This window comes from Oryctolagus cuniculus, chromosome 6 (assembly GCF_964237555.1).
Source record: "Oryctolagus cuniculus chromosome 6, mOryCun1.1, whole genome shotgun sequence".
NCBI lineage: Eukaryota > Metazoa > Chordata > Mammalia > Lagomorpha > Leporidae > Oryctolagus > Oryctolagus cuniculus.
In genome coordinates this window covers 50176947-50321125 of record NC_091437.1, presented here as the reverse complement: position 1 = coordinate 50321125, position 144179 = coordinate 50176947, and the positions used below count along the sequence as shown (strand labels likewise).

The following is a 144179-nucleotide window of genomic DNA, read 5'->3' as shown; positions in this document are numbered from 1 at the left end:
AGGAAAAGTGCAGAGGGCCTAAGAACAAGTCAAAAAGAGGGACAAAGACAAATGAGAAGGCATGACTGAGGACAGTTGAAGATTCAATTTGAATGAATCAGCACCAAATCACAAAGGAACTAGAGAGCCTGAATGGACAGAAAGAGGGGTGTTTCCCAAACCAAGGCATCATAACTGAAGCAGCAAATATGGATACCCTAGTCCCACTGGAGCCAAATGTTAGGGAGGGTGGGACGGAGCATAGGGGCTGAGGCTGTGTTTTTGGCTAAATGGTGATAGATGTGGTAGAAAGTGACAGGGCTCTGAAGTCAGACATTTGCATGTTAGCTTCTGGGTAACCTGTGGGAAGGTGCTTAACCCTTTGCCTTCTCTTTCTGTTAACACAGCCAACAGCACCACTCAGGTATCTTCTCTGGCTTCTGTTCTCTGAGCAGGTGGTTCTACAGCTTCCTGCCCCACTGCCATTACCTTTGGCTAGCACCTGTCAAGTTCCTTTGCACTCCAGTCACCTCACCACTCCAGGACGCAACAGAGCGAAGGGCTTTTTTCTCTGCTCTCCCCATTTTCCCAGATTTGAACCCCAGGACGCCTGGATGAACAGCTCTGGCTCTTCAATAGGTAGAGAGCAATTCTCCACCGAGGCCCCAGCAATGTGGTTCCCCAGAGCGACTGGCTGTGGTAGCAAAAGGCCCAGCAAGCGGCACCTCTGAAGGGGAGCCTGCCAAGAAAGCTCAACTGAGCCTCGGCTTTGACTTGTAAACACAGGCTTTGAAAGAGCAAAGTTGTGAGTTTGTCTCCACTAAAGCAAACTTCCTCTGCTGTTTGCTTTGGGCATTTTTGCTGAAGTATCTGCAGAACAAGAATGGATTTCCTGTCCGTTGCTCCAGCCTGTTTGAGTTGCATCCAACTCAGCTGCCACCGCTAGGCTGAAGAGCAGGCGTCCAGACGCGCCGGGGTCAGAGCCCGCTGTCCAAAGGGCTTTTACTTCCCATTCCCCTTCTCTAACGCAGCCTTTCACCCTGCCCCGGAACCAAGCGGTGACTCTGCAACTTGCAACACGACTCTCAGGAGACACCGTGGAGCACGTGTTTGTAAATCCATGGCCAACCTCCAATGCCTGCGCAGCGTCCTGCTACATTTTGCGCCCTACATCAATTCATGCTAAGCACCTCCAAATGAGGGAGTGACTTCCTCACAGTACTGTCCGAAGTTAAACTTATCCCCATTTAGCCAGCAAGATACATATCACTGGCCTGAGGTCCTTTTCCCAAGGTCAGTCCCAGGTTCCCCCCACTTTCAAAGACGGAGCTCTCGCAGGTGCCAAAATTCCCATGCCAGCTAGGCCAGGCAATTTCCCTAAAAGCCGCAGCAGGCAGATTTACACTCAGGCTCATTTTTTTGAGATATGTGGTTCCTCCACTCTATCTTTCATTTTTTTTACTTTGAGACAGGCATAGGTATTAAATTTTCATTTTCCTTTTTATTGTAACAAAAACAGTACAAAGGTGATTACCAATGTAGGGACTACCTAAAGCCACAGAGAAGAGGACCACTACTGACTGTCATCAGCGCACAGGAGACTGTGCACACTAGCAATACCGAACTGCCCAGTGCTTCCAAAAACGCCAAAGTAGGGGGAGGGAGGACAGATCTTTAACCTGAACTCTGCATTTAATTGTTGGCAACTAATTAAAGGTTAGAGCCCACATATAACAAAGCAAATATACACAAAAGATACTAGAACACCTTTGTGCTTCAGCTTTGCATTATTCTATCAGAAGGAGTCAGTTGATTAGCTCTAAGTGAATACCTCTAGAACTCACAGGGAGTGGGGGTTGGGGATGTTAGGACGAATTCCAGAAGCAGTACCTGCAGCTGTGAAAAGGATATATCAGAGTTTCTGTGATCACAGGGTTAAGAAAGTCAGGGGCCGGGCGCCGTGGCTCACTTGGTTAATCCTCCACCTGCGGCACCAGCATCCCATATGGGCACCGGTTCTAGTCTGGCTGCTCCTCTTCCAGTCCAGCTCTCTGCTGTGACCTGGGAGGGCAATGGAGGATGACCCAAGTCCTTGGGCCCCTGCCCCCACGTGGGAGACCAGGAAGAAGCTCCTGGCTCCTGGCTTCGGATTGGCACAGCTCCGGCCATTGCAGCCATTGGGGAGTGAACGAACGGACGAAAGACCTTTGTCTGTGAGTCTTCCTCTCGCTGTCTGTAACTCTGCCCCTCAAGTAAATAAATAAAATCTTTTAAAAAAAGAAAAGGTCAACTCAGTTCTATCCTCAGAAAAAGCTGGCTGGATTCTCCCTACTTAATAGATGTGGAGAAAGATTACATGCAAGGATTTTCTGATAGGAAGAACAGAACTTGTGTCCTATCTAAAGGGTACTGGAGAGTTTGGGGGGAGGGTGGGTTTATGTATTAGCTTTGTGACATTTCCAATTAAATGCAAAATCAACAGAACATCTTCTGAAGGGGTCACAGTGGTAATGAACATTCACCTTAGTTTGTTAGCACACTATTAGAGCACAAAGCCCTCAAAACAGCAAAAAGGAGGATAAATCAACTGCTACCTTTATCAGCATAAACAAAGAGATAAAAATAGGGTATAAAATTTTAACTATCTTTCCCCCATTCTACCTGAAAATGTGAAATTCCCCTGTGCTTCAATAAAGAAAAAAAATGCATCCAATGAAGTCTAACAAATGTGCCATCTGTTCAGAAAGCATAAGGCAGGCATTTTTTACATGTGACATCACTGCCCTCGTGTGGTCTACAAAAATAATACTGCTATTTTCCAAGGAGATTTGAAAGGTTATGACTGAAAAGTATTCTTTTCATAAACATAAATCATTTATAACATAGAAAAATACATGAAGAAACTTTCATTTTAAAGAACACAATTACATTCATATTAATAAAAAACCACTATCCAAATCAGACTCTGGGCTCTGGGTTTCACTCCACACTGAGTTTTCTTACAGAAGGGAAAAGAAATCAAGAAGAAAAGCTCGTTAGAAACCAGTCAGACAGCAAAAAGGTATAATTCACAACCTAATGATTATCTCAATCACTTCCCTGTCACAGTGCCCATACCTAGTTTTCTCAATGCCCTCCTGCACGGCTCCTGTAATGGAGGGGGGCAAGAAGACCTCTTACTTCCCACACTCATTTACTGCTCCACACCATTGATTCTGTAGTACAACTCTACGTGCAGGGTTCTAGTCCATGTTGCCAATGTGATCCTAGAGATAATTCCTGTACTAGCAGGCAACCTCCAGTGTGGTGGCAAGAATTCACCACCTGGATAGAGAGTAAGAAAACTTACCCAGTGTAATAAGTGAGGCAGAATATTATATACAGTTAATCAAAAATGGATCTTAGTAGAGAATGGGACTGGGAATGTGAGAGGGAGGAGGAGGAAGGGTGGGAGTGTGGGTGGGAGGGCAGGTATGGTGAGAAGAACACTATATTCCTTAAGTTGTACTTATGAGATGCAAAAGTTTGTATTCTTTAAATAAAAGGTTACTTTGCGGAAAAAAAAAAAAAGACTATTATACCTAAAGCTACATAAATCGTACTTCTGTTTGCCTCTACCTCTGTAGACTGTAGGGTGACTTAATGAACAACAGTTTATTTTTTTAATTTATTTGACAGGTAGAGTTATAGACAGAGAGAGAGAGAGAGAGAGAGAGAGAGAGAAAGGTCTTCCTTCTGTTGGTTCACTCCCCAAATGGCTGCAACGGTTGGCGCTGTGCCGATCCAAAGCCAGGAGCCAGGTGCTTCTTCCTGGTCTCCCACGTGGGTGCAGGGGCCCAAGCACTTGGGCCATCCTCCACTGTTTTCCCAGGCCACAGCAGAGAGCTGGACTGGAAGAGAAGCAACCAGGACTGGAACCCGCATCCATATGGGATGCTGGTGCCGCAGGTGGAGGATTAACCAAGTGAGCCACGGCACTGACCCTGAACAACAGTTTAAATAAAACAGGGTCTCACTCACACTCAGGATAGAAATTCCTGTAGTTCAAACTACTTGCAAATGGGGATAATGCTGTCTATTTAATCCTTTTTCCCTGAAGAAGAGCTACAATGCAGTAACAGTTTCTTACCTTGGGCAAGTGAACTTTTCCCAAGATAAACAAAACTCTGTAGGCTTTGGTCATAATGTTCTAGTTTGAATTTAGTTGCAAATGTTAGATTTAAATTTCATGAATGAGATTATTTAGGCAATTATCAATTATCTGAAAATTTAGTGAATAACTCAATATTTGCATATACAGTTGCTCCAATAAAGGGTCAAAATCAGGAATCTGGTCACAAAAGAATATATCCTCTGGCCCTCCACGGGGGAACCTGAAACAGCTGCCAGATCTCTGTAGCTAGAACCATGTCAGGGAATGTTCTCTAACTGGCCATGGGAGTCCCAACCAGCTGTACCCAGAACACTTCCAGACAAGACTCAACTTCCAGCATTCCCACAGGACCAAGCGAAACCCTTACTGTCCAACTAGTGAGCAGAGGACAAAATAACGGGTCTTTGTTTTATTTCATGTCGGGTACATCTGCTGTTCTGTCTGGATTCACATCAGAGGTGGATCTGTAAAGAGGAGACAGCAGTGTCTCAGAAACTTGCTTTGTCATCAGACACCTATAAATTAAAGCCCAAACTCTGCTACTCTTTAGCTGTGTGGTTTCAGGTTAATCCACGTCTGAGCTTGATCCTCATCTGTAAAATGGGGTAGCTTCCCAACTCCTTTTGTTGGTGTGAGAAGGAGTGCATGCTTCACAAAACAGCGTAGTTCCTGGCACATTATACACACAATTTAGAGAATAAGACATCTGGCAATGTAGATAAATGAAGCTGGCTTTGGAGGCCAGTTCATTTTTATCCCAGGGTGAGAAAAGTGCTGAAGCAGGAGAGGCTCTGCGTGAAATTTAGACTTAGAGACTGTGAGGACTGCAAACTCTCCAGGGTCAAACTCACAGGGAGGGCTGGGAGTCCGAGGGTCTGCCCAACACGACCTCTAGCTATTTGTCGAACATTACTTGCCTTGTAAGCTGCCAGGGGCCGATATCGATTGTTTCCTTTCCCTTCTGAGCCATCCCAGGGGCTGTGCTGACAAGGGTGAATGACGACATGATGGCTCTTAGCAGGTTTTGGCACCACCATGTTTCTCTGGCGGCTGCTCCAGTCCTTCCACACGAGGGTGAACATACATTCCTGCCCGAGTGTTTAACTGTGATCTCTCTAGCACCTCTGAAAAGCAAGCCCATGACCTTCTTTATCTCTTCCCTGTCAAGAACTGTGCAGATGGGTTAAGCTTCCAGTCCCCAGTCTCCCTTCAACTTAGTGTCCATTGCCTACTTAGTATTCTAGACCCTTTTTAGACCAATTCCCAGCAGGAATCGTGGCCCTTGATCCCTCAACACTTTTTCTCTGAGCATCAGTTCCAACTGCTTTGTATAGAATCACTCTTTCAGTCACTCCACTGTCACTTTTTTTTAGCCCCCTTGACTGTCTTGTCTGTATCTTTTGTAACAAAAATGGAAACTGGTTTTAAGGTCTCGGTTTGAAATTGGAGTTTTTTTTTTTTTTTAGACAGCTTTATTGTGATATAATTTACATATCATAAAATGTACCACATTAGAGTGTACAATTAAATGAATTAAAGTTAGAGTAAGATCATCACAATCCAATTTTAGAATATTTCAGTCAACCTAAAAAAACTCACGCATGCTTGCACCCCATACACATCCCTAATCCAAAAATTGATATCTAAACGTCTCCAAAATCTGAAACTTCTTGGAAACAACATTATACCACAAGTGAAAAATTATATACCTGACTTACTTCTGATACTTCAAGGTAAACTAGCTATGTTTCATGTACAGAATTACTAAAAATATTATATCAAATCACCTTCAGTTTAGGTGTATAAGGTGTATATGAAACATAAATGAATTTCATATTAAGCTTTGGGTTCCATCTCCAAGTATCTTATTAAATACATGTAAATATCCAAACCTTTGGAAAAATTCTAAATTAGGGGCCGGCACCGTGGCTCACTTGGTTAATCCTCCACCTGTGCCGCCAGCATCCCATGTGGGCGCCAGGTTCTAGTCTGGCTGCTCCTCTTCCAGTCCAGCTCTCTGCTGTGGCCTGGGAAAACGGTGGAGGATGGCCCAATGCTTGGGCCCCTGCACCCACGTGGGAGACCAGGAAGAAGCACCTGGCTCCTGGCTTCGGGTCGGCGTAGCTCCGACTGTAGCGGCCATTTGGGGGGTGAACTAATGGAAGGAAGACCTTTCTCTCTGTCTCTCTCGCTGTCTAACTCTATCTGTCAAATAAAGAAAGAAAGAAAGAAAGAAAAGAAAAAATCCAAACTTGGAAATACTAAAGGTCCAAAGAATTTCAGATATGGAATACTCAACTTGTAGTCCTATGCCCAGATTTTTGAACATGCCATATAAATGAACACAAAGTCTGTGTACTCATGTGTGTGGGCAAGCTGAGTTGTTACATAACCAGTACCACAGACATTTCAAGAGAACTCAACCTTCTGTTCTAATTTCCTCTCCTGTTAGAGATCCACACATTTTTTCCCTACATTTTTCTTTTTTTAAATTTTTTATTTATATAAAGCAAATAAATTTAATGTATTTCATATATTCAGTTTTCAGAACACAGTGATACTTCCCACCCTATCCTCCCTTCCTCCCTATCTCCTACCTTCCTTTCTTTTAATTTTTGCAATGACATACTTTCAATTTATTTTATAATCACAAACATAATCCTACACAAAATAAAGAATTCTACAAGTATTAAATAGAAAAACCACTGTTCCTCAAGAGTATAGACAAGGGCTATAAACAATAATCAAAGCTCAAAATGGCAGTTCTGCTCATACACATTTTTTATACACATTTCTTGACAACTCTGAATCATTTCTACATACAAGCTGCTGAGCTAAGCCTGAGGACGCAGTGGCCTAAAAACTAGACCTGGTCCCTACTCTCAGAAAGTTACACAATTATTTATTGTACCCAATTAAATGCAAAGTTATCAATGTGATATGCTCTACAAAAGAGACAAAAATATTTATTTTTGTCTGAAATAACAATGCAGTTTGAAATATTTACATATTACTAATAGAGTTAGCCTCTTGAAAAATATAGACCCTAGGAGCTGGTGCTGTGGTCCAGTGGGTTAAGCCATTGTCTGCAGTGCTGGCATTCTATAAGGGCACCAGCATGAGTCCCAGCTGCTCCACTTCCAATCCAGCTCCCTGCTAATGCACCTAGAAAGCAACAGAAGATAGCCCAAGCTGTTGGGCCACTGCATCCACTTGGGAGATCCAGAAAAAGCACCTGGCTCCTGGCTGTGGCCTGGCCCAGCCTAGGCTATTAGGGCCATTTAGGGGGTGAACCAGTGAATGAAAGATCTCTCTCAGTTTCCCCCCTCTCTCTTCTCTAACTCTGACTTTCAAATAAATAAATCAATCTTAAAAAAAAAAAAAATAGACCTTCTAGTCAATTTACGTCCTAGAAGTAAGACAGGGTGTTCAGTGCAAACACTATCAAAATCCCAGCAGTCTTCTCTCTTCTGCATAAATTCACAAACTGACCCTAGAATTTTTTGGAAATGCAAGACATCCTAAATAATGAAAACAATTTTCTTATAAAAGAATAAACTTAAAGAACTCACACTTTCCAATTTTAAAACATAATACAAAGCTACAATAATATATACTGTGTGAGGTGGGGCTGGCATCGTGGTGTAGTGGTGTAGCTGGTGAAGCCGCCACCTGCAACACCAGCATCCCATATGGGAGCCAGTTCAAGTCCTGGTTGCTCCACTCTCATCCATCTCCCTGCTAATTCACCTGGGAAAGCAGCAGAAAAAGGACCAAGTTCTTGGTCCCCTGCATCCACGTGGGAGACATGGAAGAAGCTCCTGTCTCCTGGCCTTAGCCAGGCCCAGCCTTGGCCATTGTGGTTATTTGGGGCAGTAAACCAGCAAATGGACAATCTCTCTCTCCCTCTCCCTGTCTCTGTAAATTAGACTTTCAAATAAATAATTAAATCTTTTAAAAAATATAATAAATAAATACTGTGTGGTGTTAGCATAAAGGTAGACTTATACATCAATGGAATGGAATGAAGAATCCTGAAAGTCATTGATTTTTGAGAAAGGTGCAATGATAACTGAATAAGGAATAATATTTTTAACAAATGATGCTGGGACAACTTGATATCCATATGCAAAAACTAACTCAAACTGGATTAAAACCTTAAATGTAAAAGTTAGACTATAAGACACCCAAAATAAGCAGGTGTAACTATTCACAATCTTGAGTTATGCAATGGATTCTGAGATATTACACCAAAATATAAGGAAGAAAAAATTGATACTTTATCAAAATTTGAAACATTTTTGAATCAAAGGATATTATCAAAAAAGTAAAAAGACAGCAAACGAAATGGGATAATATATTTGAAAACCATATGTCTGAGAAGGAACTAGTACCAGAATATATAAAGATATCTCACAACTCAAAAACAAAAATACAAATAACCCAGTTATAAAATAGGCAAAGAGAGGCTGGCACTGTGGCATAGCAGGTAAAGCTTCCACCTGTAGTGCCAGCATCCCATATAGGTGCTGGTTCGAGTCCTGGCTGCTACACTTCTGATCCAGCTCTCTGCTATGGCCTGGGAAAGCAGTGGAAGATGACCCAAGTGCTTGGGCCTCTGCACTCAAGTGGGAGACCCAGAAGAAGCTCCTGGCTCCTGGCTTCTGATCAGCCTAGATCCAACCACTGAGGCCTTTTGGGGAGTGTACCAGTAGATGGAAGACTTTCACTCTCACTCTCTTTTTCTCTGCCTCTAACTCTGCCTTTCAAATAAATAAATAAATCTTAAAAAATCAATAAATAAGACAGGCAAAGAACTTGAATAGACATTTCTCCAAAGAATAGGTACAAATAGTCAATAATTATAAGATTTACTATTAATACATAATTTCATTTTACAGAATAAACACTGTTGTCATTTCATATCAATTAGGACAGCTATGTTAAAAAAGATATAAAACAAGAAGTCTAAGCAAGGATGGACAGATTTGTAACCTTCATACACTGATGGTAAAAATGGTGCAACTGCTGGGGAAAACTGTTCAGTAATTCTTCAAAATGGTGAATATACAGTTTCTGTATGACCATCAATTCCATTACCTGGCATTTAACAAATAGAGTTGAGAACGTATGACCGTGAAAAGTAAAGAAGTCCTTCACTAGCTGGTACATGTTGTAACACAGGTGAACCTTATGATCATTTTTCTGTGCTGGCATTGTGGCACAGCAGGTAAAACTGCCACTCTGACTCCGGCATCCCACATGGATGGCCCAGTTCAAGTACCAGTTGCTCCATTAGCTCCCTGCTAATGGCTTGGGAAAAGCAGGAGAGAATGGCCCAAGTTTTTGGGCCCCTACCACCCATGTGGGAGACTCAGATGAAGTTCCTGGTTCCTGGCTTTGGCCTGGTTCAGCCCTGGCCATTGCAGTAACATGGAGAGTGAACCAGTGGATAGAAGTCCTCTTTTTCTCTATCTCTCCCTCTTTCTCTTAAATCTTAAGTAAATTAATCTTTAAACACACACACACACACACACACACACACACACACTTTCCAAAGTTGGAGGAAAAAGACAAAACATACTGAGGCTGGCGCTTTGATGTAGTGGGCTTCTGCCTGTAGCGCAAGGATCCCATATGGGCACCGGTTCTAGTCTCGGCTGCTCCGCTTCCAGTATAGCTCTTTGCTATAGCCTGGGAAAGCAGTAGGAGATGGCTCAAGCACTTGGGCCCCTGTACCCACTTCGAGACCCAGCACAAGCTCCTGGCTCCTGGCTTTGGAGAAGCCCAGCTCCAGTCACTGCAGCCACTTGGGGAGTGAACCAGCAGATGGAAGACTTCTCTCTCTGCCTATAACTCCACCTTTCAAATAAAATCTTAAAAAAAAAAAGACATACTCTATGATTCCATTTGTATGAAACATCCAAAATAATCCATAAAACACAAGGTAGATTAATAATTGCTTAGGAGTCAAGGAAGGGGGTATAGTAGTGATCAGAGATTGGAGGAGATAGCTAAATGGTAAAGGCTCTTTTTAAAAAGGGGCTGATGAAAATATTACAGAATTGTGGTGATAACTGCCCAGCTATGTGAATATACTAAAAACTATAGCTTGTGTACTTTAAAAGTACATATGAATCATATCTGTACAAAAAATGAGTTTTAGTCACTATAGACTACATTCAAACTATTCTGGGAACATAAAAGGTTCTCAGAATCCGAATGTGCTCCCCTTTCCCTTATGCTTAACAGTTATTACACTCCAGTCTCTGGACCCCAAGTCCACCTCTCCAAATTCTGCTTTGTGATGCTTCTGCTCAGATTAGGCACCTCACATTTTCACTACAGGGAGACGAGAAGTCAGGAAGAGAGGAAAACTCCACCTCCTATCTGCTTGCTCTTCCCATCACTACAGCAAAGGCACTAGGCTTCAAAGCATAGTCGGTTCTACTTCCAGCTTCTCTCAGCACTCCAAGAGCCATTCCCACAGTGCTCTCTTGAAAGAGACCAGCAAAATCCAGACAGCGCCCCCTCCTTGGAGGTCTCCCCTCCTCTGAGGTGTTGATCTAATCCCTAAAACATCCTGTTTCTCATTAGGTGTAATGGCTGTTTCCCACAGTTAGTGTCACTGTGATACCTTATTGTTCCCTTATAATTCTGTCATCAGTCTAACCCTGTCATCACCTCCATTTTAAATTCCTCATATTGAAATGCTTTGTACAGTTTCTTTTTGCTTAATTGAATCCAGACTGATGAATCCCATCTCACATACATATTAAAATATTATGTACCATTTTTCTTCATATAATAGCATACTATTGATATAACCTGCTTTATATTATAAGCATATTTATGAATGTATTTCAGAATCACTTTGTATAATGCCATTACAACCTTTCTGTGGTAACTGGAGCCATTCCATCTTCTCACATGATGTTGTTCACTGCTCTAAATTTGTCGAAAGTATACTGGCCTTTTGAGAAAAGTTAATTGCACTGAATTCTACTTAGATTCATTTATTTATTGAGCACCTACTCTGTGACAATATCAAGTGTTTGGGGGACATAATATAAGTAAGACATAGTCTTGCACTAGAGGAATTTGAATTTACTGGAGAGAAAGACACAGCTAAGATTATACAATTGTTTTTTTCCAAGGAATTCCAGTTTTAAATAATCTGTCCTTTTCCCTCAGGTACACGAATTCTCTTAAGTTTTTATTTCTGAAGACAGTGTCATAATAAACTCAAGTCTCTATTCAGTCAGTATGGCGGAACTTCTTATCCTGCTGCTCATCTTCTTCGTGAGAAGAGGGATTCCAGTCACAGTTCATACTGGTTCTGAGGAAGGAAGGAATTAGGAGAGTACAAAAAATTTAATCCATTTACAGATGAGAGAGTCACAGTTTCAGGGACATATAAGGTTTATCAAGCCAGAGAACAAACAGAAACACAATTATACCCAATGCTATACTGGTATTCAGAGAATTATCCAAGCCAAACTCAACCTTGACTCTGGGAATTTTGAATGGACCCCTTTGTGGGACCAGAGGCCTCTTCCTTAGTATCTTGCCAGGATACTTTTCTTGCTGGACATTTTCCTCAGGGATGACAGTCCCACATTTTACTTACATCTGGGAGAGTCCCAGAGTCCAAGAAATAATTTATTCATGGCATTTTCCTTAAGTATGTTTTCTTCGTAAGTTCATAATATATTCAAAAGGACAAAAGAAAGGAACTAAATGATCTTATTAGACTGAAGGCTGCTAAAGCACCAACTCATTACTTTAAAATTTGACAATGCAAAGAAAAAAAAAAGGTCAAGGTAGGTTACACCCTGCTGGAGTAAATTTAAAGGCAACACAAATAGTCATAATGAAAAAAATGTTAATGCATCTGAAAGTCAGAGTGACAGAGAGAGGGAAAGATAAAATGATAAAGAGATCTTCCATCTGCTGGATCCTCCCCAAGTGGCCACAATGGTCAAGGCTGGTCCAGGGAAAAACCAGGGGTTTTGTCTCCTGCATGGATGTCAAGGATGCAGTCACCTGGCATCATCATTTGTTGCTTTCTCAGGCAGCTAGGTCAGCAGGACAGCCGGGACTGGGCGATTTCATCACTGAATTCTACTGAACAGTTAAAGAACCACCAGTACCAACTTTTCTCAAGTTACTCCAAAAAAAGTGAAGAGGTAGGAGCCGGCATTGTGACACAGAAGGTTAAGCTGCCACCTGTGGTGCCAGTGTCCCATATGAGTGCCTGTTGGAGTCCTGACTGCTCCACATCCAATCCAGCTCCCTGCTAATGTGCCTGAGAAAACAGTAGAAGATGGCCCAAGGACTTGGGCCCCTACCACCCACATGGAAGACCCAGATGGAATTCCAGGCTCCTGGCTTAGGCCTGGCCCAGACATGGCCATTGCAGCCATTTGAGGAGTGAAATCAGCGAATGCAAGATCTCTCTCTCTCCTTTCTTCTCCCTAAAACTATGCCTTTAAAATAAATAAATCTGGTGTGAAAATTGGAGAAGGAAACAAAAAAAAAGGAGAAAGTCACACAACAATATCATTAATGAACACAGATACAAAAATCCTCAACAAGATGCTAGAATATTGAATTCAACAATGCATTGTGAGATAAGCATTTCACCTAGTGATTAAGATGCCAGGTTGCAATGCCTGCATCCCATATCGCATTGTCTGAGTTCAAGTCTCAGCTCCGCTCCTGATTCTAGCTTTCTGCTAATGCATACCTTGGGAGGGAACAGGTGATGGCTAGAGCAATTGAGCACATACCATCCAGGTGAGAGACCTGGATTTAATTTTTGGCTCCTCACTTCAGCCTAGATCCATCCACTGTGGGCATCTGGGGAGTGAACTAGCAGATGAGAGAGATTTCTCTCCTTTTTCTTTCTCTCTTATTCCTCCCTCTCTCTTTCTAATTTACTTTCTCTTATGGCCTTCAAGTTAAGTAAATAGGGACCAGTGTTGTGGCATAACAGGTTAAGCCACCACCTGTAACACTGGTATCCCATGTGGGCGTCGGCTCAAATACCAGTTTCTCTACTTCTGACCCACCTCCCTGATAATGTGCTTGGGAAAGCAGCAGAAGATGGCCAAGTCCTTGGGTTCCTGCACCCATCTGGGAAACCTGGATAAGGCTCCTGGCTTCTTGTTTCAGCTTGGCCTAGCCCTGGCCATTGTGTCTATTTGGGGTGTGAGCAGCAGATGGAAGATCTCTTGTTCACTCTCTCTCTCTCCCCTTCTCTCTCTCTGTAATTCTGCCTTCCAAATAAGTAAAAATAAATCTTTCAAAAAATAAATGAAAAAATAAACATAGCCTTTTAAAGTATAGATGCAGCAAAAGTATGATAAAATTCAATATCCCCTTATGATAAAAACTCTGAACAAATCAGGCATAGAAGGAATATAACTCAACATAATAAAGATCATGTATAACAAGCTTACAGCTCACATCATACTAAACAGGAGAAAGCTACAAGTTCTCTCTGTAATACCTGGTACAATACAAAGACGGCCACTTTTACCACTTCCACTCAACACATACTAGAAGTCCCAGATTGAGTGAATAATCAGGCAAAAGAAACAAAAGATGTCTAAATCATAAAGGAGTAAGTTGGAGCCAGCGCTGTGGCATAGCAGGTAAGGCTGCCACTTGCCATGCCAGCAGCCCATATGGGCACCAATTTGAGTCTCAGCTGCTCCACTTCCAATCTAGCTCCCTGCTATGGCCTGGGAAAGCAGTGGAAGATGGCCCAAGACCTTGGCCCCTGCACCCACACGGGAGACCCGGAGGAAGCTCCTGGCTTCAAATTGGCTCAGCTTCGGCTGTTGAAGCCATTTGGGGAGTGAACCAGTGGATGGAAGACCGACCTCCCTCCACCCTCTTTCTGCCTCTGCCTCTCTGTAACTCTGCCTTTCAAATAAATAAATCTAAAAAAAAGAGTATAATTTCTGTATATTTCAATAGCAAGTTATCTGGAAAAGAAATGAAGAAAGCAATCTCATTTCTAATAGCTACCTAAAATTTGTTCCTGGGGCTGGTGCTGTGGTGTAGCTAGAAAAAAATATTTTGAATACGTTCACCCCAAAGAAATAGTGTTTTTTTTTTTTTTAAAGAAATAATGTTCAAAGAAAGACATGCCAGGCCGGCACCGTGACTCACTTGGTTAATCCTCTGCCTGCAGCACCGGCATCCCATATGGGCACTGGGTTCTAGTCCCGGCTGCTCCTCTTCCAGTCCAGCTCTCTGCTACTCTACCTGTCAAATAAATTTAAAAACAAAACAGACAGACATGTTTACTCAGATTTGAACATTACATCATATGTGTGTATGTGTGTGCATTGAAACATCACATGGTATCCCATAAATACAATTTTTCTATGTCAATTAAAATTTTTAAATTTAATCTTAACAGAAGACTCCTCTAGGGATCTGACCAGCCAAAGAGGAAAAACCTAATAATACTGCTATTTGGGATACCCTAATGAGGTAGTAACTGAAGTCACCCTATTGTGACATTCACAGTTGACAATCTCCATTTTCACTTGGTTTCTAGATTTCTGTGTCCTTAAAAATGAGCAGACTTATATGATTCTAACTAAATGACGTTCTGGAAAAGGCAAACCCTGGAGACGGTGAGAAGATCAATGGTTGCCAGGGGCAGGGGGTGGAAGGGATAGATAGATACAGCACAGAGGATTTTAAGGTGGCAAAACCATTCTTTATGAAACTCTAATGGTAGACATATGTCATTAGATATTTGTCAAAACCAGTAGAATGTACAATACCAAGAGGAAATCAAATGGAAAGTAAGGACATTGGGTGATAATGATGTGTCAGTGTAAGGTCAGCAATTGTAACAAATGGAACACTCTGAATCCTGTCAAGAGGCAGGGAAGCCTGGGTGTACATGGAGGTAAGGGCGTGTGGGAAATCTCTGCACCTTCTGTTCAATTTTGCTGTGAACTTAAAACTGCTCTAAAAGATAAAGTCCAATAATTTTTTAAATGAGCAGTCAAGAATCACCATTCATTTAAGGAAATCTTATAACATTCAAAGAAGAAAACAAGCAACCATACAAACCAAAACCATGCTCACAAATGCAAACACACACACACACACCATGAAGGAACACTACATAGAAAATGAAAACTGCAGGGGCTGGCATTGTGATATAGGAAAGTCACCACTTGTGATGCTGGCATGGCATATGGATGCTGCTTTGAGTCCTGAATATTCCACTTCTAATCCAGCTCCCTGCTAACGGCCTAGGAAAGCAGCAGAGGATGGCCCAAGTCCTTGAGCCCTACCAACCACATGGGAGACCCAGAAGAAGCTCCTGGCTTCTTCCTTGCCCAGTCCTGGCTCTCTATTTTTCTGTAACTCTGGCTTTCAAATAAATAAACCTTGAAAGACAGACAGACAGACAGAAAGCAAGAAAGAAATCGATAAGGGGTCGGTGCTGCTCACTGTGTTGTGGGCATCCCATAAGAAAAAAAAAAGAAAAAAAAAAGCACTGTTTAACTATGAAACAAATATAGGACACTTTTAAATTTAACCTTAATAAGTCCTTTAAAAACATAATAGTGGGACCAGCGCTGTGGTCTAACAGGGTAAGCCTTCACTGTGGTGCCGGCATCCCATATGAGCACCGGTTTGAGTCCTGGCTGCTCTTCTTCCAATACAGCTCTCTGCTTATGGACAGGGAAAGCATTGAAAGATAGCCCAAGTTTTTGGGCCCCTGTTCCCATGTGGGACACCTGGCAGTAGGTCCTTGCACCTGGCTTCAAATCAGCCCAGCAGCCATTATGGTCATTTAGCCCAATCCAACCAGCGGATGGAAGAAGAGCTCTTTCTGTGTCTCTCTCTCTGTGTAACTTTGCCTCTCAAACAAATATTTGAAAAAAAAAAATGGTAGCAAGAATAAAAATCTGAACAGCAGGATTGAAAAACAAAGTTGAGGGAACCTCCCAAACATGAGAGAGAAAATACAAAAAAATGGAAAACAAAGTGAAGATAAGAAAATTAGAAATCTAATCAAGAGAAAACCAAAAATGTTTTTAAATTATTTTTCAGAACAAAAGAACAGAAATTTCCAATTGGAAAGGGCCCAAACAAAAAGCACAATGAATAAAAAATACTGAAGGTCTCACTTTTTGCCACAACATAAACTGAGAACAATAAAATTTTTAAAGATTTATTTATTTATTTGAAAAGCAGAGTTACAGAGAGGCAGAGAGAGAAAAAGAGAGAGAGATGTCTTCTATCCACTGGTTCACTTCCCACATGGCCACAATGGCCAGAGCTGCACTGATCTGAAGCCAGGAGCCAGGAGCTTTTTCCGGGTCTTCCATGCAGGTGCGGGGGCCCAAGGACTTGGGCCATCTTCTACTGCTTTCCCAGGCCACAGCAGAGAGCTGGATCAGAAGTGGAGCAGCTGGGACTCGAACTGTGCCCATATGGGATGACAGCACTGCAGGTAGCAGCTTTACCTACTATGCCACAGTGCCAGCCCCCAATAAAATTTATTCAGCAGTGAAGAATTTACTGAAAACATCCTATATATAAATGCCATCACCTAGTAAAAGGAATCAAAGTTCCTTGGACAAATGACTGATACAAGATGAACCTGGAACATCTTGTGCCAGAAAGGATGGAGATACTTTAAAAATTGTTGAAAATGAAAAAAAAAAAAAAAGAAAAAAAAAGAGAACCCAGCCCAACATGGGCTGATCAAATTAAAACAGTGACAGTAATAGATACAAATCATTGAATAAAACAAAAAGCTCATCTGGTGGTAGAACGCCAACTAATAAAGCAGGTAAACCATGGAATTAGAAAAATCAACATTCAGAACCCATTGAAATAATATGAGATGACAATACTGTGGGCAAAAGGCCAAGAAGAAATAAGGTAATTTACATATTTACATAATCTCAAAACACTGCCAGCAAATTATCAATTACACAGGGAAAAATAATGACTTTACCATGGAGAAATTTGGCAGACATCCCTTAACCTTAACTATGGGATCAAAGTTAACACCACCAATAATGGAACAAATAAATATCATGGCTATCCCAACATGCACTGAAAAGGACAAGACAAGTATGACTTGGTATTCTGCCCAAAATGTGTGACCTAAAACTAATTGTGAAGAAGCCTTTTTTGGATAAAGTCAGAGGGATATTCTACACAGGAATTGGCCTATATTCTTTTAAAAACTTTTATTTAATGAATATAAATTTCCAAAGTACAGCTTATGGATTACAATGGCTTCCCCCCCATAACGTCCCTCCCACCCGCAACCCTCCCCTTTCCCACTCCCTCTCCCCTTCCATTCACATCAAGATTCATTTTCAATTCTCTTTATATACAGAAGATCAGTTTAGCATACATTAAGTAAAGGTTTCAACAGTTTGCTCCCACACAGAAACAAAGTGAAAAATACTGTTTGAGTACTAGTTATAGCATTAAATCTCAATGTACAGCACACTAAGGACAAAGATCCTATATTCTTAAATAATACTGATACCTAGAAAGATAAAACAAACAGTAGCTGATGAAAAAATAGAGACTTCATAGATGACAACTAAATGCAACACAAGATCTTAATTGGATCGTTTTTGTTTGCTTGCTTTTTTTAAAGATTTATTTATTTGAAAGTCAGAGTTACACAGAGAGGAGATGCAGAGAGAGAGAGAGAGAGAAAGGTCTTCCATCCGATGGTTCACTCTCCAATTGGCCGCAACGTCTGGAACTGTGCCGATCTGAAGCCAGGAGCCAGGAGCTTCTTCCAGGTCTCCCATGTGGGTGCAGGGGTCCAAGCACTTTGGCCATCTTCTACTGCTTTCCCAGGCCATAGCAGAGAGCTGGACTGGAAGTGGAGCAGCTAAGACTTGAACTGGCACCTATATGGGATGCCGGAGCTTCAGGCCAGGGCGTTAACCTGCTGTGCAACAGTGCCAGCCCCTTAACTGGATCTTAAGCCAAAAGATTAATAATAATAACCCTAAAGAATATTATTGGAAGACTTGTCTAAATTTTATTAGACTATAGTTTAAGTGGGGATGTTATATTGAATTTCCTGATGTTGATCATTGTATTACAAGAATTACTTTGTTCTCAGTGAAGTCTATGACTTACTCTTAAGTGCATCAGGAGAAACAGTGACTTGATCAGCCCTTGTCCTGACTGTTGATGTACAATTTAATACTTTATCCCTTTTAGTATTTTTTTGTTCTAGTTAATACTATTGGTTGAACTCTGTAATTAACACACAATTATTCTTAGGTGTTTAAATATAACTGAAAAGTGATAAGAGTGGGAATAAGAGAGGGAGGAGATGTACAATTTGGGACATGCTCAATCGGACTTGCCCCAAATGGTGGAGTTAGAAATGTGCCAGGGGATTCCAATACAATCCCACAAGGTAGCATGTACCAATGCCATCTCACTAGTCCAAGTGATCAATTTCTGTTCACAATTGATCATAATGATAGGATTAAGAGTCAAAGGGATCACACAAACAAGACTAGTGTCTGCTAATACCAGCTGATAGAATCAAAAAGGGAGAGAACGATCCAACATGGGAAGCGAGATACACAGCAGACTCATAAAATGGCAGATGTCCTAAACAGCACTCTGGCCTCAGAATTAGCCCTTAAGGCATTCAGATATGGCTGAAGAGCCCATGAGAGTATTTTAGGCATGGAAAGCCAAGACACTCTGGCAAAAAAAAAAAAAAAAAAAAAAAAAAAAAAAAAAAACAAACCACCCTAAATGAAAGATCTCTGCGAGGGAGATACCAGTAGAAAGAACAGGCCATCAAAGAAGGAGGTACCTTTCTCTGAAGGAGGAGAGAACTTCCACTTTGACTATGGCCTTGTCTAAATAAGATCGGAGTCAGCGAACTCAAAAGGCTTCCATAGCCTTGGCAACTCATGACTAGAGCCTAGGGAGATTACTGACACCATAAACAAGAGTGTCAAATTGTTAAGTCAACAACAGGGGTCACTGTGTAGTTACTCCTCATGTAGGATCTCTGTCCTTAATGTGTTGTCCAATGTAAATTAATGCTATAACTAATACTGAAACAGTATTTTACACTTTGTGTTATGTGTGGGTGCAAACTGATGAAATCTTTACTTAATATATATTAAATCGATGTTCTGTATATAAAGATAATTGAAGATGAATCTTGATGTGAATGGAATGGGAGAGGGAGCAGGAGATGGGAGGGGTGCGGGTGGGAGGGAAGTTATGGGGGGGGCAAAAAACCATTGTAATCCATAAGCTATACTTTGGAAATTTATATTTACTAAATAACAGTTTAAAAAAAGGTTTATGGAAATAAACTCAGACTTCTTAAGGTACTGTGAAAAAAAAAGACACATAAGTTATGAAAACTGGGGCAATTTTCACACATTTTTTAGTAAAAGAGTTCTTAGTATTTTTTTGCAAGTATTTTGAAAGTTCATAATTTCATTAAGATAAAAAATTACCTACTCCCCAAATAGATATATACAGAATTGATAGGAATAAGAGAGAGGGATGTGGTATGAAATAAGTAAGATTCTGACATGACTTTTTAGCCCTTTAGAGTTGTTTTAATGCCTTTTCCCTCTTGCTACAAGTTCTATTTAAATTCTTCTTGTTTATAACACTATTTTAAGAGATAATCCCCAGTAAGCCAAAAAATTGTTCACACCCTTTTGGAAATACGCAAGCCTTAGAAAACAGACATTTTGGTTTCGATTTCATAGAACATTTATCTTATACTGTGCTGAAAGCAACAGTAAAAAATTAGGAAGAGCCACAACTTATAAGGCCAATAACAGAAGAGACACAAAATATACTGTGGTACTTTCAGACTTTAACAGTATTTTTTCCCCGCAGAAACTTTTTACTTAAGCACTACAGACTTCATGCATTTCATAAATACAACTTTAGGAATATAATGATTCTTCCCACTGTACCTGCCCTCCCACCCTTCTTCCTTCCCCTCCTATTCCCATTCTTTGTTTTTACTAAGAACTATTTTCAATTAACTTTATACACATGTGATTAACTCTATACTAAGAGTTCAACAAACTGTATGAAAAGAAAAAAAAGCTGTTCAACAGTCAAGACAAAGGCTATTCAGACATTGCATCCTGAGGTGTTAATTTAATTAGTATGTCTTAGCAAATTTCCAAAGATGAATTGTATTCATGGACATTTACCATAGCATGTTGAGCAAAATAAAGTATAAACAAATATAAAGCAATCCAATTTTATGCATGTTTATGTAGGTGCCTGTTGATTATGATGTGTAGATATGTGAGTATCTTAATTGTTATCCTCTGATCTGTATTTAACATAAAGGGGCCTGTGCTGTGGCACAGTGGGTAAACCCACCTCCTGCAGTGCAGGCATCCCATGTGAGTGCCGGTTTGACACTCGGCTGCTCCACCTTTTTTTTTTTTTTTTTTTTTTTTTGACAGGCAGAGTGGACAGTGAGAGAGAGAGACAGACAGAGACAAAGGTCTTCCTTTGCCCTTGGTTCACCCTCCAATGGCCGCCATGGCCGGCACGCTGCGGCGGGCGCACCGCACTGATCCGATGGCAGGAGCCAGGTACTTATCCTGGTCTCCCATGGGGTGCAGGGCCCAAGGACTTGGGCCATCCTCCACTGCACTCCCTGGCCACAGCAGAGAGCTGGCCTGGAAGAGGGGCAACCGGGAAAGAATCCGGTGCCCCGACCGGGACTAGAATCTGGTGTGCCGGCGCCGCTAGGCGGAGGATTAGCCTAGTGAGCCGCGGCGTCAGCCTGCTCCACTTCTGATCTAGGTCTCTGCTATGGTAAGGGAAAGCAGTGGAAGATGGCCTAAGACCTTGGGCCCCTGCACCCACGTGGGAGACCTAGAAAAAGCTCCTGGCTCCTGCCTTCGGATCTAGCCAGTTCTGGACGTTGTGGTCATTTGCAGAGTGAACCAGTGGATGGAAGACCTCTCTTTCTGTCTCTGTCTCTGCATCTCTGTAATCCTGCCTTTCAAACAAATAAACAAATCTTTAAAAAAAATTAAGATGGCAAAAACTGTCTCAATAATTGAAAAGTATTTAGCATATGGTAAACACTATCAGTATCATTATTAAAAATAAAGACTGGATACAAATAAGAACAGTTGTTAACAATGATTATTTCTTCATGGTAATACTGTGAGGTTTTATTCTGGCGTGCGTGTGTGTATGTGTGTGTGTGTGGTTTGCTTTTTAAAAATTTCCCTTCTTCTCTATAGTATATCTAATACTTTTTATTTTTTCTCTAAGAAAAAACCAACTTTTTCCATTCTAATAATTCTAGTTTTATCTGAAAACTAAAGGATCAAAAACCAAGTAGCATCAATGTTCAACTGTAGGCATCCAGACACAGTTGTACATTTGAACAAACAGGTCTGATGTCACTGACAGCAGTAGTTAAGTCCCAAGAGAGCATAACTGTTCCCTTACAAAGACTGAAAGGCTAGATATGGAAAGAATGGGGCAGTTAAATATGTGTGTGTGTATATATATATATTTATATATATTTGAAGAAGTTTCTTAAAGAGTACAAAGAAGACAACATAAATCTTTGACAAAATTGGTCATTAGATATGCATTAAATGCAGAGTTCAGAAACATGAATTTAGCTTGGTTGGGGATTAAAATTAAGGAAAAGGTGGTTAGCTTATTAATAAATGTATTTCTGCATTACCTGCAGAATGAAGTTTTCTGAAAGAATCACACTACCCTGTGGAAACCCTCCAGGCTTAATTCTGGACATTTCTGAGATTAGAAAGTATCAACAAGCTACTGACCAAGGACCATGCATCCCATGTCAAACCAGATGGACAGGTGGAAGGCTGTCATCACTTCTCAATTCAGTTTAATTCTTTGCCTTCTTATCATTTAAAGGGTCAGATCTAGAAAGGTTTTCACTCTTGGGAAAAACTTCTTCTAATAAATATATCACACAGAGTCCCTCAGAACTGACCCAATCTTTTTTTTTTTTTTAAACCCACAAAAATGCAGCCTGGCACACTAAGGAAATAGATTCTACAGTGGTCAAACTTCCCAAGTTTTAAGCTTGCATTCCGTAACTCCCTTTCTGCCAAGAAAAGGCTGAAAGAACATTTTCCTCCAGTATGAGTATATTCCTTTTTTTTAACTTTTATTTAATGAATATAAATTTCCAAAGTACAGCTTATGGATTACAATGGCTTCCCCCCCATAACGTCCCTCCCACCCGCAACCCTCCCTTTTCCTACTCCCTCTCCCCTTCCATTCACATCAAGATTCATTTTTTATTCTCTTTATATACAGAAGATCAGTTTAGCATACATTAAGTAAAGATTTCAACAGTTTGCTCCCACACAGAAACATAAAGTGAAAAATACTGTTTGAGTACTAGTTATAGCATTAAATCTCAATGTACAGCACATTAAGGACAGAGATCCTACATGAGGGGTAAGTGCACAGTGACTCCTGTTGTTGACTTAACAAATTGACACTCTTGTTTATGGCCTCAGTAATCACCCTAGGCTCTTGTCATGAGCTGCCAAGGCTATGGAAGCCCCCCGAGTTCACTGACTCTGATCATATTTAGACAAGGCCATGGTCAAAGTGGAAGTTCTCTCCTCCCTTCAGAGAAAGGTACCTCCTTCTTTGATGACCCGTCAGTATGAGTATATACCTAACACTGGATAGTTCACTTCATTCTGACTTTACTTTGAGGAACTGGTTATTTAAGAGTCTAATTTCCTCCGATCACTAATAAACGTGGAATGAAAATATGCCAGTGTCATCTGGGACTACACAAGTCAAACCCAGATATCATTATTGTTCTCTTTCAGTTTTCATGGTTTAATTACAAAAACTGAGAAAATCATCAAGGATGTTTAGCATCGATTCTTAGAAATACACAAGGAATCATGGAGATTTTTTTCTTTGGCACTAACAGAAAAGAACTTCTTTTGCAAAGCCAAAGGCTCTCGTGCTTCCAAACTCTTAAAAATGACCTGGAAATCACTCTAAAATTTACTTTTGAGAAGTATCAGGTTTTTATTGACCTTTTGAAATCCAAATTTCTAGTTAAGTATAAACTCATCTGTAAAGACATCTGAGGGGCTGGTGCTGTGGCATAGCAGGTAAGGCCACCGCCTGCAGGGCCAGCATCCCATATGGGTTTCAAATCCCAGCTGCTCTACTCCCTACCCAGCTCCCTCCTCTGACCTGAGAAAACAGTAGAAGATGGCGTAACTGCTCAGGCCCCTGCACCCACATGGGAGGTCCAGAAGAAGCTCCTGGCTCCAGATCAGCCCAGTTCTAACCATTGTGGCCATTTGGGGAGTGAACTAGAGGATGAAGACCTCTCTCTCTCTCTCTCCCGCCCTCCCTCTCTGTAACTCTGCCTTCCAAATAAATAAATACATCTTAAAAAAAAAAAAAAAAAAAAGACATCTGAAACTTCTGTAAGGAACAATAACAACTTTGACAGATTTTTCTTCTTTTTTTTAAAAAAAAAAAAAAAGATTTCAAAGTCACAGTTACACAGAGAGAGAAGGGGGGCAGAGAGAGAGAGAGAGGGAGGGAGGGAGGGAGGGAGAGAGAGCTAGGTCTTCCATCCACTGGGTAGATCGGCCTAATAGGCTGCAACGGCTGGAGCTGTGCCTATCCAAAGCCAGGAACCAGGAGCTTCTATCAGGTCTACCACACAGGTACAGGGGCTCAAACACTTGGGTCATCTTCCACTGCTTTCCCAGGACATTAGCAGGGAGCTGGATTGGAAGTGGAGCAGCCAGAACTTGAACTGGTGCTCATACAGGATGCTGGTGCCACAAGTGGAGGCTTAACCTACGACACCACAGTGCCGGACCCAAAATTTGTCATTCTATAATCCATTCAGTCTTCTACATTCTTACATTTGTCGTATTAGTCAACTTTTCATCACTGTATCTAAGTACCTGAGTTACTTATAACTGAAAGAGTTTTGTTGTGGCTCACAGTTTTGAAGGTTCACAGTTCAAGATCAGAGAGATGCCATTAGTTTTACTCTCTGGTGAGGCTAGAGGATGGCAGCAGCAGAACACAAACAGATAAGTCACAGGGTGCATCAGGAAGCAGAGAGAGCAGCTGGGCCCAACTCAGGCTCACATAACCTACTTTCTTTCAAGCATGCCCCCTGATGATCCATGGACCTCCCACTAGGATCACCTTCCTGACACTACAATTGGACTGTTTCCAGCCTTTCTGTATAGTCAAGACTTTGGGATTCATCCACCTGCATGAGTTGAGAAACCATACCCTATGTGAACCACAGTACTCTGTATATCGTTTCTTGTACCTAAAAACTGCCACTGCTTACCCTCTGCACTATGAATTCAGTGAAAGCACCAGAATTGTATTCCTTTGAGTCAGCCTGTATTGCTGACCCAAGGATCACAAACCTTGGCAACATGTGTAATAATTCAGATGCTACATGCTTCTTCAGTTTGTCCTTTTCACCTTTACCTTGATATGATTTAAATTATTCATTCACGATGTTCCATCTCACTAAAATTACTGATTAGGAATATGGTCACATACAGAATTAGTCTGCCTGGCTGTCAGGGTTTCCTAAGCAGCTCATGTCCATTGAGATGAGGTATGTATAAATTACAGAGTGAGGATTTGCTTATAATAGGGACCTACCAGAATAATTTGAGCAATAAAGACTTTGAATAGCTAGTAGGTTTATAGAATTTCTCTAGTGTAATTAGGAAAGGCATTGTTGTGTAATGAAGAAAATTAATTAGAACTAAATGTTTAGGGAATGTGTGGTTAGGTAACCAAAGGCATATTTGCAGCCTAATTGTTTTTTGGCAGCTGGAGGCATTTTATACCCTTTCAGGATGTTTAGTTAATGGATATTTTAATATGCCCTACTGTTTGCTTTCCCTTAAATTTAAACTACTTCGATATAGAAAAATAGTTCATCAAAGGCTTAAACCAAGAATATATCCCATTGGAAAAATGCCTCCATTATCTGGTTTATTTGATCACATGTCTGTCAAATGTTAATTATTTTTAGAGGATGTCCATAATGAAGTTAATTGGCATGCTCTCCTGTACCATATAATTATCAATTTCTGCTGTGTGCTTATAAGCCACACATAAAAAAAAATTTTACTATAACTTAACCTGTAGCCAAATCACAAATATTCTTTCTCAAATCTTCTCTAAAGCAATTATGTAATCTTTGGAAACATGGTAAATTTTAAATGGGAGAAACTATTTGCAAACCATCTACCAGTTAGAAGCTAATTACCAAAATACATTAAGAATCCCTACAACTCAAGAGCAAAAGTCAAACAACCTGAGAAGGCTATTTAGACTGGTGGTTAAGATGTCCATGTCCCACATCATTTCTAAGTTTGGGGGCCGGCGCTGTGGTGCAGCGGGTTAATGCCCTGGCCTGAAGCGCTAGCATCCCATATGGGCGCCAGTGCAAGACCCGGCTGCTCCATTTCCAATCCAGCTCTCTGCTGTGGCCTGGGAAAGCAGTAGAAGATGGCCCAAGTCCTTGGGCCCCTGCACCCGCTTGGGAGACCCAGAAGAAGCTCCTGGCTCCTGGCTTTGGATCGGCACAGCTCCAGACATTGCGGCCATTTGGGGAGTGAACCACCGATGGAAGACCTGTCTCCCTCTGTCACTCTCGCTCTGTCACTGTCTCTCCCTCTCCCTCTGTCTCTCCCTCTGTCTCTCCCTCTGTCTCTCCCTCTGTCTCTCCCTCTGTCTCTCCCTCTGTCTCTGTGTAACTCTTTCAAATAAATAAATAAATCTTTTTAAAAAATCTTCTAAGTTTGATGCACAGCTTTGACTCCTGACTCAGCTTTATGTTAATATGGACCCTGGGAGGCAGGCGTGATGTTTTTCAGCAGGTGGATTCTCTCTACTCTTGTGGGACACCTTAATTGCAATTCTAGCTCCCAGCTTAGGCCTGGCCTGGTACTGGCTGTTGCAGGTATCTGGGGAGTAAACCAACGGATGGGAGCTCAGTCTTTGTTTGTCTCTCAAAAAAATAAATTTTAAAAAATATTTAAGTAACCTCATTAGCAATAAGCTAAAAAATCAATTTCTCTAGGGGCTGATGCTCTGGCACAGAGGGCTAAGCCACTGCCTGCAGTGTTGGCTACCAATATGAGCACTGGTTCAAATCCTGGCTGGTGCACTTTTGATCTGGTGCCCTTCTGATGTGCGTGGGAAAGTAGCAGAGGATGGCCCAAGTCCTTGGGCCCCTGCACAAATATGGGAGACCTGGATGAAGCTCCTGGCTCCTGCTTCAGCCTGGCCCAGCCCAGGCCAATGCAGCCCTTTGGAGAATGCACTAGCAGATGGAAAGATCTCTCTCTTTCTTTCCCTCCCTCTGCCTTCAAATAAATAAATTTTGTTAGATTTTTTTTTTTTTTGAAAGGCAGGGAGTTACAGGGAGGCAGAGGCAAAGGTACACACACACAGAGAGACAGAGAAGAGAGAGAATCCGCTGGTTCATTCCCCAAATGGGTGCAGTGGGTGGAGCAGGGCTGATCCGAAGCCAGGAGCCAGGAGCTTCTTCCGGGTCTCCCATTCGAGTGCAGCGGCCCAAGCATGTGGGTCGTCTTCTACTGCTTTCCCAGGTCATATCAGAGAGCTGGATCAGAAGTGGAGCAGACTGGACTTAAATCGCCACCCATATGGGATGCCAGCACTGCAGGCGGAGCTTTAGCCACTATACCACAGAATCTGCCCCTAAATAAATTTTTTTTAAAAAACATTATCTAAAGAAGACATATAAATGACTTAATCATCAGGTAAATGAAAATGAAAATTACAGTGAGACATCACATCATACATGTTAGGATGATTAATACAAAAAACACTTTGGTGAGGATGGGGAGAAGTCGAAACCATTGTACATTATTATTGTGAATGTAAAACAGTGCAACCCTTATGAGAAACAGTAGAGAGGTTCCTCAAAAAAATCTAAAAATAAAACCACATATGATCTAACAATCTCACTTCTTAGTATTCAAAAGAATTGAAATCACAATCTTAGATATTAGCACTGCCATATTCACTGCAACACTATTCACAATAGTCAAGTTGTAGAAACAACCTAAATGTCCATTGAGAGATTAATGGATAAAGAAAATGTAGTACACACATACAAGATATTACTCAGCCTTTAAAAAAAGAAATCTTGCCATATGCAAGATGAATGAACCTAGAAGATATTACATTATATGAAATAAACCAGTCACAGAAGGAAAAATCTGCATGACTGCACTTATATGAGCTACCTAAAATTGTCTAACTCAAACAAGAGTGATATTTTCCACGGGCTAGAAGGAGAGGGAAATGCGAGTGCTGATCCACTGACAAAGCTTCAGTTACACAAGGAGTAAGTTAGAGGGATCTGTGGTACAATATTGTCCTTATAATTAACTATACTGTATTGTATACTCAAATTTGTTTGGAGTTTAGATTTTGAGTGTTCCTACCACAACAAAATAACATTGTAAGAAAAAAAATTAGAGTGAGGAAGGTAAAGATTCAGTTTCAAATGTGAATGGGGCCGGCGCCGCGGCTCACTAGGCTAATCCTCCGCCTTGTGGCACCGGCACACTGGGTTCTAATCACGGTCGGGGTGCCAGATTCTGTCCCGGTTGCCCCTCTTCCAGGCCAGCTCTCTGCTGTGGCTGGGGAGGGCAGTGGAGGATGGCCCAAGTGCTTGGGCCCCGCACCCCATGGGAGACCAGGATAAGTACCTGGCTCCTGCCATCGGATCTTGATAGTTCCACATCCACAGGATATTACACATAGAAGACACTATGTCTATGAATCAACATACTGAGATTTGTATGTTGTCAAAAGCACATGGAGCAGGCATTTAGCTTAGCAATTAACACGCCTGCATCCCAATTTGGCATACCTGGGTTTGATATCTGGCTCCATCTCCTAATTCCAGCTTCCTGCTAATGCAGACCCTAGGAGGCAGCTGTGATGGCTTAGGTAAGTGGGTTTCTGCCACCCAGTGAAAGACCTCCATTGATTTCCTAGCTCCTAACTTTAGCCCTGCCTATTCTCAACTATTGTGGGCATCTGGAGAATGAAACAGCAGATAGAAGTTTTCTTTGTCTTGCTCTGTCTCTCATACAAATAAAAACAAATAATGTGAGAGCTCGATTGAGGATGCACTTAAACACAATTTGACGATTTCATAACCTTATCTCATAGATAAGTGTAACTGAAACTTAGCAGTTGTTTGCCATTATAGCCGCTGTTGCGTTAAATGTAACAGAAAAGATAAAACTTTCGATTTTGTACCCAGAAAGTGGGTAACTTATCATGTTTATCCTGCAACCCACAGCCATCTGCAGCTGTATTTGTCTTTTATAAAATTAATAGCCCATGTGGTTCTCAGAAAGGATCGAGTTTGGAAAGCAAACTTCCCACCACATGGTGAGCAGTTAGAAACAGCTGGCCCCATGGCCAGGAAGGATCGGACTGCTGCTGAAGCGTTTGCCATGGGTCATTGACATCTTTGCAAGACCAGACCAGCCCACCAACTCTTAACAATATTATAAAACCCATGAGCAGGTGGTTGTTGCTCCACTCCATTGCTTCACTCAAAACATTTCCTGAAGATCTTATCAATGAGCACAAATAAGTGAAATACATTTTTTAAAAGTTTCAGATAAAAACTAAATACAGCCACAACATGTGACTTGGTAGTTTCAGAGACCGTGTCTTACCCACGAGAATTACATTGTTGAAAAGTCTACCAGGGGGCCAGTGCCGCAGCTCACTTGGCTAATCCTCCGCCTGCAGCGCCAGCACCCTGGGTTCTAGTCCCAGTTGAGGCACTGGATTCTGTCCCGGTTGCCCCTCTTCCAGGCCAGCTCTCTGCTGTGGCCCGGGAGTGCAGTGGAGGATGGCCCAGGTGCTTGGGCCCTGCACCCCATGGGAGACGGAAAAAGCACCTGGCTGCTGGCTTCGGTTCGGGGCAGCACGCCAGCCATAACAGCCATTTGGGGGATGAACCAACAGAAGAAAGACCTTTCTGTCTGTCTGTCTGTCTCTCTCTCTCACTGTCTAACTCTGCCTGTCAAAAAAAAAAAAAAAAAAAAAGTCTACCAGGGGGCCAGTGCTGTAGGCAAACCGAAAGCTGCTGCCTTCAGTGCCGGCATCCCATATGGGCGCTGGTTTCCCAGCAGCTCCACTTCCAATCCCACTCTCTGCTACGGTCCAAGTCCCTGGGCCCCTAAACCTGCGTGGGTGACCCAGAAGAGGCTCCTGGCTCCAGGCTTCTGATCCGTGCAACTCCAGTCGGTGCGGCCATTTGGCGAGTGATCCAGCGGATAAGAGGGCCTCTCCCTTTCTCTCTCGGCCTTTCAAATAAATAAATAGATCTTTTAAAAAAGAAAAGTCTATCACCTTGAGAAGTTATGATGCCTGAAATTACCCGAGAGAGGCAGTATACTAAGCCACCTTCCCGATCAACACACACAAATCATTCACAAATTATAGTTCCAGAGAGAACACCTAACGAGAGAAAAGCTTAAGCGAACACTTTAAACTTTACAAAGTGCCTACTACGGCTGAGAGCTTTTATGGAGTTACTTCCGTTTTCTTCCCACAAATACCACCATTTTACTACTGAGGAAACTAAAGTGCAGAGAAGTTACCTACCCAAGGGCAAACATCCAAGCTGCTTGAGTCGGTGTCATGATCTGTACTCAAACTCAGGTCTCTCCGACCAGAAAGTTGATGTTCTCTCTCCTGTGAGGGCCAGCGCAAAGCTGTGGCTGAGAGTGTGGGCTCCGGAGCCAGCTCACCTGGGCTTCCATCCTAATGCTACGCTTGCCAGCTGGGAGACTTAATTATCATCACTTTACTTCAGGTTTCTCCACTTGTAAACTGGGTTAACACTATCCAGTGAGTCATATTAATGTAAAAGGATTTATTCAAGTGCTTAGAAATGTACTTAGTGCTCACTGGTATTATTTCAAATGGTGATTCTGGAGATAAACAAGAAAAAATATACTTTGATGGGAGGCAGAGAAATATGATCTAGTTGTAAATCAGATGAAGGTAGATCATGATGAGAGAAATAAATGGGACGTTCTTGTCTACATAACTAGGAGGATGGGAGTGGGGAAAAGCTTCCTGAGAGAGCATGGATGAATGAAACAGGAAAAGAACATTAATGAAGACAAACAGAAATCAGAGTCGTCCTGTGGATTGGAATACGCTGAAGTTTGTTATTTTTACTGGCTTGTTGCTGTTGTTTACTACTCTTTAAACAGAAAAGACATCATTTTGTTTGAACCATCCCAAAAGGAATTGTATATAAAATAAAGTCTATACAACTTGAACTCCTATGTGGGATTATTCCACTTTCTCAGCTCAGGCAAAGGCTTCAGGAAACAAAGCAACAACTTTGATTCCTAAATGAGCATCAGTCCCCGTGGTTCAGTTACGCAAAGCTTCCAGCAGCTTTGGGCCTAATAGTTCATGCTGCTCAGCTGGGTTCTGAGCCTGGGGCTCCCAATGACTTTTCAGAGAGCTTCATGATTGGTTTGCTTCCATGGGATTTGGATCAAGATGAAAAATGAGCCCAAGGTTATTTGGAAACTGTTCATATTTAAGAAACAGTCTCAAATAAACAGTGCTCTATAAATACTGTATAATAATCCTATAATAAGTTCCTACTTGCTAATGTTTATCATGGGGGAAAAATTAGAAATGGAAGACCCATATTTCAAGTTAGGAAATTGAGGATAAAATCCAAATCGTTTGGAAGAGTTGAAATCATTGTACTCAGAGGGGAATAGCAGTTCATAAGGGAAGGAAATTGCATTTGAATTTCCCAGCACTGTGATGAAAGTATTCTGTCTAGATAATACCTTTTCCTGACTGAATATCCCTAGCCTCCAGTACCCAACCCACCAACCCCTGCCCCTACCAATTCATTATCACAGCCTGCATCGTTCTGTAGTTACAGGGATGGGGTAATGCAGACTGAAGAGCATCTGTCTATCTTTAATGCATAAAGCAGAAACCAAATGCAACAATTTCTGGAACACTTAACTAAAATGTCTTTCCAGTCGTCACCCATCACAACCCTTTTGTGGCATTTGTGCCAACCCTGACTCCTCATTCTGGCACAGGGCTGCCCTTCAGGACAGGCTCTGCATTAGCTAGCCAAACCAGCCATTTTTCATGGCAGAACTGCTGGCTGAAATATCAGCATGTACAAAAGCAGCTTGTGATACAGTGAGGAGCTGAGACAGAAATGTAATAAACAATGTTTTGAATTACATTTTGGACATTTAAAAATGCCCTGGGCTCAATTTCATAAGGCATTTGCATTTGTAATGAAAAAAAAAATCCATCACTGAGCTTCCACTCTCAGGTTAACAGGCCCTTTTATGTTGTAAATTTTTTGCAGGAGCAATTACAAATTGTACACAGATTCATTATTTCTCAAGTACTTTATCAGGACATTTCCCCATACATCTAATTTGTCCTGTCTGAAATGTAACTTGACATAAGGGATTTTCTTAATTGCTTTTGAAGCCCTTCCAAGATAATCGACTGCTTTTTGGAGCATGATAAAAGACTGTAGACAGTATTGCCAGTCTGTCTTAGGATCATTTCCTGAAGTTTCTAGGGAAGAGATAGGAAGGAAAGGCAACATTTGCCTTTTAAACTATTCAGTATCTCTCTTTTAATTTGCTTTCTATTTACATAACTTTGCTAGCATCTAAGATTAGTAAAAGAAATATATCTGCCCCATTGCAGCAATGCTGTCACTTTGGGTGTAGACACAGTCAATATTTACAAAAGATAAAAGTAAAATCTTTGTTTTTCTGAAGAGTTTTAACCAAAGATTAGAAAAGATGAAACCAAAAATAAAATAACCAAATTTTGTGAGAGAAGGAATCCTATTAAAAGCTGGTATTTCTGCAGTCTTCCTTTAACATTTTTAAGCAAATGACAGAACATACATTCATTTTAAGAGGATGTTTTTATCTTGAGTCAAGCTGCCAGTTTCAAAGGTTTTTTTTTCTTTTCTTTTTTTTTTTAGTAACAAAACAAATTGCATGATGGTCTCCCATAGACTACACGTCCAATCTTAATCTCCAGGATCTCAGATTGCAAAATGGACTTCGTAGATATCATCAGTGTTATCAACCTTAAGGTGTGGAGACGCTCCTTTATAATTATAATAAGGGGATATCAGACATGCATCCCTAAAATGTGTGAATCATCCTGGCTAAGGTCAGAGATGAAACAGAATCGTGAATTTTTTTTTTTATACAGCCAAAACAAATTTATTTGCAGAGGTAGCCAACAGTCAGCATGCTCACTGACCCAACATGTGGGAGAGGGCTGATAGTGAAAATCTGATAGTGAAGATTTGATCCACCGCTGCTGGCTTTTACGATGGTGAGAGGAGCTGCAAGTCAAGGAATGCGGGGCCTCTAGAAGTTGGGAACAGTCCTCAGTTTACACCCATAAGGAAAAATACGGATGCCCATAGGTTTGAGGAACTGAATTCCACCAACAACCCCAAAGAGCTGGAAACAGCTTCTCCCCTAAAGCCTCCAGACACCTGGACTGTAGCAGAGTGTGTTTCAGATTTAGGACCTACAGAACTACAAGGTTTACAGAAAATGGAATTACACATGATCTTAGCCAAAAGGCCAAGAAGTGATGGAAAATGGAATTAAAAGATGTTTATTTCAGTCAAAAATTTGACCTTTTTTTTATTTGACAGGTAGAGTTAGACAATGTGAGAAAGAGAGAGAGGAGAGAAAGGTCTTTCTTCCATTGGTTCACCCCAAAAATGGTCGCTATAGCCGGCGCTGCGCCGAAGCCAGGAGCCAGGTGCTTCTTCCTGGTCTCCCATGTGGGTGCAGGGGCCCAAGCACTTGGGCCATCCTCCACTACCCTGCAGGGCCACAGCAGAGAGCTGGAGTGGAAGAGGAGCAGCCAGGACTAGAACCGGAGTCCATATGGGATGCCGGCGCCAAAGGTGGAGGATTAACCAAGTGAGCCACAGCGCTGCCCCAAAAATTTAAACTTTCGTATATGAAGTACCATTAAAACGTTCAGGGAAAACACGTATTATGAAAACACTATGCCTGAATTTCAAATTTTTGAACTAAAATAAATACCATGCCATGAAAATTTTGAAGTACCTTTGCACACTTGAGTTGTTTAAGGCACTGCATCTGTGATAGTTTAACAGAGAACGAGTATGCTACACACTGCATAATACCAATTTTCATGCCCAGATCATCCTTGAAGTGCCCAAATACAGAGATGTATTATTAATTTTATTATTATTAGCATGTAGTCAGCACTGCCCTAAGCAATGGATAATCAAATGCTATTTGATAAAAATCAATTTAAACTATATTTTGTGAAAGATATAAAAATTTTCATCTCATTTCAAAAAGCTGACATTATTAACTTAAGAACACTGATTGAGCATTGAGTAAAGGATGAAAATTAATAGCTTTGTTTTAGATCAACAACGTTAATATGCCATGCTGACCCTTAATCATTTCCCAAGAATTGCTCTTGGCAGGAATCAGAGAATTGATTGTTCTCTATTTCAAAGCTTAGCCTTAAGAGTCTGTAATGAGAAAAGTCCACAGGAGTTCAAGGAATATTTAGATCTTTACATCAAAAAGATACTAAAAAAAATGATAGGAATCATAACTAATAACAGCATCATTTTTTCCAGGTGAAGGCAGCTGATAGTAATTGGCAAAAATAAAATGGCTAGTTAAGCCCTTCATTTGTATTAAATGATGCCCTTATCTAAAATATTTAAGTTCTAGTTGAAATTAATTAACTTTCCCAATAATGACAAAAAGAACCATGATTCAAGTGAACCTAAGGATCACAAACTGCTGTATTAGGTGTCAAACTAAAACAATTTGACACTTTCAGTTCATGAAGTGGGTCAGGAGGAAGTTCAGGATCCAAGTCAATAAAATCAGTAATTGGTGCTCTATATTGAGATACTAGAATGAATACATGTTATCACATTTTGTTCTCCCCAAATCTCAGTGGAAAAATAATTTTTAAATGAGACAAAATATGGGGCCAGTGTCGTGGTGCAGTGGGTTAAGCAGCTACCTGTGACACGGCCATCCCATATGGGTACTGGTTTTGAGTACCGGCTGCTCCACTTCCAATCCAGCTTCATTCTAGTGTGGCTGGGAGAAGCAGCGAAGATGGCCCAGGCATTTAAGCTCTTGCCAACCATGAGGGAGACCCAGGTGGAGTTCTAGACTCCTTGCCTGGCCTGGCCCAGCCTCAGCCATTGTGGCCATTTGGGGAATGAATCAACAGAAGGAAGATCAATCTCTCTGTGTCTCCTTTTCTTTGTAACTCTGCCTTTCAAATAAATATACCTTTAAAATTAATAAGACAAAATAACTGGTACAGAAAGAACAAAAAAGGAGACAACAGCAACAAAATTTTGGAAGTCAGAGAGCAAAGGGACTTACAGTAAAGGACCTGGCAAACCCAAAATACTGACTTTTAGCTAGCAGTGTGGAAAGCTGAAAATTAAACTAATTTACTCTGAAAATCTTCAAAAGCATCAGGTGGTACCAAATGCCTCTGAATTTTTGGATGAAAGGGAAGGGATAGAGTGAAATTGAATTCCCAGAGTACCTCACCATCACCACCAAACTACTGGACTTCTATCCTTTGGAGAGACTAACACAGGTGAGTTCTGAACTGTGATGGAGTGAGGTAAACGGGCAGGTTGAGGATGGATGTACTGCATTGAAAACAGGATTGCATTTGTATAGCAAGGCTTAATGCTAGTTGGAGAACTTCAAATTATGTTATCTGTTATGTATTATTTCTCTGAAAGCTACTAAGGCTGTGCAACCAAAACTAGAAACCATAATAAAGTAAGAGAAATGTAATACAACTTAACAGGACATCCAACACTGAAGAAACAAAGGAAGTTCCGGAACAGGAGCAAAATAGACAGGATATACAATGTGACAAGTCCAGACTGGAGCAAAATGACTAGACAATAAGCCTAAGGCTAACAACCCCAAGATGGATTATGCAATTCTATCACCTTATTTATTTTAAAATTTATTTATTTGGAAGCCAGTTAGAGAGAGAGAGGGACAGTGAGAAAGATTATCTTCCAAGTACTGACTCACTCCCAGAGATGGCCACAATGGTCGGGTTTGGACCAGGCTGAAGACAGGAGCCTGGAACTCCGTCCAGGTCTCCTATATGGGTGCAGGGGTCCAAGAACCTGGGCGTATTAGCAGGGAGCTGGATCAGACATGAAATAGACAGGACTCAAACATGCACCCATATGTGATGCTGGCATAACAGCTTAACCCGCTGTGCCACAACACCAGCCCCTTTATTTGTATTTTTTTTAAAGATCTATTTTATTTATTTGAAAGACAGAGTTACAGAGAGAAGTAGAGCCAGAGAGAAAGGTCTTGTGCCCACTGGTTCTCTCTCCAAATGGCCACAATGGCCAGGGTTGAGCTGATCTGAAGCCAGGAGCTTCCTCCGGGTCTCCCATTCAGGTACAAGAGTCTAAGCACTTGGGCCACCTTCCCATGCCATAGCAGAGTTGGATCCGAAGAGGAGCAGCTGGGACTCAAACTGGTGGTGACCATATTGGATGCTAGAGCCATAGGCTGGGGCTTTAACCTGTTGCACCACAGTGCTGGCCCCAGCCTCTTTATTTTTAAATATAAAAATGCCAGATGAGTATGGCCCAGCTGACTATCTATTCCAGCTCTGTTCTCCATGCTGTGATGCCTGGAGTAAGTCACACACATTAGGAAGAATAGTATCAGGAAAAAAAACCAGCCAAATGTTGCAAGGGTATGGAGAAGAGATTATTGAAATGAAGAATGAATGAATGAAGAATGGATTATTGAAATCAATAGTTATGTGGCTCTCTTTCTCTCCGTCTCCTGATTTCTCTCTGTCTCTCTCTCATCCTCTCTTGATCTCTCTTACACTCTCCATCTCCTTTTCCTTCTTTGCCCCTTTCCTCTGATCTGTCGGGTTTCCCCCAATAAACCCTTTCCCTTAAAAAAAAAAGTCAATAGTTAAAAATTGTTGAAACCAATGAAAATGGAAATACTACATAGCATAACTTACGGCATATAGCAAAAGCAGTACTACAAGGGAAATTTATAAAGTAACAAAGGAAGTTTATATCCACATTAAAAATCAGAAAAAATTCAAACTACCCAACAATACATTTCAAAGTCCTAGAACAAACAAGAACAAACAGAACTCAAATAGAAGGAAATAAATGATAAAAATTAGATCAGAACTAAATAAAACAAAGCTTAAAAAAATCCAACAACTAATGAAATGAAAACGTTTTTCAAAAAGGCAAACATAATCAATAGCTAAACTTTGGCTAGGCTAAGAAAAAACAAGAGGCCTCAAAGTCACAAAATCAGAGATGAAAAAGGAGCTATCACAACACCATAGAAATACAAAGGATTGGGCCAGCATCGAGGCACAGCAGGTTGAGCTCCACTGATGATACCAGCATCCCATGTGAGCATTGGTTCAATTCCCAGAGGCTGCACTTCTGATCCAGGTCCCTGCTGGTGTGCCTGGGAAAGCAGCAGGAGACAGTCCGAAAGCTTGGGTCCCTGTGCCAAGTGGAAGACCCAGAAGAAGCTCCTGCCTCCTGGCTTCAGATCACCTCAGCTACAACCATTGCAACCATTTGGGGAGTAAATAAGCAGATGGAAGACCTCTGTCTCTCTCTCTGTAACTCTGCCTCTCAAATAAATAAATAAATAAATCTAAAAATATAAAATAAAAAAACTCTACTGCTATACCTATTATAAAAAAAATCATTTCGTTTTCAAAGAGATAAAATTTAATTTAGATTCTAATAGTAATTTCTTCCACAACTTTTGCTACTGGAGAATGGGATTACTTTTTTTTTTTTTTTTTTTTTTTTGACAGATGGAGTGGACAGTTAGAGAGACAGAGACAAAGGTCTTCCTTTTCCGTTGGTTCACCCTCCAATGGCTGCTATGGCCGGTACGCTGTGGCCGGCGCACCGTGCCGATCCGAAGCCAGGAGCCAGATGCTTCTCCTGGTCTCGAATGGGGTTACTTCTGATAGTGGCTGAAATGATTATAGTTCTATATTTAAACCTATGCAAAATAAAAAAATAACTTTACATGGGATAGTGTTTCAAGCATGTAACAAAGATATCTGAGAAATACTTATGATATGTTCTATTCCTCACACTGTTAAGTGTGTATCTCATGCTGTTTTCCTATTTTGGTACTGATTTTTTAAAATTTTTATTGTGTAAACTGTTACACATTTGGGACCTAAAGCATATATACGCACACTTCAAAATAATCAAGGGGCTGGCATTGTGGTGCAGTGGGTTAAGCCACTGCGTGACACTGGCATCCCGTATGAACACTAGTTCGGGTCCCAGCTACTCCACTTTCAATCCAGCTCCCAGGTAAGGCATCTGGGAAAGCAGCAGTAAATGACCCAGGTGCTTGGGCAAGTGCCACCCATATGGGAAACCTGGATGAAGCTCCTGGCCACTGTCTTCAGCCTGGCCCAGCTCTGGCTGTTACAGCTATTTGTAGAGAGAACCAGTGGACTGAAGACCTTCCTGGCTCTGCCTTTTAAATAAATAAAATTTTAAAAGTTCAAGGAGAATGAACTTTTAAGTTTATATTGACAGCAAAAATCTTAAAAATCTATGCTAATGAATGGTTTTCAAAAAGTTAATAAAATGCTATTGAGAAAAGTACATAAAGATTTCAAATTTCTAAAATGAAAGAAATTTATCACTTAATTCCACTTTCCCAGAAAGTTTGCAGTCCTTCATACTTGTAAGCTTATAGATACCATTTATAGATATGCAGAACATAAAGTCTCACAAACTTGAATGTTTTACATACTGGGCTTATAAATGAAAATTATATATTTTCCACAGCTTAAAGGTCATCAATAATAGACTTAATAAATGAACTCCAATTAACCCACTGATATAACGAAATCAATGCAGCCCAAAAAAAGGAATTAGTTCCTTGTTTTTGTGGATCTACTGGTACACGATGGCCTACTTAATGTTGGTGCATTGTTCATGTGTTCTTGTACTCACACTCACTGGTCAGGACCAAGAATCAGGGGATGCTCAGCTGGTTCACTGAAGCCTATGTGATGAGAAGAGCAGGGCAGGACTTGGTTGGTGTTGCTAAAAATAGTTCTTATAGGTCAATTGAGACAATGAGTAAATGTACTGAGAATAATGGGAGCTAGCTTTTTGTCACAAATCTACAAATATGGGTAAGGGAAGCTACAATAAAACCTGCTTAAGATGAATAGAATTGGTGGTAATAATGGCAAGCTTAAGCTTTTCTGAGAAATGTTCAATAGGTCAAGATCATAAAGACAGTAAAACTGAAGAACTATTCCACCTGGAAGCTAATGCAACATGGTAACAATGCCATAATCCTGGACTATGTAAGTCTAAAAAAGACACTACTGGAACAACAGGTAAAATCGGAATAGCGTTTATAATGGTATGGCAAAAATTATACCCCTGCATATACCTTAAGCATATATACCGAGGAAAGACAGGATAAATTGGTTAAATTCTGGGGCTGGCATTGTGGTACCATGGGTTAAGATATCGTTTGTGATGCCAGCATCCACAGTTCCAAGTTCCAGCTGCTCCACTTCCAATTCAGCTGCCTGCTAATGAATCTAGGAAAGCAGCCAAAGATGCTGAGTGCTTGGGTGGAGACCTGGATGCAGTTCTAGGCTTCTGGCTTCAGGATGGGCCAGCTCAGTGAACCTGCTGATGGAAGATCTTGCTGTCTCTCCCTCTCTCTCTCTAACTGTGCCTTTCAAATATTTTGAAGCAAAAAATGTGGCTTAAGGATGACTATTGGAAAATCTGGAAAGAATACAGGCATTCTTTTTGAAAAAATTTCTTCAATTATTTTAGAGTTAAGACAGAAAAAGAACAAGCTCCCATTCACTGGTTCACTCTCCAAATACCTACCATTGTGGGGGCTGGACCAGAAATGAAGCTCAGAGACAGGAACTAAAATCAAGTCTCCCTAGCTGGCCGAAGGAACTCAACTACTTGAACTATCACCACTGCCCCCACCTTGCCAGGATGTGCATTCACAGCAAGCTAGACTTAGGAGTTGGGGTAAGTAACCAAACCCACATATTTCAACATGGGATATGAGCAGCTTTACCATTAGGCTAAATACCAGTCTTGAATATAGTAGGCATTCTTTACGTGGTAGCAAATTTCCTGTAGGAGAGAAATTTCATATGAATAATTTTTTTAAATTATGTTAGGGATGTCTGCTTTTTTTCCCCTTTTTTTGACAGACAGAGTTAGTGAGAGAGACAGAGAGAAAGGTCTTCTTTCTGTTGGTTCGCCCTCCAAATGGCCGCTACGGCTGGCGCTGTGCCGATCTGAAGCCAGGAGCCAGAAGCTTCTTCCTGGTCTCCCACGTGGGTACAGGGGCCCAAGCACTTGGGCCATCCTCCACTGCCTTCTCGGGCCACAGCAGAGAGCTGCACTGGAAGAGGAGCAACTAGGACAGAATCCGGCGCCCCAAGTGGGACTAGAACCCGGGGTGCTGGTGCCGCAGGCGGAGGATTAGCCAAGTGAGCCTCAGCACCGGCCAAGGGGATGCCTGCTTCTAATATCAGAATACCTGGTTCAAGTCCCGACCAGTCCACTTCAGATACAGCTTTTTGCTGATGCACTTGAGAGGCAACAGATGATGGTTTCAAGTATGAGAGTCCCTACCATCCACACATGAGACCCAGATGGAGTTTCTGGCTTTGACATGCTTCTGGCTTTGACCTGACCCACCCCCAGCTGTTGTGGGCAGTAAATCAGTGGATGGAAGTTCTCTTTCTTGCTCCCTATCACTCTTTCAAATAAGCAAATCTTTAAGCAAAGCAAAACTAATATAAAGCAAATTTCAAGTTTAAAAAGAAACTGCAAAAAAACATGTATTATGCTACTTTTGTATAAGGGAGGACAGTGAAAAGTACAAGCATTTACACACATGTTGTGTGAGCATATTCTTACATATGCACAGTGCTTCTAGAAACCTAGGTTTTGCATTGGTTTCTTCCAAGATAGAAAATGGGTGGCTACAGAGTAAGAATGATTTTCACTTTCTGAAACTTTTTTAACTTTCTACTATATATGAATTGTTCTAACTGAAAGAAAAAAAAAAAGCTACAGCTTTAATTTGGTGACCAAATGCAAGTGACAGGTTGACTAGAAGTATTTGGGAAACATCTACAAACAGGATATATTTACTGATTGCAATGTTCATATGCATGAAACGACCACATAGGGAAACATCTAAAAATAGAGTATATGTTTACTGATTGGCTATTACGTATGTATATATGAATCAAAACATCACATAGCACATACAATATACAATTTTATAGGTCTGTGAAATTATTTAAATAAAAGATAGAGGTAACTATTTGGTATAGCAGTGTGCCACACGTGATGCCAGCAATCCATGTTGGAATATTTGGGTTTCAATTTTTACCTCTTCTGATTACAGTTTCCTTCTACTGTGCACCCTGGGAGACAGTAGTAATGGCTCAACTAATTGGGTCCCTACAACCCAAATCGGAGACTGGGATTCAGTTTCTCTTTCCTGGCTTTGGCCTGGCCCAGCCATATTTGGGAAGTGAACCATAGATGGGATATCTGTGTCCCTATTTTTAAAATAAAAAAAAGAGGCCGGCGCCGCGGCTCAATAGGCTAATCCTCCACCTAGCGGCGCCAGCACACCGGGTTCTAGTCCCGGTCGGGGCGCCAGATTCTGTCCCGGTTGCCCCTCTTCCAGGCCAGCTCTCTGCTGTGGCCCGGGAAGGCAGTGGAGGATGGCCCAAGTGCTTGGGCCCTGCACCCCATGGGAGACCAGAAGCACCTGGCTCCTGCCTTTGGATCTGCGCGGTGCACTGGCCGCAGCGCCCCATGGGAGACCAGGAGAAACACCTGGCTCCTACTTTTGTATCAGCGCCGTGCGCCGGCTGCAGTGCACCAGCCATGGCGGCCCTTGGAGGGTGAACCAACGGCAAAAGGAGGACCTTTCTCTCTGTCTCTCTCAGTATCCAGTCTGCCTGTCAAAAAATAAAAAAAAAGAAATAATCTTGGGTTTTAGCACCAAAAAATTAAGCAAGCAGATTTCAATTCCTGCAATTCTATTTCAAGGGACCTATGGTAGGACTCAAGTATCAGTAAAATATCCTCTGTTAATTCTATAGCATGTAGTTTGGTAACTACTGCTTGAATCAAATCACCCATAAATTACGTAAATTAGGAAGTTAGAAACAAATACTTAGTGTTCAGTGAGGGAAAAAGATTATAATCTGGAAAAAGAATATTACTAAAAGTGTAATCAGAAAATCTGAAATCAGGGTTTGCACTGACCCCTGAACACAACCCAAGTCGCACAAGTCTTCCACCTTTCTGGTTTCCTTATTAAGGACTTAAGTAATATTACTGAGATTAAAGTCAACTGAAAATTACATAGAATAATATTCAAATATTATGCATTCTTCAGAAGGAACATTCTACTTAAATATATAACAATATTATATATTTATTTTCAGTAAAGAAATAATCAGTTGATACAAGCAGATACAATACCTATAATATTCTAGATCTCAAGTGGGAGGTTCACAGGTGTTCACTTATTGTGGCATTTTATATCTCAGTGTTATCAACTATATTCTTTTATAAGCATCAGATGTTACATAAGAATGTGAAATTAAAACAAGAAGAGAACAGTTTAGATATTTGGTCCTTACACTTAAAAAGAGAAATACAAGAAAACTAAGCATTACATGCCAGCAGTACATATTTATTATCATGAAAGGTCAAAAGACATACAAGGCCCACTATTATTAGTATAACCACACATGTGAATTATCACTTAGCAACATGGAGTGAAGACAGTTATATATTTATATTCAAAAATTTACACATACACACCCTCTCTTTCATGTGCTCACCATACACTGCTAAAAAAGCAGGAGGCATTAAGCTGCAGTTCCAATATACATAACATATTGAAATATCTCAAGCATAAAAACTGTACTTAAGTTGCAAAAATAAAGTTTCTTTCTTCAAACATTTTGATCTGAGCTCAAGCAAAGCAAATAATGAACATCAATGATTTTCATACTATTTCACACAGTTTAAAACAATTACCATAAAAGGGTCAACAGTTGCAGGAAACCTGAAAATATGGAGGTTATAGGAGTGAATGTATTTTAAAAAAAAGTCTACAGCAGATCTGTTTCGCCCTGGCTCTCAAATATTTAAGAAACATAATTTACTACACTGAACCTGAAAGTTAAGCCAGAACAAACTGACAAACAAATATTATTACTGCAAACACAGCATCATTGCCCTTTAGTTTCTTTAGATAATTCACTAGTGCAAGAGCATCTTTTACCTGAAAGATTAAGAGTACTCATACAAAACTATTTCCTTTATTCTTTAAAAAGTGCCACATACTATACTTCTTATTAAAAAACATAACACATAAACTAATGAAAAACCGTTTGTCTCCATCTCTTGTCGATGAGAAAAGGCCAAAGTGATTCTTTGATTCCAATTCGAAATGGTGTTCGCTGGCCGATGCCTAAGGTCTCTAATTTGGAACAGTCAAGCTGAGCATTTCTTGGACGTTGTGCTCCTAAGACAGGGCTGTCAGTAATCTTTAAACACAAAAATAAACAATCCAAAGTAAATAAAAGCTTTAGATTCTTGAGGGTTATATATTCTCTATTTCATTTTGCTTTTCATGCAAGAAATCTAATTTGAACTTTCATGGAAAAATAAACAAAATGCCTGCCACAATCAAGACAATCTTATTTCTATAAACTTCATAAATACTCATGGTTTCCTCAGAGATAATAATTTAGAGAAAAGAAACACTGCACACTGCCAATAAAATCAAAGTTCACTTCAATGTGCACTCAGAAATCAAGTTATACAACACATCCCAAACAAGAAAAATATCATCAATAACACCCACTACTGTGACTGTTCTGGACTTTCAAGAAGTGAGAGGGTTTTAAATGCCATGTACTTACAGGTCTTAAATGACTGCTAGGAAGGTTGAAGGCATCTGCAATTGCACATGCCATTTCATACTTAGTCATCTGTTCATTGCCAGACCAGTGAAAAGTTCCTTTAATTGACGGATCCTAAGAACAATGACACACAAAAAAATTAGTTTCAACTTTTTGAGAAGTGGAATAAGAGGTCTGACAAAAAAGTTAATTTAAAAGGCCCAGGAAGTAAAATGCAAGCCTCCTTATCTATTTTCCACAAGATATCTAAATTCCTATAAATAGTTCCAGTTAGACATAAAAAGCAGTACTAGAGATTAGGGGGAGGCAAAGATGAAGAAAAAGATACAGTTCCCAAGCATTGTTTAACTCCCCAAATGGCCTCTACAGCTGGGAATGTGTGGGGCTAAGCAGGCAGCCAGAACTCAATCCTGGTCTCCTTTGTGGGTGCCAAGAACAAAACTACTAGAGCCATCCCCTGCTGCCTCTCATTGCCTGCATAATCAGGAAGTAAGCAGAGGAGCTAAAACCAGGAATTGAACCCCGGTGATTTGATATGAGATACAGGTATCTTAACCACTAGGCTAAATGCTCAACCCACAGGAAGTAAACTGTAGAATTTTGCCTGAAGGATTTTTTAAGTTAAGTAAATATAAATAGCTCCAACTTAACTTAATTAATGAGAATCCTAAAACTGACCAGACATTTTTATAGAAACGCAATATAATTTAATGAGTACTTTTAATTACTCGAAGCTAAAACCAAAATACCATTTTTCAAGATGAGCTAATTAAACACTCTCAAATAATACTATACTATATATTCAAAATAATTTTTAAAATCATACTATTACAAATATTCTAAACTATAAATCTCTTTCACTTTAGTACCAACTTCTTCAAATTAACTCCTATTCAAAGATCTAGAAGAAAAAAAAAATCCTAAAGTGGCTAAAATGATAAACTACTTTCCCTCTCTGGCATAACCAACATAAGTTCTCAAAAGGCATTAAGTGATTACTTTTTTACTAAAAAAAAAAATACAAATCTCCTTCATCTTGCAAGGAAAGAAAATATGTCTATCATAGGTGAAACATAAATTCACATGCAAAAATATAGTACTTTAATTCTTCACAAATATAGTCTACTATCTGTAAGCTCCTTTTGTTTGTCCTTTGGGTTTTGTAAAAGCACTTTTAAACTTTCATTCCTTAGTGCTCCAAGTAGAGCTATGAGAGTTCAAGCATGGAAAAAAGTGGATCTTCACTAATAGGGAAGTTAGGCACCCTTCCTTCCAAAGACTCTTACCAGCATTCTCTTCTCCGCTAGCTGTCTGCACACTGTGGCTACGTCTTTGACATGTGTAGGGAACCTTTGCTGCCAGTGGTCCATGTTTGCTGACTTGTTGCTGAACTGTACTTTATCAAACATAACAGTCACAGCACTTTCTTCAAGCTTTTCAACTTCCCCATACAAAATAGGAATCCTCAAAACAGCAGCTCCTAGAGATGAATAAAAGCAAATAATAAATTTGATGGGTTCTTAAATTTTGAAAAGTAAAAGCAATATAGGAAACTTCTGTAGCTACTGGGAAAATTCCTAATAGACTGCATTTTTCATTACATTACTATACTCAGATTTCTGTCTGCTTTCCTAAATTTGAAAACTGAACTACAATTATGTAAAAAGTTCTCTTGGAGCTGGCACTGTGGCATGGTGATTAAGTTGGTGCCTGTGACGCCAGCATCCCATATGGGCAATGATTAAAGTCCTTGTTGCTGCACTTCTGATCCGGCTCCCTGCTAATGACCTGGTAAAAGCAGAAGGATGGCCCTAATGTTTGTGGTGCTGCTGTCATCTACATGGGAGTCCTGAGAAGCTCCTGGCTTTGGCCTGATCTAGGCCCAGCCATTGCAGTCACTTGGGAGTGAACCAGCAGATGGAAGCTCGCTGGCTAGCTCTACCTCTGCCTTAAAATAAATAAAATAAATCTTAAAAAAAAAAAACAAAACTTTTTTTTGTTAGAAGATACCACAATTTAAGTTTCTGGGGATGAAATGCAATTATGTACTGACTGGTTCAGCAAAAGCCTAGTATAAAAAAATGTGGCAAAATTATATAACTGATGGAGTTACGTGAAAAGTATGTGACGGTTCTCATCACTCTTATAATCACTAATAAAAATTTCTGAGGTACTCAGATTTCATACTGGTTCCTGGTGAGGGGTTACAAAATTTTAGATAATTAGCATTTTAACTGAAAGCCAACAAACATTTTCTTTGAAAATTAAAACCAATTAGTAAACAAGTTGCTATGGTTTGTATACTGAGAGCCCTGAAGGGCTATATGGTATTACGTTTAATGCACATTATGAGAAATTCAGATTGGAAATCTAATGTAATTATGGTGATTAAAGTGGGGCCCTTGGAAGGTCATGAGAATTAGATAAAGTCAGCAAGGTGAATCCCCCAGAACAACACTGAGAGCATTTCATGAGAGAGACCACAGAGACATGATCAAGCTCCCAGTTTTTTGCCATGCAATGCCTGACAACACCTCAGGACTCTGTCAGCAATCAGGCAATAATCACTAGAAGCAGCCCCTTGACCTTGGATCTCTAACTTGGAACCAAAATAAACAGCCTTTCTTTATAAAGTCACCCAATCTTCACGCAGTACTAAGTCACAGCAACAGAAAATGGACTAAGACAGAAGTGAATACAGGTGTTGCTGTGGTTTGAATGTTTTTGGTCTCTTCAAAAATTCACACTGAAACTTAATCCCCAATACAACAGTGCTGGAAAGTGGAACATTCTGGCAGCTGTACAGTCATAAAGATTGAGCCCTTATGAATGAATCAGTGTCTTTATAAAAGGGCTTGACGGGAGTTCATCCCTTTTAGTTAATCTGCCACATGAGGACCCTGGGAAGAGGGTCCCTGGGAGGAGGATGCAAATGGCACTCAAAGAGATGTTGGCACCTCACTTGTACTTCCTAATCTCCAAAAATGAAAGAAAAAAATTTCAGTTCTTTATAAATGAACCTGTCTGCTTTATTCGATTGTAACAGGACCACAACAGACTAAGATATAAATGTAGTCAAGGGTAATTTCAGGATAATTTATAATACAAAAAATTGAGAAACAAAATGTTCAACAGCATGATTATTATACTAGCTAATTTTCAAGGACATCATATAGTCCACAGCAGGGATGGTGAACCCTTTTTCCTCCAAAGGGCCATTTGGATATTTCTAACATCTTTCACAAGCTATACAAAATTATCACTTTAAAAATTAGCGTGTGGGGCCAGCACTGTGTCATAATAGGCTAAGCCTCCACCTGTGGCACCCACATCCCATATGGGCACTGGTTCGAGTCTCGGCTGCTCCACTGCCAATCCAGCTCTCTGCTATGGCCTGGAAAGCAGCAGAAGTTGGCCCAAGTCCTTGGGCCCCTGCACCCACATGGGAGACCTCTAAAGAAGCTCCGAGTTCCTGCCTTCGAATCAGCTCAGCTCTATCCACTGTAGCCATTTGGAGAGTGAACCAGCAGAAGGAAGATCTCTGTCTCTCCCTCTCTCCATCTGTAAACCTTCCTCTCAAATAAGTAAATCTTTAAAAATAAATAAATTAGCCTGTTGGGGCCAGTTGCTGTGGCACAGTGGGTTAAGCCACTGTCTATATCGCCAGCAACCCATGTGGGCACTAGTAGCGTCCCCACTGTTCCACTTCGGATCCAGCTCTCTACTCATGTGCCCAGGAACCAGTGGAAGGTTAACCAGATGCCTGGGCCCCTGTACCCACGTTGGGGACCTGGAGGAAACTCCTGGCTTAAGCCTGGCCCAGCCTTGGAAGTTGGAGCCTTTTGGGGCAAGAACCAGTGGATGGAGTATCTCTCTCCTCTGTCTCCCCCTCTAGCACTATAACTCTTTCAAATAAATGAATACATCTTTAAAAAAATAAATCAACCCATTTTAGATATACTGAATTTTGAATTCCCATTGAAGATGCCTTGGCAGAGCCAGACCATATGGTTTCATAGGCCTTATGCAACCTATGGGCCCAACATACCCCACCCCTAGTACAGGGCAACAATTTTAGTGTAGAGAATCATTAAATTTTTTTGGTTAAGATTTATTTCTTGGGGCCAGCGCTGTGGAGCAGCAGGTTAACGCCCTGGCCTGAAGCGCCAGCATCCCATATGGGTGCCTGTTCTAGTCCCGGCTGCTCCTCTTCTGATCCAGCTCTCTGCTATGGCCTGGGAAAGCAGTGGAAGATGGCCCAAGTCCTTGGACCCCTGCACCCACGTGGGAGACTCGGAAGAAGCTCCTGGCTTTGGATCGGCACAGCTCCAGCAGTTGCGGCCAACTGAAAAGTGAACCAGCGGATGAAAGACCTCTCTCTCTCTGCCTCTCCTCTCTGTAACTCTGACTTTCAAATAAATAAATAAATCTTAAAAAAAAATACTCTAAAAAAAAGATTTATTTCTTAACTCCTTAAAAGGCAGAGTTATGGGCAGGGGAGAGAAAGATCTTCCATCCACTGGTTCACTCCCTGAATGGCTGCAATGGCCAAGGCTGGGCCAGGCTGAAGTCAGGAGCCAAGCAGTTTCTTTAGGATCTCTCATGTGAGTGCAGGGGTCCAAGGACTTCAGCCATTTTCCACTGCTTTCCCAGGAGCATTAGCAGGGAACTGGACCAGAAGTGGAGCAGCCAGGTCTGTAACCAGCACCCATAAAGGATGCTGGTGCTACAGGCAGAGGCTAAACCTGCTATACCACCAACACCAGCCCTGAAAACCATTAAATTAAGCACTACACAGCCACTGTCAGGACTAAGATCCTAGAGCTCGCTTCATGTGTCCTGCAATGCAAAGCTGGGGGACAAGGTAGTCACAGACCAAGATACGTACTATAAAAAATAAAATACACATAAAATGTTTCTATATTTAACATATTTGGTGCTTACACCTCTTAGGTGACATTAAACTATCACTCTTTACAATTTTGTAATTTTTTTAAAATTCTTTTAAGTGTGTACCTTTTATAAACGTGTATGTTTTATATATACATGTGTATATATATAAAATATACATACAAACAAATGAAGAAAAAACATAGAATACATCAATGAAAAAAAGAGAATATATCAATCTAAGAGAAACGGTATTCTAATTTTTAAAAATATAAAATTTGTACTCTATGATTTGTTAGCTATATAGAAAGGTGGTGTAGGGGTGCATATGTGTGTATATAGAGACACTGGAGAAAGTCTAGAAATGCTTATAGTTATCCTTGAGGATTTTTAAAATTCTTATTTTCCTATTGACTACACTATAATTTTTAATTAGCTAATTTATTAAAACAATATGAACTACCAGGGACTAGAGATTATATCTTACCTAAGTTGTTCTCCAGTACAGCCTTTTCTCCTTCTAATTTTGTTTTGCCATATAGATTTAGGGGAGATGGTATGTCTTCCTCTCTATAAGGTGGATTTGTTCCATCAAATACATAATCTGAGCTTATGTAGATGAGGAATGCTCCAATTGCAGCTATAAAAAGAAAAAACAAAAGACAAATTCATTAAATTTTCACATGACATCTTTTCAAGATGAATTTATGATTTGTATTTTGTAAAACTTAAAAACAAATCTCTGACAAACGATTCACCAAACTTTTTGAATTTGGTGATCGCTTAATATTTTATGAAGACTTTATAAAGTCATCATTACCTGCTTCCTTTGCTAAATTCCCAGAAGCATTCACATTAAGTTGAGAGGCAGCATCTGGCTGATTTTCTACAACATCTGGTCTTCTCTCTGCTGCACAGTGTACTATGACATGAGGCTAGAAGTTAAACATTGATGTATTTTTAACCCAAAATGCAATAAAACAGATGAACTACAATTTTTCTAAAGTAGAGAGAAAAGGTTCATTACATCAACATTCCCTTAACTAAATTAATGTTATTTTAAAAAGTTTTGTCATGCTCCCTTCCCATCCCCCAAGGTCTGAACATTCTTAAAATACATACATATAATCTGAAAAGCAAGAGCAAATTAGTAATCCCTAGACAAAACCAGAAAAATCGTTAACAGCTGCATTTATAAAGGAAAATAAGCTTTATCCCCTAATTTGGATGGAAGAAAAGCTACCCTTCATGTAATTAATATGGCCTAAATATTTAATCAATCTGTCAGAGGGACAGTAATGCATCATTTTCAAATTAAATTCATACATCTAAATCTCTAGTCATTTAAAGAAAATCAACTACCCATAAAATTGCTATTCCCATTTGAGCACTTAGTATGCCACCTATGACAGGCACTGTGGGAAGAATAAGGATTTCATAATCTAGTAGGAAAAGATATGTGTAGAGATGGTTTCATATACTGTGAAAGACATCAAGATAGAAGAATACAACTGGTTCTTGTAGGGAAAGGGAATTTTGTTCCCAGTTGGAGCTAAAATTTTGGAAGACCACTGGCAGGTAGCTAGCATACTCACATCCTGTTTTCTCCTTTTCAGCCTAATCTGAGACCTGTTTTCAGATATTAATATGGATAACCTGTGGTACTTCTTAAAATGTAGAATCCAGAGCTCCACTCACTGGGAGCTGGGGGCAGGTGTTTGGACTAGTGGTTAAGCCACTAGTTGGGATGCCCGCATCCCATATCAGAGTGCCAGGGTTCACGCCTTGGCTCCACAATTCCAGCAAAAAGGCACCAGGTGATTGCTCAAGTAGTTCTGTCCCTGTCACACAAATGGGAAACCTGGATTGAGTTTCTGGCCTGATCTCCAATTAGCCCAGACTCAGCTGTCACCAGTACTTGGGGAGTAAACCAGCAGAAAAGAGCTCTTTCTGTTTTGTGTTTTTTCACTCTAATAAATAAAACAAACACTTCTCTCTTTTTTTTTAATTGTTTTAAATCTTTCAGAGTGAGGCCCAAGAAAAAAGTTTCCCAAGTGAATCTGATGTAGGTTTACAAAGAATATGAACTCTGTATTTTATCAAAGGTAGAACAAACCTAAACTTTCCTGTGGCCATGGACAAAGTCTTTTAACCTCTCTAAGCCTGACTTCTCAGTTCTAAATTAGAAATGATACTATCGGGGCTGGTGCTGTGGTGTAGTGGGTAAAACCTGCAGTGCTGACATCTCATATTGACACTGGTTCAAGTCCTGGCTGCTCCACTTTCAATATAGCTCTCTGCTATGGCCTGGGAAAGCAGTGGAAGATGGCCCAAGTCCTTGGGCCCCTGCACCCATGTGGGAGACCCAAAGGAAGTTCCTGGCTCCTGGCTTTGGAATGGGCAGCTCTGGCCATTGCAGCCATTTGGGGAGTGAACCAGAGGATGGAAGATCTCTGTCTCTCTCTTTCTGCCTCTGCCTCTCTGTAAATCTGCCTTTCAAATAAATAAATACATCTTTTTTTAAAAAATGACACCATCTCCTTTACAGCACTATAGTCCACAGAAAACATACAAGACATTTCCATACAAAACAGCATTGAGAAGACACTTCAGAAACAATCTTTGCACAAAATACTTCATATTTTCGTCTGTTAACACGTAACTCAGTATACACACAGCCATGCTAATGCAGAGTACACTATATATTGTTACTACTTATTAGGTTAAAGCTTTCAAGCACAGTAATTAACTTACTTGAAAGCTGAAATCACATGTTTTACATTGAGACAATTCTTAAAATAGCTCATATACATCAAAAGGACGACTAAACCACACCTGAAACTCATGAATGATGTGATGAACTGCATCAGAATCCAACAGATTAACTTGTTCAAATTTTGGTCTTGCTCTTCGAAAACCACAGCCAACGGCATGCCAATTATTCTGCTGAAATTCCTTGTGTACAGCTCTGCCGAGAAGTCCAGTGGCACCAGTAACCAGAACACGCCTACTGGGGATGTTAACTTCCTCCTAAAAGGCAGAAGAAAGCAATGTTTGCTTAAAAAATCTAAAGTTTTCACCATTGTTCACTGAATATGCCAAGCATAAGCAGTTTGGTTCATAACCCATAACTATATGCCAATTCTAAAGTTGTAACAAAGATTAATAAAACTACATCAACAACTGCATTAAGAAAAAGTTCTAATAATCTCACCGAAGAAAAACTCAAATAATACTCCAAAATTTACTAGATTTAGCTAGATTTAGATATCCTATACTAATAATGGAAAATTTATTTTATTTATTTATTTGACAGGTAGTTATAGACAGTGAGAGAGAGAGAGAGACAGAGACAAAGGTCTTCCTTCTGTTGGTTCATTCCCCAAATGGCCGCTACGGCTGGCGCTGCGCCAAGCCAAAGCCAGGAGCCAGGTGCTTCTTCCTGGTCTTCCATGCGGGTGCAGGGGCCCAAGCACTTGAGCCATCCTCCACTGCCCTCCTGGGCCACAGCAGAGCACTGGACTGGAAGAGGAACAACCGGGACTAGAACCCGGCGCCCATATGGGATGCTGGCGCCACAGGCGGAGGTTTAACCAAGTAAGCCATGGCACCGGCCCCGGAAAATCTTATTTTTATGACTGATGTTCCCCAAATACCAATATCAATTATGTTCGTCAGTTTAAAAAATACCTACAACTTCAGTTTTAAGTTTACTGACTTTATGGTCTTCTTAAGTATTTTGTTTATATCTGCCAATGTTTGACTGACATCTGTGGTCTTCAGCTTTTAATCCCCAATTCTCATTCAAATATCACTAAGTTATTTACCATATTTTTATGGATCCGAGTTTGGGAATTAGTAAACATTTCAAAGGAATTTAGGTGAAAGAAACACAATTCAAGGTATTATGGAATCTCCACAGTGAATTACCATCTTTGTAGGTTACTGGCTCTATAAAGGTAAAAAAAAAAAAAAGCCAATATGCTGTCTGCTATTATCACTGCCCTATTATGGAAAGTGCTTATTATGAAAAAACTACATCTGGTTTTAAAAAATTTTTGCACCAAAATAAAAGTTGTTTTTTAATCTAATTTTTCTGGGCCCGGCGTTGTGGCACAGTAGGTTAATCCTCCGCCTGCAGTGCCAGCATCACATAAGGGCGCTAGTTCTAGTCCCAGCTGCTCCTCTTCCAATCCAGCTCTCTGCTATGGCCCAAAAAGGCAGTAGAGGATGGCCCAAGTGCTTGTGCCGCTGCACCCACATGGGAGACCAGGAGGAAGCACCTGGCTCTTGGCTTCGATTCAGGCTTCAGACCTGCACAGCTCTGGCCGTTGCAGCCATCTGGGGAGTGAACCAATGGAAGGAAGACCTTTCTCTCTGTCTCTACCTCTCACTGTCTGTAATTCTACCTCTCAAATTAAAAAAAAATTATGTAATTAATTAACCTAACTTTACATAAATTTTCTAAGACTTCTCATTAAAAATTTTATTAATTTTTTCAATTAAAAATATTAACTGGTAGGCTAAACACCCATCTCCAATATTGAGGTTGTTTCTGATTTTTTATTTGAAAGGCAGAATTACAGAGACAGAGGAGAGACAGAAATCTTCCATATGACGGTTTCACTACCCAAATGGCCACATAGGGCAGGCCAGAGAGAAGCACTGGAACTCCACCTTGTTCTCCCATACAGGTGGCAGAGACCCAAGTACTCTGGCCATCTTACACTGCTTTTCCAGGTGTATTAGCATGGACCTGGATCACAGATGCAGCAGTGAGGGCTTGAATCAGTGCTTGTATGTTATGTAGGCATCTCAGGTGGTGGCTCAACCCTCTGTACCACAGAGGTCACCAATATTAAGCTTCACAAACAAGGTTCTGATAGGCATATAACACAATTCACTTAAAATGATTGTAGTTGCATGTTGCAAACTTATTTCTACATTAAGGCTTCCTGCTCTGACTGAAAAATCCACAAGACCATTACAGGCATGGAAAGCCAAAACACTGTGGCAAAAAATGTTCTAAATGAAGGATCTCTGTGAGACAGACCCTGTGGAAAGAAGTGGCCATCAAAGAAGGATGTACTTTTCTCTAAAGAGAGGAAAGAACTTCTACTTTGCTTAAGGCCTTGTCCAAATACTTATGGAGTTTTTGGACTCAAAAGGCTTCCATAGCCTAGGCAGCTCATGTCAAGAGCCTTGAGTGGTCATTGATGTCATACACCAGAGTGCTGTTAAATTAAATGAGTCAATGTGCACTAAGTCCCCCTGCAGGACCTCTGTCCTCAATGAGTTGTATTATGAGAGTTAACTATAAAACTGGTTCTCAGGTTTTTTTTGTGTGTATGTGTGTGCAAATTGTTGAAATCTTTATTTAGTACAGAGTTGGTCTTCTGTGTATAAAGTTAACTGAAAATGAATCTTGGGGCTGGTGCTGTGGCGCAGTGGGTTAACGCCCTGGCCTGAAGCGCCGGCAATCCATATGGGCACCAGTTCGAGACCCAGCTGTTTCACTTCCGATCCCGCTCTCTGCTATGGCCAGGGAAAGCAGAAGAAGATGGCCCAATCCTTGGGCCCCTGCACCCACATGGGAGACCTGGAAGAAGCTCCTGGTTCCTGGCTTCAGATCGGTGCAGCTCTGGCCGTTGTGGCAAACTGGGGAGTGAACCAGTGGATGGAAGACCCCTCTCTCTCTCTACGTATAACTCTGATTTTCAAATAAATAAATAAATCTTTAAAAAAAAAAAAAGAAAAATGAATCTTAACGGACAACAGGACTGGCAAGGGGAGAGGGAGGAGGAGGAAGAGAGGAGGGAGTGTGGGTATGGTGGGAATAACTATATTCCTAAAGTTGGACTTAGGAAATTTGTATCCCTTAAAAAATAAATTATAAAAAAAATAAGATGAAGGGAAAAATAGTTATATCTTTAAAAAAAAAGAAAAAACCTATTTTTATACCCTTAAACCCTGAGGTAATATAAAATATCCCTAGAAGAGAACCTGAAATAATACAGGTTAGACAGTAGTCAGATGTCAGTGCGTACAATCTTATTAAAAGAGTAGGGATCTCAAGTGCAAGCATTCGGGGCCAGCGTTGTGGCACAGCAGGTAAAGCTGCCACATGCAATGCCAGCATCCCATTTAGGCACTGGTTCAACACACAGCTGCTCAACTTCTGATCCAGCTCCCTTCTAATGTGCCTGGCAAAGTAGCCGAAGATGGCCCAAGTACTTGATCCCCTACACACATGTGGGAGATCCGCAACAGGCACCTGATAACTGTTATTGGCCTGGCCCAGACCTGGCAGCTGGGGCCATTTGGGGAATGAACCAGGGGATGGAAGATCTCTCTCTCTCTCTCCTTCTCACTGTGTAACTATGACTTTCAAAAAAAAATCTTTAAAATTTTGTTTTAAAAAATAAAGTGCAAGCATTTGCTGAAGAGGAAATGATACTGCACAATCTTATCTACGAAAACTGTGAAGTTTATATAAACATAATCTGTACTCTTGATAATAATAGCTTTGTTAAGGCCACTCCATTTTGTTATTTCCAAAGTGAGGAGCCTGAAGCCTAAAGATGTTAAAGATTTTGTCCAGGGCCGGCGCCGCGGCTCACTAGGCTAATCCTCCGCCTTGCGGCGCCGGCACACCGGGTTCTAGCCCCGGTCGGGGCGCCGGATTCTGTCCCGGTTGCCCCTCTTCCAGGCCAGCTCTCTGCTGTGGCCAGGGAGTGCAGTGGAGGATGGCCCAAGTGCTTGGACCCTGCACCCCATGGGAGACCAGGAAAAAGCACCTGGCTCCTGGCTCCTGCCATCGGATCAGCGCGGGTGCGCCGGCCGCAGCGCGCCGGCCGCGGCGGCCATTGGAGGGTGAACCAACGGCAAAGGAAGACCTTTCTCTCTGTCTCTCTCTCTCATTGTCCACTCTGCCTGTCAAAAAAAAAAAAAAAAAAAAAAAGATTTTGTCCAAAAAAAAAAAAAAAGGGAGGAAGTTGAGACCAGAATTCAGTCTTCTTGCTTCTAGGGTAAAGCCAAATAATCTGAATTTTTCACAAACCTCTGATCTTACATTTGGTTTCATGAAATATTCAAGTTTTATCTGCTCTGCCAAAAACCGTAGGTTGAGAAATTACATCCTTTTTGATCTAATTCCTTGTGGGTAAATGGACAAGATGACCAACACTCTTCCATATTTAAAGTTTTACAATTCTAAAATTTTCTATATTATCCTTACAACAAAGGGTCTGAATAGGATAAAAAGGGCTTCACTTACTTAAGTAACTTAACTGTTCGTCCTTTTCACACTTCTCCCTAGAGACAAGGGCACCTTTTGCCATCTATTTAACAGCAGAAACACGTTTTTTATTTCTTAGTTTGATCTTAAGTTAATCGTGGCTGCCAAATAGAATATGCAACACTCTGAAATTAAGAGATGCCAAACAAAAATGTCTCTAATTTTGTTTCTATATAAACAGAACTCTGCCTAAAGTTTTCTTTAGTACACTGTTTTGTTGGGTTTTGTATATAAATAGCTTAGGAATAAAAAGTTTCCTCTAAAAATTACTTTGGTTAATCATTCCTAGAATTTATTTTGGTCCTTCAAAACACAGGAATATCCAAACATTCCAAAAGACTCAGAATGAAAGAATAAAAAGTTGCCTAGGTCATCCAAACCACAATAAAAAATTCAAAATGCTTGTGTGAAAATTCTTCTTTCTCAATTTCTGTTATATTAAGTATACTCAACAAGTTTAAGGTACTCTAAATGTACCTGTCTCTTTTTGTATAAACTTAGTTGTATGGAATTCAACCACTTTAGGCAATCACATTTTTAGATACCAAAATTTTCTTGAAAATTATTGGACAAATCAATGTAGAGCTACTGTTCATATTGTGCTAAAAAATTTATATGAAATTGTACTCATAAAGATAATGGGAGACAAACGCTGTCCAAATGGTCCAACAGTGCTCTGGGACAGTGATTTCCACTTTAGCTCATTAACTATCAAAAACGTTCTAGCCAGGCCAGTGCTGTGGCATGACAGATAGCGCTGCCTGCCTGAGACCTGGCATCCTATATGGTTGCTGGTTCTTGTCCAATATGCTCCACTTCTGGCCCAGCTCCCTGCTAATGCTCTGGAAGAGCAGCAAAAGACAGTACAAGTGTTTGGGCCTCTGTTACCCACATGAGAGACCAAAACAAAACTCCTGGTTTCGGCCTGGCCAGTGCCTGACCCAGCATTGGCCATTGCGGCCATCTGAGGAGTCAATCAGTGGCTGGAAGATCTCTGTGTCTCCCCCTCTTAGTAACTCTAACTTTCCAAATGAATTAATTAAAATAAACTAAAAAAGAAGATTTCAAAAAATGTTTTAAAAGACAGTGGACTATCAGTAATATTTGGAAAGGAATGTTAATTTTAGTAGTATATTTTAAAAAACTTATAAATTTGGCAAAGTTTCATAGTCATTTTTTAAGTGGATTCTCACAAGATTCCCAGGAGGTAGACCTGGCCTTTAATAAACTTTAAGATTCCTTAATACCTAGGCAGGATTGTTCTAACTTCTACTGTCACCCTATCAGCCACCTCCACCAGCTGCTTCTCTTGACATTAATCCTCGGGCAGTCCTCATTCTTACAAGATGAGTTTTAACACTACGGGTTCTGAGAGCGTAGTATGTGTCTGAGCTCTTAGATCTATCCTTTTTAATGAAGGAAACCATTAAAAGCCATTTTCCCTTTACTGAACTTCTATTGTATAAGCAGATTAAGCTTTACACACACAAACACACAGAGAGCCATGCATGCGCATACATATGTAAACACTCTGTAAGAGATGAACTGGTACTGTTTGGGGCTCGCAGGAATACAGGTTAGACAGCTCATCTATCCTAACTCTACCTTAAAGAACCAAGACGATTTAAAAACACTGAATTCATTAAACTTTGAAAGCATAAAAAAAAGTGCATGTTTAAAACAACCATCTCATATCCAGAAGACATACAGGTCTGGACATTAGCAGTTATGGTCACAGCTGGATATATTCTGGATGCTGGAAGGCCTGAAATGCAATGGAGGTGCTGGATGTGGGGAGGACCTCATGGATGGAGCTCCCTAACACGCAGATAGTCTCCCTTCAATGCTACTGCTTTAGTGGTTCAAAGCCCAAGACAGTCGACCACGAATCCCTCGCTCCAACCTCACCGAATGAACTCGGGCAATTGTCTTATTCTGACTCCCTTCTATCGCCTATAAAATGTATCTTACAGCTATGAAGATTAAAATAATGGTTGCAAAATCCATAGCGTAGAGCTCTGCACAAACCAGGACTTCGGCAAGTTATCACTTCCAGCACTGTTACCTCCAAAGAGCTACCTTCCTTCGTCCTTTCTCAAAGCTAGAACTTGTAAAATCACGAACTAACAATGAAGAACCACAACGCAAACAACTGTAAAATCTCCTTCTTCGTTGGTGGGAGCAGAGACTGAGAACTCAAAAGTAAAACCTCGACCCAAAAGCCGCAGCGCTGCTGTGCGCCGAGGTAAACAAACTCGGTGGCGCCGCCCTCTACTCCAGGGCTGCGAGGGCGACGCCGAGACGACTCCCGGCCGGGGCGCTGATCCCGATGGGGTGCGCCTGGAAAACCGCCCCGAACCTCCCGGACCTGTTTCGTCTCCTCTGGGCTCCCAACCCCTACCCCGGTTCCCATGGAAGACCACCAAGGCAAACCCTCACCTCCACCAGCCGGCAGCTCCCAGGAACAAAGTGAATGGAAAGTTCTTTCTCCCGCCCCACCATACCCGCCGTCTTCACAACGCCGCCCGAGCGGCTGCCGCCTCCTACAGCCCAGGACTGCCGCGGGCCTCAACTAGATGCCCTCGGCCCGCCTCTTCTAGGCCGTAGCCGACCCCAGCTCGCCACTTCCGGCTTCCGCTGCCTTGGCTGCACCCTTTGATTGGCCACGCCCTGGATACGTCACAGAAAGCGGGCGGGCGCTCAGGGGACGCTCCCCAGCCCACGCGCCAAGTCTTAAAGTGATACACAAAACAAAGACGCTGAAGTTAAGCAAAGAACGCAAATGTTGTTTGTATACGTGCTTTTTCTTCTGTTTCGTTTTTTCTTCTGTTTCGTTTTTTCTTCTTAACTGGGGAAACATTGAATTGGATAACCTAGAGTCTTAACTTTTCAGACTAATACGCAGTGCATAAGAATCAACTGTACGTGTACTATACTAAAGTAGAATAAAGCATTTTTAAAGTCAGGGGAGGTGAGGGGGCAGGGAGGAAGCACAATAAAAATGGATCGTTAGACCCGTAGGCTGTTGAAAGCTTTAGAAAGAGGTAAAAATAAAATAAATAAAATAAAAATAAAAGTGTTATCTGAGTCACTCACACCTCAGCAACTTATTCGTCTTTCTGGGATGCTTCAAAAAAAGTATGTGTGAAATTTCGAAACTATGGCACCATATTTAACTAATTAAAAATAAAAAGGTGTAGGGGGAGAGAAATATGAAATCTCTGGGCACCTCTTCAAAGCAAACATTCTTGGACTTTGCCCATAATTAGAATGAGAAACTGGTGGCAGAACCAGGGACCTCCTTTTCGGTGGATCGAGCAGGAGTCCAGAGCACCCTGCGGGACGCACCGACTTCCAGCTGCAGCCTGCGGCTAAGCGAGCGCAGCCTGGGCGAGCGCCCACGGTTAAAGGAAAAACCAAGGGTAGGATGACATGCCGGGCGTTCTGCTGCCTGTATCGCCTTCTAAAAGTAAGGAGCGATAGCCCTGTGTGCTGTGACCAGCCTAGTACCCAAGTGACCTCTCTTACAGTCATTCAAAAATAGCAAGATGTCCCGCGCCCGCCGGTATGCCTCTGAAATTTACCCAGAAAAAAGTCCTCAGCTCATTAGGCTTAGAATTGGCCGAGCTTCCACGGAAGGGCTACGTTGTTCTTGTTTAGGGCCCCGGAATAATGAGATCTGTAAGTCGCCCACAAACGTGATCGCCGCTAGGATTTTCCTAAGAAGGCCTTATTTTCATAACCACCGTCTAATAAACCAAAAATGGTAGAGACTTTGGAAAAATTTAACTACGCCAGAGCCCGTGACTTTTCCTTTCTACCCAACCCCCAACTAAGAATTCCTTATTCACATCAACAAAAAAGTTTTCTTTGAAACAGTACAGGAGCCTCCTTTTCTATTGTTTTTTTTAAGCTGGATCTTTGATGATCAAAGATTTAGCATTATTTAGGGAATCATTGAGAGAGCCCAGGGCACTAAAGTAGCATAATCAACAGACAACAAAGAGAAGGGCAAGATAAAGGAGGAAGGGGAACCGGACCCAAGATCTTCTTAATCCTTCTTGTTTAAAAACCGGGAATTCTGTTTTCAGTTTCTATTTGCTAGGTATAATGCAAAGAGTCTTTCTAGAGAAATAAAAAGTGCTCAACATGAAGAGAATTTATGGACAAGCACATACAATTATCATTTTGATTCTCAGAGCAGCCTTATCTTGTGTGACGTGCAAAAACACCTGGCCTACACTTGAGAGAGACTTGCCACGTAAGTTGGGTATAGTTCTAGGGGCATACGTTTCCGTATGGTTTTTAATTATTTTCTTTAATAATGATAGGGTTCATGTGAATCAAACGTCATCCTTACACAGACAGTATCCAACTTAGTGTGGTGCCTAAATCTATCTACACAGCAGCCAGGAACTGAAAGTTATGTGAGCAGATTCAATTCAAACAAAGACTGGAGCCCCCAACTGTAGCTATGTGTTTACATAGACCCTTCACAGACATTACTGAATTTAATCTGGTAAACGAAGCCGCTGTGCTATTCTGCATTTTATCTTGTCGATTAACGCGGCTTAGCTGCTGCCCTGGGGTCAGTAACTAAAGTTGGCTTCTTGTTCTGTGTCCCAAGGTTATGTTTTTAGGTAATGACTGTACTCCTTTCTTTTTCTTCACACACCCATTCTGCTTTTACCAGGCATTCACTGGAATGCTTTTAAAGCAACTCTAACTCCAGACTGCTTCATTTCGTGAATTGCTTGCTCTTACCTGCTCCATGTCCTCCGGCATTTCAGGCATGATTCCAAAATTATTTCGGGAAAACAGATCCGGGATGGGTGTCAGCCTCTGCGGGCTCCGCGTGCTCTTTGTCTGCTCAGCCTGCAGAGAGCGCAGGCACGCCGAAACGTGAGGTGCGGCTTCACTTGACCTTTTAAATTAGCATTTTGATTCCAATCCCGGAATCTCACGGAGTTTTCCACAGTGCAGTAAACTGGCAGCTGATTCCCCCGCGGTAGTCTCGAAAACACCCAATGAGAAGTTCCCTGTTTAATTGCCAGCCAAGCCAGGTTCCATTAGCAAAACCATACAGTAGAACCAACTATTTAAAATTAAAAAGAAAAGAAATCCCATCAACTTCCTGTCAAGACTTGTTGCAATTTTCTCTTGCAGAAGAAAAGCAAAAGCCAGCAATTGATTCTTGTTCCAAAATGCTCTCATTTTATTGTTATACCTTGTTGTGACAGAATATGTACAGTAAAATTCTCCTGTACCACTTCCTCCCAATCCCCCTGAATTTTTAAATGAACTATGTCAAAGGAGAGTAAAAGGCAACAGCACACGGAAATTAAAATACAGCAAGTTATTTCCATTAACTTGGGCTGGTTTCTGATTGAGAATATAGTAGATGTGGTAGCTTTAAGTTTGGTCAGACATTAAGAACTTCCAGATCAGTAATTCCCAAACCTACCTGCACCACAGAATTTCTGGAACAAAATCATTCTCTAGCAATTAAACCCAATTGTATTATTTTTAATAATTTTGAGAGTGATGAAGATTTAAGCTGTGAACCACTGTTCTAGACTATGGTTTTCTACCAGTTTAAGAACAACAAAAATTGCCTTTGACTACTGTAAATTAAAAGTACATTATCTTTGGGGCTGGCATAGTTGTATGTATTTCCTGTATTTCTTATATATACATTTAGGAGCATAGTGATATTTCCCACCCCACCCTCCCTCCCGCCCCATGCTCCCACCCTAAGATAACATTTTTTTAAAAGGTTTATTTACTTAATTATTTACTTGAAAGAATTGCAGACAGAGGGAGAGAGAGAGATTTCATCAACTGGTTCACTCCCCAAATGGCAGCAACTGCCAGGGCTGGGCCTGGCAGAAGCCAGGAGCCTGGAACTCATGGGTGCCAGGGGCCTAAACATTTGGTCATTCACAGAGTCTATAAAATAAGAAGAATATTTTTGTTTCTTTTCCTTTTTTTAGTTTTTCGGGTGTTTACATTTGAATATATATATTTTAAAAAATAATTTATTTGAAAGGCAGAGTTATGCACAAGGGGAGGAAGAGATAAAGATCTATCTACTGGGTCACTCCCAAAATGGGCACAATTGCCAGAGCTGGGCCAGTGTGAAGCCAGGAGCCAGGAGCTTCATCCAGGTCTTCCATGTGGGTGGCAGGGGCCCAAGCACTAGGGCCATCTTCTACTGCTCTCCCAGGCACATTAGCAGGGAGCTGGATCCAAAGTGGAGCAGCTGGGACACAAACCAGTCCCATATGGGATACCAGCTTTACTGGCCTATGCTACAGTGCTGGACTCCTACATATGTATCTTAAAAATCAACATTGTCAAGTTGTAAAAGGTAAAAATATAGAGCTTTGGGGCCAGCTCAGTGGCGCACTAGGTTAATCCTCTGCCTGCGGTGCTGGCATCAACTATGGGCGCCAGGTTCCAGTCCCGGTTGCTCCTCTTCCAGTCCAGCTCTCTGCTGTGGCCCGGGAAGGCAAGTGGAGAATGACCCAAGTGCTTGGGCCCCTGCACCCGCATGGGAGACCAGGAAGAAGCACCTGGCTCCTGGCTTCGGATCGGTGTAGCTCCGGCCGTTGCGGCCATTTGGGGAGTGAACCAACGGAAGGAAGACCTTTCTATCTCTCTTTCTCACTGTCTGTAACTCTACCTGTCAAATAAATAAAAATATAGAGCTTTGACAAAAATATAGGGCAATATCTTCATTACCTAAAAATAAACAAATATTTCTTAAAATAGCAGATAAATTTAAAAAAAAATCAAAATTAGAAACTGCATTAGAAGATGCCATTGAGACATATGAATTAAAAAAAAAACCATAGACTGTGGAAAAAATAATCTCAACACATATATCCAAAAAGGATTTTTAGTCAGAGTTGTTAAAGAACTTCTACAACTAATAACATGAAAAAAATTTTTTAAATAGTCAAAAGTTTTATTTTTGAAGATTTATTTATTTATTTGAAGATCAGAGTTACACAGACAGAGAAGTGGAGGCAGAGAGAAACAGAGAGGGATTTTCCATCTGCTGGTTCACTCCCCAGATGGATGGCCACAACGGCTGGAGCTGCGCTGATCCAAGGCCAGGACCCAGGAGCTTCCTCCAGGTATTCCCACGGGGGTGTAGGGGCACAAGGACTTGAGCCATCTTCTACTGCTTTCTCAGGCCATAGTAGAGAGCTGGATCGAAGTACAGCAGCCAGGACTCGAACAGGTGCCCATATGGGATGCCAGCACTGCAGGTGGCAGCTTTACCCGCTATACCACAGCATTTGTCCCAAGAGTCAAAAGTTTTTAACAGATACCTCACAAAGGAAAATAAACAAATGACCAATGTACCAATGTACCAAGTAATTAAATTAACATTAAAAATTGATATGACAGATCAACAGGCAAAAAGCATATACATTTGTGTAACATAATTTTTATGTAGCATAGTGCCTTCATAAGAAAATTAAGTCCCAAAGATGAAGTTAGAATCAAAGAATTATATACTGAATGAGATCAAGATTAACAATAACTTGTTGGGGACTGGCTAATTTCACTACCTATAGTGGTTTCTAGTTTCATCCATTTTGTTACAAAAGTCAGGATTTCTTTTTTTTTTTTCCTTTTTACTGTTGAGTAGTGTTTCATACTGTATATATGCCATAAAGATAAATACCATGTTTTCCCTCGTCTGCAGTAATTAATAGAGCATCTAAAATGTAATGTACAGGAGTGAAATTGACATTTTGAGATTCTATGATTGTTTACAGCCTTTGTCTCTACTGTTGAGGAACATTGGTTTTTTTATCATACTATTCATTGAACTCCCTACTTACTATCGGGTTAATCTTATGAGTATAAAGGAAACTGAAAATAGATCTTTGTAAAAATTAAGAGTGGGAATAGGAGAGAGAGGAGGAAGAGGGTGGGAGTATAAGTGGGGGAGAGCGTATTGTGGGAAGAATCATTGTGTTCCTAAATTTGCATGTATGAAAGGCATGAAGTTTGTATACCTTAAATCAAATTTTAAAAAGAGTAGTAATAGCTTGTAAAAAAAGTAGATTATGGGGTGAAGTAGAAGATAAGAGTTATTATAATAATATGGACAAAATTCTCTCAATTTCAACTTCCCAGTCTTTTTTTTTTTTTTTTAAAAGATTTATTTATTTACTTGAAAGAGTTACCCAGAGGAAGAAGGAGAGGCAGAGAGAGGGAGAGGTCTTCAATCTGCTGGTTCACTCCATAGTTGGCCTCAACAGCTGGAGCTACGCTGATCCGAAGCCAGGAGCCAGGAGCCTCTTCTGAGTCTTCCATGTGAGTGCAGGGGCCCAAGGACTTGGGCCTTCTTCTATTGCTTTCCCAGGCCATAGCAGAGAGCTGGATCGGAAGTGGAACAGCCGGGTCTCAAACCGCACCCATATGGGATACTGGCACTGCAGGCGGCGGCTTTACCTGCTACACCACAGCGCTGGCCCCCTCAGTCTATTTTTTTTTTTAAAGATTTCTTTATTTATTTATTTGAAAGTCAGAGCTATGCAGAGAGAGGAGAGGCAGAGAGAGAAAGAGAGACACACAAAGAGGTCCTCCATCCGATGGCTCACTCCCCAGTTGGCCACAATGGCTGGAACTGCGCTGATCCGAAGACAGGAGCCAGGAGCTTCTTCCAGGTCTCCCACGTGGGTGCAGGGGCCCAAGGACTTGGGCCATCTTCCACTGCTTTCCCAGGCCATAGCAGAGAGCTGGATTGGAAGTGGAGCAGCCAGATCTCGAAGTGGTGCCCATATAGGATGCCGGCACCTCAGGCCAGGACATTAACCCACTGTGCTACAGCGCCAGCAACCCCCCCCCCCTTTAAGATTTATTTATTTAAAAGGTAGAATGCATACAGACAGGGAGAGAGAAATATCTTGTATCTGCTGGTTCACTCCCCAAATGACTATAATACCAGGTCTGGTTTAAGCTGACACCAGGAGCCAGGAACACTGTCCTGATCTCCCACATTGGTGGCAGGGGCCAAGTACTTGGGCTATCATCCACTGCCTCCCAAGCACATTAACAGAGAGTTGGATAAGAAGCAGAACAACTGGGATTTGGATGGGTACTCTGATAAGATATGTCGGCATTGCAAGCAGCAGCTTAACCCCTGCACCACAACACAGGCCCCAGTTTCCCAATCTTAATGATAAAAATATTATTTCTTCTAGTATAGGAACAGCATCCTTCACATGGGGATTTCATCTGCTTTTAAGAGACAGAGGAAGGGCAAAGTGACTTCCATGCATCCGCTCCTGTGTTTTGAATGCCTTTAAGTCAAAATAATCATTATGCAAGCTTGGAATATTTGATGGTGACATATTCTTTAACTCCTTCACTAAAAGGATTTTGAACTAGAATTCACATTCAATGTTCGTGGGAATATGTAATGATAGAATCTTAATAGTTTGGCAGTTTTTTTTATGAAGTAAAACATAGACCTTATGAATCACTTTGAGGAGAAATAAAAACAGATATCAACAAACAAAAAAAACTTATTTCACTAGGATCTAAGAAATTTAAATCTTTCACCTTGAAATGGCATAGATACATCTTTTAAGTTTAGAAATATATATTCAAGGGGCCGCAGCTGGGGCATGAAGGTTAAGTTTCTGCTTACAGTGCCTGCATGCCATATGGACGCCGGTTTGAGTCCTGCAGCTCCACTTCCAATCCAGCTCCCTGCTAATGTGCATGGGAAAGCAGTGGAAGTCCTTGGGCCCCTGCACCCATGTGGGAGACTCGTAAGAAGCTTCTGCCTCTTGGCTTCGGATCAGCCCAGCTCCAGCCTTTGTGGCCATTTGGGGAGTGAACCAGCAGTTGGAAGACCTCTGCCTCTGCCTGGTGCCTAGCCCTTGGCTTGGATTTGGTCCAGCCCTAGTGGTTGTGACTATTTGGGGAGTGAACCAATGGATGGAAGATCTCTCTCTCTCTCTCGCTGCCTCTTGCTCTAACTTTGCCTTTGCAGTAAATAATCTTAAAGAAAAAAAAAAAGCTACAGTATGTTGCTGGCGCTGTAGCATAGTGGGTAAAGTTACTGCCTGCAGTGCCAGCATCCCATATGGGTGCTGGTTCGAGTCCTGGGTGCTTTGCTTCTGGTCCGGTTCTCTGCTAACCTAACGGTCTGGAAAAGCAGAAGATGCTGCAAGCGATTGGGCCCCTGCACCCATGTGGGAGACCCAGAAAAAGATGGAGGATCCTGGCTTTGGATCGGCTTAGCTCTAGCCACTGCAGCCATTTGGTGGTGGTGGGGGGGGTGAATCAGTAGATGGAAGCTATCTCTCTCTGTCTCTGCCTCTCTCTAACTCTGCCTTTTAAATAAATAAATAAATCTTAAAAAAAGGAAAAGCTACAGGGGCCAGCACTGTGGCATGGTGTTAAAGCCGCAGCCTGCTGTGCTAGCATTCTGTATGGGTGCCAGTTCCAGTCCCAGCTGCTCCACTTCTGATCTATCTCTATAGCCTGGAAAAGCAGCAGAAGGTAGCCTAAGTCCTTGGGCCCCTGCACCCACGTGGGAGACCTGGAAGAAGCTCCTGGCTCCTGGCTTCAAACTGAGCCCAGCCCAGCTCTGGCCATTGCAGCCATTTGGGGAACGAACCAGTGGATGGAAGATTCTCTCTCTCTTTTCTTTCTCTCTCTTTCTGCTTCTGGCTCTCTGTAACTCTGCCTTTCAAATAAATAAATCTTTTATTTTAAAGATTTTATTTATTTATTTGAGAGGTAGATTTATAGGCAGTGAGAGGGAGAGACAGAGATAAAGGTCTTCTGTCTGCTGGTTCACCTCCCAAATGGCTGCAACGGCTGAAGCTGAGCCGATCCGAAGTAGGTGCTGTATCACAGCACCGGCTCTAAATAAATAAATAAATATTTAAAAAAAAAATGCTACAGTATTTTTTTAGAGAAAGAATCAATGAGAAAAAAATCAATAAACAAAAATTGAATATTAACATTAAAATGCAATTGAAAAGATTCACATGGCTAAAACACGTATGTCAAAATATTCAAACTGAGACAGTAGTCAAGAAAATAATTTGAGAAACAGAAAGATGGTATATTTACTTTTTGGTTCACTTCCTTTTTTTTTTTTTTTTTTTTTTTTTGACAGGCAGAGTGGATAGTGAGAGAGAGAGACAGAGAGAAAGGTCTTCCTTTTGCCGTTGGTTCACCCTCCAAGGGCCGCCGCGGCTGCCTGCTGATTGGAAGGCAGGAGCCAGGTGCTTCTCCTGGTCTCCCATGGGGTACAGGGCCCAAGCACTTGGGCCATCCTCCACTGCCTTTTTGGGCCACAGCAGAGAGCTGGCCTGGAAGAGAGGCAACCGGGACAGAATCCAGCGCCCCGACCGGGATTAGAACCCGGTGTGCTTGCGCTGCTAGGTGGAGGACTAGCCTATTGAACCGTGGCGCCAGCCGGTTCACTTCCAAAATGCCTGCAATAGCAAAGGCTGGGCCAAGGCTGGAGGCATGAACTGGGAATGCAATCCAGACCTCGCATTGTGTTGTAGGGACCCAACTTGAGACATCAGGGCAGCTTCTCAGAGTCTGTATTAGGAGGAAGTTTGAGTCAGAAGCCAAAGGTGTAGCCGGAATTGAATCCAGGGACTACAGTAGGGTACATAGACATCTTAACTGCTAGGTAATCACTTGCTTCTTGATAATAATTTACTTCATTTTGATTAGTAAGCATAGTAGCCTAGTTTAATGAGAAAGAAGTGATGAAGAGAGTACACCTGGCAGATCTGGAAGGCATCTGGGTAAAGAACTGAGAGCCCAGTCTGCATTCGGACTTGTGTTTTTATGGATTTGGGTGTGGGTGCTCACTTTCTCCTCATCCTACACCTTTTCTGAGATATTGTTGGGTGGAGGGCAGATGAGATTCCCCTAAACTGCCCCCAGGGAGAGGGCTGGGAACCACCCACCCAGATTACTGAGCAATGGCCAGATTATTGAGCAATGGCAAGACTTTTGATATATAAAAACTGGTTTTCTTCCAAGGCTTACATCCTCATTTTATCACACAAACTTCCCATTTTCACAAAATCTCCATTTCCTTTGGCCCTTGACACACACATAGGCAAATGTCTACCTAACTACATTAACATTCACCCTTCAAGGGAAGTAACCTATAGGGCAGACATGGGTGAGGTATTCCTTCTGTTTTCTTCAGAGCTACCTATGGGTGTAGAGCTGCTTATGGGGATTCTTCTTTTGCTGTCTGTCCTATGGTGTTCAGAAATGGCTTGGGAAAAGAGTGTCTTGCACAGTCCAGAGGGCTGGTCACATCCTATAACAGGACAGGCTGGAAGCCCTGCCTCACAACCATCTGGAACTGGAAGGCTTTTATTCTGTTGACAAAATGAGCAAGGTCACTAAAGGCACATAGTATAAAGAGAAGCAGAAAGAGTATAGAATCTATAGGGCCAAGGAGAGAAAACCATTAGTGTTTATACTACCCAATGCTGGACCAGATCATGTTCATCCTGGACCTGGAATGGTTTGACCTCATTCAAGAAAGGAAGAAAATAGTTCTGTACCTGTCTAGTTAGACTGACTCAAAAACATTCTTGGAACATGGTGCAGATGATTGCTAAGGCAGCAGTTAGCATGTCTAACCACCTGCCTGCCTTTATTTCAAAGGACTTAGATTAGCAGCTCCACCACAGGGGCTATAGCCATGACAGCATTTAACTGGGCAAAGGCTATGTTTTGTTCTTTCTCAAAGGAAGGGGCCCTGTTCTGTCTTGCTCGTAAGGGCCCGATACAAGAGCTTTGGTATCCTCTGTAACTAGGGATCCATAACCTGTTATAATGAGAAATACCAGAGTTGTCTTAGGTTGTAGGAGTAGCAATCTGCTACATGGTCTGTATCTCCTCTGGTGCCAGGCTGTGTTCCCCAGAGATAAGGATGAACTCTAACTAGATTACTTTCTGACATACCAGTTATGCTTTTTCTTTGGACATATAGTAGTCACATTCTATTAGGAAGTTAATGCAAATGCCCTGAATTGGAGTTTCAGGTGGTGATGCAGACAAGTAAACCATATACATTTTAAATCATCTCTCCACCCACCTCAAGAAATTTGTCCTGTAGTACCTCCACAAAGGGCCTAAGTAGGTGGGAGCTGTTTATAAATCCTTGTGTGGCAGTACTGTCCACATAAAACTCTTACTTCATGCCATTTGCTAACCTTCTTAAAGGCAACTAAGAACTGAGAGCAGGAGGTTTTTATGCTTAATAATAGTCAGATAGGCTTTAAGGGCCTGGCCAGGTATGTGTAAGGCCCTGAGCTTTTTTTTTTTTTTTTTTTTTTTTTTAAGATTTATTTATTTATTTGAAAGGCAGGGAGAGAGAGCGCATACACATGGGTCTTCCATACACTGCTTCACTTCCCCAGTGGCTGCAATAATCAGAGCTGGGCCAGGCCAAAGGCAGGAGCCAGGAGCTTCTTTCGGGTCTCCCACATGGATGCAGGGGCCCAAGCACTTGGGTCATCCTCTGCTGCTTTCCCAGGCACATTAGCAGGGAGCTGGATCAGAAGTGGAACAGCTGGGACTTTAACTGGTACCCATATGGGATGCTGACACAGCAGGCTGTGACTTAACCTGCTGTGCCGGTCACCCACCCCCCATCTTTTCACATGGTTTCCGTGAACACCCTCTCCATCTTGAGAAAGCACCCCCTTCCATGAGACTCTGGTCTGAAACTATGATCTAACACTCAGACAATAACAGTACTTAACATCCCACTAGGTAGAGCATATAAACTCCCTAGCATGATCACTCAAGCTTAAAACAGATACGCTGTACCTGGATGAATATTAAGATTTTAATTTGTCTATTGTCAAGATTATAATTGATATCAGTTTTGCATAGGCCTTAGGTCAGCTTGACCCTAGCAAACATGTATTCCCCCTTCCTCCTTGTGTTTTTTGCCTTAAACCCCGTTGTTTTAAGCTTCAGGGTTGAGAGTTCTTTAGGACATGAGCCCACTCTCCACTGCCAGAAATAAAGGACCATCAAATTTTATCAATGTGTGGTGCTCCTCTGTTTGTACCTGTTCAGGCACAACAATATTTTGACCTAGCAAAGCCTGGCTTTCTCCATGTAACCTGAGTATTCAAACACTGTGCGCCTCATCTAATCAGAGTTAATCTAATCATTCAACATTAAAAATAGGCAGATAATGTCAACTCTTTTCAGATTCAAGTCTTCCAATCAAGGCTCAATAACAACAGAAAAACAGGAGAAAATTTTTGCAAAATGCATAAAAATCTTGTTATCTAGGTCAGTTACAAAAAAAGAAAAACCTTAATTTAAAAGGATTAGCATGGATGGAAGACCTCTCTGCCTCTCCTTCTTTCTCTGTGTAACTCTTTCAATAAATAAATAAATGTTTTTTAAAAAAAGGATTAGCATCTGATATCAGCATATGAACTAATCACTTACATCATTTAAATACAACATGAAGCAAAAGAGGAAGAGAATCTAGTAATCCTGCTATCTGGACTTCCAAAATAGAGGAGTAAACTTTAAATAGCTTACTGTGTAACAGTTTTTCAATTCTGGAAACTTTAAATAAGTTTTTGAATTAAGTAGGAAACAAGCTAAAAATGTTTACATAATTATACTTCACCAAAGTATTGTGAACCCTGGAAATTTCATGAAGACTTTTTTTAGATTTTATTTTTATTTACTTTAAAGACATAGTTACGGGGGGTGGGGGGACAGAGAGAGATCTTCCAACCATAGGTTTATTCCCCAAATGGCCACAATGGCTGGGATTGAGCCTGGCTGAAGCCAGGAACCAGGAGCATCTTCTGGGTCTCTCACATGGGTGTTGGGGCCCAAACACTTGAGCCACGCTCTGCTGCTCTCTCAAATGCATTAGTAGGGAGCTAGAATGGAAGTGGAGCAGCCAGAACATGAACTGATGCCCATGTGATGTGCTGGTGTTGCAGGTAATGGCTTTACCTGATATGCCACAATACCACTCCAAGCTCTCAGTTCCTTACTGAGATGCCCTCCTGGCCTGTTAGGTGTATTCTCTGCATTATTTCTTTCCATTAAACTTGGCTAGCATGCTTACTGCTACTGTTTCACATCTAAATTCTTTCTTATACAGACAAAATCCCCTAGCAGCTGATCTCTGTTAACATATTCAGTAACCACCAAGGGACTAGAATAAGAGCAGTGGCGAGTCTTGAGCAACCTCACCGTGTCCTGAGGAATGCCCCATGTCTAGTCTTCTAGCCTTTTTCCTGCCTTGTCTAGTGGCAACGTCTCTTTGCCAATATTTCATGAACCTAGCCACCCTGGCCTTTCTCTGCTCTGTCTCTTTCAGCCAAAGTCTCTTTGCCACACTCATGCAGGAAGAATATCTTACAAGAGAATGAGACAATGTATTCTCTTTCAAACTTTCTACCTAGGCCTTCTTGGCCCTACTTGTCTTCCCTGACCTGTCGAGGGTTTATTCACTACCTCACTTTCATCTCAACTATAAGGAGGTGGGGGTATTGTCTCATTTGGCTCTTCCTGCTGAAGGGCACCATGTGTCTCATTTCCCCTAACTCCTTTGCTGCTGTTTTAAAACACACTAGCAAGAACTGGTCTTAATAGTTTCTCTTAAACTGTTTTTACAACCAACCATATCCTCTACAGGGCCAAGTTTTCCAACTTCCTCCCAAGTTTCTATCTAGACTAGCATGAGTCGGCCTTAATGTTCCTCTGACCCGAAGGATTCCCATTTTCTTGCTCACTAGTTTATTCCCACCTATATAAGATCTTTTAAGGTTGAGGGCCAACATATGCGTTATTAAACTCACAGTTCTCCAATCAACGCTGCCCCATGTTGTAGGTCCCGAGGCCTGAAATGTTGAAACTCTCCGAAATCTTGCTGCACTTTCTAAAAGCTATAAATTGCTGAGCTATTATTATGACCATGCACTTTTAGTCTTTTTGTCATCCAATTGTAATTCTCGGAAAATATCTGCAATTCTATTTCTGGAGCTGTGTTTTAACAAAACAGTGTTGGTTCTCTACTTAAATATTTTAACTTCTAGGCTTAAAGATTTTCCTGAGGGACTGGAGCTGTGATGTAGGGGGTAAGCCACTGCCTGCAGTGCCAACATTCTGTATGGGTTCAAGACCCGGCTGTTTCACTCGTTTTTTTGTTTTTTGTTTTTTGTTTTTTTTTAATATTTATTCATTTACCTGAGAGGCAGAGTTATTTTATTTATTTTTTTGACAGGCAGAGTGGAAAGTGAGAGAGAGAGACAGAAAGGTCTTCCTTTGCCGTTGGTTCACCCTCCAATGGCCGCCGTGGCTGGCGCGCTGCGGCCGGCGCACCACACTGATCCGAAGGCAGGAGCCAGGTGCTTCCTCCTGGTCTCCCATGGGGTGCAGGGCCCAAGCACTTGGGCCATCCTCCACTGCACTCCCTGGCCACAGCAGAGGGCTGGCCTGGAAGAGGGGCAACCGGGACAGAATCCGGCACCCCGACCGGGACTAGAACCCGGTGTGCCGGTGCCGCAAGGCGGAGGATTAGCCTGTTGAGACGCGGCGCCGGCTGAGAGGCAGAGTTAGAGAGAGGCCCCCCAAAAGCCACAGCAGCCAGAGAGCTGGGCTGATCTGAAGCCAGGAGCTAGGAGCTTCCTCTGGTTCTCCCACACAGGTGCAGAGGCCCAAGGACGTAGGCCATCTTCCACTGCTTTCCCAGGCCATCAAAAGGGAGCTGGATCCAAAGTGGAACTGCTAGAACTCAAACTGGTACCCATATAGGATGCTGGCACCTCAGGCATATGCTTAATCTACTATGTCACGGCGTCGGCCCCTGTTCCACTTCTGATCCAACTCCCTGCTAATGCACCTGGGAAAGTAGCAGAGGATGGCCCAAGTCCTTAGGCCCCTGCACCCACATGGAAAATCTGGAAGAATCTTCTGCTTCTTGGTTTCAGCCTGACACAGCCCTGGCTGTTGCAGCCATTTGGGGCATGAACCAACAGATGGAGGATCTCTGTCTGTCCCTCTCTAAGTCTGCCTTGCAAATAAATAAAATAAATTAAAAAAAAAATCAATTGTGCAAATCAGATATTGTAGGGGGAGAATTATCACTTTCTAAAGTGTCATTTGGAATTCTGGGTTAAGTGGAGTATGGAGGGTAGACACTAAATTAATACATCTTAAATAGAGACATTAATGTAACTATAAAATTCAAATTGGATAATTGGGTAAATGACATAATTTTTTGTCATGCTACACACTCAGTAGACAAGCAGATGACAAATGGTACATGACAAATTCTCTAAAGAGGTTCCATATACTGGGGCTGTTTGGTAAAGCCGCCACCTGCAATGCTGGCATCCCATACGGGTGCCAGATCGAGTCCCAGATGCCCCACTTCTGACCCAGCTCTCTGCTATGGCCTAAGTCCTCAGGTCCCTGAACTTGTGTGAGAAACTTGGAATAAACTCTTGGTTCCTGACTTTGGATTGAGCCCAGCTCTGGCCACTAAGGCCATTTGGGGAGTGAACCAGCAGATGTAAGCCTCTCTGTAACTCTGCCTTTCAAATAAATAAATCAATTTAAAAAAAAAAAAGACTTCCAGAATCAAGCTAAAAAAATGTGAGATGGAATCATAATCTTGAAACTAAGGCTACTGTCAAGGGGAATAATGAAGATGATTTTCAAAGGAATACTGATTTTGTGGGAAGTAATGTAAGCTAGAAAGTCAGATATACGGCTACAATAAGATGATAAAGATTAGCATTAAGAGGGCAGTATTTATAATAGGAAAAATATAGAAGACATATTGGTTAAAAAATTGAATTTTTTTCACATACTAAGGATAGGCAATTAAAAATTTTTTTAAAAGACTGATTTATTTATTTAAAAGGAAGAGTTACATAGAGGCAGACTCAGAGAGAGATATATCCCATCTGCTGGTTCACTCCCCAAATGGCCACAATGGCCAGAGCTGCATCGATCCGAAGCCAGGAGCCAGGAGCTTCCTCTAGGTCTCTTACGTGGTTGCAGCGTCCCAAGGACTTGGGCCTTCTTCCACTGCTTTCCAAGGCCATAGCAGAGTTGGAACGGTAGTGGAGCAGCCGGGACTGGCATCCATATGGGAACTGACACCCATACGGGATGCCGGCACTGCAGGTGTTGGCTTTACTCACTACACCACAGTGCCGGCCCTGGCAATTAAATGAAATACAAATAAAGCATTTTAAAAAACCCATTAAAATATAATAGTAACAACAATATCATCATCAACAATCAAAATAAAGTAATCTTCAACAGGTTTTTCAGATGTTGCATGATTTCTTGATTCTCCATAGGAGCTCAGCAGCAGTTTGTATTGCCTGGAAGGATATTAGAAAAAATTATCAGTATTTTAAATGAAAACTAACTCCTCAATCATTATAAACTAAGAACAGGCCTCCTGTCTTCTCTAAGGCAGATGAAGCAAGGCTTACATTCTGCAGCATTACTTGTGAATATATTCCTTTATCACTATTTCAACCAGTTTTTATTTGTTGTGAAATAAACAAAGATCCAACATGAGGAAAGAGTAAATCTACTTTTCCAAAAACACAAATTTTAGAAAATGAAGGATGTAGCAGATATACAATAAATAATTAGTTATTACAGAGAGAATAATTTGAGGGAATGTGGGTAGCAAAAAAGTCCTGCAAGCCTTTAAAGAAGATGTAATTTGGGCCTGAAGGACAGGTAGCATTTAGATACAGAGAAAAATAATACAGAGGAGAAAAAAGTTATTGTACAAAACAATTTCAGTAAGAATTTCTTTTATATCAAAAGCTGTCAACAAATTTTCAAAGTTAATAAATGAAGAAGCTGCTAAATGCCATGAAAGGAAATCTAAAGGAAGATGAGACTTTTATGCATTTATTCATTTCTTACCTTCTTTTAATGGAGTTTTCATGGCAAAATTTTCTTTACTTTCATGATGAAAAGCCTTTGAAGGATCAAAGTGTCTGATACCCAGAACTTTATTCAATTCCTCCTGAAGTTTTCTCTCATTTTGTTTTCTTTTAGCAAGCTGAGAGCGCAGTTTTGTTACCTCCTATAAGAGAAATTAAACAAAGAATATTAAAGTTGGTGAACTGTGTTATCATTATTGCAAGGTAAACTCCAAAGTTGTTTATGTATCACACCTAATGGCAAAAATGACTATAACACATAAGCTTTAAGATCTTAAATCTTTTTGTATCTCTGTAAGTACAAAGCTACTTTCTCAAAATGGATCAATAACCTAAATGTAAGATCTAAAACTACAGGCTATTAAACAAATTATGAGTAAGTGTTCATGATCTTTGATTTGGCAAAGGATTTTTAGATACCAAAGTAGCAAAAGAAAAACAAAGATACATTGGAATTCAACAAAATGTTGTGCTTCAAAGGATAACATTAATAAAGTAAAAAGACAGTGCACAGAATGGCAGAAAATATTTGCACATAAGACATGTATATCCAGAATGTATAAAAAACTCTCGCAATTCAACAGTGAAAAGATCAAAGAATACAATTTTTCAAAATGGGCAAAGAATCTGAATAGGCATTCCTCCCAGGAAAATACACAAATGGCTAATAATCAACATCATTTCCATCAGGGAAATTCAAGTGAAAAACTACAATGAAATAGAGCTTTATATCCAGAAGGACAGCTGGAATAAAAAGGTCAAGTAATATCAAATGTTAGTGAGTACATGGAAAACTGGAAACCTTATACCCAGTTTGACAGTTTTCGAATTGATTAAAACTAGTTACCATATGACCTTGCAATTTCAGGCCCAGTTATATACCCCACAGAAATAAAAAAATATGCCCATACAAAAACTTGCACATGAATGTTTATAGTAGCATTATTCAGGACAAAACATGAACACAATTTGAATGTCCAACAATTGACAGATAAATAAAATGCTAAATATTTACACAATGAATTATTGTTTGGCCATAAAAAGGAATGAAGCATGGATACACGCAACAACATGGATGAGCTCTGAAACATCATATTAACTGAACCAAAGCAATCACAAAAGACTATTATTTGAGTCCATGAATATAAAAATGTCTACAATAGGAAATTTGATAAAGATAACTGGCTGCCTAGGGCTGAAGGGTTGGGTAGAATGAGGAGTTAGGAGAATAAAAGGTAAAAGGTACAGAATTTCATTTTAAGGTGATAAAAATACTCTAAATTGACTATGATGATTATTTCACTTATATGACTATAATAAAAACCATAGAATTATATATTTTAAAGGAGTAAATTGTATAGGATGTGAATTAATCTCACAAATTTGTCAGAAAATTTAAATACCTAAGTATTTTTTAATACCGGTTGTCTTAATTGTGATTACATCAAGAAGCTTGCTATTTTGCTAACAGAAATGGATATATAAAGCTTTATGAATTCTTCCCATTACTTTTGTAATTTCAACATACTAAAGAGGTAGTTAAAAAGCTGAGAACACTGAATACTAGTCTGATTGATGCTCTAAAATAAAACCATTAACTCTAGGATCAACTTTCCTCCATAAACTACTTTTTTCTGATATAAAAGATGTTCATTTTAATAAGTTTTATAAATAGTTAAATTAATAAAATCCCCATCCCAGTATCTTTCAAAAAATAAATACTACTTTACAAACCGATTTTAGTTGGCTATTTTCATCTTTCAGTTTCACAACATGCTTGATTTTTTGCTTCAGATTCTGATGACCCAATAATGTAGCGTATGAATCTCTTAATTTATTTAGCTGTTCCTGAGCTGCACCATGTTCACTCAACAATGCCTGTTTCTCTGCTTCAAATGCATCCAGCTGTAGCTAGAAGAGATTATAAAGTTAAGACCAGAACTGTTAAACAAAAATCCTAAACTGTTAAATCTTATTAGTTTCATATAATCCATAAAAAATCTAAAGAGAATTTTAAAAACCTAAAATGGAAGATACATACATTTTCTCAGGGCTCTCTACAGCTTCTCTAAGAAAATCTTAAATATACTATTTTTCATTTTACAGCTCCCTACTAATGCACCTGGGGAAGCAGCAGATGATAGCCCAAGTCCTTGGGTCCCTGCACCCACGTGGGAGACTTGGAAGAAGCTCCTTACTCCTAGTTTCAGATTGGCTCAGTTCCAGCATTGCAGCCATTTGGGGACGGAACCAGCAGAAAGATGACTTCTCTCTCTCATCTCTACCTCTCTATAACTGTCTTTTAAATCATTTATTAATCTTTTTTTTTTTTTGACAGGCAGAGTGGACAGTGAGAGAGAGAGAAAGAGAGAAAGGTCTTCCTTTGCCGTTGGTTCACCCTCCAATGGCCGCCGTGGCCGGCGCACCGCACTGATCCGATGGCAGGAGCCAGGTGCTTCTCCTGGTCTCCCATGGGGTTCAGGGCTCAAGCACTTGGGCCATCCTCCACTGCACTCCCTGGCCACAGCAGAGAGCTGGCCTGGAAGAGGGGCAACCGGGACAGAATCCGGTGCCCCGACCAGGACTAGAACCCGGTGTGCCAGTGCCGTAAGGCGGAGGATTAGCCTAGTGAGCCGCGGCGCCGGCTTAAATCATTTATTAAAAAAAGAAATTTATGTCCATTAAACTTACCAATTATAGTTCAATGAAGGTGGAGAAAATTTATGTATAATCTAATAAAAATCATAAAACCTTAATTGAAAGTTAAATGTGCACTGAAAATACAGAACAAAATGTTATTGCAGGAAAGCAAGTCACTGTCATGACTATAAGGGAGAACAAAGTAAACTCCTAAAATAAGCAGAAGTGGGTTTAATCTTAAATGACAAACCTGAAAAGGTTTTGTTTTCTTGTACAATTCTTCATAAAGGAGACGCCACTTATTAACTTCCTCAGTTAATTCTTCCATTATATTTTCTTTTTCAGCTTTCCTATATAACAAAGTTATATTTTAAAAATTAGAGAATTACTATATTTTCTGATTAGGAAAAAAAAGTGAATTACATGGCACTCAGGTTCCAAATATAAGATTACTTTGATTCTTCCTCTTCCAGTTGTTTCTTAAAGTCTTCATTTTGTTGCTTGAGTTGATTCTGCAATTCAGTTATTTTTTTATCAGAAGAAACTGCAATTTCTTTAATTTCTGCGTCCTTAAGTTCTGACTTGGTCTGCAGATCTAGAAGCATCCTTGGGTTTGAGAAAGAAGAGTCCAATAAACATTTTATAGCTATTTTAATTACTTTATCTTTTTTTTTTTAATTCAAGAAATTCTTCAAGAATGTAACTTAAGGGGCCAGCATTGTGGCGTGGCAGGTAAAACTGCCTCCTGCAGTGCCAGCAACCAGTATGGGAGCAGGTTTGACTCCTAACTGCTCTGCTTCTGATCCAGCTTCTTGCTAACGTGCCTGGGAAGGCAGCAGATGGCCCAAGTGTTTGAGCCCTTACACCCATGTGGGAGATCCACATGAAGCTCTTGGCTACTGGCTTTGACTTGGCCAGGATCTAGCCATCATGGTCACCAGCAGATGGAGGCTCTTTCTCTCTCTCTCTTTCTGTAACTCTGTCTTCAAATAAATTAAAAAAAAACCCTTAAAATTTTTCTTTTACATTATTTGAGAGGAAAACAGAGAGAGATCAATCCCATCTGTTGGCTCACTCTCCAAATGCCTGCAACAGCTGGGGTGGAAGGAGGTCCAGATTTACAGATAGAGAACTCAATGTGGGTGGCAGGAACCTAAGTACTTGAGCCATCTCTGCTGCTTCTCAGAGTCTGCACTAGCAGGAAGCTGTTGGAATCAGGAATCAAAAATATATATTCTGATGTGTGAGATGGGTATCTTAACCAAACACAAGAATTGTAACTTTTTGATATAAATTCTTAATTTTCAACCTAAAATCACCAGAGGCATGGAACAACTACCTGCATCACTTACCAGTTGGCTTTAAACAACATTAAATTGTCTTAACAGTTCTAAGATTACCAGTGTGGGAAGGCTTTATTTCTTCTACATACCTTGCATATTCTTGATTAGCATTCTCAGTTGCCAATACCTGATGTTGAACATCTTTAGCACTTTTTTCAGCCTGGGCCACTTTTTCGTGTAGTGCTGAGTTCTCCAGTTTAAGATCTTCTATCTCACTAGCTATTAATCTTTTGTAGCTTATTAAAAAGAAAAGAAAATAGTCAAAGCATTTTTTTTTAATTAAAACGACAAACACACAGCTAGTTGATTAGTTTATATTTTATAAACTTTGAGGTGAAACTAACAAAACCTTGCAATATATTCATGCATTTATATGGGTAAGAATTCTGTGTTCAAGGTAAGTATTAATGAGTTCACATGGTATTTGTTGTTCATTGAAGGAAAAAAAATCAAATGTCTTCTATGTGAAGGAAGTATGCATAGAAAGATGGGGGAAAAAAATCAACTACCAAACATGAAACTTACTTCAAAATAAAAATACACAATCTCTGCACCTACTTTCACAGAGTTTATGGTTGTATGGAAGATGGAAAATGCCTCTTTCATTCCTTGTGAAAAACAGATTAAGGAAAACTTTCAGAAAATAAAGATGAAATTAAAGAGGACAAAGACCAATAAGATGTGAGCCTAATGAATAAGAGATAGAGGAGCAGAAACCAGAAGACGAGTTGGTCCCACAGTGGAGTGCAATGGGTTTAGCTAAGGGATAATAAGGAACCATTAAAGGTCTCTAGGTAAGTGTGTGGTTTGCTCCAGAGATATGGCTAGGATAATTTGTGGAATGGGTAGTAATGAAGAACTGGAAGATTAATTGGGAAATAATTATTTATCAACCCAGGTGAGTGACAAAGGAGGCTTGGACTATGGAGTTAGCAATGAAAAGATACCAGATCTCTTTTGGAGGAAAATAGAAAAATTCAACAGATGTTGGGATAAGGGAGAGAAAATAATCAATTGTTTAAATTTCTAGAATGAAAATTTGGCAAGATGAAGCTCTCAGTAAAACAAACAAACAAACTAGATGATAGTCAAATACCTACTCGAAGATGTCAAGTAAGAAGCTGGATATACGAATATGGATTGAAAAGTTCTGCTTTGAAGAAATAAATTTTAATGCCATTAGCATATTGGAAGTAATGATATGAAAGAATGAAAAAATATTTTCAAAAGCACTATTTCTCAAACTAGTAAGAGGGGAAATTCCTTAAAGGACTGAGATCAATACTTTACAGAGTCACATATATACACACATATTATGAGCGGTTAATATATTTGTAATAAATATTTGTCTCTATGTAGACATATATTCAAATACATACATCTAGTTTAGTTTATATAATTTATATGTTCTGATATAAACTATAGATAAAAGACATACACACATTGGGATCAGCGCTGTGGCGCAGTAGGTAAAAGCCGCTGCCTGCAGTGCTGGTATCCTGTATGGGTGCCGGTTGGAGTCTTGGCTGCTCCACCTCTGATCTAGCTCTCTCCTGGATAGTGGAAGATAGCCCAAGTGCTTGGATCCCTGCACCTGCGTGGAAGACCCAGAAGAAACTCCTGGTTCCTGGCTTTGGATCAGCACAGCTCCAGCCATTGTGGCTAATTGGGGAGTGAACCAGTGGATGGAAGACCTCTCTCTTTGCCTCTCCTTCTCTCTATGTAAATCTGACTTTCAAATAAATAAATAAATCTTAAAAAAAAAGACATACACATGTAAATTATTTAGTTATTTACCATAATGTATCATGTAGGATGAATATGTAGAAAGAGATCACTTGATAAAGAAACTACTACTAAATGAATGGATGCTAGGCAATTGGTTATCCATAAGAAAAAATAAAAATAAATTTAATCCCTATATCAGTACACATATAGATATCAGTGATAGGTAGAAGAATGAAAAGTTAAACATTGCACATTTATAAGAAAAGTGGGAGAATATTGTTATAAGTGGGATAGAAATAATTTCCTAAAATAAAGTGTTCATATAAAGATCTATACATTTAACCACATTAAAATAAAGAATTTCCAATTATCAAAAGGCATCATACAGAAAATAAAAAGAAGCCAGACCCTTGGAGAAGATATTTATAACCTATAACACTGATTAAAAACAAAAGTCTCCACAACCCAGAAAAATGTAATAGCCCAAAAAACATGAGCACAAACCTTAAACAAGCCTTTTCTAGAAAAAGAAAGGGGAATTAACAGGAAGCCATTTCACAGTTATATACCAGCAGAAAAGAGGTTTAACTAGCTTATGTGGTAAAGAAGACCAACGGAGGGGCTGATGTTGTGGTGCAATGGGTTAAGCTACCTCCTACGACACTTGCATCCCATGAGTGCCAGTTTCAGTTCTGGTGCTCTGCTTCAGTTGCAGTTCCCTGCTAAAGTGCCTGGGAAAACAACAGAAGATAATCCAAGTACTTGGGCTGCTGCCACCCTTGTGGGAGACCCAGATGGAGATCCAGCTATAGCTGTCATAGTCATTTGGGGAGTGAACCAATGAATAGGAAGATCTTTCTAACTCTGCCTTTTTAGCAAATAAATTAAAAAAAAAAAAAAAAAGGAAAGAAAAATGAGGCCAATGGAGATTGATACATTACTAGCCAGATACAGATTCTTATGCTTATTTTGGGAAATGATTTCGATTTGCTTTTAAAGTTGAACATTCACATAAAGAATCCTTACACTTATATACTAGATCACAAGAATATCTGTATTAATAATAATGACAAAAGAAAGGAGAAATAAACACCAAAGTTCGAAGTAAGAATGGATAAGTAAATTATGATGTCACATAACCAAATATTCATAGCAGTGACCATGAACAACCTTTTGACCATGAACAACCATTAGCTTCAGGCAACAACACTCAATCATAGAAACATACAGACCTGCAGAGTGAAAAAGTCCCAGGTAATGGCATATGCTATCATGATATTTTTTGGCAACATTCAGAAAAAAATGAGATTAGATCATATATTATCTGCATAGATGCACATTTTATAAAATTATCAAACAGAAAAAAATTGAAGGAACAATAAATGCAGGCTTCAGGATAGCATTATCTGTTTAAGGAAGGCATAAAGATCAGATAGTGGAAGAACTCACAGGTGGATACCAAGTGGTTGAAAATCTTTTGGCTTACTGGCTGTCTTTTAAGGATTCCTGTACATGTTGATATTCTCTATTTATATCTTATATGCAAATATTGCATATTTTTTTTAATAATCAAATATATTAACAGAGAAAAGAGGCTTCCATCCAAAATGATATAAATAAAAATGTTAATACTGCTACATTTATGAGATGCATGTTGCTATAATTTCCTTGGTATCTACTTTTTTTTAAAGGGAATATAACAGGTACATGGGATAACAGACATGGAAGTGTCTGTATCAATACAAAACACAATTTTCTATCAAGAAGGTACAGTGAAAAAAAAAGAAGATGGAGTGAAGGAGAGCAGTATTTTGGTTAAGATTGGGGTCAGGATTAGTTGGTGGTATTGCATAGCTTTAAGTTGGAAGTAAGGCTCAGTGGAAGTTTTATTAGTTTTGTCCCTAACTAGTCCATTTTAAAGATGAGTGAACATTAACATCTTTTAATATTAATTAGAAGAAATCTGATGAAAAGTTTAATGTCACTGAAGTTTAAAAGCTTCAGATGCGTTATCTGTACATAAAGTGGGAAAGGGAAGTTTCTATATAAATTTAGTAAAATTACTAGGTGACACTAAACATCTATTTATGGTTGGTTATCAAAGAATTTAAATAATAGAGATAATCATTGCATAACTGCTTTATTCACTGATTTCCCTTGGTAAATACTTGTTTCTGCTCACATTATTTTGGAGAGTAAAGATTCCCAAGAAAATACCTTTCAAATTGAGCAGTAACATCTTCAAGGTTTTGCACTGTACTATTATATGTTTCTTGTAAAAGCAGGGTGGCTTGAGAGTGATCAAGATTACTCTTCTGCAGTTCAGCTTCTTTCCTAAGAGAGAGAAACAATTAAAATACAAAATATAAACCATTATCCTAAGAAAGAGAGTAATAGTATTTACTTTTGAAATTGTTAATAATGCATTTCATAGCTTTACCTTTGCCTCACTGATATATATCTAATATCAAAGTTTATGTCTCTCATAGCATGTTTTTTTAACATACTAACTTCTCCATTGGCTTCATCTTATCTTTCCTGCTTATTTTATTTTTCATGTAAATTTACTTATTACTAAATTCATCTTTTCATATCACATATGAAGGTACTTCAAAAAAATCATTTATTGGGTCAGTGTTGTGGTGTGGCTGTTAAAGCTGCCACATGTGACGCTGGAATTCCTATATGGGGGCTGGTTCAAGATCCAGCTGCTTGACTTCCAATCCAGCTCCCTGCTAATGGCCTGGGAAAGCAGCAGAGGATGACCCAAGTGCTTAGGCCACTGCATCCACATAGGAGACCCAGAAGAAGCTCCAGGCTCCTGGCTTCGTATCAACCCAGCCCTGTCTGTTGCGACCATTTGGGGACTGCACCAGTGGACTGAAGATCTTTCTCCATCTTTCCCTCTCTCTCTGTAACTCTGTGTTTCAAATAAATAAATATCTAAAAAAAAAGAAAGATCATGAAAAACAGAATTAAAAGATAATGCTCATTTTCCATGAACTTTTTAGAAATCACTCATGTTTATGAAAGTTTTTAAAAAATTTGGGAGAAGACAAATAGAATGAAATCAGCATATGGAAAGAGTTAGTTATCTATACCCCCATGTTCATTGCAGCTCAATTAACAATAGCTAAGATATGGAATCAACCCAGATATCCACCACTTGATGACTGGATAAAGAAATTATGGTATATATACACTTATGGAATACTATTCATTGGCAAAAAAAAAAAATTCAGTCTTTTGCAACAAAATGGATGCAATTAGAAACCATTATGCTTAGCAAAATAAGCCAGTCCCCAAAACACAGTTATCATATGCCTTCCCTAATCTATAGTAACTAATAGAGTACCTAAAACATAATGTATTAGAGGGAAATTGATATTTTCAGATTCCATGATCATTTACAGCCCTTGTCTCTACTGTTGAGGAACACTGATTTTTTCTTCATACTATTTGTTGAACTCTTTATTTAGTGTAGGGTTAATCTTAAAGTATAAAGTAAATTGAAAATATATCTTTGTAAAAATTAAGAGTGGGATTAGGAGAGGGAGGAGGAAGGCTGAGAGTGTGGGCAAGAAGGATGGCAGGGTGGGAAGTATCACTATGTTCCTAAATCTTCATATATGAAATATATGAAATTTGTGTACCTTAAAAAAATGTTTAAAAAAAATTGGGGGAAAGAAAGTAGTAAAAAAAACTTTTTAAACACAATATTCCAGCAAAACAATCAAAACCAAAGAAAACAAATGATTACAAATTTAAAAAGATTTGGACTTAATAAAGCTTATAAAAAAAAAGCTTAATTCTCTGCATTTGAACAACAAACACTAAGCACAGTTATACTTCATTTTAAAGGTTCCTTTGGAAAAAAGGGTGCTGGGCTATGTGGATTTATTCTGATTATATGAATAACCCACAAAATACATTGTTATTACTTAAAAACTCAACAACATTGTATAGACAGAATAGTTTTTAAGTCAACTTTATAAATACATAGTACAAACCTGAGGTTTTTTGAAATATTGGTTATAAATTTTCTATAAGTATATGAGCTTAAGAGAGATCTCATAAAATGCCTATATTTTATATTTAATGAAGTAGAAAATGAAAGAAATTAAGATCATCCTGCTCAAAATCATGAGGACCATCAGCTAGTTATAGATCTAGTAATAAAATCTGTATGACTTGACTTTTGCACCAGAGTTTGTTAAATCAGAATAAATGATTAACTAAACCTTGCCTTTTGAAACTGATCATTTACACAATATTTTATTTTCTACACAATTTAAGGATCATGTTCCGCAAGGTTGACTGTGGTATAGAACAAGCCTTCTAATCACACTTTTGCAGTGTTTCCCCCAAACCAGAGATATATAAAATTTTGGTGTTCATTTATATCACCCATCAGCACAAGAAAACAGAAAAGAGATTAAAGTATCCAATAGGAGATAACTGCACAGTTGCGACATTTGGCTCATATTCAGTTCACAGTTCCTTCCTAGAAAATACTTTAACAATGAAATCTCAAGTATTTAAATATCATAATTCATTATGTTATTTGCAATTTAAACTCAAGAATTAAACGAGATATTTTAATTTAACTGAATGTTTACAGAGAAGGAAGCATAATGTGAAGGAAGTAATATGAAACTAGAGTTGCCAGGAGCCAGGAACTCAATCCGGGTCTCCCAGATAGATGACAATGACCAAACAACTTTAGCTATCAAGTGTCACCTCTGAGGGTACACAACATTAGGAAGCCTAAGCTGGAAATCAAACCCAGGAATTCTGATGTGGAATGTAAGAATTTAACCACTAGGTCAAATGCCTGTTTTGTTTTTTGATTGCTACCTCTGAAGAGTTTATGATCCCTCCAAACATATAACTTGCACTATGTAAAAGGATAGAGATAAAAAGTGGAATTGTTTTTTATTAAAGGGTCAGGTTCTTAGTTTTTAATTTTTTCTTAAACTCATTATTGTAATGTTATTGTTCAATAATTTCTAGAAAATATAGGAATGGTAAAGAGCACAAAACTTTGTTCATTTGCTTATTATAAGTCTTTTAAATTAAATCTCTGGCCTTAAATAAAGAGCAGAGGCAGTCATTTGGCAAAGACGTGGCTTAGGACAGCTAAATTGCACATTGAGTGACTGCTTCTGGTTGCAGCTTCCTGCTAGCGCACACCATAGAAGCCAGCGGGTGATGGCCTATGCACTTAGGTCCCTGTTACCCATGCAGGACAAAGGATTGAGATCCAGGATCTTAGTTTCAGCTCTAACTGTTGCAAGCATTTGGGAAATGTACCAGCAGATGGAAGATCTCTTTGTCTCTTTCAAAATGAAAAAAAAAAAAAAAAATCAATAAAAAATAAAATTAAAGAAAGATTTTTTTAAAAAAGGACAACACTTTTAACTATGACATGTTTGGATACAGTTTTTGCATGTGCTTTACTTCTATGTCCATTAATTACCTGAAAAATAATTCCAACCCTCACAATAAAAATGTAATAGAATATACATTTTAAAAATCAAGTATTAAGTAAATATGAGGTCCTATTAATACAAACCCTTTTAGGTTTTCTTTTAAGAGTTTTAGTTCTGCATTTGAAGATTGTGCTTCTTCTTCCAACTGCTTGACTAGCTTTTCAGTTTGTTCTTCCTTTTGCTGTAACTTATCCAACTCATCCAGTGCTTGCTTTAATTGTTCCTCAAAGACATTCCTCTCTTTAATTGTTTGCTCTTGAAAAGAATGTATCAACTGCTGAAGATTAGACGATAATTCCTATATCCAAACAGATAACCATCAAAGGAATCTGAAATAACACTTTGAGGCTTTACTAAGATACAAAAAAGAAAAGACAATGAAGTCTGAAAACTAAATTCAAGTTACAAGGAAACTAATCTACAGATATCATAATTCTTCCTGGTTTATATCCTACATCTTATTAAGTTACTTCAAGCTTTTTTCTCTAAGGCACACCCATACACAAACACAAATACTTCTTTTAAAACTAAAATTATTCTTTTATCTGTTTTACAACTGCCATATATACATACCTTGATATACTTGTTTCATATGTAAAATGATATTTTAGTGTTAAATAAAATATTGTTATACACTATAAAAATTTTTAATCTTATATAAATACATCATCACCATTATTAAAACAATTCTATCATTACAAATGAAGTGAATATTTGCTGTGATTACTCCCACCCAAAACTCAGTTTTCCCACTACAGTGATGACAACTACTAGTTTGGTATATATATGCCTTCTGATTTTTGTCTATGTATATACTTTTTAAATATATACCTTTTAAAAATTTTATTTATTTATGTATTTGAAAGACAGAGTGACAGAAAAAAGGGATATAGAGACTGAGAGACAGAGATAACTATTTCATCCACTGACTGCAACAGCCAGGTCTGGGCAAGGCTAAAGCCAGGAGCCAAGAATTCTACTCTGCACTGCCTTATAAGTGTCAGTAGCTCAAGTACTTGGGGTATCTTCCACTGTGTTCCCAGGCACATAAGCAGGAAACTGGCTTGAAAAGGGAATAGCAGCCGGCGCCGTGGATCAATAGGCTAATCCTCCACCTAGCGGCGCCGGCACACCGGGTTCTAGTCCCGGTCGGGGCGCCGGATTCTGTTCCAGTTGCCCCTCTTCCAGGCCAGCTCTCTGCTATGGCCCGGGAGTGCAGTGGAGGATGGCTCAAGTGCTTGGGCCCTGTACCCCATGGGAGACCAGGAGAAGCACCCGGCTCCTGCCTTCGGATCAGTGCGGTGCACCGGCTGCAGCGCGCCAGCCACGGCGGCCATTGGAGAGTGAACCAACGGCAAAGCAAGACCTTTCTCTGTCTCTCTCTCACTGTCCACTCTGCCTGTAAAAAAAAAAAAAAAAAAAAAAAAGGGAATAGTTGGGACGTGAATTTACACTCTGATATGGGATGCCAGAGTCACAAGCAGGGGCTTAACCTGCTGTGCCACAATGTCATCTCTTATGCATATACTTTTATTTTTTTTTTGGCCATAAATGATTTATACTCTGTGGATATGAAAATCACTTAGAAAAAAACATATAAAATAGATCCTTCCAGGTCAAAGCATACAGATGTACTTTATTTACATAGTTGTTACAGGTTGCCCAACAATACAGTTTTCACACTAGTGCATGTAAGAATCCACTGGCTCAACTCTTCCCAATGTTTTATATAATCAGATGTTTTAATTTGTGCCAATCTTGTAAGTGAAAAAAAATCATTTCCATTTCCTTGAACACTACTGAGGTGGAGCATCTTTTCATATTTACAGGTTATATGAATATTTGCTTCTGAAAATTATCTATTTCTTTCCTATAGCTGTGATTTTTAGACTATCTTGTTTTTTACTGAAATGTAAAATGTGGGGCCAGTGCTGTGGTATGGCTGATAAAGTTGCCACCTGCAGGGCCAACACCCCATATAGGCGAGGGTTTGAGTCCCAGCTTCTCCACTTCCAATCCAGCTCTCTACTATGGCCTGGGAAAGCAGGCCTAAGACTTTGGGCCCCTACACCGGCGTGGAAGACCCAGAAGAAACTCCTGGCTCCTGGCTTCTGATTGGCCCAGCTCTGATGTTGCGGCCATTTGGGGAGTGAATCAGTGGATGGAGGACTTTCTCTCTCTCTCTCTGCCTCTCCATAACTCTCCTTTTGGAATAAATAAGTAAATCTTAAAAAAAAAAATGTAAAATGCTTTTTAGGTAATCTGCACTTGAAAAATTATTTTGTTTCTCCTGCAATCAGATACTCATTTATAGGATAACTGTAAACACCTACTTAAATTAACTAAATACATTCTGGGACTTTTTAAAAAATTGATTTCCGGCTGGCACTGGGGCTCACTAGGCTAATCTTCTGCCTGCGGCACCAGCACCCCAGGTTCTAGTCCCAGTTGGGGCGCTGGATTCTGTCCCGGCTGCTACTCTTCCAGTCCAGCTCTCTGCTGTGGCCTGGGAAGCCAGTGGAGGATGGCCCAGGTCCTTGGGCCCTGCACCTGCATGGGAGACCAGGAGGAAGCACCTGGCTCCTGGCTTCAGATCGGTGCGGCATGCTGGCCATAGCGGCCATTTGGGGGGTGAACCAATGGAAAAGGAAGACCTTTCTCTCTCTCTCTCTCTCTCTCTCTATCACTGTCAAACTCTGCCTGTCAGAGGAAAAAAAAAAAAAAGATTTCCAGGTTGGTATTGTGGTACAGCGGGTTAAACCACTGCCTGCAACACTGGATCCGTTTGAGTCCTGGTTTGAGTTTGAGTGGATTTGAGTCATGGCTTCTCTGCTTGTGATCCAGTTACCTCCTAATGTACCTAGGAAAGCAGAAGAAGACACCCCAAATACTTGGGCCTCTGCACCTACATAGAAAATATAGATTGAGTTCCTGGTTCCTGGCTTTGGACTGCCCAGCCCTGACCATCATGGTCATTTGTGGAGTGAACTAAAGGATGGCAGGTTTCTCTCTCTGCCTCTCTGTCACTCTGCTTTTAGAATAAATGAAAATACATCTTTAAAAAAAAGATTTCTTGATTTTGATGCATTTGTTATTCAAAAATTTTTTAATTCATGAATGATCCTGTTGTGAACATATACTGAAGACTTGTGACTGAATCTTTAGTATGCAAATGATTACTTAGGATAAGATTAAAAATAGAATTGTTGGAACAAAGGTTATACACCATTTAAAGATTTTCTGATATATAGGGAAACTGATAACACGGAACAAGCACCGTTTTGTTTAATATTGTAAAAATTACCTTCTCTTGTTGCAGAAGTGAATTCACTTCTAATTCTTTTTGTTGTAGCTTTTCACATTCTTGTTTTTGAAGAATAAGTGTCTCTCTTAAATTTTGCATCTCAGCATTCAGCTTTTCATCCTTTTCTCTATTCCAGTTTATGAAGTCCTCTATAAAAAGCAAAAATGTTAAAAATACTGTAACTAGATATTAATGTTAATTTTGGGAAACCCATACTCCCATAATATTCAATTATACTGATTTTAGCATATACAGATAATGTTTCCATTTAAAAAATATGAGGTTTCTATGATTACTATACTGTACATTATAAATCATAATAAAATTCCAAAATATAGATTTATATAGCTTTTTTTTTACTGTTTTAACTTGTTAATCTAGAGAGAACAGATTTCACGTACTTCATAAATATGATTCTAAGTATCTAGTAATTTTAAATGGCCACCCAGTAGAGAAGTAAATAACTGCACAACTGTATATATTTTAACCAAGACAAGTAAATCACATACTAAATAAACTGCAAACAAATGTAATAATAAAAAATTCTCAACTGGGGTCAGTCTTGTGGTACAGCAGGTTAAACAGCTGCTTGCAACACTGGCAGCCAACATTGAAGTGCCAGTTCAAATCCTGGCTCCTCCTCTTCAGATACAGCTCCATGGCTAACGAGCCTGGGAAAGCAGATGATGATCTGAGTGCTTTGGTCCCTGCCATAAACACCAGAGACCAGGATGAAGTTCCTGGCTCCTGGCCTAGGCCTAGACTAGACATGGCTATTGCAGCTATTTGGTGAGTGAACCAGTATATGGATGATTTCTTTCTCTCCCTATTTTGCTTTCTTTTTCATTTTTTAATACAAATTTGTTTTTAAAGATTCCTTTTTTATTTATTTTAAATAAATAAAATACAGAGCTACAGAGATAGAGATCCTCTACCTGCTAGTTCACTCCTCAAATGGCTGCAATAGCCAGGGCTGGGCCATATCAAAGCCAGGAACTAAGAGCTTCCTCTGAGTCTCCCATGTGGGTGGCAGGAGCCCAAGCATCCAGGTCATCCTCCACTGCCTTCCCAGGCAGATCAGCAGAGAGTTCGATTGAAAGTGGGACAGCCGGGTCTCAAATCAGTGCCCATATAGGATACTGGTATCTCCGGTGGAGACTAGCCCCTCTCCTTGTCTTTCAAATAAACCAACAAACAAAAATATTAAAAAATTTTCAATTACAGAACAGTCTTTATATTATTTAGATAACTTTATTTAAAAAGCTATTGCAGTACCTCCTTTCTCAAGTATTATATATATCTTTAAAAAAAAGTGACTATAAAAAAAGTAACTGTAAGCACCGTAATACCTTTTTCTTTTTCAAGCAGCTGACATTTAGCATTCAGCTCTTCTACTTGCTTAGACAAAACAACATTTTCCTCCAAAGACTGCGTAAGGCTTAAAATTTTGTGATTCTTCTCCTTCAAATTTTCTTCTAATTGGGCAATCTCTAGCTTATATTTTTCCACTTGATCTGATGCACAGCTATATTAAAGCAAATTATTGTGAAAAGCACATATATTTAGCCACAGGAAAAACTAAGAGAATAAAGATGAAAACGATGTTTATCAGTATTCAACAAACTTTAAGATCCAACTTAAAGCTACTATTTATATTACCTAATTTCTTCGATGTATTCTAAGAGTTTTTCTGTTTCAGATTTTTCATCCATCTTTTCTTTCTCTATTGAAACACTAAAAAATGCACATGTTAATACATACTAGTTTATTTATTCAATAATTATATTAATACCATACACCAGTCATTTTTATAACAGGCAGGTGGACTCAATCCCAAACTCTCATTATTTTATGTGACCTTTCAAGCCGATACTTAACATGCAAAACAAAGACAGAAGATTGAACCTAAGCGAGAAACCTTTCCAAATGTATTCTCAAAAAGGACCTATGATGAAAACAATCACCATTTCCAACATTCCAAATACTAGAAATAATTATTTTTGGTAGCTTTCCTGGTTCTCCTTTCACCCAATATAATAAATATCATTTTGTGTACCATAAAGCTTTTGTCCCAGATTGCCTGGTAGTCAATTAGTTATATGTTTACCTCCTCCGTACGACCTGACTATAGAAATGGGCAAGAGACCAACTTAAATAGATCCTTCATAAAAGGAGATAAATGAGACACCATTTCACAATCACTAGAAAGGCCTCATAGATGGACAATACTAACTGCGATGTGAAGGAACAGGTAGAACTACTATATATTGCTGATGGGCGTATAAATAGTACAATCACTTCGTGTTTTTTGTTTTTTATCACTTTATAGATACACATCCTAAAAACCAGGAATTTATTCTTAGTAAAATATTTACCCAAGAGGAACAAAAATATATATTCACAAAGATGTATGTTCATAAGTCTTACCCAAAATATTCACAGACTGAAAACAACCCAATAATGACCAAAAGATGAATAGCAAGCAAATGGAAATAGATTTATATAGTGGAATACTACTCAGAAATAGAGTTAAAGTTACAATGCAGACAACAACATGGATGAACACTGAAACATCACATCAAACAAAAGAAACTACACACAGATTTTCTCTCTTATTCTATGATAAATGTCTCAAAAAAGGTACAACAAATTTGACTGAAGTCAAAATGTAGTCATAGAGGATAACATTACACAGGCCGTAGCAAGAAAGGGCATGAAGAAACTTTCTGAGGATGGATGTGTTCTCTGCCTCATTCAATTAGTAGTTAAACAGGTGTACACAATTTTCAAAAATCATGAAACTGAGTAATTATGAACTGCATATTCTACCACATGTAAACTAGAATTGTGAATTAATCACAGCTTCCTATACCAGTGTTTCTGAGTTTCAGTCTATCACTTTCCTAAAATTTCAAGAACAATTGTGAGACTTTTTCTGATCATTAATACATAATATATACAAAAGTAGTACGTTCATTCAACTTTTTGGCACACAATGTTTGGTGAGGATAAGGGCTCAATTATCACTTAAAAAAAAAGAACAGGGCAATTAGATGATGGCAGTGAAAAAAAAAAGTACTGAAGGAAGGGTAAAGCCTCAATAAGCAGTAACTTGCTCAGAGAGGCAAATCAAGAATTGGTTACACTTAGTAATTTGTTTCCTCTTAGTCACTTACAGTTTCCCCTCAAGCTGTGCTATTTTCCCCTGAGACTCTTCCAGATTCCTCTGCGTGGCCTGTAGCTTCATCTCCATGCCTTCTTGTTTAGCCACCATACTCTATACAATGGAGATAACTATTTTAGGAAACAAGAAATTATTCACATTTCAAGATTCAAATATAACAAACCTAACAAAAGTATCACTCACCTTCATCTTCATTTCTCTTTTGTTTCTAAGTTTCATCAATTCCAGACTTAGAATTCTCAGATTCTTCTGGTTACCATCTTCAGAAAACTAAGTAACAAATATAAAAAATTCAGAAATATTTTCTTCTAAGCCTTACATACACTCAGTTAAATACTAATAATTCTAACTATCATTGGAATTACTATTTACTTATGCAGTCTAAGCAACACCACAACTACTGATTGCACATTACAGAAGTCTCCCTTTATATGTGATTTTACTCTTTGTGGTTTCAGTTATCTGTGGTCATCAGTGGTCTGAAAAGATTAACTGGAAAATTCCAGAAATAAAAAATTTTAAAAGTTTAAAATGTTTTACCACAGTATACTGTTAAAATTGTACTTTCATTAGTTGATTATTGGTCTCATACTTTTTCTAATTTATAAATTAAACCATATTATAGGTAGGTATGTATAGCAAAAGTACAGTATATACATATGGTCCTTCATTTATTTATTTTTTTAAATATTTATTTTCCTCTACCTGGAAGGCACAACAAGAGAGAGAGACAAAGAGAGATCTTCCATCTGCTGGCTCACTCCCCAAATTCTTATTATAATAGCCAGAAGTGGGCCAGGTTGACCCTAGGAGCCCAGAACTTCATCTAGGTCTCCCATGTGGATGGCAGGAACCCAAGTACTTGGGCCACCATCTGCTATCATCCAGGGTCCGCATTAGCAGGAAGCTGGATTGAAAGTGGAATAGCTGAAGCTTAAAATGACATTCCCATATGGAATGTGGGAGTCCCAAACAGTGGTTTACCTCTGTACCACAATTGTCTGCCTACCTATCCCATTTATGGTTACTTGACTCATTACTTTTTAAGTTAATGACAGGTTTATCTGGGCACAACCCTATTTTAGGTAAAGGAGAATGTGATTTCTAATGGTCCAACATGGGGACGGGGTGCTGGCATTGTAGCACAGTGTGAGAAGCTGCAGCTTACAATGCTGGCAATCCATGTTGGAGCACCAGCTCAAGTCCCAGTTACTCTGCTTCCCATGTGACTCTCTGCTAACATGGCTGGGAAAGCAGAGGATGATGGCACAAGTGGCTGGACACCTGTCATCCACTATGGGAGACCCAGAAAGATAGAGTTCTGGTCTCCTGGCTTCAGCCTGGCCCATCTCTAGCTGTTCTGGTCATTTGTGGAATGAACCAGAAGATGGAAGATCTCTGTCTCTCCCTTTCTCTGTTATCATGACTTTCAAATAAATAAATAAATCATAACAGTTCAACACGATTTGTTTCCACAATGGATTTATTAGATCATATCTCTTTTGCAAATCAAGGAGCGTCTGTATAGGATTCAGCCTTGCTTATATTTCAGGTATCATGGAAAATCTTGAAATGTATCCCTTGTGGATAAGGGGGTATTATTATAATGCTGTCATTGTCTCTCTTTTTTCTTATGTAAACATTCTAGTTTATTTCTAAAATGTAGTTTGGATGCTTATTTACCTCTTTAAACTGGTAAGTCCAAGGCAAGGGTCTAAAAGCTGATTACAGAAGACTTTTGGAGATGTGGTGCTAACAAAATGAATCTGTGCCTGGTGTACTTTGAAGTATGCGGATTATAGGGTTCAACTCAAGCCTCCTAAATCAGAATCTCCCTGAGTGGGAACAGGAATTTGCTCTCTTCCCTATTCTTTCTGTCCTTTCTTCTTTTTTTTCCTCTCTATTCTTTATTTATTTATTTATTTTTTTGGACAGGCAGAGTTTGACAGTGAGAGAGAGAGAGAGAGAAAGGTTTTCCTTTTCCATTGGTTCACCCCCCAAATGGCCGCTACGGCCAGTGCACTGTGCTGATCTGAAGCCAGGAGCCAGGTGCTTCCCCTTGGTCTCCCATGCGGGTGCAGGGCCCAAGCACTTGGGCCATCCTCCACTGGCTTCCCAGGCCACAGCAGAGAGCTGGACTGGAAGAGGAGCAACGGGGACAGAATCCGGCACCCCAACTGGGACTAGAACCCAGGGTGCCGGCGTCGCAGGCAGAGGATTAGCCAAGTGAGCTGAGGTGCCGGCCTTTCCTCTTTATTCTTGATTCTAATGCAACTCTACTCCTTTTGTAGGTAAAGAACCCAGCACATTGCAGGCCCTGAATTCTAATTCTTAAAAACTGTTCTTTATATCTTCACTCTCCTCAGTATCAAGCACAATGACCATTTTAGGCTCTTTAAGATCTATTAGTATATTAATTTTGACAGTTTCTCCTTTGAATATATTGAGTCTACTGATTTATTTCATATTTCATTACCAAAATGTTTTCAGAGGGAAGTCTGTTATTATGGTATCATTTACTTCCAATGAAGATGTATAAAGTGATTTCAAAATGTACAAAAGCAACTTGATTGTTTATAATTTCTTGTGTCCTAGACATAATAATAAAAAGCTATATAGTAGGGGCCGGCACTGTGGTGTAGTAGATTAAGCTGCCATCTGCCTAGGAAACCACTGGAAGATGGTCCAAGTCCTTGGCCCCTGCATCCACGTGGGAGATCCACAAGAAGCTCCAGGCGCTTCTGGCTTCGGCCTGGCTAAGCCCTAGCCAGTGCAGCTGTTTGGAGAGTGAACCATTAGGATAGAGGACCTCTCTCTTTCTGTCTCTCCCTCTGTCTCCGTAACTCTGCCTTTCAAATAAATAAAATAAATCTTAACAACAACAAAAGAAACAGCAATTTCTATCTGAGGCAACTTAATATGTAAGGTAAAACTAGTAAGAAAAAACAGAGGGCTTAAATAGAGGCTCAAGTTCTCAAACAACTGCAATAAGAACAATATTATTTATTCAATTTTGTGTGTTATCATGAGGTTCAAATACCTTAGATTTTAGTAGTTCATTAGTCCTGGTTAACTCAATAAGCTGTTTTTCCAGTGAAGCACTGTTTGCATAGAGAGATGTTTTTTCTCTGACTGCAGCATTCAGCTTTGCTTCTGTCTTGTCCAACTCAGTCTCCAGATCCTGGATCCGCTTGTCCTGAGCACCACGTTCCTGCAGGAGAACACGAATCTAGAAGAAAACATGGTGTTAAATAAATGACTCATTATTACAAAGCAAACAGAAATGAATGTAACTGATAACCAGTGTTAAAGCTTCTAGAGGGGCTGGTGCTGTGGTGTAGCGGGGAAAGTCGCCACCTGAAGTGCCAGCATCCCATAGGGGTGCTGGTTCGAAACCCAGCTGCTCTACTTCTGATCTAGTTCTCTGCTGTGGCCTGAGAAAGCAGAAGAAGATGGCTCAAGTCCTTGGGTCCCTGCACCCGCGTGGGAGACCCAGAAGAAGCTCTAGGCTTCTGGCTTCGGATGGGCATAGCTCCGTCATTGCGACCAAATGGGGAGTGCACCAGAGGATAGAAGACCTCTCTCTCTCTGCCTCTCCTCTCTCTGTATAACTCTTGACTTTCAAATAAATAAATAAATGTTAATAAAAAAAGCTTCTAAAAAACTTCTAACTTTGTTACTGTGCTCATATACTATTACCTAGTTGGATAATCATATTTACTTTATGATACTTAAGATCTATTCATTTTAAGAACAAAAAGATTTTAAGTGCCATAAACTTCCAAGTGCAATTAAACCATTACTTCCTTTTAACATATTTCTACTTGTAAGAGTTCCTTTCCATAGTTTCAATTATGTAATTTGTATTAAGAGTTTTAAATGGGGGGTTGTTACTGTGGCATAGTAGATTAAGCCTTGACCTGCAGCTCTGGCATCCTATATTGACATCAGTTTGAGTCCTGGTTGCTCTATTTTCCATCCAGCTCTCTGCTAATGGCCTGGGAAAGCCAGAGAGCTTGGACCTCTGCACCCGTGTGGGAGACCCAGAAGTTCCTGGCTTCGGATAGGCCCAGCTTGGCGATTGTGGCCATTGGGAAGTGAACCAGCAGATGAAAGACCCCTCTCTCTGTCTCTCCCTTTCTCTGTAACTCTTCTTCTCAAATAAATAAATAAATCTCTTTACAAAAATAAAAGAATTTTTAAATGCTAACTATGTTTTTTATTTCAGAAAGGTAGAGCGGGGCTTCTAAGTAGAATGTGGTAAGCATCAGCAAACCATCCTTCCTAATGCTACTAAAGAAATTATAAAATAAAAAACATCAAATGCTAAAATAATAGGGAAAAAAGTCTTCTAATCTAAAATTCTATATCCAGTAAAGAAACTTATGCAAATTACCAATTTTAATCCTGGCACTGCTACTGACTCACCAGCTGTCCCACTGAGACTCAGTAGACACATCTATAAATATCAATCCCCATGTCACTGGCATGTATCCTCAACAATATATTAGAAAATGTTACTAAAACAAATATAAAGGATCAGAGCAAGGAAGCAGAAATCTGCAATTATTTGGCATTCTTAGTTCTAAACCAAAATGTCACTGTATTCAAATGGAGAGTTTTAATGTATCAAAGGAGTATGTCAATTAGCCTATTTGGTCAGCAATGGAAACCTAACTGGTAGATGCTACAAAATTCAGCATGGTATTTTCATCATTTTGCAGATTCAGAATAGTTTACTGTATCTGCAGCTGACATCGATTAAAATAACCTTAAACAACAACAACAACAAAAACATTGGCAGAGAAGCAAAGTTGGCAGTGGACAGCTTAGCACAGCTTTGGGAAAAAAAATGGGTTCTTTAGGTCAGCCCTGCTATATAGAAATCATTGCCATGGAGGAAATGCACCATCTATCAAGGATGGTAACTGCTCAGCTTACCACATGTGGTTACTAAGCACTTCAAATGTGATTAATACAACTGAGTTGTTAATTTTGTTCAATTTTATTTATTTTAAAAATAGCCACATGGTAAGCAGCTATCATACTAGATAGCACAGCTCTAGGTTATTTCATCCTCAAAGTAGAAATATATTGCAGAGCTATGCATCAAGTAAGCATAAATTTATCATAATGCAACCATCTGCTAGGACTACATGCTCACCAAGCAATTCTCCACCTATGTTTTTTTCTTTTCTTTTTTTTTTTTTTAAGTTTATTTGACAGAGTTAGCCAGTGAGAGAGAGAGAGAGACAGAGAGAAAGGTCTTCCCTCCATTGGTTCACCCCCGAAATGGATTCCACGGCCGGAGCTACGGCAATCCGAAGCCAGGAGCCACAGCAGAGAGCTGGACTGGAAGAGGGGCAACCGGGACTAGAACTCGGCACCCATATGGGATGCCGGCACTGCAGGCAGAGGATTAACCAAGTGAGCCACGGCACCAGCCCCCCAGATATGTTTTTTCAACATGCATTAGCACACAGCAAGAGCAGGTGCTATCAGTAGATACAAATATTTGATCCACACATTTAATTGTAATAAACTGATATATTTATCTTTAACTATCAGTTTTTCTTTTTCTTTTTCTTTTTTTTTTTTTTTTTTGATAGGCAGAGTGGATAGTGAGAGAGACAGAGAGAAAGGTCTTCCTTTTGCCATTGGTTCACCCTCCAGTGGCCGCCACGGCTGGCCGCACTGCGCTGATCCTAAGGCAGAAGCCAGGTGCTTCTCCTGGTCTCCCATGGGATGCAGGGCCCAAGCACTTGGGCCATCCTCCACTGCCTTCCCGGGCCACAGTAGAGAGCTGGCCTGGAAGAGGGGCAACCGGGAAAGAATCTGGCGCCCCGACCGGGACTAGAACCCGGTGTGCCGGCGCCGCTAGGTGGAGGATTAGCCTATTGAGCTGCGGTGCTGGCCTAACTATCAGTTTTTCACTAAGTGGGTTATCTTGACATAATAAGCTTGACTTTGCCAGCATACTACTACACTGACAGTTTGGATAGGCTCCAAAATATGGTAGCAAACCCAAGGCAAGTATTCTGTATATCATGTTTTCCTTACTACAAGACTCAAACTACAACAGAATTTCTATTTCTAAACTCTATGAAACTCTTTCCATTATATATAAAATTTGTTTTTCAGTAAGTTTAAAGCATTGCTTACCTCTTTTTCTAGTATCTTCAAATCTTTATCAGTCTTTTGAGACTTCTGTTTAAAAGAAAAAATACAAATTTAAGTGCTACAAATATCACAGCCAAATATGAAAAGATTAAGTGCTCCAAATAGCTAATTTCTATTTTAAATCGTACACTGAGCCTATGCCACACTTTATAGATCATTTTTCTGGCAAATGAAAGAAAGGTTCCTAAAATCTCAAAATATTTCAAGTTTAAGAGTTTAAGCAGGCCAGCATTGTGGTGTAGCAGATACAGCTGCTGCCTGTGATTCCAGTATCCCATTTGGTGCCAGTTTGTGTCCTAGCTGCTCCTTTTCCGATCCAGCTCTCTGCTATGGCCTGGGAAAGCAGTAGAGGATGGCCCAAGTCCTTGGGCCCCTGCACTTATGAGGGAGACACGGAGGAGGCTCCTGGCTCCTGGCTCCAGATTGGCGCAGCCCCGGCCATTGCAGCCATCTGGAGAGTGAACCAGCGGATGAAAGACCTCTCTCTGTTTCTACCTCTCTCCGTAACTCTGTCTTTCAAATAAATAAAATAAACCTTTAAAAAAAATAAAACCAGAATTACATAACACTAAAAATTTAGATCTTCATTGGTATTGCCACATTTGAAGTGCTCATAGTCACATGCACTAATCATTTCCATATAAGACAACATAGCTGCATATTATAAAAAAAGACAGGTAATCACTAAAATGAATGAATAATTAAACTTAACCTTTAGCTTTGACTTTAAGTCTAAATCTTTTCTACATTACAGTATCTATTAATTTGTTCAACTTAACAAAGTATATCTTGCTTATGAACTAATAGAAACAGTAACAATAGACTAGTCTGTGAGTTCCACCATAAAGTGATTTAGAATTTAATCAACCACCAATCAACAACAGTTTTTAAGTAGCACTGGAATTTTTCCTGTTTTTTTTTTTTTTCCCACTAATATTTATCCTTCATCATAAATAAACAAAAACAAAATAACTCAAATGATGGCAGCAAACCAAAGCATCACATAATTTTTAAATGCTTTCTAAATAACCTAAATTTCATCCATATATAAAAATGACTAAGGGCACATTTAAAAACAGTATATTTAGTAATTACCTGGCAGAAATTTAAAACTTGCTACGTCATAACCTCTTTCATTAGTTTATAGACTTTTAACTCTAATTTATATGCTGAACCTATCCTAAAAGGCTACAGTACAGGTTCAGTGTTCTGAATCTAAAAATCCAGAACTTTTTGAGGTTGATATGATGTCCCAAGTGGAAAATTCCACATTTGACTTCATGTGAGAAGCTGAAGACAAAACACAGGCACACTAAAAATACTGAATAATGTATATATGGAACAAAAAGAAAATTCATATTTAGACTTAGGTCCTATCCCAACATACTTGCTGGCATGTAAAAGTTCCTCACCTTTATTTCCGAAGTCTTAACTTTTCTAGCTGAAGCAGGTAAAGTAGTATCCTTGTCAACATTAAGATTTTGTTGCGATTCTACAGAAAAATGAATTGTACAGTTGTTTTATGTTTTTTAACCATATTCAAGACACAATTTCCAAATTTCTTATTCCAAGCACAATGAAGAAATAGTTATTCTTTTCCTGATTGCACATTTCCAAATGATTAGTTGCACAATATTTTTTAACATATCTAACACTTTTATAATTTTCCTAATATTTCCTGACATAAAAGTTGAAGTACCAAAAGGGAAACTACATTTCTATTTGACCATTTCATGAATCTACCATCAAAGAAAATTTAAATATAATTGTAAGTTTACATTTTGAGGAACATTATAGTATCTTCCAATTTAAATATTGTTATAACTTGTCAGGTCATATAACCAGTATTTTATTTTCAGATCTATTACCTTTTTGTCTTTTAAATCTTTGTGATTTCTGAAAGGATACTGGTCCTTTCAATACTTCTGAAGTTTTAACATCATAAGCTCCTGGAGATGGTGCACAACCTGGAGAAAACATAATATATGCCACTCAATGTAATTTATGAGCTTAAATTAAAACAGTTCAAGATAAAGTGAATATAAATGTAAAAATATCATTAATAAACTGCCTCTCCAATTTTTAGATATAAAAATAGTATTCATGGGGCTGGTGCTGTAGTTTAGTGGATGCAGCTGCCGCCTGCACTGCTGGCATCCCATGTGGGCGCTGGTTCAGGTCCCAACTGCTCTACTTCCGATCCAGCTCTTCTTTGGCCTAGGGGAGCAGTGGAAGACGTTTCAAGTCCTTGGGCCCCTGCACATGCGTGGGAGACCTAGAGGAGGCTCCTAGCTTCGGACGGGTGCAGCCCCAGCCACTGTGACCATTTTGGGAGTAAACCAGGGGATAGAAGACCTCTCTCTCTCTGCCTCTGTTCTCTGTAACTCTGCCTTTCAAACAAATAAATAAATCTAAAAAAAAAAAAAAACAAACCCATTTGATATTGTAAAGAAGCCCTCTTTTTTAAAAAAAAAAAATCTTCCTCTCTTTATCAGCTGGGATAAAGGGAAAACAGGCAGTAAAGATTAAACACTAAAGAAAAATGCTAAATACAGTTTAATTAAATACAGAATAAAATACTAAAGACAGTTTGGGAAGCACAACATGTAATAAAAAACAAGTAGGCTTTGTTAAGGACGGAATATAAAAATATGTGATGTCAAGTATACTCAAAGAGAGTCATTGAGGCAATCATCATGGGATTACTAGAAACAAAGCAATTAAAACTCAACTTTCACATTTAGCCTGAAACAAATATAGTGATAATTCATCTCTGGATAATATCAATACATCAGATCAATTTATGATTCTAAATGTACTTTCATATACAGAAGAAAAGCAACCATAGAAAGAACAAATAGAATTTTTTGAATACTTACTAAATGCCAGGTGTTAGGTTAAGTATTTTATAGATATTATTTTATTTAATTCTCATAAGAACCCTATGTAACAATTTACAAATAAGGAAGCTGAAGCTCAGGAAATTTGTAATCATGTTATTCAAACTGTGCTAAACTACATTTCTATGTTCTAGAAGTTTACACACTTCTTATATAACCTCACTTACACAGGTCCCAAATTTGAAGGCAATTCAGGGTGCTTACACATTTGAGATGGGGCCCTCACCACTTACAACAAGAAAAAACATTGCTAGTATTTTCAGCTGACTGGGAACCAAGAGAGTAAAACTACTCCATGAGAAGCTATTTACTTCAGTCTAGAATCTCATGCAAATAAATAGAAACACCAAGGAGCTGTGATGATGTGAAGGCAACCACTGATATCCTTGTTTGTCAAATGTCTCTTGGCTGGCATTAAAAAAAAAAGTAGAGGTGAGCATTGTGGCAGAGCAGGTTAAGTGACTGGGATGCTTGCATCCCTTTTCAGAGTGTTTGGGATAAAGTCCCACCTTTGCCTCAGATCCAGCTTTCTGTTAATGTGCCTGGTAGGCACCATTGATAACCTAAGTACTTTGATTCCTGCCACCTATGTGAGAAACCTTGAAGTAGTTCCTGACTCCTGGCTTTCGCCTAGAGCCCTAGCTGTTGCAGGTATGTGGGGGGGGAGGGGGTGAAATAGTGATGAAAGATCTATTTACCTCTCTCTCTGTTTTTCCCTGTCTGTCAGTCTTTCAGTTAATTAATAAACATTTCAACGAAATTAACTGAACATTTAAAAAAATCAAAAACTATTTTCAAAGTGAAACACAATTGAAAACAGCAGTGTTACACTCATTGTAGCAAAAGTTAGGTAATCAATATTTTATGGAATTTTTGTTTCAGTCTTTTTTTTTTTTCAAAGATTTTATTTATTTATTTGACAGGTAGAGTTACAGACAGTGAGAGAGAGAGAGACCAAAAGGTCCTCCCTCCGCTGGTTCACTCCCCAAATGGCCGCTACGGCTGGAGCTACGCCGATCTGAAGCCAGGAGCCAGGTACTTCTTCCTGGCCTCCCATGCAGGTGCAGGGGCCCAAGGACTTGGAAGATCTTCTACTGCTTTCCCAAGCCACAGCAGAGAGCTGGATTGGAAGAGGAGCAACCGGGACTAGAACCAGCGACCACATGGGATGCTGGCGCCGCAGGCGGAGGATTAACCTAGTGCACCATGGCGCTGGCCCCTTGTTTCAATCTTATCTATAAAAATACATGGGACATCCTCAAAAACTTCACAGATAATGCATATTATGAAAAAAACAGCACAGATTTCAAAATTTTACACCAAAATAAACTCACCTTTTAACTGTACATTTCCTTAACTTTTTTTTTGAGTATTTATTTTACTTGAAAAGCAGAGAGACAGAGAAAGAGATCTTCTATCCACTGGTTCACTTCTCAAATGGCTACATGGGTCAGGGCTGGGCCAGGCTGAAGCCCGGAGTGAGGAACTCCATTTGGGTCTTATACATGGGTGTCAGGGGCCCAAGTACTTGAGTCATCTGTTGCTCTCTCAGGTACTTTAAAATCCTCTGGATTGGAAGCAGAGTAGCTAGGACTAGAACCAGTGCTCTGCTATGCGATGCCTGTGTCATAGGCAGAGGGTTAACCTACTATGCCACACACTGGTTCCTCCACAAACATTCTGAAGTACCACAGTATATGAGGGAGAAATATAAGTCATTTTTTACTCTGGGATATAGCTTTAAAAGTACTTCAGGGACTGGCGCTGCTGCATAGCGGGTGAAGCCCATCCCATAAGGACGCAGGTTTGAGTCCCAGCTGCTTCCCCGACAACTTCAGATCCAGCTCTCTGCTGTGGCCTGGGAAAGCAGCGGAAGACGGCCCAAGTGCTTGGGCCCCTGCACCTGTGTGGGAGACCTGGAAGACGCTCCTGGCTCCGGGTTTCAGATCAGCGCAGTTCCAGCCATTGTGGCCAACTGGGTAGTGAACCGGCAGATGGAGGACCTCTCTCTCTCTCTGCCTCTCCTTCTCTCTGAGTAACTCCAACTTTCAAATATATAAATAATAAATTTTTTTTTAAAGTACTTCAGTGTGCTTTCACCAGTTCTAAGCAAACCATGCAAATTCTTTTTAGGAAAGAGTTAAGTTTCCATTTTTCTATACAAAATGAAGATCATTTTTAAGTATGGACACAAGGACTCCAATCTTGGGAGCTTTCAAATCTAAATGCAGTCAATAAACAGTATAGGTAGTGGTTTTCCAAAAACAGAAGAATTTCAAAAGGAAGCACAGAATTCACTGGGCTAAGTTCAAAAACAGTATTAATCTTGGCTATTTCAAGATTACCAAACCTCACAAACTATTTATATTCTGGAGTAAGCAGTAGGGTCAGAGGGGTTTCCTAAAATCAGGCTAAGTGTGGCACATCTTTATTTAATCGAGACCGGGGTGAGAAGGTAAAAGGGAACACACTGTATTTTAAAGCAAATAGGAGACCTGGAGAAAACTGCCGCCACTTTCGGTAATTCTGCCTATTTAGAGGATGAAGGGGTTGCTCTGATGCACAGCCAATTGTTACTTTCCTTTGCTCTGTTCTTAGAGACGCTTCTGTGGAAAAATGTGAGAAGCACTGCTCTAGCCTCAGTAAGCAGCAAAAAAAAAAAAAAAAAAAAAAAAGCAAAGCAAAACATGTTGAATTCTAGTATTCTAGTATGTCACAGGATCTACCTTATCAAAGAGAATAAAGATCAGCAAACGATGGTACAATGGATAGTGACTACTAACCGGTGTCATGCACATTGAGAAATATTAAGACCATACTTAAACAAATCTTCCCTCAATATTTCCAAAAGTCAAAAAATAGTTCTGGGGATATACATTCAAGAACTAGGTTAAATCCAGGCTGTATATATTTAGCAACACTGTGAGAATATGGTATATGCTATTTTTATGTTCTAGGTATTTTTCTTACTAACACTTAAAAATTTATTACATCATACATATGACTCATTAGGAATCCAGTTGGGAGGGGAACATCAGATAAAAGAAACCAGCTGGCTTGAAGGATTATAAGCTTTCTGGGAGTAACTTATACCTTCAGCAAAAATCATCCAAAGCTAACATAGGAGTCAATATTTGCTTGCAAACAAAATATTTCACACATTAAATAAAAACTTCAAATTTCCAAACTGTATTTTCTTCTTCTTCCACTAGAACGGAAAACCAACCTTCCATTTTGCCTGGCTAACTCTCATTAATCCATCAGATTTTAGCCTAAATGGCACCTCTTCTAGTTTTATCTAATCCCCAAAACAGGCTATCTAATCCCCATAGCAGGCTATCCATATTGATCCTATGACAGAATTTCTCAGTTTTGTAATCATCTATTTATCAACCTTGCACATTAAACAAAACTGCTTGAAGTTAGGGAAATTTCAATCACCCCAATACTTGGCTCACAGATTCAGTTTAGCAGTATGGAAAATACATTAAAGTGTTGGAGATTTAAGATTAGTCATAGCTTTTTAATTTTATTTGCTTATTTGGTAAAGATTTGTTTATTTAAAAGTCACAGTTACAGAGAGAGAGAGGGAAAAACAAAGAGTGAAATATTCTATATGCTGGTTCACTCTCCAGATGGCCACAACAGGCTGGATTGGGCCTGGCTGAAGCCAGGAGCCAGAAGCTTCAATTGGGTCTCCCACATGGGTGCAGGGGACCAAATGCTTGGGCCATCTTCCACTGTTTTTCCCAGGTCATTAGCAGGGAGCTGGATTGGAAGTGGAGATGCATGAACATAAACTGGCACCCATATGGGACAGCAGTGTTGCAGGTGGTGGCTTCACCTGCTACGTCACAACTCCAGTCCTGATTTAATTTTTTAAATACTTTGAGTGGCAGGGAGATAAAGACACAGAGGAAAAGACAGACAAGACAAGAGAGCTCCTATCTGCTGGCTCATTCTTCAAATGTCTGTAAGCTGGGAACTAGGAACTGAATACAGATCTTCCAGCTGAGTGGCAGGAACCCAACTACCTGGGTCATCATTTGCTGCCGCTCAGGATCCATATTAACAGGAAGCTGTAATCAGGAGCAGAGCTTGGAACTAAATTCAAGTACTCTGACAAGGGATGCGGTCATTTTAATCCAGGTTAAAAACTTGTCATGGGAATAGTTTTTTAATCAGGTAGATCAGGGTTCAAAGTCAGCCTCTCAACAGACATCATTGAGGCTGGCATTGTGGTATGGTGGGTTAAGCAGTCACTTGTGGTGCCAATAAGTGCTAGTTTGACTCCTATCAGCTCTGCTTCCAATCCAGCTTCCTGCTAATGTGGCTTCCACCGCAGCAGATGAGATCCATGTGCTAACCACAAGGGAGACCTGGATGGAATTCCTGGCTCCTGGTTTTGGCCTGGCTGCTATTGTGGCCATTTGGGGGAGTGAACCAGCAAATGGAAGATCTCCCTCCCTCTCTCTCTGCCTTTCAGATAAATAAATCTAATTACAAAAACAACCAACCAACCAACCAAACAAAAAAAACCAGACATCACTATATGCCAAATACATTTAGACACAGGGAGAGAGAGGGAATAAGAACATAATAATCTCCCCTTTTCCAGTGTAACTTTAAAAAGCCCTGGAAAGTTACTTTTATTTTAAGCTCAGGTCCTTCAATCATGAAGCAGGAATAAAAAGTAGTACTTCATGGTATTGTGGGGATTTGTGGAATGAAATATCATCATAATGTCTGGCACATTTTGAGCCATTAAATAAGTAACTCTCATCATTCCCAAAACCGTGAACCTGAAATACTGTAGGATTGGTATTAATTCTACTTAAAACCACATCGGTGACAGAACTTGAGTTGGTTTTTTGACTATCTGGGAAATAACATGACCCCTGAATCCTTTAAGGAAGTAAGATTGTGCTGACCTACTTGCTCACTTGGGCTACTTTTGTGAGCAGAGCTGTGCACACTTCCAGTTGCAAGTTGGCTGAAAAAAATTACTAATGCAAAGAGTGACCATTAACTAGGATATAGTATAATGGATTGATCATAGGTGTTTAGCTCTACTACTTACTGGCTACTCAGTAGTTTTCTCATCTGTACAAGGAGCACAATATCAGTATTTTGTTGAACTGGCTGTTGAAAGGAATAAACAAGATCTGATACAGCTAACCTTAGCAGTCTCATACACAGCTAGCATCCACTAAATGATTTTTGCCTATAGCCACATCTAAGTCTCTCTGCTTCTTGTGCTTCTGTACTGCAGTGGTTAAAAGCAAGGAAGAATAGGGTGGGTTTTGTGTCACTTCGGGTTAAGCTGCTGCCTACAGTGCTGGCATCTTATATGGGCATCGATTCGAATCCTGGCTGCTCCACTTTCCATCAAGCTCCCTTCTAATGTGCCTGGGAAAAACAGTTGAGGATGACACCCAAATGGGAGACCTAGATGAAGCTCCTGGCTTCAGCCTGGCCCAGCCTTAGCCATTGCAGCCATTTGGGAAGTGAACCAGCGGATGGAAGACTTCTGTCTCTCCGTTTTTCCATATAACTCTGCCTTTCAAGTAAATAAAATAAGTCTTAAAAATAAATAAATAAAAGCAAGAAAGCATTCAGGTGTGATTTCATATCTCAGTTTTGACAAGTTGGTTGTTTAACAAATGGAGTAAATTTAAGTACCAGCGTTTTTATCATCAAAATAACAAATAGAATGCTATCCTAGAATCGTGGGGGAACTAAAAAACTGCTGCTGATCAATGTAAATACTTAGTATGGCCCCTGAAGTACATGGTAATTGGTCAGTATTGACTGTCATTACTACATTTTTAGTGTTTTCAGTAAGTGGTACTGCTGTTACTTTAAACCAGTGAACGGTCTTTATCAACTTTAAATCGTTTGAAAAAAAAATGTTAATTTCTAGTTAACAGATTCAATACATTTCATAAATACCACTGAACGAATATAATAATTTTCCCTCCCTCCTACTTTTTTCGTATTTTGATATAATATTTAAATTTACACTAAAGGGCTTAACTGTCCACCAAATAAAGTTCAAGAGTTAAAAAGAAAAAATAGTCTAGTTTAGTGGGACTATGGAAAGATGACCACTTCATCCCTATACAATAAATTTTAAAGTAAGCACAGATCATTAAAATCAATGTTTCTTCTTTAAAGTCCAAATGGACTATCTAAAAGAAATCCTCAGGGTCACACGAAAATACCCAACTGTTGTAATCAGCGAGGACTTTCCGGTCTTGGCTAACAGCTACCAACGCCTCATCACCATTCCCTCAGCTGACTCTGAATTCTTCTCAGAGCTAACTGTTCTGACAGAATCGAGCAGGGTCTCCTCTCCGTACTCTACGCTTCGAGAGTAGTGCTTGCTTATGTGACAGATTCTTATACATAGCTGAGAAAAGTAAACTAAAGGAGCCCTATCCCAGCTTTGAATTCGCCTCCTCCTTGCCTCCCAGGTACAGAACCAAGAGGCAATGGAGGGTCTCTGCTTCCCCGTTCCTCCCCCAGTACGCACCGGAAGGGTCATTGAATCGTTTCAGGGGAGCCTTAGGAAAGGACATGCCGACAACCCGGTCCACAAACAGAACGCCACCGACACTCGCCGACAACTGACTTCAAATTCTTGCTGTCTTTTCGTTTAAAATTCAAACTTCCCCCTACATCCCCCGCCCACTACCTGCGTTAGCCAATTGGAATACTAAAACCGTGGCTGGACCAATCCCCCATGGGAAACAAGAATGAGCATGCGTATTAGGTTCGTACTGCGTCCAATTAGGAAGCCTGTGCGTTTTCGTTACCAGCCAATAGCAGACTACTACTGTTTCCTGTCGTCTGCCCAGTCATTGATGGCATTACTGAATTGTAGTAGCAGCCTTTGCGCAAGCGCACTGAGAAATCTGAGCGTGCATTCTGGCGTCACATAGGTGACAGTGTTGCGAGTTCCTTCCTCACTGATTCCGAGCGTTTCCCAATATTCTTTGGGTGGCAACGTTTCTGGATTTCACTTCTTTCAATCTGGGTCTTTTCAGCGTCCTAAATGGCCACTGAAAGGGAAAGACGAACACAAACCGAGGAACCCGTTTGGGTTCCTGCGCATGTGCAGTGACCCGAGCGGAGGGTCCCGGACGTAAACTAGGCGTGGGGCTTCTGCGCGTGCGCTCGGCTTGCTCTTTGCAGCTTGTGCCCGGAGGCGACGGGAGCATGTCGACCCCGTTTGAAGAGCGCAGCGGGGTGGTTCCGTGCGGGACGCCGTGGGGCCAGTGGTACCAGACCCTGGAGGAGGTGTTCATTGAAGTTCAGGTGCCGCCAGGCACTCGCGCCCAGGATATCCAGTGCGGCCTGCAGAGCCGGCATGTGGCGCTGGCCGTGGGTGGCCGCGAGATCCTCAAGGTAGCGGCAGGTCGGAGCTTGTGCTCATTTCCCTCATCCCGACCTTTTTAAATCTACGAGTCCTAGAAGTTCGTCGTTTCTGTGGAACGGCTTCTCGGGGCCGGACGGCTCCTCGGATTGGCAGAAAGAGAAAACAGTAAAATATTCCTGGTTCTTAGTCTAGTGGGAGCCCCCACCCTCAGGGCAAGTCCTGACTTGTGGCAATTTGAGCTCCTTTTTCTGCTTTATTTCCAAACCAAGTCAGGCTGCCACTTTTAATTCCTCTGAGGGTCTTCAGCTAGGAATCGATTAACCAGATTGTTGTAGGAACAAGTATTTATCGTACCTATGACAGGCACTTATCAAGGTGACAGGAGGAGAGCCAGACAGATGGGGTTGCCGCCCCAAAGAGCATAGCTTTTTGTGGGGAAGTTTAACCGGGTGGAACACAGGACGTAGATGATGGGATGTAGGGTGACATCAGAGATGATGTCCCGTAATTAATTTTCTCACTTAAATTCGAAAAATGCAGTATGTTTGTGGAGTGTTCAAGCAGACGTTGAAGAGGTGTGTGAAGAAAATAATATCCCTTTTATTCTTTTTCACCAGTGCCCTTTAGATCCAGGACCTGTGTTTGGCGTGTTAAGGCCCAACTTAAACTCAGTTAACCAGTTAGAATTAAATTTCCTTCTCAGGTGCCAGCGATGTTGGACTGAAGTGTCTTGGTGCCAGGAAACAGCTGGATAGAAAAACGTTGCTCCACTCGTGTTCTGTTTTCATAACCTTGTGCAAAAGGTTATTAAGTGTCTCTAAGTCTTCCCAAGATGTGACTATTATAGTAGTTTCTCATAGGACTGTTGTGAGCATTACAAGTACCCGTGATGAATGAAGGCTTTGGAGTAGTGCCCAGTGTGTAACAAATTGACAGTACATCTTGGCTATTCTACTTATATAGAACTGCCCTGAGTACTTCAGAGGATTCGTGTGAAAGACATTGACTGTATTAGCTGAATCCTAATAACTTTTCTGAAGGGTTTTACATTTTTTTTTTTTGTCTGAGGGATGATTTGAAATTACAATTGAAATTTACTTTCGGGGAAGGGATCCTGGCATTCTATGCTGGCATCCCATATGGTGCAGGTTGCTGTCCCAGCCACTGCACTTCTTGTCCAGCTCTCTGTTGATGTGCCTGGAAAAGCAGCAGACAATGGCCCAAGTGCTTGGACCCCTGCACCCACGTTGGAGCCCTGGAAGAAGCTCCTAACTTAAGCCTGGCCCAACCCCAGCAGCTTCTGCCAGTTGGGGAGTGAACCAAAGGATGCACTCTCTTTCTGTCTCTCCCTCTCTCTCTGCGATTTTGTCTTTCAAATATATTAGTAAACCTTAAGAAAAAAAAAATGCATCTAATAATAATAACAGTAACTGGGAATTTAGCAATACCTCTAGGATTTTAAATGTACATACTATTAGGATTTCTTTCATTATTATTGATAAATTAGAAGCTATGTATATTTTGCTGAGATTTTCATTTCATGGTACTTAAATTTGGCAGCAAATTAAAATGAGTTTGAGCTTACTGACTCACTTAAAATTATATTTTGCTTTCTTGCTAAATGAATTGTTAAGCTCATTTGATGTCCTATCTACAGCTTAAACAATTTTTAGTTGCTAATTGCACAACAGACAATCAGTTTTTAAAAGACTACTGGAAATGTTTGTTTATTTATTTATTTTTGAAGGGCAGAGAGAGAGAGAGATGTCTTCCATCTGCTGTCCACAACTGCCAGGGCTGGCATGAACTGAAACTGGGAGCCAGCAATTCCATCTATATCTCCCGTATGTGTGGCAAGGACTCAAGTTTTTGAGCCGTTATCTGCTGTCTTCCAGGAGGTGCATTAGCAGGAAACTGGATCAGAAGCAGAGTAATGGGGACTGGAACAAGGCAACTAACTCTGCTTAATGGTAGTGGGCATCCTATGCTGTGACTTAGTTAACCCTTTGCCCCATGATACCTGCCCCTAAAAGTATACAGCATTTCTTCTTAGCTTTAGTGAGAGTTCCTTTCTCATAGTTTATTGTCATTGGTGAAATTTCAAGACTTCAGATGTTAACTTCACATTTGACCAGTCAGGAATCAGTAGTATTTCTAAATTGTAAAAATTAAGAAGTCTGTTTTTTTATTTTTTTGAAAGAACCTGGTGGTGTAAGTATTACAGTGTAACTTAAGCTCTATTTCACTCTGTAGGAGGAAGCATAGGGTTCAATTCAGAAATGTGATAAAATGGTACAGATATGGATTAGATAGGAAAATAACTATGTTAATCATGAAAGCTTTATAGAAATTAATGCAATGCTTTGTTTTTAATACTTTATATGTTTATTTTTCAGGGCAAACTCTTTGATTCTACTATTGCTGATGAGGGCACATGGACTTTGGGTAAGAGTGATCTACCATAATCCTCAGAAACTTACAAAATTAACTTTACCTTGGGTCTTAATATTTACCCTCTTTTGTATTAGGTACTTTTGTATTTGCATTTTTGAAAGATACAGTAATAGAACTGTGTTGAAATAGTTGTATGTCAAGATTACCTAATGATTGATGAAAAATATAAAATTTAATGATGGACTAATGTTTTTATTTGTGGTGGTGTTTTACTTCAGAGGATAGAAAAATGGTTCGTATTGTTCTTACAAAGACAAAGAGAGATGCGGCAAATTGTTGGACGTCTCTTCTAGAATCTGAATATGCAGCTGATCCTTGGGTGCAAGACCAAATGCAAAGAAAACTTACATTAGAGAGATTCCAGAAAGAAGTAAGTCAGATGGATATATGAATATGTGCTTAAATATCTGAAAAATCATTGAATACTTTTCGTTATTTAAAATTAAAATTCAAGTGTGGTTATAAAAGTTGCAGAAATTCTTAAATTACCTTTTAAAGTAAATGATTAGAAAAATATATAGATTTAATTTTTTAAAAAGTTTTCTTGAGAGTACTTTATTTTTATTGCTGTTATTTCTGAGATAAACTTTGCTTAATATGCATCAGTAATTTATAAATTCTTACATCAGTGTACACTTATGTAGGTTAAAAAAGTGAAAGGCCCCTTTACTGTCACCTTTCCTGTTCCATTCTTCCATTTTACTTTCATTTCAGATTGACTTCTTTGGTAGGTTATTTCCTTTTTGACATAAATGGGGGAAATCACACTGCGTTTATTGTTTATTCATTTTTTTTTTAAATTAATGGCGTTTCTTGGCTCTTAAGTAGTACAAACAGCTAAATCTCATTCCTTTTAACTGCTTCAGAGTCTTCTCTAGTTTGGATGTAACATAATTATTTTGTTAACTGTCATCCTTTCCATTGTCAACTTTAAACAAGGGTTGTCATTTGAAACTACTGAAGTGTTCAAGTAGATACCTTTAAGATAGATTTCTTTGGGAAAAATTACTAGATCAAAGCATTTTTAAAGTTTTGATGGTTTCCAAATTATATCTGTAGCCTAGGCTTTTCTACTGAATTTTGGGTTCTATATCCAAATGCCTGCTCAACATCTCCACTTGGCCTGCCTGCCTGCCTTCCTTCCTTCCTTCCTTCCTTTCTTTCTTTCTTTTTTTTTTTTTTTTTTTTTAAGATTTATTTTATTTATTTGAAAGACAGAGTTACAGAGAGAGTTAGAGAGGTCTTCCATCCGCTGGTTCACTCCACAGATGGCTGCAACGGCTGGAGCGTTGCCAATCTGAAGCCAGCAGCCAGGAGTTTCTTCCCAGGCTCCTACGTGGGTGCAGGGGCCCAAGGACTTGGAAGATCTACTGTTTTCCCAGGCCATAGCAGGGAGCTGGATCAGAAGAGAGCAGCTGGGACTGGAACCGGCACCCATATGGGATGCCAGTGCTTCAGGCCAGGGCATCAATCTGCTGCGCCACAGCACCAGCCCCCTCTACTTGGCTTTTCTATCAGACATATTTTATTTATTTTCAAAGCATTAGAGAAGGGGAGAGACAGAGAAGGAGGTTTTCTATCCGCTGATTCACTTCCCAGATGACTGCAATGGCCAGGCGTGGGCCAGGCCGAAGCCAGGATCCAGGAACTTCTTTCAGATTTCCCATGTGCTGCTTCCGAGCACTTGGGCCATCCTCCATTGTTTTCCCAGGCACTTTAGCAGGGAGCTGGGTCAAAACTGGAACAGCTGCAACACAAACTGGCACTTGTATGGGGTGTTGGCATTTCAGGAGGCAGTTTAACTCTCTGCCACAATGCTGGCCCCATGTTTGCTGTTTCTTGAAATGCTAACCCATTCCTTTACTGTCTTTTAGCTAGAATGCTCTTTTCCTTTGTCTTGGCTAACTTCTTCACTGTTTTCAAGTCATTGTGCAATGAAGCATACTTTAATTATCTCATTAAAATACTGCAATTTTCTCCTGTTCTGTTACTCTGTACTACTTTTTTTTTTCCGTTTAGCTCTTACCAACTTTTAACAAACTAGATCGGGTTGGCAAACTATGGCCCATTGGTCATATACAACCTACTGCCTGTTTTTTGTAGGTAAAGTTTTACCAGAACAATCTGGTAATATTAACTTATTATATATAGTTCATATAGTATTTTCAAACATTAGTTTGTGAGAGGGCCTGCAAAGGCTATAATATTTATTACTGGTTATTTATGGAAAACTGCCAACTCTTGCACTGGTAATTTATGGTTAAATAAATGAACTTGCTCAACAAAAAAGCTAAAGCTTAAGGTAGCATTTTATAATTAAATTATAAATTAAATATGTTAATATACATGTAACTCTTAAACTCTTTTGTGGTATACAGCAAGCTCTCAAAAATTGCTAGATATTAAAATCTTTTTACACAACTGATAATGAACTGTGTTTCCCCATACAATCGCCAGCATTATAATAGACATGTGAGACTTCTAAATATTCATACATCTGAAAGTCGAAAAATACTTCATAATTTTAAATTCCATTTTGGTGACTATGGTGAAGTTTGATGTCCTTTCATGTATTTATTGGCCATTTAGATTTTTTTTTTGTGAATTGCCAGGTCATACTAATATTTTTCCTTACTTTTTTTTATAATTTTTTCATCTCCTTTAGAATCCTGGTTTTGACTTCAGTGGAGCAGAAATCTCAGGAAACTACACTAAAGGTGGACCAGATTTCTCAACCCTTGAGAAATAACCAGTGTTTTTGCTGCATTCTGTGGATCCTAGCAGATGTTTAATCAAAGAAGCAGATCATGTGGCAGAAGGAAAATATGGATGCCTCCAATTAACAAATGGAAAAATATATTTAATTATGGTTCTAAAAATTGCATTCAAATATGATTTATGTAGGAAACATGTACTCTGGGAACTATTCTATGAATATATGGTAACTTTTTTTGGACTTGTTTTTGCTCAGCATGAAGTTTTATATATTGCATTTTACTAATTTCATATTAATTGTATTTTTAATACAAAAAACCTTAGGTTACAGATCATGTGAAATGAAAGGGTGCCTTCAAGGAAAATTTTTTTTTGATAAGTGTGACACAGGAATAATGTTCAATAAACTTTTCTATATAGGAATTGTGTACCCCTTTTTCTAAGTATACTAACTCATGCAGGAAATTACAGTACTGAAAAAATTTTAAGGCCAGATAAAAATCCACAAAATATTTTGAGTAAGTTTTAAGAATTAATGAGAATTTCTTCATTAGTGTATTATTCTTAGATTATATCACGAAATTAAAAAATAGTGTAAAAACATATCAGCAGAAGTGGGTTAATAAAGAGAAGCATCTAAGTAAGTATTATTGGGTGGGTCTTTTGTCAGTGGAGAAAGCATATTAAGGTCATTGATTGTTAGTGGTATTATTTTGACCTTCATTAATCCAGACATACAAGAGGGAATCATTGAAATTTTATTTCAGCCTTTTTAATTTCTAAAAAATTAATTTGTTAAAAGTAATCTCAAATGCACAGAAAACATACAATAAGTAAATTACATAGATTTTTTTTTCTTCCTGAACCATTTGTGAATAAGTTGAGGACATGATGTTCCATTACCTCTGAAAAATCTAGAGTGTATTTGCTTCAAAGAAGGACATTATCTTACATAACTGCAATGCAGCTGTTAAAATCAGGAAGTCTAATATTTAATTAAATTTAAGCTATGCATTCTTGGCAGTTGTTAAAGAAATGACCATGTGTTATTACATCCTATCATGGATTAATAATTTGAATTTATCTCATTTCCAGTGGTAGTATTTATTTATTTATTTATTTTTTTTTTTTTTTTTTTTTGACAGGCAGAGTGGACAGTGAGAGAGAGAGACAGAGAGAAAGGTCTTCCTTTGCCGTTGGTTCACCCTCCAATGGCCGCCGCGGCCGGCGCGCTGCGGCCGGCGCACCGCGCTGATCCGATGGCAGGAGCCAGGAGCCAGGTGCTTTTCCTGGTCTCCCATGGGGTGCAGGGCCCAAGCACCTGGGCCATCCTCCACTGCACTCCCTGGCCACAGCAGAGGGCTGGCCTGGAAGAGGGGCAACCGGGACAGAATCCGGCGCCCCGACCGGGACTAGAACCCGGTGTGCCGGCGCCGCTAGGCGGAGGATTAGCCTAGTGAGCCGCGGCGCCGGCCTCCAGTGGTAGTATTTAGATCACAGATTAAGGTAATATCTGTCAGACTTCTTTGTAAAGTTCCTTTTTATGTTTATAGTTATTTTGTGAGCAGATAGTTCTAAAATACTAACTTTTTCACATCAGAATTTGAATCTATTTATACCTCTGGATTCATGATTTTCTATTTTATTCTGTGGCTTAAAAGTCTATTCTTATTACTTTGATGCTCATAATTGTTATACATTTGTACTATTCTAAGTGGCTTCTATGTCCTTTTGTGATGTTCCTTTCTTTATTTGTCTTTATTATTTAATTTCTTGTTTTCTGGCAAGATATCCCAGATTCATTATGTTTTCTCTGTGCCAGCCTAAGAATCAGTCATTCTTTTCCAAGAAGTCTGGGTTCTCTTTAGGTAATAAAGGTATTTGAAAGTGAAGATCCAGGTGCTAATGTGTAATTGCTGTTGATGTGCATTAGTAATGCATATATTTACATCTATATTTCTGTATAAATGTATTGAAAGCTGAGTTCACAGTTAAGCTTTCAGTTCTAATTCTAGGAGGTTGATTTTTGTTTTCTCCCTTTCCGTATTTATAACTTCCTTCAATAGCAATGAGAAACCTGATTCCTACTCTTGATATATTTGACTCTGCACTGTAGGTCATCTCATCATCTTCCCCGGGAAATAAATGCTTTCCTTGCTCTGTGAGACTCCAACATCCAATGCCAAACAGAAATGTGTTCTCCTTACCCTGTTTGGTTCTTAAACACCCAACCTGTGCCTCTCACTGTAGTCCATCTACCCTGTCATGCTGATCTTACTCATTTTATATAATAATTTTCCGAATCAGTTGTTTAGAAATAACTTTTTTTTAATTGACTTATATTTTGGACATTTGCAAAATATTTGGAATATATACATACATTAATATTAGCTTCCTGGTGTATGCTTTAGTAAATATTAGCAGAAGTATAGATATATGTAAATACTTTCATGTTCAGGATATTGAACAGTTCAGTCACCATAAAAAATGCCTTTCTTCTATCTCTTTGAAGTTACTCTACTTCTAGCCCATAAACCTTGGAAATCATGACATAGTCTTTATAGATTTGTCTTTTAAGCAATATAAATGGAATCATATAATCTTAAAAATAGCTTTATTGAGACATAATTCATAGACATTTATCCATTTACAGTGTATGATATATAGTATATGCAATCACTGACTTTATCTTAAATAGAAACTTTTTAGTTACTATCCCACTCTTTTCCCCCACATCCCTTACCAGCCAAACAACCACAAATATACTTTCTGTGTCAGAGTTCCCTGTTACGAACATTCATATACATGGAACTATATGTGGTCTTTGGTGACTTGCTTTCACTTAATGTGTCAGTGGTTCAACCATGTTCTAGCATGTAATACTTAGTCGGATACTACATTGCATGGCTGTTATCACATTTGTATATTCATTTGTAAGAGTAATTCCTCCTTTAGAGTATGCTGAATATTGCTGTTATAAACATTTGTGTGCAAGTTTTTATGTGCATATGTGTTTTCATTTCTAACTAGGAGGAAAACCTTTAAGTTGGCATGGATGTTAGATCATTTGAGGAACTACTGAAGTGTTTTCCAAAGTCGCTACATCATTTTACGTTCCTACCAGCAGTATACAAGGGTTCAGTTTTGCCACGTGATTGTCAACACTTGTTGTTACCTGCCTTTTTGATTCTAAGCATTCTAGTGGATACTTAATAACTTTGTGGTTTAGACTTGCCTTTCCCTGATGATTAATTTTGCCAACCATTCTTGTGCTTATTGACCATTTGTATATCTTTCACTGAGAAATATTCAAATCCTTTGTCCACTTATTAATCGGGCTGTTGTCCTTAGTAGTAACAGTTCTTTATTCTTTTTTTTTTTTTTTTGAGATTTATTTATTTATTTGAAAGAGTTACACAGAGAGAGGAGAGGTAGAGAGAGAGAGAGGTCTTCCATTGCTGGTTCACTCCCAAATTGGCCAGAACAGCCAGAGCTGCGCCAGTCCAAAGCCAGTAGCCAGGAGCCTCCTCTGGGTCTTCCATGAGGGTGCAGGGGCCCAAGAACTTGAGCCATCTTCTACTGCTTTCCCAGGACATAGCAGAGAGCTTGATTGAAAGTGGAGCAGCCAGGACCTGAACCAGCGCCTATATGGGATGCTGGCCCTGCAGGCAGCGGCTCTACCTGCTGTGCCACAGTGATGGCCCCCTCTTTATATATTCTGATACAAGTACCTTATCAGATTTGTGATTTGTAAGTACTTCCTGCCATGCTGTGAATCCTTTTCACTTTGTTGGTATCTTTTAGAGTGCTAAAGTGTTTATTGAAGTTTTAATTCATCATATCAGTGGATAATGTTTTGTAAAAATTTTTGCTTTTTTTAATGTATCTGGGAAGCAGACTGTGCATAAGAGTGTACTCATTCACTGGTTTACTTCCCAAATTCCTTCAACCTCCAATCAGGGTTGGAGGCAGGAGCCAGAAACTTAGCCCAGGTCTCCCACGTGTGTGGCAGGGGCTCAACCACTTGAGCGATCACTGCTAACTCCTTGTCCGCATTCAGGGGAACTGAGTCAGAACTGCCTTCGATAATGCAGCCCAGACACTCTGATGTAGGTTGTCTTAATTGCTAGTTTAAACACTTGATCTGGATCATGCTTTGGATGTCATAACAGAACTTTTTTAACCTCTGGTCTAAGGTTTTTTTTTTTTTTCTTTCATTTTTCTGCAAGTTTTGTGATTTTGGGTTTTTTGCTGCGCTCTATGACCTATTTTAAGTTAGTATTTCTGTAAGCTGTGAAGTTTAGGTGCAGGGCATTTTTTCTTTTATATGGTTATCCAGTTGTCAGAATCATTTGTTGAAGGCTATCCATTCTCCCACTGAATTGTCTTGTATCTCTCAATAATTACTTGTTACCTATGTGAATCTGTTTGGACTCCATTGACCTGTATGTCCTTTCATCAGTACCATACTGCCTTAATTGTTGTTTTATGTTGTCTTAAAATTCAATAGCATTAGTTTTCAAACTTCATTTTGTTTCAAAATTGTCCTTTCATTTCTTTACTTTTCTATATAACATTTACAATCAGCTAAACTAGGCATGGGCATTTGGCATGCAGTTAAGACACCACTTGGTGTGCCCATGTCCTATATAGAGTTCATAGGCTTGGGTCACATATCTGCTATTGTTTCCAGCTTTCTGCCAACGTGTACCCTGGAAGCAAGTGCTTAAGTCCACCACCCATGTGGAAGAACTGGATACAGTTCCTGGTTCCTGGCTTTGACCTAGCCCAGCCTGAGCTGGCATTTACAGGCATTTGGGTAATTAAATGGCAGATGGGAATCTCTATTTTTGTTTTTAAAATAAATAAATAAAAACTTAAAAATCAGCTACTCTGTAACTAAAAAAGTCTCCTACAGGGGTTTGGAATGGAATTTTATGAATCTTCCCCTCTATGAACTTGGGGTATCTCTCCATTTAGTGCCTCTTTGGTTCTTTTTTTTTTTTTTGACAGGCAGAGTGGACAATGAGAGACAGACAGAGAGAAAGGTCTTCCTTTGCTGTTGGTTCACCCTCCAATGGCCGCCACAGCCGGCGCACTGCGGCCTGCGCACTGCGCTGATCCGATGGCAGGAGCCAGGTGCTTCTCCTGGTCTCCCATGGGGTGCAGGGCCCAAGTACTTGGGCCATCCTCTACTGCACTCCCTGGCCACAGCAGAGAGCTGGCCTGGAAGAGGGGAAACCAGGACAGAATTCGGCGCCCCGACTGGGACTAGAACCTGGTGTGCCGGCACCGCAAGGCGGAGGATTAGCCTAGTGAGCCACGGCGCCGGCCCCTAAAGAGTCTTGTTCTTGAAGTTTGGCTTTCCATTTGCACATTGCTAGTATGTACTAATATAAATATGTTTAATTTTTGTTTGTTGACCTTGTATTCGTTTGACCTTGCTAAATTCAATGATTAGTTCTAGGAGTTTTTGTTACAGATTTTTTGTCTTTTCTACATAAACCATAAATAGGACCATTTTTATTTTATTCTTTCTAGTCTATAGATCTTTTTCTTGCTTGATTGGTTAGACATAAGAGGGAGATGGTGCCAACTTTATGTTCTGTGTTTTTTTTTTTTAAGATTATTTTTATTTATTTATATGAAAGGCAGAGATACAGGGAAGGAAGGAGAGAGATCAAGATCTTCCATCTACTGATTCACTTTCCAAATGTCTGCAATGGCTGGGGCTGAGCTGGTCTGGAGCTAGGAGCTTCTTCTCAGTCTCCCATGTGGATGCAGGAGCCCAAGGACTTGGACCATCCTCTGTTGCTTTTCCAGGCGCATTAGCAGGAAGCTGAATTGGAAGTAGAGCAACTGGGAGTTGAACTGCCACCCATATGTTTCACACTGTAGGCGAACACTTAACCTTCCATGCCATAGTGCCAGCCCCTGTTATGGTTTGAAAAGCATTTTCTTTCACTGTTAAGAATCATGCTAGCTATAGATTTTTCATACATTTCCCTTATCAGGTTCAAGAAAGATATGCTTAATCCTAGTTAGCTGAATTTCTCAGGAATTTTCTGAAATGCATTTTCTGTATCATTTTCTTCTTTAAATTGTTCATATGTCTTACATTGATTTTTCGGATTTTGAAACAGCTTGTATCTCTCACCTCTCATGTCAAACTTGGTCATGGAGTATTAGTTTATGCATCCAAATTCATTTGAGGATTTCCATGTCTTATGTCCATTTGGAATATTGTCCAACAGTTTTATTCACATATGTTTTCTTTACCTTCATTTGGTATTGTGTTAATTCTGGCCTCATAAATGAATTGGAAAATGATTTTTCTGCTTTGTAAGAGATTTGTAAATAGCTCATTTACTTTTTAAATGTTGTACACATTTGCCAGTAAGTTTTAAATAATAGATTCAGTTTTAAAAAATAATAGAACTGATTCAGGTTTTTTAATTCATTTTTTTTAAAGATTTGTTTTATTTATTTTTATTTGAAAGAATTACAGAGAAGCAGAGAGAGAGAGAGAGAGAGAGAGAGAGACCCTTCATCTGCTGGTTCATTCGCCAGATGGCTGCAACAGCCAGAGCTGTGCCGATCTGAAGCCAACAGCCAGGAGCTTCTTCCCAGGCTCCCACGTGGGTGCAGGGGCCCAAGGATTTGGGCCATCCTCCACTGCTTTCCCAGGCTACAGCAGAGAGCTGGATCGGAAGAGGAGCAGCCAGGACTAAAACCGGCGCCCATATGGGATGTGGGCGCTTCAGGCCGGGGCTTTAACCCACTGTGCCACTGTGCCGGCCCCTCAGGTTTTTTATTCATTTAAGTTTTGGTAACTTGTATCTTTCAAGAAATTGGTTCATTTCATCTAAATATGTGCAGAGTTGTTCATGGTTTTCTTAGTGTTCTTTTAACGTCTTTAGGGTTTATAGTGATGGCTCCTCTTCATTGATGTCTTTGTTTTGTCAGCTTTCCTAGAAGTTTATAAATTTTATTGCTGTTTGTAAAGAACTAATTTTTGGTTTTATTGACTTTTTGCTATTGTCTATTTCATTCATTTTTCTCTTTTTAAAAAAGGACACTCATTTATAAATATTTGTTTGAAAGGTGAAGTGGGTTCACTCTCCAAAAGGCCTCAAAGGCCGAGACAAAAACCAGTAGCCTAGAACTTCATCTGGGTCTCCTATGTAGGTGGTAGGGGTCAAATATTTGGGCCATCTTCTGCTGCTTTCACAGGTACCTTAGCAGGGAGCTGGATCAGAAGTGAAGTAGCCAGGACTGGAACCGTTGCACATATGGGATGTCAGCAGCAAGCTGTAGCCTTACCTGCTGTGCCACAACTCTAGCCCATCTCCTTTTATATAACTTACTTCTGCTTGCTTTGGGTTCTAAATCTCTTTTCTGATTTCTTAAAATGGAAACTTAATGACTTAGGCCCTTCATCTTCTTAATAAATGTAGTTGATGCTATAAATTGCTCTCTATGCTCTGGTTCAGCTACATTCCACATTTTGTGAGATTTTTTTTCATTCAGTATAAAGTATTTTCTATTTTCTTTTAAGGCTTCTCCTTGGAGCCTGTTTAACTTCGAAGCATTTTTATTTTCTTGTCATCTCTTAATGACTTTTAGTTTATTGCCAGAGAACATACTTTGTATGATTTCAGTTCTTTTAAATTTATTAAAGTTCAAGACCCAGGCTATGGTCTATCTTGGTAAAAGTTCCATATGCATTTGAAAGAATGCTGCATCTGCTATTTTAGGATGAAATGTTTTAAGTCAGTGAAAACATTCGTTGCTACTCAGTTCTATGTCTTTGCTAATTTTCTAGCAATTTTATAGAATACTCAGAAGAATATTTCATTCTCCAACTATCAATGAAGCTTTGTCCTTTTCTCCTTATAGTGTTTTTAATTTTTGTGTCATGCATTTTTTTTCCAAAAAAATTTATTTATTTATTTATTTGAAAGTCAGTTACACAGAGAGAGGAGAAGCAGAGGTCTTCCATCCGATAGTTCACTCCCTAATTGGCCACAACAGCCGGAGCTGCGCCGATCCGAAGCCAGGAGCCAAGAACCAGGAGCCAGGAGCTTCCTCCGGGTCTCCCATGTGGGTGCAGGGGCCGAAGGACTTGGGCCATCTTCTACTGCTTTCCCAGGCCACAGCAGAGCTGGACAGGAAGTGGAGCAGCCAGGTCTCGAACCGGCACCCATATGGGATGCCAGCACTTCAGGCTAGGGCATTAACCTGCTGCGCCACAGCACCAGCTCCTGTTTCATGCATTTTTAAGATGTGATAATAGGTGCTTCCATATTTAGGAATGTCAAGTCATCTTGAATTGATTCTTTTATCCTTAATATCCCTTTTTATCCTTGGTAATTTGCTCTTAAGTCCATTTTGTTGAATTACTATAAAAATTGGCTTATATTTTATTCATCTTATTTGACTTATGTTTACTGTTTTGGGTTTATAAAAATTGTTTCATACTTATAAGCATTGTGTAAGAACGTAATATAAAAATTATTAGTATAAACTAGAGAAAAATTCTCTAGTTATTACTGTTCTATGATCATGATGAGAGTACTGAAGTTAATGTGGACAGGACAGTTTGGTTTGGCAGTTAAACAATTACACATGAATCCAATTAATCCTCCATTTTGGAAGGTGCTGTGCAGACCTGTCAGAGCACAGCCCTTTGAGTCAGAATTGCCTGGATTTAATCCCACTCCTAAGTACTAAATTTGTGACCAGACACAGGTCATTTGGATCCTTTGGTTCTTTGTAAATTAGGATAACCTTATTCATATAAAACATCTAGTACTTGTAACTGGCAATAACAAAATATCATTATCACTAACAAATGGTAGATCAGAATTAGCTGTGGATTTTAGATAGTGTGTCTCATAACTGAAAATACGTATGAGGTTCAGGTACCTTTCTAAAAAAAGGATGTAGGGGGTTGGATGTTGTGCTAAAATATTAAGCTGCTGCTTGGAATGCCTCAACTCATGTTGGAGTGCTTGGTTGGAGCCCAGGCTCCTCTGTTAACAGTTGAGCTTCCTCCTTAATAAGTCCAGGAAAGCAGTGGATGATGGGCTACAAATCTGAGTCCTTGCCACCCATATGGGAAACCAGATGGAGTTATGGATTTCTAGCTTGGGTTGGCTATGGTAGGCATTTGGGGAGTGAAACGGATGGTTTCTCTGCTTTTCAAATACCTTTTTTTTTTTCTTAAGATTTATTGATTATTTTAAAGCCAGAGTTAGAGAGGCAGGAGAGAGAGAGGTCTTCCATCTGCTGGCTCACTCCCCAAATGGTGGCAATGACAGGAGCCAGGAGCTTCTTCCAGGTCTCCCACCCAGGTGCAGGGGCTTAAGGACTTGGGCTATTTTCTACTGCTTTTCCAGGCCATGGCGGAGAGCTAGATCAGTAGAGCAGCTGGGACTTGAATTGGCACCCATACTGCTACACCACAGTGCTGGCCCCTCAAATACATCTTTTTACAAAATATTAACACTGTGAAAAAGGCGGAGGGTCATTAAAAATTCCTAAATGGAATCACATTCAGAAGGAGGCTTAATAATGGTTTCTCTTTCATCAGTAACCCCTTTGTAATGTCCACTTTTGTCTTGTTAAATCAAAAATACTTCAAAAATCACATACTGAGATTCAATAATTACCAAGTGATTCAAGCAGGTTAACTTCTAAAAAATTTATTTATTTATTTATTTATTTGAAAGGCAGAATTAGAGAGAGGCAGAGGCAGAGAGAGACAGAGTTCGAGATCCTCCATCCGCTGATTCAATCCCCAGATGGCCGCAACAGCCGGAGTTGCCCCAATCTGAAGTCAGGAGCCAGGAGCTTCTTCTGGGCCGCCGGCATGGGTGAAAGGGCCGAAAGAGCTGGGCCATCTTCCACTGCCTTCCCAGGCCATAGCGGGATTGGAAGTGGAGCAGCTGAGACAGGAACTGGTGCCAATATGGAATGCTGGCACTGCAGGCAGTGGCTTTACCCGCTGGCCCCCAGCAGGTTGCCTTATATTGGAAATTACCATCATTATCAAGTAACCCACTGGGCTGCCATTAATCAGGTAATGGTTTGAACAAAAGTTTAGGTGAATAAATTTGTATTAAGCATATTCATCTATAGCAGTGACTGATCTAAATGATAAAAATGAATAATGCATAAACATCAACTTTTTAATGCACATTACGCATATTCACTCACCATCTTTGTCTTTTAAAAAATCGCCAGGAAGTATTAATTAGGTAATAGCCATACTACTAAAAGATTTTACTGGGGCTGAGGCTGTGGCATAGTGGGTAAAGCCACAGCCTGCAGTGCCAGCATCCCAAATGGGTGCTGGTTCAAGCCCTGGTGGTTCACTTCCGATCCAGCTCTCTGCTATGGCCTGGGGAAGCAGTAGAAGATGGCCCAAGTCCTCGGGCCCCTGCACCCGCGTGGGAGACCCCGAAGAAGTTCCTGGCTCCTGGCTTTGGACTGGCGCAGCTCCAGCTGTTGTGGCCAATGGGGGAGTGAATCAGTGATGGAAGGCCTCTCTCCCTGTCTCTGCTTCTCCTCTCTCTGTGTAACTCTTTCAAATAAATAAATAAATAAATGATTTTACTGTTTGTTTCCCTGCATTTACTTTAGTGCTAAATTTAAGTTCACTAAGAGGTAGCTTTTTTTTACCTTTGTTTGTTTGTTTTTTTAAGATTTGGTGTTATTTGAAAGGCAGTTACGGAGAGATGGAGAGACACAAAGGTAGACATCTTCCATCTGTTGGGTCACTCCCCAGATGGTCACAGCCCAGGCTGAAACCAGGAGCCAGGAGCCAGAAGCTTCTGGGTCTCTTATATGGGTCCAGGCACTTCACTTGTGCCATCTTCTGCTGCTTTCCTTGTCACATTAACAGAGAGCTGGATAGGAAGTTGAACAGCCAGGAAATGAACTGGCACCCCTATGGGATGCTGTGATTGCAGGCAGCTGTTTTGTCCACTGTGCAAGACACCAGTCCCAAGAGAGCTTTTTATCTGGTCTTGCCATCATACTGTAAAACAGTTAATTAAATCAGAAGAAAATCATGAGGCAGGTGTTTGATGCAGCAGTTTAGACACAGCTTGGTATGCCTGCATCCCATATCCAAGGACATGGGTTCAAGTCCCAGCTCCACTTCTGATCCCACCTTCCTTATAATATATACACTGCAGGGCAGCAGGGTATGACTCAAGTATTTCAATCCTTGTTACCCACATGGGAACCCCAAATAAGAGTTCCAAGCACCAGGCTTTGGCATGGCCCAGCCCTGAGCTGTTGAATGTATCTGGGTAGTACTATTTGTGGATGGAAGATAGATACCTTTCTCTTTTAAATAAATTTTAAAAATAAAAATTTTTAAATGAATCAAAACCACACAGCAAGGGATTGCATTTCAATAACTTTATTGAAAGGTATATCACTTAGTACCAAAGATAATGGTATTTAGTTAGGTTACCTCTGCCAACTCAAAGTTAACACTGATGTATCAAATAACTGAAATATTACCAGCCTTTTGGGAAAACTGAAGTTACCCAAAAAACACAGGTTATAAAATTTAAGGGTAATACACGCTGTGATTCTTTGGTTTTTATTTTTTATTGCGTATTTGTCCACAAGATCATGTCAGAAATGATCACAGCCACTCTGAATGAACGCAGGCTATGCACTGCTCCATTAATCATCCATGACACCGTCACACTGTACACCTCCTTACATTCACTGACTGACTGAAGACTGTTTCTTGAACACTGCCTCAGTGATCTACTTATGAAGGTGTCGACTGACTTTTCTTAAGATGCAGTAAGGGCATTAGTGAAAGCATATTCTTTAGAATATTATTCTAATCTAAATTAGAAGCAATGACAATTTTCTGAAAACAATACTCAGTAAAGACTTCTGGAGTGTTAAATCTAGTCTGAACTTACTTTAGTGGAGTAAAGTAAGTCCTCAGAGTGATAATTTGAGCAACTAATAAAATAGAAAACAATTTTCTTGATTGGACTAGACTGGGGCAGTAGATTCTATATAAAAGATCTTATCACACATACAAACATCATCTGTTTTCTTGAAAAAATATTAAAGATTATGAACTTGCCAAACTTACTAAGTTTTTTTTTTTTTTGCTTTCTACAAAATGCCTTCAAATTTGTGTCCCCTTCTCAGGATTACATTATTCGCATTTTGGGTAACAGAAAACCATTTAAACCGCCTAAAACACTAACCTTTGTTGTATCTTAAAAGTGCATTTGTGAAATGTTATTTTGATGAAAACCTCATAATTTAAAACATTTAAATTATGTAGGTTAGCATTTTCAATACTACCTAAGTATATCAATCAAATATAGAAAGTTAAATCAATGTTAAGAAATGAAGATTCACAGTTTACTTTCCAAAGCTTGTGATTAGTGCTTCATATTTATGCTTTTAACTTTGATTTGACTGCTTCATAGATGAATTTATATCTAAACATAATTCCACTATAGCATAATACTAATTAGGCAGTTTCCCCAAGCATAAGAACATCATATTCATCTAGTTGTAAAGTTTTAAGGCTTGAAATTTAAACTCATGAAAACATCATGGAATCCATAGCTCAGGGCTGTAGGGTTCAGAGTTTTCATTGTTGTTGCTGCAATAATCCTCCTTAAATCAACAACAACAAAAAAAAACCCAACTTATCAGACATCTGTGAAATATTACTATTAAAAGTGAACTAACTGTTCAGGTTAAATTTCATAATCATAGATATATTAAATGTTAATTTAATTTTGAATGGAAAAAGGTAAATCATTATTACTAGTTAAGAAATTTAAATGGCAAGAATATATATCCAGTGACCCCAAGTTTATCTTTTATGCATGTAACTACTTTCCCAGAATTCCAAATATTATAGTAACTACAGTGTTGAGACGCCCTTGCAGTTTCCAGACACCCAACATCAAGACTGATTGGCTGTATCTTCTTTTTCTTTAAATACACTATCAAAGTTCATACTGATTTTACTTATAAGCTAACATTCTCAAATTAGTCCAAATATCCAAAAGTTTGGTCCTATTGTCCTACTCAGCTAGTGTATCTTTAAATGAGCCAGAGTTTAGGTCTTCAGAGAGCAAGATGATGTTCAATAAGAAAATATGATTTTAATGCTACTTTTAAAACTTGGGTTGTTGAGGACATACTTTTTTTTATGCTGATTAATGAAATGCCTAACATACATATCAGAGGTTAGATAATTCCTTACCCTTAGGGTTCTGTATATACTAAATGTCTTCAAATATTAGCTGACCAAATCAGTGTAGAAACTTCCCCTTTGCTATTGCAACTCCATTTTGTTTACTTTGAAGAGAAATGATATTTTAATTCTTCCATTGTAAAAGAAAATTATAGCACTGATAATTTCCTTTATGGAGAATAACAATGATCCAAATTCATGAATTAAGGAACCATTTCAGGAATTGTTGGAAGGTGAGCTATTCTGTAGTAACTATGCTTCAATTGCCGTGCGGTACGCCCAGACACAATCCATTTCAACTTCTGAACATTCGGTTTTGAACACTTGTTTGATGAATACTCAGTTAAGCACTTTGATACAAGCTCTTGCCAGAAGGTCAAATCTCTGCCATTTATCTGTACATAAAAAAAAAAAAAATTCAATTAAAATAAAAGTCTCACTGTATTTATTTATAGTAATAAATGCAGTCTTCTTAAGGACATATATCCTTCCTCATTAAAAAAAAAATTTGGAGTAGCTAAATAGTTTCAAATAAACACACATCTCATTTTACTGCAGGAGATAATGCAAGTGGTTCAGTTTCTTGTACAGCTGTTACTAGGATTTAGGCTATGACCCTGACATACCTTGGAATGTTTCTGAAGACATTCTATTCCTTCTGTTAACTCCACACACTGCTGTGCTTGGATCTCCAATGCAATGATAGACAAAGCCAACACAGAAGGCTGAAAGAGATAAATTTAAAGTAAATGGAAAATACTGAATTTGTCAATATAAATAGGTTTCATCTGTATAAATATTTACCTTTGCTTTAGAAAATATGATCCTGCAGTGACATGCCTTAAGTTGAGCTTCCAGTCTTTCAAAATTAAGGTTATTTCTCCTTTAAAAAGAAAACAAGATTAATTTTACTTAGATAATATTACAGCTAGTCAAGAGACATTTTTGAAGAAACATTTTTAAGAGCAGTTTATGCACACTTGTCATACGACATTTCCTATAGCGAAACAATCTGTCTTGCATCAGAGCACCATACATGAGTTTTAAATGATTTGAGCCAAAAAAAAAAAACAGTATTATGCCACAAGTATCAACATTTATTTTCATTTTAATAAACCTATTTTTTAAAAGATTTATTTTATATTATTTGAAAGTCAGAGTTACACAAAGAGAGGAGAGGCAGAGAGACAGAAAGAGAGAGAGAGGTCTTCCATTCGATGGTTCACTCCCCAATTTGGCCACAACAGCTGGAGTTCCGCCTCTCTGAAGCCAGGAGCCAGGAGCTTCTTCCAGGTCTCCCACGTGGGTGCAGGGGCCCCAGGACTTGAGCCATCTTCTACTGCCTTCCCAGGCCATAGCAGAGAGCTGGATCGGAATTGGAGCAGTCAGGACTAGAACCGGTGCCCATATGGGATGTCAGTGGTTTAGGCCAGAGCATTAACCCACTGTGCCATAGCGCCAGCCCCAAACCTATTTCTGTATCTACTGAATTTCCTTTTTCCATAAATCTCTGGGAAATGTTTACATACTAGGTTTTATAAAAGTTGAAATGTCCTGGGCTGGCACTATGGCATAGTGGGTAGGGGCCAGCACCGTGGCTCACTTGGCTAATACTCCGCCTGTGGCACCAGCATCCCATATGGGCGCCAGGTTCTAGTCCCGGTTGCTCCTTTTCCAGTCCAGCTCTCTGCTGTGGCCCGGGAGGGCAGTGGAGGATGGCCCAAGTGCTTGAATGCCTGCATGGGAGACCAGGAAGAAGCACTGGCTCCTGGCTTCAGATCGGCGTAGCTCTGGACACAGTGGCCATTTGGGGGGTGAACCAACTGAGGGAAGACCTTTCTCTCTCTCTTTCTCTCTCTCTCTTTCACTGTCTGTCAAATAAATAAAATAAAATAAAATAAAATAAAATAAAGTTAAAAAAAAAAAAAGTTGAAATGGCCTGGGCTGGCACTGTGGCATAACATGTAAAACCACCACCTGCAGTGTTGGAATCCCATTTGGGTGCTGGTTCGAGACCTGGATGCTCCACTTCGAATCCAGCTCTCCGCTATGGCCTGGGAAAGCAGCAGAAGATAGCCCAAGTCCTTGGGTCCCTGCACCCACCTGGGAGACCAGGAAGAAGCACCTGGCTCCTGGCTTCGGATCGGCGCAGCTCCGGCCATTGTGGCCATCTGGGGAGTGAATCAGGGGATGGAAGACCTCTCTCTCCCTCTCTCTGCCTTTGCCTTTCTGTAATTCTGCCTTTCAAATAAATCAATCTTAAAAAAAAAAAAAAAAAAAAAGAAAGAAATGTCCTTTAATCCCAAGAATTAGCCTTCGTGAAACCAATTCTTCTCACTTATGCTTGACAGTAAAGTTCAGGACAACAGCTGTCATTTCAGTTATTTTCTTTAGAATTCTATGAGGATATTGATTTAATGCAGAAACCAAACATCACTATGATTTCTAAACCTCTATCTTCAAAACATAGGTCACATACCTTTCAAATGGCAAGTTCTCTTGAATGAGTGAATAATAGAGTTGCAGAAACTGAAAGGCAGTAGTAGCTTTGACTTTCCAACACACCTTCTCCAATACAATCTTTTCCATTCTCATCAAGTCTGAAACCGTAAACCTATACTGACTTATCCGGATCAAGTCAGTTGCCAGTGGCACATTCCTTTCCTCTTCTATTGATTTTACAGCCAAATAAAAACAGCTCAGACCAACACATCTAAGGTGCTTGGGCTGTACCTAAGAAAACAAACAAACAAAAAAAACAACATAACAGTAAGCCCATATTTCAACCTTATTTCAATTAGTAAACATAAGGAGTAACCTAGAACTCAGATCTAAAATTATGAATTTATCTTTCAGCTGTATTGCTCAAGTATGATAAGCTTAATATCTAGCTAAACTGTAGCCTGTCCATCTTATGATCCCTAGTTGAAACCAATTTCTGAGTAACTGGACCAAGTTTTAGTATAATAATTTGGCTTCACTGTAGAAAACTTCTTGTTTTTAATCACTGTAGAATTTTAAGTCTGAGTAAACAAGTTAACTGGTCAATGACATATTTGGACTAAAACATGTTATGGCTTATTCACAAAATTTCTTTACAGAAATTAGATGTATTTTTTAAGGTTGTTTCATTTTAGTAATACATGTAATAATTTTTAAATCTATGATAGCACATAATTTACTGTGTCTATAAAATTCTATTCACTACCAGTCTCCCTTTTTCATTTATTCAATTTCTGAAAGTCTGCAGTTAATACAGTCAAAATTCTAAGTTTCAGCTCAAATGAAACTGTTTTTATCAATATCTGTGCTCCCTGTTCTTTTTCTTGTAAGCCTTTCATTAGATATTTACGCCAATTTAAAGACATGTGATTGTTTTTCTTAATAGACTTGTACTATGATAAGCTTTCAATGTAACCATCTTATTCCCATGTAAGACTGTGTTACACTTGAAGGGCAGGTATGCGTATTTTTTAAAATTAAGAGATTCCAAAGATAGTGTCTATGTATACAAGTATCTAAAGAGATATTTAATGTCTGCTGCATAGGTTTTTTGAACCATTCAACTCAACAAATACTGAGTTCCTCTTATGCATGATGCATTGTGTTAGCCTTAGAAAAGTGAGTTTAATTCTAACTGTCTCATCATCTCATTGTTCTCAAGATTGTGAGGTACAGGGAAGGCAGATGTATTTTTAACACTTAAGCCCTGAAAGCTACACAGATATATTATTTATCTAGAATAAGGAAATAACCATGTAAAAGTTCTTCCTTTAGAAGATACTCTTTTCTCTATTCCATGCAAACTCAAGTTGGAAATGCCTTAGTGGCCAAAACAGTTATAACTTTATGTGTGTAATGACTACGAAACACATTCTAATTCTTAAACATTCTCTAGCATTTTAGACCTCTAACAAAACATAAAAACTGTAATAAATAAATGGAAATGTCCAATCTTTTCTAGAAAGGTTGTTAAAAGCAGCAGTTATTTTTTCTCCTGGAAAACTCTGCAATCAATTACTTGATATTAGACTACGTTTTGCCTCAGAATACAAGTAATAAATGCATTACTCTCGATCATTATAAGCATATTTACTGTTGTAGTACACAAGATTACAGTAGTGTTTCTGCTATTTACTGAAAATTAAAAAGATCAAGATTATGATTATCCGCCAATAGCTAGCAATTCTATCTCTAAAACACATGGATCAAGAACAATTCATCCTCAGGATAACACAGCTTTAAACATACCTTCATTTTAGACAGGAATCTGTCCAGTAAATTCACAGCTAGAGAAAATGTCTCCGTGTCAAAGCCAAAAAACTGAGTGAGACTAAGAAGATCTTTCACTTCGAAGTCCCTCAGCCGTGCAGTCATTCTGAGGCCATTATCGTGTGCAGACTCAATTAGTCTCAAGCCGCAGACCTTTGGCTGACATCTAGACTCCTGTTCCAACAAAGTGTTCAGCTGGTGTAGCAGTTTCTGAGAGTCAGTTGTTGTCAGTACTTCTATCATCTATAAATAGAATAAGCCCAGAAACAGTGTAAGGGGCAGTCTCTTTTGCTTTCCTTGGCCATTTTGATTTGTGCGTAAGAATGTTTTATATTACAAGTCTCACCTCCCCTTATGGGAATCTAAATTATCGTCAAGTGCCCTCCCCCACCAAAAGCTGGATATATCCTAAATTGTGACTTTCTAGAGGATTGGGATCATACCTTTTTAAAACAAAGTGTAAGTCTTCAAGAAACACTTGTTCAAGCTGTTGTCAATAGATAACCATGAAAAGGCACTTATTTAAGATGGGATAGGATACTAAAACTTTGAAATCTGATGGTAGCAGTCATTCTGCCATTTATTAACAATATGAACTATTCCAGTTACTCCATTTTTTTGTAGTTTCTCCTCTGAGAAGTGGGGAAACCACACATGTATAGTGTACATGAAGTCAAGCAAACAGCTTAGCACACAGTTTTCTTAAAAATTATTTCACAATAGTGAGCATAATTCTACATTGGTAAAATGAGGGTACACTATCTGCTTCTTTGAATAGCAGGGAAGATTACACGAGGCGATTCGCTAAGAGTGCAGCACACAGGTTGGTACACAGTCCTCAAAAACCGTTCTTTTATTGGTGTTAGGAAAGGAAATTCAAAGGATGCGTTGAGATCACATAGTCAGGAGAAAGGCTAACATAGTTTGCAATATGAGCCTGAGAATTTCATTAAGGGTGCTTAACACTCCTGTTTCTGGGATACCTTAACACCAATTTAATGACAGGAAGCCAAAGGGATGTTTACGGTTGGAAAGGTGAGAAACCGCTAAGTTCAAGCACCCAACTCTTTCTCCTTGGGCTGGGTGGACGAGACACTAAACAGGAGGACGGACCCAGCCGCGCCCCTAAGGCTCAGACTAGCCTGGGCTTGCGCTCACAGTAGCGGGCGAGCTCGTGAGCAAAGGAGCGCCGGCCGAACCTACGCGTCACCCCGCGCACCCAGCTCTGATCCCACCCGCACCCAGGAGTGTATGTAGCCCGCAGTCCCAGCTCACCTTGATAGCGGCTGCAGCTCCTCAGTGGTAACCTCCCTCCCCGGGCCTGCTCTCACCTCACCCCCACGATATCAGATTCCAGCGGTCTACGAGACGAGGGGTCTCGCGGGCGAGAGGGGAGAGGCCCGGGGAGGGGGAGCCGTCCTGGGTGGAGGTCTTCGCAGCGCCGCCCAGACGACACTGCCCTCCGGAGGGTCAGCTCGGAGCCGAAGGGGCTGTGCCTCCGCGTCCCAGAAATATATTGGAGGGCGGGGCTCTCGTGCAGGGAGGCATTTTCACCGCTGATTGGTGTAGCCCTTTTGATAGATGGTCTCCACGGTCCAAAGAGGGCTGGCCTGGAAAGGTGTGAAACCCGGCCAATCAGCGCACACTTCCCGTTACCCAGCGTCAAATTCTCCCTCCCTTTAAGGCCACGCCCCTACCTCTAAGGGTTTCTCATTGGAGACTTTCCCAGCGTGTCTTCACTGGAGGCGGGCTGAACCAAATACGGACCAAACCTGGTCCAGGTCGGGTCACTCTGTCGTCAGCCGGGTATGATTCCAGAACGAACTGGGAGTTTCGGTTCTGTTTGGTTTACTAGTTGTGCAGTGTTCTGCCCCCGTCTTTTTAAAAACAGACAGGAAAAAGTTAAGGTTTGGTTTTTCATTGTGTATGAAGTCCTGTGTGTGGTTTACTAAATTCCAGAGAATTCTTGGTGAGCTTGGGAAACAATTGAAGTTTGTTTTATTTTGCTTTTTTGGTATAATTTATCAACTACTGTAGTGGGGTTGGACTATGTAGTTTTTTGGCTCCTTATCAATTTTCTGAATTTTTCCCCTTAGACAAATTTAAATAGACAAGTTGGTACAGTTTTTTTTTTTTTTTTTTTTTTTTTTTTTTTATCAAAAGGAAAGCGTGTGACATGAGAGACCCGGATGAAGCTCCTGGCTCCTCGCTTCGGCCTGTGTCACGGGTCACGGCAGGGAGGGCGGTTGCCAAAGATAGTCTCATGGGTTCTTTTCCTCAGCTTAGTTTAGAAATAAAAAGCCGGGAAACAATTTGCAAAGGGGCAGAAACTTTTATCCAATTGACAAGTGACAGAGCATCTGGTCCGAAAGGAGACAGGCGGCCCGAGTGGGACACTGGCTTTGAGGACGTGTCCCTGTTTTTTAAGGCATTACTGTTTGTCATTGGGTCATCCTGTTGGGGGTGCCCATTGGACAGAGGGTTTCACATATGTATGTTGATTGGCTTGGAGCTCAAGGAGATTGTGTGGGGGTCTCATGGAGACTGTCTCCTTAGGGGCTCAGCCCCCTCTGCTAGCTCTGGGTGGACCATTGCAACTTACTTGAAGTCATGGCTTAAAACCGCAAGGGCACACAAGATAGCTAGGGTCTCTTGGAGCCAGTCCAGCTCTCCCCAGGTGCACAGCCCCTTCACCAACCAGCTCTGAGTGAAAGATTGTACCCACCCTGAAGGTGTGATTGAAGGCTGCACACAAGAAGTTATTACCGGGGGAGATGCTGGTGTCCTGGAGACAGGCTTTCCAGCCACAGCTGGCAGCCTGCTTATGAAGAACATTCTATCTGTGTCTAAAGGGGCCCACAGACTCCCAGCCCCACTGGCTGGGCTCAGCCTGACTGAGCCCTGGCCATTGTGGCCATTTGGGGAGAGAAACAGCTGATGGAGGGTCTCTTTCTGTCTCTCCCTCTCCCTCTAACTTTTACAAATAAATAAATAAATAAATCTTAAAACAAAAAAAAAAAAAAAAGGAAAAGGGTGTGATAGTTAAGAAGAGAAATATGTAGGGAAAAGAATTGTGTGAGTATGAATCTCAATACAGATCCACATGTGAAGCAGCATTACTCTTTTTATTTACTGCAATGAATTTTGTAAGTTTTTTCTGTGCCAGGTTAGTGGGAAAATAATTAACTAAAACCATTCCTGCCTCCCTCCCTGCCCCATTGTCTTAAGTAAGAAGACCCTAGGAGTAAACGTGCCTGAGGAAGGGTGCACAGGAAGTCTTTTCTGCCCTAGGGATTTTAGTTGCATGTTTCTGTTCTCATGGCCTTTTCGTATTCAGTTGCTCTTCCACCTTTGAAAAGTGAAAATCTGAAAAATTTGCTAGCAGGGCCCACATTGTGGCATAGCAGGTTAAGCCACCTGCAGCACCTGCGTCCAATCTGGGTGCTGGTTTGAGTCCTGGCTGTGCCACTTCCCATCTTGCTCGTTGCTAATGAGGCTCGGAAAGCAACGTAGGCTTGCTCAAGTGCTTGGGCCTCAGCACCCATGTGGGAAACCCTGTTGAAGCTCCTGGCTCCTGGCTTCAGCCTGGCACAGAGCCAGTCCTGGTTGATGCGGTCATTTGGGGAGTGAACCAGCAGATGGAAGACTTGTGGGTGGAAGACCTTTCTCTGTCTCTCCCTCTCTCTCTCTGTCTCGGACACTGTCTTTCAAATAAATCTAAAAAAAAAAAAAAAAAAAGTCATTGAAAAAAAAAAGATTTGCTGACAATTCTGCTCTTTTCCCTGCCATGTACTTTCCTGAGGCAGTGCCACAGAACCAAGCCCTAGATGGGAGTAGAGGAGTGAGGAGGAAGAAGAAGAAACAAAACAGAAGAAAAAGTTAATGTCCAAAATAAAACCTCAGTTATGTACTCAGATAAGTTTTTGAAAAAAGGCGCCCTTGGGGAAAAAAAGCATGCTTAATGAATGTTAACTGACAATGAAAAACACTTAAATAATTTTATGTAAAGATACTTATTGCAATAGTGTGTGAATTTACAAATGTGCATGCTTTTCCTTTTGGTTTTGAGTTCCTATTAGTCCTAATTCTTAAAGTTAGCAATATATATTCACATACACACACACACATAAAAAATTTTTAAAAAAAGAAAAAAAAACACATACACACACCCATGCACAATTTTTTATAAATGAGTGAAGAACCATATGAGTCAAAACTGTGGCATTGAAAATCATGCGCAGGTTTTCTAGTATTTATTGGATCTGTCATATGTGACAATGGAGAACAAATTATACTGGTCCCTTTCCTTACAGAATAGTGGGCTTGTGGAGCATATAAATATATAGACTTTAGAATAAAATAAACTCATTTTCCTACCCAAGAATGGCTGTTAACTAGCAATGTGATTTCCAGCAAGTTGATTGCAGTGAGTTTTTATTTTCTCAAAAACAGGAAATAAAAACTGAAAGTATTAAATAATGGAGAGTACAAAAAGAGGTAGGCACTATTCCCAGGATACAATAAATTACTTGACAAATGGAAGCTTTATTATTAAATTATTAAATTTCTTTTAAATGTTTTGCTTTAGCATACAATTAATTGTGTCTTTTTCCATTGGCAGGCTCAACTTTATGTTTTCAGTCTATTAGGCAAATCAGAGTACTAGAATTGTTACACTAATAACAATCAAACATATTAATTTCTGCACCTCATTTATACTTGAAATTCTTACTGAGAGCTTTACATAACATTATTATTTATGTAATTCAATTATCTTTTCCCACTTTAGAATATTTTAAAATTTTTTTATTAAAATCACAAATTGCTCACATGAAAGGTGTTTCACAAGCACTGAGGAACATTTGCTCAATACACAGTGAGTCAAATGGATGTTCCTTACCCTTTCTTCCTCCCCTCACCCTACTGCCATTTTTATTCACAATATAATAATACAGACTATGTAAAGACATAATTAGTAAAATGTACAAATGTAACAACTATCTGTTATGGTAAAAGAACCTTTTGTTAAGTGTATTTTTTTTTACTTAAAAAAAAAAAAGACATTTATTTATTTGAAAGGCAGTTACAGAGAGAGAAATTTTCCATCTACTGGTTCACCTCCCAGATAACTGTAACAACCAGGGCTGGGTTAGGCTAAAGCTAGGAGCCAGGAGTTTCATCCAGGTCTACCACTGAGGTGGCAGGGGCATTATCACTTGGACTATCTTCCACTGCTTTTCCCAGGCCATTGGCACGGTGCTGGTTGAGAAGTGGTACAGCTAGGACACACACCGGTATCCTTATGGGATGCCAGTGTTACAGGTGGCAGCTTTACCAGCGATGTGACAAACTGGCCCGTATAATTTTATACTTAAAGAATATAGGTTTAACTATGAGTTCCAATCATTAATTTTTCAGATGACTGGTGTCTAGGGTATTTTCTAGGCTCAGTGGTATATTCAGCCCCTTGCAGCATACTTTTTCCCTATCAACAGTTAACTGCAACAAGAACCAATGTGCAGAACAATGGTCTTGAGGCTGGGCAAGAATCCAGGCAGTTACCAGGAAGATGTCATTACCTTCTCAGCATTATAGGCTGTAGAAGTGCCTTTGAACCAAAGATTCTAGCAGGTAGGTATAGTAGTGATGATGTGTCTGATGCTGTCCTGACTTAGGGAAACTCCTAAATGATCCTATTTGATTTCATTTTGTGTAATATGGGTGTCGGGATTTTGTCCAATATCCAAGCACCTTACCCCTCTATTCAGGCTCCCTGACAAATATGCAGAAGTTTTGGGTATAAGCTTTTTCATCTGTGATTAGGATCAGGGAAGTGAGTCAAAAAGTTTGGTTGAGACCTTTCCACTCTACTTCCAGATCATTCCTGTGACTACTTATAACAGCCCTCTCCACTTCTTCAGCCATTTTAAGTGCATCTACTTGTTGTGTCTTATTCATTAGAAGATAACTTGGTTGGCAGTTATTTCTTTGATTTACTGGAATACCAGGGAATTGTGTACAGCTGGGGAGACAGAGAAAGGATGCAAAGAAAACTAAGAGGTATGCTTTCAGGTATATCCTTCCATTCAGAGATTCTGTTACTGATTTCATACTCAGAGAAACTAACACCTTCCAATTAATTGAGATTTTCCTATATTCCAAAACAAACTAAACTTTGATGTGTCAAGTAAGCATCGCTGTATGAAGCCACTGGGAGATGTTAGGGGAGATCTTTTGCTTTCTAGCATTTAGTCCAAAGCCGAAGACTGTTGAGTGCAGAGTCCAAAGCCAATAACAGAAAACAATGTAAAGGATTTGCATGTGTTATGTGTGTCCTGTGTGCCAGCCCATTGTGCAGAACTGAAATACTCATGATCTTCATTATTCTAACAACGCTGATACTATTGTTGCCTTTAAAAATGGGGAGAATTCTTAGGGCAGGTATTTTGATGCTGCAGGTTAAGCTGCCACTTGGAATGCCCACATCCTGTATCAGTGTGTGGTTCAAATTCTGGCTACTCTGCTTGTAATCCAGCTTTCTGCTCATGTGTGTCCTGAGAGGCAGCAGATTATGACTCAAGTACTTAGGTCCTTACAGTCTTATGGGAGACTTGGATGGAGTTCCAGGCTCCTGGGTTTAACCTGGCCCAGCCCCACCTATTGTGGGCATTTGGAGAATGAACCAGTAGATGGAAGATCTCTCTCTCTCTCTCTCTGCTTTTCAAATAAATAAAAAAAAAAACTGAACACTAAATAATAAAGAAACTAGAGAACTTTTTATATTCTTCCTATTTATTATTAGCTGTGTATGCAATGTAGTTTATATGTGACTTGAATTTGCATTTGAAAGAAGTTTTAGGGGGCAGGCATTTGGTGGAGCAGTTAAGACTCCACTTGGGATGTCTGTGTCTCATATCATAGAGCTTGGGTTTAAGTCCCAGCTCAACTCCTAATTCCAGCTGCCTGCTAATGCACACCCTGGGAAGCAGTGGGTCATGGTTGAAATAACTGGTTTCCTGCCATCCACATGCAAGACTGGAATTGAGTTCTCAGGTTACCACTTTGGCCCTGGCCCAGTCTTGGCTGTTGCCAGAATTTGGGTAATGAATCAGTAGATGGAAGCTCTTTTTCTCTCTCAGCCTTTCAAATAAATAAATTTCAAAATTCTTTTGAATGTTTGATATGGTAATTTTTAAAAAGATTTATTTATTTAAGAGACAGTGAAAGGAAAGCCTACCACAAAACACACCGAACACCAGAGTAAGGGAAAAGGTTTATTGTGGGGTGGGAGAAACCCAACAAGCTGCCTCCCAGTGCACGAGAGAATAGCAGCCTGTACTGGGAGAGCAGGTCTTATAAAGCTTTGCAGAGGTGAGGAAGTGGGAGCCACAAATCCCATTAGGGTGGGGGTGGAGCTGATGCTTATGGTTGGGCCATTTGCTCACCTGACTTCTAGTTAGCCAGGCTGGGTTTAGAATGAAGCTTATTGTACAGAATGGCAATGGGGCCAGAGCCCAAGATGGCGCCACAAATAAGACCATACAATTTTACTAACAGGCAGAGTTACAGACAGAGAAAGGGAGAGACAGAGATGACTCTCCCATCTGCTGATTCATTCCCCAAATGGCCATAATGGCAGGAGCTGGGCCGATCTGAAGCCAGGAACCTGGAGCTTCAGGTTTCCTGCACAGGTGCAAGGACTTTGGCCAGCTTCCACTGTTTTCCCAGGCTATAAGCAGAGAGCTGGATCAGAAGAGGAGCAGCTAGAACTCGAACTGGCTGCCAAAGTTGCAGGTGGAGGCTTAGCCTACTTTGCCACTGTGCCAGCCCCAAGATGGTACTTTTAAAATGTTATAAAAAGGTTTGGGGACTGGCACTGTGGCATAGCGGGTAAAGCCTCCGCCTGCAATGCCGGCATCCCATATAGGTGCCTGTTCAAGTACCAGCTGCTCCACTTCCATTCCAGCTCTCTGCTATGGCCTGGGAAAGCAGTAGAAGATGGCCAAGTCCTTGGGCACCTGCACCCGCATGGGAGACCTGGAAGAAGCTCCTGGCTTATGGCTTCGGATCAGTGAGCTCCAGCTGTTGTGGCCAATTGGGGAGTGAACCAGCAAATGGAAGACCTTTTTCTCTCTGTGCCTCTCCTTCTCTCTCTTTCAAATAAATAAAATAAACCTTTTTTTAAAAAAAAGGTTTGTATTTTGGAAAAAATTTCAGATTCATTACTCAGTTTCAATAATCATCAATATATTTCTCATAATGCCTTTTTGGTTTCTGTTTATTCAACAAAAATTTATTGATTACTTTCTAGGTGCTATACCATTATATTTTGTGGTTCCAAATTAAAAATGTTACAGGTTTTGAGCCACAAGGTGATCTGCCTCTCATTCTCTGTAAAGATGAGGGCAGGCATCTCGCAGGAGAAACACAAGAATCCTTGTCTTCTTCAGTCAATCTGTTCTTGAGTATAAACCCCTGCTCAAGTCCTGGCTCCATGTCTGTGCCCCATATCTGCAGGAAGTAGCTAGAGAAATTGATGCCCCTTCTCCTTATCTATACTCAGAGTCATGATTGATGGAACAAAGACATAAGCCTCAGCCATTCTCGCTCATTGCCCAAAAGACAGATAAACATTGGAATTTATTCCTTGCCCTTGGATCTCAATTGGGTCTCACAACCTATTGCCTTCACACCTCACCCCCGATGGCCTGAAAGACCAGTTGCTGGAATTCACCTCCACCTGCTGCCCTCTACCTCCACAACCATCCCTAGCCCTCCTAAAATATAAAAAGGTCCGGTTCCTGGGGGCTGGGGCCTTCTGCCACGTGTTTCATCAATGTGTGCATCGGCAATTGGTCACCCACCTCTGCAAATTTATTTCCTCTGAATAAATTTGCTCTGGCTATAAAAAAAAAAAGATGAGGGCAGGAAGGATCAGCTGGGTCATTGTACCCCGTTTAGAAGCTGGCACTGAAGATGTCTCTGCTGTCTATTGCTTTGGAAAGAGAAGCTGGGCATGAAGAGGGGGAGAATAATTCCTTCTTCCAATTTCTTCCTACCTTCTTCCCTCAAAAGCACACACACACACAGAGATCATATTCAGAAAACACCTATGTACCTATTGGGGATCACGTAAAAAAAAAAAAAAAAAAAAAAAAAACAGGTTTGCCTGAGGAAAACTTGAATTTGAGATGCCTGAGGGAGCCGAGAAAGCTAGGAAACATTTGGTGCCAGAGATAGCTCAGCGACTCATCAGAATATAAGGTTTATTTAAATAATAGAAGCAGACGAATTAGGGTGAGTCAAAGATGGTAAGTCTGAAAAGAGAATCTATGGAAGGGGTATCTCTGAGGGGAATCTGCAAGGAGAAGGGAGAAAGGGAAGAGGGAAATCAGAAGTGATTATGTTACAGGAGTCAGAAGGAGTTTCAAGGAGAAACTGCAGTTTCTAATGCTGCAGAAAGAATAAAATGTAGTCTGAACAAAAAAGAGAGAAAAAGAAACAAGGTGATATAAACCAGGCTTGCTGGGAACTTGACTGTAAGAGGTACAGACAGTGGCCAGAGGTAGACAAGTTAAAGGGATATTTTGCTTTTCACAAAGAACTAGATTTGTTCCTGTTTACACAATGAATCAGCGAAGAAAAAAAAATATCTGACTACTGGAAAAATCTGAGGCCTCATATGACAGTAGTCAATTTAATTGACACTGGTTAATTTACCACTCTGGTCAGCTGTATTGTTACTGAAGCTTCTAGTCAAATATTCACCGACTGCAATGGAAGCTAACAACACAAAGGAGCAGAAATCCTATGTATTTAGCATGCTTACAATTCTCTGAATAGACATTTAGAAATATCATTGGATACTTCATAAATGTTTGTTTTATTTAGTTATTTTGTAAATGTAATTTCCAGTTTATAGTTATTCAAAGAACTCTTCTTGATTTAAAATATTCTCACTTGTCACATTTAGGATATTTATAGTAGTGTTGAAATAAGAGGAATAACTAAAAACATGGATTTTACGAACCCATACAGAGTTAAAATGATGGATCAGTACATAAATTTGTTCAAGACTTCTTAAAACAGCCAGCTTTTTTTTTTGCAATGCACCCATGCATCAGTTTAGCTCAAACAGAATAAAAAACTAGGCATATTATAGATATTTCTATTTGTGATGGAAATATGCAAATGTTCACATTATGAAACAGTAAATACAGTGTGTGAGTGTGAATGTACTTGAATGTGGTAAATAACATTGGTAAAGAACCTTGATGTGTATTTTTAAATTATTTTTTATTTACTTGAGAGGCAGAGAGAGAGAGAGAGCAAACGAGAACACAGGTGAGCAGGACAGAGCACTTCCATCTATGGATTCACTCCTCAAATGCCTGCAGTGACTAGGGCTGGGCCAGTCCAAGAACCAGGAGCCAGGAGCCAGAAACTCAATCCACTTCTCCCATGTGGTGGGCTAGAACCCAGTTACTTAAGCCATCACCAGTGCCTCCCAGGATCTGCACTGGCAAGAATCTGTAGTCAAGAGCAGAAGCTGATAACTGAATTCAGGCACTCTGAGACTTGCCTTTAACCTCTAGTCTGACCACTTTCTCTCAAGATTTCTCTATGAGATTTTCTGAAAATCTTGACCTCGCAGAAGACTTTTTAAAAAAGATTTATTTATTTACTTAAAGGTGGTTACAGAGAAAGAGAAACTGAGAAAGAGAGAAAGAGAGAAAAAGAGATCTATCATTCTTCCATCTGAGTGTTCATTCTTCAAATGACTGCCATGGCTAGGGCTGGGAAGGTCAAAGCCAGGTTCCAGAAACTCCATCTGGGTCTCCCACTTGGGTAGCAGGGACCCAAGCACCTGGTCTAGCTCCCACTTCTTACCCAGGTGCATTAACAGGGAGCTGGATTAGAAGTGGAGCAGCCAGGACTTGAACCAGAGCTCATATGGGATGCCAGCACTGCAGGCAGTGGCTTAACCAATGCAGCACAATGCTGGCCCTTGCAGAAGAAATTTAATAACTAGAAACAGCGTTTAGATTGAGACACTAAGGGACAGACTTTAGCTGGAGTCTCAGTTTCCCTGGTTAGTAGCTCTGTGCCTCAGTACCTTCCTATTTTTTTTGGAAGATAATAACAGTACTACTTCAGTGGTTTTTGTAAGGATTAATTGAGTTAACACTGGAAAGAGCAGATGTAAAGAGTCAATTGATGTTAGATAAAAGATTGAAGTAATCTGAGAGAGAAGCAAGCTTTAGCTCATGATACTGCTGACAGCAATGACTATATTTAAATCGAGCAATGTTACCAGGGTCTTTGTCCTTCATTTCTTAATGTTATCTTCCAGTTGCTTGGACCTTGAAGTGCGAATTCATTTCCTAATCTTACGGTATTAAGATTTCATAGATTGGGCTGGGGTTGTGGCGTAGCATGTTAGCTGCCGCTTGCAATGCCATTATCCTACGTAGACGCCGGTTCCAGTCACAGCTGCTCCACTTCTAATTCAGCTCCCTGCTAGGGTGCCTGGGAGAGCAATGGAGGATTGCCTGAGTGTTTGGTACCCTGTACCCACATAGGAGACCTGGGTGGAATTCCAGGCCCCTGGCTTCGGCCTGGCCCATTCCTGGCCATTGTGGCCATTTGGGGAGTGAACCAGTGGATGGAAGCTATTTCTCTCTCTCTCTCTCTATCTCTGTCTCTCTTTCTGTAATTCTGCCTTTCAAATAAATAAAATAAATCTTTAAAAAACTGTGAAAAAGACCTCAAATCAGAGGAGTTGACTTAATATGCCTACAAACCAATTAATAAACATAAACCAATACTTTAGTTTTGTCTTTTTCTCCCATTGGGCATTTTCCTTCAACAGACTTTCTCATAGATATAAAAGTGAATGATGATTCCCACTAAGGAATAATTTTATCTTCTATTTTTAATAAACTTCAAGGTTTACAGAGGATTTTACATATTTTTTCCCTCCAAACTTCCCAATTTTTCAGAGGAGACTGGCTACTAGTTTGCTTGAGCTGCCATTACATACTGGGTGCTTAGACACAATTTTCTCCCAGTTCTGGAGGCTGGAATTGTAATGCTAAGGTGTCAGTGTATTTGGTGTGTCAAGGCCTTCACCTTCTCACTGGGGCCTCATGTGGTGTGTGCATGTCTCTTCCTGTTATGAGGACACCAGTCATATTGGATTAAGGCTCACTCTTATGACCTAGTTTATCCTTATTTAGGTTTTTAAATACTGCATTTCCAAATATAGTCACATTAGAGAGTTGTTTCAAAATTTGCATTTGGGGAGAGTGGCAGCCCAGTCCATACCATTGTGATCCATATCGTTCCGTGAGAAGACAGTAAGGACAGAAAGGTTAACTGATTTATTTAGGGTCAATTGGCTTGTGGATAACAATTTAGGACTAAAGCTCAGGAGTTTGCATTCTCCTATTTTATTCAAACACAGTTCACATTTCCTTCTGCAATTGTTTTCTTTAGGGCATGTGTTTATGAAATAATTTCATGTTCATGGACAAAAAGGAAAAATAATGCTATTTAGTCACACATGACATCTAAGCTCAGAATTTCGTGGTCTGGATGTACTTTGCTCTATTCATCTAAACTTATTGTCTCAGAGTTCACTGTTAATATTTAGATGATCATTTCACAATACTTTTTGGACTAACTTGAGAAATTAAGGGCACACAAATCCCTTAACAATATGCATTTTAAAAAAAGGGTAAAGAGCCTATTGTGAAATCC

At 40.0% G+C, this 144179-nt stretch overlaps 4 protein-coding genes across 7 annotated transcripts; 1 reads left to right on the top strand and 3 right to left on the bottom strand.

Annotated features, from left to right (window-relative positions):
* Nucleotides 1–42117: 42117 nt before the first annotated feature.
* Nucleotides 42118–60586, bottom strand: MAT2B (methionine adenosyltransferase 2 non-catalytic beta subunit). Of its 2 annotated transcripts, none has more exons than XM_002710360.5 (7): nt 60330–60586; nt 51104–51298; nt 49089–49203; nt 48756–48908; nt 44665–44858; nt 43379–43492; nt 42118–43000 (listed from the first exon to the last, which is right to left on the bottom strand). In XM_002710360.5, the coding sequence occupies exons 1-7, from the start codon at nt 60357–60359 to the stop codon at nt 42830–42832; spliced, it is 972 nt and encodes a 323-aa protein (XP_002710406.1). In that variant the 5' UTR covers nt 60360–60586; the 3' UTR covers nt 42118–42829. The 2 variants fall into 2 exon arrangements, with proteins under 2 accessions (XP_002710406.1, XP_002710405.1); XM_002710359.5 differs by lacking the exon at nt 60330–60586 and adding an exon at nt 58005–58241.
* Nucleotides 60587–73842: 13256 nt separating this feature from the next.
* On the bottom strand, nt 73843–108256 carry HMMR (hyaluronan mediated motility receptor). 2 transcript variants are annotated; one of them, XM_008255359.4, is made up of 18 exons: nt 107867–108256; nt 100300–100398; nt 99844–99923; nt 98414–98458; nt 95292–95480; nt 92435–92521; nt 92244–92344; nt 90727–90801; nt 90417–90592; nt 89068–89216; nt 85847–86061; nt 82489–82605; nt 78633–78779; nt 77654–77806; nt 77451–77550; nt 76295–76471; nt 74541–74703; nt 73843–73978 (listed from the first exon to the last, which is right to left on the bottom strand). In XM_008255359.4, exons 1-18 carry the CDS (start codon nt 107910–107912, stop codon nt 73959–73961), a joined length of 2139 nt encoding a protein of 712 aa, XP_008253581.1. In that variant the 5' UTR covers nt 107913–108256; the 3' UTR covers nt 73843–73958. The 2 variants fall into 2 exon arrangements, with proteins under 2 accessions (XP_008253581.1, XP_008253582.1); XM_008255360.4 differs by having other exon boundaries at nt 76295–76465.
* A 173-nt stretch (nt 108257–108429) lies between these two features.
* On the top strand, nt 108430–114304 carry NUDCD2 (NudC domain containing 2). The gene is made up of 4 exons (XM_002710358.5): nt 108430–108741; nt 111109–111157; nt 111385–111536; nt 113832–114304. Exons 1-4 carry the CDS (start codon nt 108553–108555, stop codon nt 113913–113915), a joined length of 474 nt encoding a protein of 157 aa, XP_002710404.1. The 5' UTR covers nt 108430–108552; the 3' UTR covers nt 113916–114304.
* Nucleotides 114305–125299: 10995 nt separating this feature from the next.
* Nucleotides 125300–133003, bottom strand: CCNG1 (cyclin G1). 2 transcript variants are annotated; one of them, XM_070075803.1, is made up of 7 exons: nt 132693–132942; nt 131397–131660; nt 129625–129878; nt 129249–129403; nt 127950–128028; nt 127772–127870; nt 125300–127540 (listed from the first exon to the last, which is right to left on the bottom strand). In XM_070075803.1, the coding sequence occupies exons 2-6, from the start codon at nt 131658–131660 to the stop codon at nt 127807–127809; spliced, it is 816 nt and encodes a 271-aa protein (XP_069931904.1). In that variant the 5' UTR covers nt 132693–132942; the 3' UTR covers nt 125300–127540; nt 127772–127806. The 2 variants fall into 2 exon arrangements, with proteins under 2 accessions (XP_069931904.1, XP_002710403.2); XM_002710357.5 differs by lacking the exon at nt 129249–129403 and having other exon boundaries at nt 132693–133003.
* Between the last annotated feature and the right edge of the window lie 11176 nt (nt 133004–144179).

Bases quoted from the DNA above. Each gene is read 5' to 3' on its own strand.
- MAT2B (XM_002710359.5), bottom strand. From the start codon at position 58,067: ATGGTGGGGCGGGAGAAAGAACTTTCCATTCACTTTGTTCCTGGGAGC. The intron at 49,204-51,103 runs GTGTGGTTTAGT...TTTAACTTCTAG, and splicing joins ACATCATTCATGAGTTTCAG to CCTCATGTCATAGTACACTG. The intron at 43,001-43,378 runs GTAAGTACATGG...TTGTGTTTAAAG, and splicing joins CTAGCAGTCATTTAAGACCT to ATTACTGACAGCCCTGTCTT.
- CCNG1 (XM_002710357.5), bottom strand. From the start codon at position 131,660: ATGATAGAAGTACTGACAACAACTGACTCTCAGAAACTGCTACACCAG. The intron at 128,029-129,624 runs GTATGTGACCTA...TTCTTTTTAAAG, and splicing joins GAGAACTTGCCATTTGAAAG to GAGAAATAACCTTAATTTTG. The intron at 127,871-127,949 runs GTAAATATTTAT...TATCTCTTTCAG, and splicing joins TCATATTTTCTAAAGCAAAG to CCTTCTGTGTTGGCTTTGTC.
- HMMR (XM_008255359.4), bottom strand. From the start codon at position 107,912: ATGTCCTTTCCTAAGGCTCCCCTGAAACGATTCAATGACCCTTCCG. The intron at 90,802-92,243 runs GTAAGTGACTAA...TGCATTTTTTAG, and splicing joins GCACAGCTTGAGGGGAAACT to TGTTTCAATAGAGAAAGAAA. The intron at 82,606-85,846 runs GTTTGTATTAAT...TCTCTCTCTTAG, and splicing joins TTAAAAGAAAACCTAAAAGG to GAAAGAAGCTGAACTGCAGA.
- NUDCD2 (XM_002710358.5), top strand. From the start codon at position 108,553: ATGTCGACCCCGTTTGAAGAGCGCAGCGGGGTGGTTCCGTGCGGGACG. The intron at 108,742-111,108 runs GTAGCGGCAGGT...TTTATTTTTCAG, and splicing joins GTGGCCGCGAGATCCTCAAG to GGCAAACTCTTTGATTCTAC. The intron at 111,158-111,384 runs GTAAGAGTGATC...GTTTTACTTCAG, and splicing joins TGAGGGCACATGGACTTTGG to AGGATAGAAAAATGGTTCGT.